Below are 144,179 nucleotides of genomic sequence, written 5' to 3' on the forward strand. Positions count from 1 at the left end.
CTTTAAAAAAAAATTTAGTGCATGGTTTCCGTTGAGCCTTTCAAACAACAAAAAAATTCAATCATTTCCTACCAATCCTAAAAATTCTCAAGGGACTAAAATGTTTCAATGCACAAGAGACTAAAAAAAAGAGGATAACACAAATCGCACAAAAACACCACATGAATCAAAAACTTGCCTTCATGAGAACATAGCCATCTAAAAGAGAAAAGTGGCCACATCACTCTCCTTCAGTTTCTCCCCACTGCCTGAATAAAGAAACCTAGTCCTCTGTCTTCTTCTCTGGCTCTCTCCCCATTGTCTTTCTTTTCCAAAGCCATTCAGTTCTAGCTCCAAACCTGTTTAACCAAAGCTTGGGGCAGGCTGCAGGGAGTCACATCTGGGGCTCACTGCTTCCAGAAACATGGATAGGATAAGGCAAGCCTCTTTCATGTTCATAAGCCATAACTTTTAGATAGCAATGAGGATGGGTGGCATCACGAGGGGTGACCCTTTATTTATATTTTCTACCTTTTTAAGCCCTTACCCAACCCTGTGAAGGGATGCATTGGGATAAGGAAGCTTTATGCCACATGCCTGTGCTCTCTGGGTAGGCAGTGGCTCAATGCCAATGCAATCACCAAAAGTGGAAGATGTTGTATTTTGGCTTTCTTGCCTCTGGAAAGGGGTGCTTGGCAGGACTCTGGTAATTTCCATGTTCCCTACTCCTTAGGGAACTCCTTAGCTATTTTCAGGCAAGCTCTTCTTATTTGCAGAAGAGCAGTTTCTATATCCTGGAACTTCCTCCCATTCCTTCATCTTCCACTGTAGCAGTAGACCCATAATGGATATATTTAAAACAATTTCCAGATTAGGAAGAGTTAATTAAAGTATTTACACAGTCCACACTCCTGTTGATGCTTGGACTGACACACTCCTAGCTGGCTTTCACATATTACTAAATATACCCCATCAGGTCATTTCTGCATTTGTTGTAACAATGAAATTTTAATATGTATTTTCATTATTTAAAGAACTTATGTATTTCTGGCATTGCTTAGCCTTGGTTTTGTCAAATGCACCTAAAATAACATACACAATCCCTATCATATCCTTGTTCCCCAATTATCACACATTTAATTCACAATGACAGTTCTTGCCTTTTGCCTTATGTTATCTTCAAAGACCAGTAGAGTTGCAATTAGCAAAATCTTGTGAAACCAGAGCCATACCCATTCAGCTTTGGAAAAACAGAGCTAAAGTTGTACTGATGTGATTCAGCTTCCATTCTGGAGACTGACAGCTGTGTAAGATGCCTTTCAACACAGTGAGAACTAGGATTTCCCCTCCTCACTCATACTGAGTAACCTGGAGATGTAATTTATGATGAATTCACAGACAAAATGGTCAGTGGTTCAGTACAAACCAAACATAAGCAGACACATTTCTAAACCCATCCGTCATGCTGCTTACACAATCTGTTGATCCATTGAACAAATATATGTTGAAAGATTAGGTGGGAGTTGACTGCCATTCAGTAAAATAAATGTGGACTAGACTCATTTTCTGCCTGACTTAACATTTAAGGATTTGTATTAAAGGGGAGGGGGAGGGAATTCCAGCCACCTAGATTTTTGGAATGAGATTACCCTTCCAAGAACCTCACACAGAGGTCTCTACCAGCCCTCTTTCACATACTGAATCATCTGGTTTTTGAATAAAATTGCTAGGCAAGTGAACTGCTACTAAAGGAGCACTAATTCTGCCTATTCAGATTTCTTTTCTTGGCAGAAGAGAAAAAAAGGAGAAGGATGAAGTTGTATGGCATACAGTTGTAAGTTAAAAGCGCTAGCTGTGTTGTCATGGTCTTTTTTATGCTCTTGTTTCACAACAGAATTGCAGAAAACTTAAGACCATTAACTGAGGAAAAGCACTCATGCTACCTAGAGCCATCCCCTGGCATGTGCTAAACTTAGTATTTACTCACTTCTTTTTGGTGACAGTCCCTCTAAAAACAGCAGCTTTCCTAGAGGAAGACTCCTTGGGTTTTGTCAGAAAAATCCTTCACCAAAAGACGTACTGGTTTTTGGAAATTCTGTCCAAAAACTGCATTTAAATCATGATTTGTTGAGATTAGAAGTAGTGCCTAGAGGGCAATAAGCTTGGCTTATGATTCAGGTTTCCCAGGAGACTTGGGAAATACTGGCATCTCCAGAAAAAAGGGCTAATGGAAGTTTAGGTAGGTGAGCTGACAAGAGCTCCAACAGGCTTAAACTATCTCAGGCAATTAATCATCACGAAGCATTACCTTTTCTGACAAATAAACAAACTAACAAAAAGAAATCCAGCAAAAGGAAGTTCCCCATGTGTTTTTACAAAATTCTAAAATGCAGTTATGACTGTTTCCAATAGGTCTTCAACAGATCTCTGAAAAAATATTGAAAATAAAATAGATACAGCTGTTTTGTCAAGCAGACCTGGCTTGTAGAAACATGGCATTGAAAAATATGATAAAATTCCAGATTCACTGCAGTCAATGACAGCATTTCTGGAAGCTTGAATGTCTGTATATTTTCAAAAGCTTACAAGAAAACCTCCATCTTTCCATTGTGAGTCTGAAGTTTGAATCTCACATGCTTCTGGGAACATGGCTTGCTATAAAGATTCCAGCAACCTGTACCAGGTGTCTGTCTCGTGGTCCTAGGTCTCCTGGCAGCATCTCAGAGCCTTCTATCGCATGATATCTGAAATGCATTTGTAAAGATTTTGGAACAAGTAACAATTTTCTAAGCATCGTGATTCCAACCTCTGATTCTTGCTGCATTCTCACACAAGGTAAAATTTGCCAGGTTGTTGTGCAATACTCCCTTAGACCAACACTGACACGTTCTCTTGAATGTTTTGCTACATCACAAATAAAAACCCCTTGCAAGCATCAGTGCTTGTTTCTTTTGTGTAACAAAAAAGCTATCCCTTCTGTTTCTTTTGTTTTCCAATTAAAAAAGAAACAAACAAACAAAACCCAAACAAAAATGAAAAACCAACCGACAAATAAACAAAAAACCCTCTCACCTTCCAGTGCTTAACCTGGTCTACCACTTCACCTTTCTGCCAGACTGTTTAATTTACTCTAAAGCAGATCTTACAGCATTTAGCACAAGATGCCTTTTTGGTATGCTTGTTTCAACGAGTGGAGTCTAATGAAATGCTGATTCCTACTGGACACTACTTCAATACTGAAAGCAGCATGTCAGCAAAATAAGTAAGCCCATTGTTCCAGATACAGCAAACACCGTGCAAACATTACTATGGTTGATTGCATCTCACTGACTCATGTGCAAACACTAGTGTCTGAATATTAAAGTTCAAGTTCACTGCAGGGATGGAAGCATCTTAGAAAACAGAAAAGGTTTTGCTTAATAATTGCCTAATACATATGATAAAAAACACAGGCATACTCATGCATTGGTGCTAGTAGTTTGGTATTTTCTTGGGATCTTTTATTCAGGTGGAATTTTTTTCCTCTATTAGTTGTAGCTAATAGAGTGTCTTTAAAGAGTTAATTCTACCAGAATCAATTCACATAAAAACATTTTATTTAGTTTCTCAGAATTGCTTCAGCTTTAGCCTACTTTAATTAAACAATGAAATAAATACACAAGTTTTGGGTACTTTTGGCAAATCTTTGAAACAAGTTAAGAAGGAAATCCAAAATAACAAAAAAGTACAGGAAGAAATAGTCTGAAAGCATGGATAAAGACATCTGTCTTATTTAGGATCAATGTTTCTTATTCAATAAACTGATCCAGCAGTGGTAGGAACAAGGCAGCAACATTGGCTGAATACATTACAATTACAGCTCTATATTATTCAAACATCTAGATTAATACCAGACAAAACATAGTGTATTTGCTATCTCTAGATACCCTAGGCCAATAATTCAGTGTTGTACACTGGTGTACTTAAAAAAAAAAATAGAAAGGGGAAAGAAAAACTAGATGAGAAAAAGAGGGGGGGGAAAGAAAAAGTTCAGTTGAATAGTTTGAATCCTTCAAAAATAAAACAATCAGACACTTGAGATTACTTTGGCAGACCAAGGCTTTTTAACCTAGCTGCTAAAATTATACTAGAAAAGAAAGCTACAATATGGTTCTAATGAATTCACTCAAGACAGTTTGCATTTTAAAGAAAACATAAACTTGACCATCTGGATTAAGTTACGGCAGATTGCTGAGTATTTTTCTTCCTCCAGTCGCACATATATGACTAGCAACATCATATTTGGCACAGCAGTAATCTGTGATAGGCTCCATGGCTCTTTTGAAAGCCTGTTAGTACTTGCTCCAGAATTGTATAATTGAATGGTAATCATCATGACAAATGGCAAACAAGGAAGGCCTCGTTTGGTAGCTTCCTTTCCTTCACACAGCCACTATTTTTGCTGTTTCTTTTTATGATGTCATAACACATACTCAGCAAGCAGCATCTACAGAGACACAGTCAGTGTATCGGGCCATTAGTGTCTAAAACTAGTATTTTGCACACACATGCACACACATACACACAAAATTAGTACCTGCCCATGAGATCTATGTTATTCATGAGCTCCTAGGAGTGCAAAATATGCCTAGTTCAGAATAACTTCTTTGAATTTATTCTCTTCATTCTCTTCAAGGTAGATAGATGTTCCACTTCTTGTACCTACTCACCTGAAAGGAGGAACAGACAAGCCATACTTGTTATTTTAGGATTAACAAAAAAAAAAAAAAGCAGAAACCAACAAATAAAAGTACACAGCACATAAGAAATCCTGAACTAGAAGGAAGACTTCAACAGGTACTGAAATAGCCCAGTCCTCCATTCAGCACAATGTACTTGCTCTTCATAAAGCATAACAAAATTACATACAACTAATACCCAGGTCAGGCTCATCTCTCTTTTAAACTTTCTGCCCTGGAACTTGGAGATTAATTTGCCAGGTGCTAAACCCATTAATTTAACAACCATTTTCTTAAACAAAGATTAAAGTTTCAAACACACTTAAATTAGAATTTTCAAGGATAACAAAATGAGAACCTGTTTGAAAGACAGGAAGTTGAGAATTGGAGATTTTCCCAAAGAGGGAATCTCATAGTGTATTAAAATACCTGACCCAGCAAAAGGTAAGCAGTAGCAAGAAGAATGTATTTACTATGTCTTGAGAACACAGAACAGGTCGCCCCTGATTTTTGCACTGCAGTGATCCTTGAATCTCCTGGAACAATTTGTTTATCTGTGTCTGCAAGCCACATTATTCACTGTGTTTTATCTGGTAGGCCACATTGTACATTACCACCAATATCCTCACATAGTTTTTATTCTATGCTTATTAAATTGGAAAAACAGTGTTTCTGCATCATGGGAACTTTAACTTACACTTGACACCTAGTAAATAAAATCTGTACATCTCAATGCCATTGTACAGTACATGGCATCTAATTGGACAAGAACACAATGGATTTTACAATAGCTGAAGCTACAAATAAGGAGCAGAAAAGAAGCTCTCTTAGGATCTCCTCTTGGACACGTGCATATCTGACAGCACCAACAGGAGAGCAGAGTACTCCCAGGTCTTCTCCATTAAGCATGCCCAGATGATGATGACCATGAAAAGTCTGCTATGATTTTGAATCCACACTTTGCATTTTATTATCACTAGCCAAGAGCATTCCAGTGTTCCAAGTTCATTTCAATGTTCCTGTGACTGCTCAAGTTATACAAAGGCCTTTTAGGACAACTTGAGCACAAGGAGAGCTGTCTAGTGCTTTTACGGTTCACCCGAGAGTAAGTTCCTCTCCATAAAGTCAATGCTGCATGCAAGTGCTGTGTTTGAAGTTAAGGTAAAGTCGTCTCAGCTGCTGCATGGGAGGGAGTGATTTATAAACAGAAGAGTTTTAACAGTTCTCAAGGATGGAAACCACAATGGCATTTTTAAGATAAAAATTCCTTCTTCATACAACGAAAGGGGAAAAAACATGACATGAGTTTACAGCCCACTCAAGACTGAGTCATAACCATGGAGGAGTTAAAATTACCATTTTTTCCCCTACTCAGGAGAAAGAACGGTCCACAAATAATTTTTTGCATCAAACTGTTTCTGCTGGACAGGACAAGGCACATCTCTCTAGTTTGCACAGCAAATTGAAAAGACGCAGCAGTCCTTATTCCAACAGCATTATGAAAAAAACCCAAAAAATCCCAATAATGAAGCCTCTCCAGAAAACAGAGAAGCCATAATGTGAATATCTAGGCACTGAAACTTGTTGTCCAGAAAACATTTGGTATCTATGTTCTCAGAGTTAAGCAAAATTCAAACGGACAAGTCTTATGCAAATCAGCTTTGAAAAGGAGCTGACAGGAGGTGAGAAGCCTTTAAGATAAATATCAGCATAAGGATCATGTCTCCTCTTTGGTTTTATTGAAGTAATGAATAGACACTAGGAAGGAGGAATAATATATGGATAGGGACCTACACTGGACAAATGAGGTAGTTTTATGGGACAAATACAAGAGAATTGGCTGAAAATTAACTAGATTTTAGCAAAGACTGTCATAGATGTATAGTACAGGAGACCTACAGTGGCTGTGAATGTGTCATCTTCCCCTTGGTGGAGCAAGTAGGTCTAAAGAGAAAGTCTTTTTTCCAGTCAGTTTTTCGGTTTGGTTGTGGTGGTTTTGTTGTGGTTTTTTCCCCCCAATAAATTTCCCACTGGATGCCTGAATTGATAGTTATAAGACCTCCCTCCACCCGCAGCAGGAAATCAAGCACACATTGATTGCACAAAATGACATTCATTGCAAAGCTAGCAGAAATAACAGAAAAACTCCTTCTGCTGTTACAACCAGATACTACCCACTGTGGCCTCCTAAGCTGCCAACACCCAGCAGATTGAGATTTAAAACCATTTTTAACTAGTTTCATCTAAAGAGATTAGTCTTAATTTACCCATTCATGCAGAATAGTCCAGCAGCTCAAATCAACAGACTCACCACATGGATTTCTCAGGACTGGGTATTTTGCTTATGTACAACCCAAAGACAAACAAACATCAAGGAAGAAAAAAGAGTAGAAGAGTTACAGATGTTTGAGAGGTCCTTTGAATCTCCAATTAGAGACACTGGGAAAAGGAAATGCTTCCTTTAAAAAGCTCAAAACTGAAGCAGAAAATAAATTAGTGAAAGCTTTAAACTGAAGCAGAAACAAATCAGTGAAAGTAAGATCAAATTAAAGCTGTTCTTCTAGAAGGGAAAAGTTGATTGCTGTGGGATACTCAGACAATTGCTCAGAGCTGAAGCTGCTCTTATTGCTTAATTTCGATTTTCTTTCATTTTGGTTTTGTAATATGAATTTCTCCACACTGGCATAGCAGCAAGCTACCTCCCAAGGAGCTGGACAGACAGTCAAATAGCTGGCAAAGTTTTCCTTTTGATTGAATGACTTGCTTGAGGCATATTTTCAGGCTCTGGATGAAAGCATGGGAAATTACTATTATGTCTTTGACTTTTAAAAGCAGTGTAGTGGGGAAGACACTGCTATAGTACATATTGTGGGACATTTCAAAGCAACATGGCAGAACACTATTCTGTCACCACACGAGAGTAAATACAAAACCCACTTTCAAGAATTTCTAGAAAAGCTGCAATAATTTTGAACAATACCTGTGATTTCTGTATTATTTGCCAGATTTCAAAAAATTAGAGAGTAAAGGATTTTCAGTCAGATTACCAAAGGATTTTTCTTTTTTTTTGGAGGTAAATGCCATACAACGTTCAGCACTTTGTGACATGGATCTGTATTACATAAAAAAAGGAGCTTGTAATGTCACACTACAGTCATGTCATGCTAAAAAAGGCAGAGCCTTCATCTGGGCAAATATCTCCTCTATTTCTTGCACTATATACATGTTTCAAAGTCTCCAGCTTGACTGATCAAGGGTTAATAATCAACATACATGTGCTGGGTGTTTTCATTCTTTTCTAAATACTGTGTTCCTGAACAGGAAGGTGAAATTCCTTACGAGTAAGATGTTTTCCTGGGAACAGAGAGGACCTCTGATGGTACTTACATACAGCCTGTTTTCATTAGAACAATTGCAAGCAAGCTGTCTCAAATGAGAATGCTGAATCTCTGCCAAAAGCACATTGTACTTTAACCTGGTTGGTAGCCATTGCCTAGTTGAGTAAGACCATTTCTCAGGAATATATCAAACACACAGATAAACATTTGCTTGGTTATTTGCTCTTCCACTACCTTCTTTCCTGAGGGTATTAAGAAAAACTCAGAACAACCAACCGTGTGTTCCAGCTTTGCCATATTTTGTTCAACACAAACGTAATATTCCACCCGAGTATCTTCAGTCAAGTAGAGTCATGGCTTACCTTTTTGATGTTGCATCTTCATTGATGCTCAAGTGTGCTATTTCTAATGTATCTTCATTTCTTCTGTATATGGAAAAGTCTTCCCTGCTGGCAGAAAAACAATATTCTTTTCCAATCTACGGCTACCTTCTTTTCCAGTAAACAAGCCCCAGACAAAGTCCTTTGCCCTGGCTGGAGAAAGGCAGCAGAGCCAGGGTGTGCAATTCCTTCCCCTCAGATGCTTCGAATCCACTGCAGAGCATCTTGCTGCAGGGAGGTGAGGGAGATGAGAAGTTCACTATTAAATTAGGGGATACACCCCAGGTGGAAAAAGCCATGACCAGCCAAAGACTTGGTGTCACCCCACAAACCCCTTCATTATGGATGTTTTTTTATTCACTTGTCCTTGGACATCTTGGACAACTCCAGATGCCCAAAAATTCTTGGTGACAGGGCTGTAAATTATTTATTTGCAAATTCTGGGGCTTATTCTCACCCACAAGAGATTTTTGTAGTCTTTTGATGCCCATTTCCCACTGCTGACACTCATCTTCATTCCTTCCACCCTATTTCAATTTACCTCTAACACCATCCCAGCATGAAAAGCCTTTAGAAGGGCTGTAGTTATATGCTATATGCCTTCTTAGTGCCTTTTTAATAGCAGAAAGATGAATCTTTGATAGAATATAAAATAAAAATGAGATTTCATAGAAATAAAAGCTTTTTTTTTGCGAAACAGAAACCATGCAATTTTGGATTTTTTTTCACAGTGTCAGATTCTTAAGAGAAAACAGTGGGGATTTGGTTTACTCTCCACTGGAGTATCAGAAAGGTATAGGGTGCAGGAGAAAGGATATTATCATAGAGTTCAGGAATAATAAGATGTAATTTCTTCATAAAAAGGAAATATCCAGTCAACGCCATTGATGGAGAACTTGAAAAAAGTTGTGAATTGTTTCAATGAATGATCATGGATATGATTCTGGGTACAATGAATAGTTGAAAAAAAAAATGGGTAAAAATTTTTGCTGGGGCTAGAAAAAATGACACTAGCAAAAGAAAAAAAGTTCACCAGCATACTGCAGTAAATTAGAATCATTTCATGGTTCTGCCCTTGGAATATTGGAAATTTAAACAGCACTGGGTAAAAAAAAGTTACATTTTCCTAGTGTGGGAAGAGGAAAGTGTTATCCAGGAAGGCACAATTAAAAATAAAATCAGACTGATCAAAAAACTTAGATTTTGTTTTTCTGATATGTTATTGGCTGTAATTATGCACTATGAAAAACATGGTCTGACCAAAGTTGGACTGACCAGAACTTAGATTGACCACAAACTCTCTTTGAGCTAACTACACAAAAAGGAAGCAAGCACTGTTAGTGTGCTGTCTTTTGCTGGAGCTCACGAACTGTTACAAGATAAAGGGTGCTATTTATGGTTTGCACATCTTTTCCAGCCATTGAGTGTTGGCCGAGAAATTGTTTGTCAGGAGGTGTTTTTTCCCCTCTGCCAATCCCCTTTTAAACCAACCAAGTGTCCACAGCAGCTTTTGGTGCACTCCAAATTCCTCACAGCCCAGTCTGAATTTTGGTTCTTTCCATAAGAAAGCAAGAGCTTGCAGCTTTGAATTTATGAAAAGAAAGTTTCTGCTTTTCATACAGAATGATTTGTTATCTCCTTGCTCTGTGCAGAATAACAGGCTTGGCCTCAGAGTACGCATGCAGGTAAGAGTGTGCATGGTGCCATCAGCCAGAAGGAATGGAATTCTGAATACTTCATCACACAATTTAGTTTGTCTGTTACAAGAGAAGGCAAATCCAGTGATTAGACAGGGCAGATTTTCTGTATCCTTTAAATAGGGCAGATTTTCTGTGTCCACTAAATGTTCTTTGCTCATCCAATTTACGTATTGAACTATAGAAAAAACCCCAGTTTGTTACTAAATGGCAAGGTTTATTTTGAGAATGCAATTAATAGGCTAAAGCACCACAGCTCTTCTGTTCCTGTATTTGTGTTTAAAAGAAAAGACACAGCACTAACCTGCAGAACTTCCATAATATTTGCAATAACTAATTTAAAAAAAAACAATGCCTCAATAAATTAGCATGTGTGTATTCATGATCACAAGAATTCCAAACAGTGGTCCAGAGAGCCCACAACATGAGGTTCTCTTGATCCCCCTCAGCTGTGCTTTGAACTACACACAATACCTTTTTTGCCCTGCTGCTGCTGCCAGAGCTCCATGAGGCAGGCCACTAATTTTCCCCAATCAGTGGCGTGAGTGTTCGTAAGCCCTGTTAGCTCATTGACAACAGTGGACACTAACACAACAGGAAATGAACCTATTGGTTTCACTTAGATCCCTGGGCAGCTGCCAGTTACCAAGAGATCTTGTCTGAGTTTGAAAACAGCAATGCTCTTGATTGCAAAATGGCTTTTTCCCTGCTGCTGCCTCCTAATACTCACTTCTGATCAATACACCATTCTTACTCCCAATCACATCTTCCTCAGGAGGCTTTGAATCAACTAAGTACAATTGCAAGCTCAAGGAAAATGCTGGCATTTATTTTTTAGTTGAAAACTAACTTTACATACCCTCTCGGAATTCACAGAAAAGTTGAGTCTTTTATTGAAAGGCCCTATAAAACTGAGGTAAAGTACAAAATTAGAAAGGTAGCTGTAGTAGAAATGACAGAGGATGAAACTCATTGTATATTATACCACAAAGAACACATGGGAATTGGGTTAAACACAACAGAAGTGAGCTTCCCAGCAGAAAGGAATTTAATGCTAAAATCTATGATAAATAATGTATCCCATGACTTTTTACAGTTCACAGTTACAGAACAAATCAGTTCCTCTTCACTGTAACTGCTCCAAAATCAAATGTATAATACGTATATACAAATAGAATGAAACAGCCAAAAAGGTGTTCCTAGTCTGACCAAGACTTGACTGAGCAGAGGCACCTATTAATTTCTTTGCAATTAGCTTCATAAATTACCTGCCAGCTTTGTCATTAAACCTTTGAATTTGATATGTACTAACATCATTTAAATACATAATGGGGTTTTGCCCATCTGCACAATGAAATTTTTGTGTAAGGCTCTAACATGTCCTATCCCACCTTCCAATGGGAATGAGCCGGGGGGCAGCAAACCCTACCACTAATGCTTAAGCTTCCTGGAACAGGCTGACTACAAGCATAGCTAGGATAATAATTCCTTCCCTCCTTCAACCACACATAATACAGTCTTTATTCAGCAAAGTCGTTTCGCACCATGCCAAAGGTCAGCTTTTGCTGTATTAATAGCTGCTCTGGGAGGATCAGTGTTGTGCTATCCTACATTTTTTCCAGGGCCTGGAGATGCAATTTCCTACAATCTGCAGGCAATTTCCCACCAATTTTCTTGGGGAGCTAATAGGCTGTGACAGGAGATGGAGCTAGCTAGCAGCAGGCGGCTTCAGAAAAGACAAATTGCATCCCTGCCACCTAACTGGGCAATCTAGGAAGACAGAGTTTATAGCTTTGTAGTGTCATTGGGCCCCATGCTAACAGTAAATCGTTCAAGCTGCTATCTGAATTTCATATTCTTTTCCTTCCAAATTGTTATCACCACATATCACTTTGTTGCACTTTTTCTACGAACGACAGTTAGACATAGATCATGTGTGATTACTATTTTAACTGCCTTTTAACTAGACAAGCCCTGCTAAATACTATCCACATCAGAAATAGAGAAATATACAGTATCTCTGTCAAGCAGTGATATTTTGATTATTTTAATACTTGTTAAGGTACAAAGCAGACACCTATGGAAAGGGATTAATTTGTAAGTTAAATTCAAATGAAACACATGGAGCAAACTATGGGAACATTAAAACTGTGAGCACACCTACTGTGGTAAGAAAGTCCCACTGATATATAGTACAAAATGAAAGCAATAACCCTCCCAAATATAACTGGTATTTTCTCCCTCTACTATAGCAGATTTTGAAACCTAGGAAGTTAACCATAACAGCTGAATCAGTTCAAAACCATCCATGCAACCATTTACCTTGCAGATTTAAAATTAGAAAGATTAGTAAAGCTCTAAGAATGTATTATTATATCTACTTTGATAGAAATGAAACTGATTTAAAGTGGCTCATCTCACCTAAGATTACAAAAAAAATTAATAACTAAAGAAAATTATTCAAAGGCACATAGCACTAGCAACTATTGCAAGTGGTATCTGTCACTGTACTTCCCCTTACTGTTATAGTTAACCCAGGGGATAAATACTGTAAACACATTTTATTACAGAACCCTGTATATCTGTATGTTTTCTTCAAAATATAGAAGAACAAATTTCTGAAGGCATGGAGGTTATTAAAAACAATAGTAATGAAATTATTATGATTAGCAAAATTTGCAAGGTTAATATTTTTCCCCTTCCCCCCTGCCCAAGAATAAATTAGATAGAGTAAAAACAATCCCATCTAAATTATTGCTGTCCACTGGGAGACAAAATTAGTACTGAGATGTATAAAATTTTACTATAATTCAACCCTAAGGATTTTTTTTTAATTACTTAAGTAATGAAAAAATGTAAAATTACAGTTAACAAAAATGTTGAAATATTCTAACATGCATTTTAAAACTCTCACATTTTTAAACCACTTGTCATTAATATCCCCATTTCATATTTGTGGTTTTTAATAAGTTACAGCTAGATAAAATACTGAAGAACTGGGAAGAATTATAAATAGAATACCAGGTCAATAACTTGTACTCAAGGAAGAAGAGTCTCTATAAACAAATAAAAAAGCTATGAAAACCATTCAAAATTCAGAAGTATTTCCTTAAACAGATCCACTGATAAAAATACAAGAGTATCAGGACTTGAAAAATCTTCAATTTGACAAACGAAAATCAATTATTTATCTATACAAGTCTATAAACTTCTTGAAGTACACATTCAAAAATTCAATTATATATTTGTGAATATTCACTCAACTGCTGTCAGAAATACACATCTCATACAATTAACAATCAGAAAGACAAGAGAAAAATTAGAAGCATTATGTATGTATAACTCATTAAAACACCTCTAGAGATCTAATGTATATTCAGAAGGAACCACAAAGGAGCATGGTAGTAAAGTGATTTCTGTATGAAAAAGGAAACTTATTCCAGTAAGTAAATTTAATGTAGCCACAAAAGTTGAATGACTCCAAAGTTTTGTTGCATGCTTGGCAACAGGCTGACATTAAGGACATTTACATACTTAACAGTAGTGTTTGGCTAATTCATCAACAATTAGAAAATACTTTGAATTTGCAAAGCCATCAGATTGTATATTTATTTGAAAACTAATTTTAAAAAATCGTGTCCAACTGCAAAAAAAAAAAAAAACAACCCAAAACCCAATAGCTGACTATCTTTTAAGAAAGAATAAAGGGCATCTTCATTGGTCTGCAAAATTTTGTGCTACAGCAAACCACAAAATAAGATTTAATAGCTTATCATAGTTGCAGCCAGTTTTTAAAGTAAGGGTGTAATCCACTGTGGATTGCTGAAGGAAGTGTGACAAAGACTGTGAAATGAGCAGATGGATTTTATTTTAAACAAATTAGGCTCACTACCAGGAAAGTAACAAGGATTTCTCAGTTTCCAACTGCTATGGGTTAACTTTCATTTATGACCCCTTCATTCTGCTTGTTAAATTCTTTAAATTGCCATTAAAATCAGTGCTCAAAGGAAAAACAGCATTTATTGTTTGCAGTTACAGGCTATCATCTCCATTTTCTATGTTAATGACAGAGTATACAAAAGGGATAATGATAACAATATGTTCGATTACTTAGTCTCCAGACTATGTGTTATCTTCACCTGAAACTTTTTTGGCAGAATACAGACAGAAACAGGGTTTGAGAGATATCTTTGTGCTGTGAACAAAGCAAAGGCAATCCTTGCCAAGATGTATACAATAGAAATGTCTAGTGTTCCTTGCAGCATCTCTTCTATGAATCAACATAACTTTTAAAAAAATGGGAAAAATCACATATGAAATTATATATAGGAAGGGAAAATCTTATGATTTTAAGTTTTACCTCAGAAGCCACCACAGAATTTTTCTAGGAAGAGTCAACTATGCCAAACCATGAATTGCATCAACAATAAAAGTATGGTTATAGAATAATGCAGCTATTTTATATCTGAGTGCTTCCTTTAGTGAGGAAAATCATTACAGCAGACACTGCTCAATATAATTATGCAGCTATCCACTAAAATATTCAATCAGATTTTCTTGTTTACTATATATTATTAACAGGCAACTAGATTCTTAATAATGCATAATAGAGCATAGAGCCAGAAAGAACATAGATTGCTGTTTAGCTTCTCGGAGTGAACTCTGGGACTCAGATCTAAGAAATATTGGAGAAAAAACAAAAACAAAACAAAACAAAACAAAACAAAAACCCAATAAAAAAAAAAAAAAAAAAAAAAAAAAAAAAAAAAAAAAACCAACAACAACAACAAAAAAAATCCTGGCTCCGATTTGAAAATAACTAACATTTGTCCCTGCAACCAAAAGTTTTTGGTATTCAGTTTTCTGAGCAGCACTTTAGCCTCATGGAAATAGAAATCCAGTTCTCTCAAGAACAAAATATCACAGAAATAGTAGGTTCTTTGCTTTGAGATACAGTATCTTCAACAACATTCTGCCATATGAAGACTAATATAAGTTCTTTTGACTTCCCTTAATGTTTTCTTGTTGTATTCAATTTATACTTTTTAGATTTATATCAGAAGAAAAAAAAAGAAATAAATCAGCAGAAAATAGGTAAAAACCACAAACCAAACCAAAAAAACCACAAGCCCACCTGTGTGCTTAAAATGTCTCAGTGAGTGTTTGATCTCTCCTATACAGTTGAGCAGAAATTCTGTGTTAATTTCTCAGAGACGTCAGTAATACAGACCCATAGGGCAGATTTTTCAAGCACCCAGTTCTTACATGTATGGTTTCCCTTACAAAATCTACCACACTGCACTAAGCACTCAAGTTGCAATGAGACATTTGGGAGTATGTTGCTGAAAATGGGATTATCAGTTGCTTGGAAGCAGATCTTGAGCTGCAGAAATAAGAGGTGATGGTAAATGTTGAGAACTGGCTATGATTTAACTCCCTTTCCTTTTAGGATGAGATGATTTGGTGTTTATGGATATCAAAGAAATGTCCACTTCCAGTTCAAACACACAACTCATATGTCTTTGAATAATAATGCAGAAACATTTGAACAATTTTACAGAGAAACAGAAGTCAGTGAAATTGCACACTGAAATCTCATTCCAGGTGAATTGCGTAGATTGCCCATTAGATTACATCTGAAATGTATGCGATTCTATGTTCTCATTTTCCCTTGTCCTGCAATGTGACTAGGTGGCCAAGGTGGCCAGTGGTGTCCTGCTTTGTGTCAGCAGCATTGTGGCCAGCAGGACCAGGGCCAGGATTTTCTCTGCCCTTGTCACTGGAAAGGCTGCACCTCAAATCCTGTGTTCCATTTCAGGCCACTCATGACAAAGACACTGAGGTGTGTTCAGAGAAGGGCAAAGGAGTTGGTGAAGGGTCTGGAGCACAAGTCTTTTAAGGAGTGTCTGATGGAGCTGGGGTTGTTTAGCCTGGAGAAAAGGCTCAGGGGAGATTTCACCACTCTACAACTCCCTGAAATCAAGTTGTAGCAAGTTGGGTGCCACTTGGCCTCTCCTCTCAGCCACAGGACAAGAGGACACAGCTTCAAGCTAAGCCAGGGTAGGTTTAGGTTGGACCTCAGGAAGAATTTTCTCATGGATAAAGTTGTCAAGCATTGGCGCAGGCTGCCCAGGGAGGTGGTAGAGTCACCCACCACACAAGTGTTCAAGAAATGACTGGATACAGCACATAATGCTATGGTTTAGTTTACATGTGATGTTCAGTCAAAGTTGGGACTAGGTGACCTTGGAGGGCTTTTCTAACCAAAGTGATTCTGTCCATGAATTTCCTGTCATGAACTCTCTTGCATTCTGGTGTTTGTCAGGTTCAACGTGGATTTGCTTCAATTTGCTCGCTGTGTAATGAAGTGTGTCTGTCTGGCAGAACAGAATTAATTTAATGAAACCCTACACAGACTTACATTTTTAAAGTCTTTCTGTGTATTTGTGGTAGGAGATAAAAACAGAACCCTTAAAGGAGACAGCAGAGTTGGGAGTCAGTCCAGATTATCCAGTGAAGTGATTTAAGGGGTAAACACTTTATCAGTAGTGCGAAATCAGAAGTCAGTACTCCTCCTTAGCCCAAAACTTCAAAATCCACCTTTCTTAATTAAAAGAATGGTGGAATTTCCCCATCAACTCAAAATTGCACCAATATAATAGAAAATAAGAAATACCATTCTAGCTAGACTACATAATCCCATGGGCACCTAAGTGGGCCAGTCATTCCACAAAATTACAGACAAAAAACCCTATCAAGAATTAAACACCAAAACCAAAAATCAGTTTGTCAATCTGAGTTACTTGAGTAACTTGGAAGCTTCTGAAATTCTACTTGTATCACCAATGCAAAAATGTGACCTAAAAATTATGGTCAATCATTCATACACAGAAGTATGTATGATTCTACATTGATGTTTCTATTAAAAAATAACACTTGTTATAACAGTCTACGAAAATCTTAGAGCATTTAGAGCTCCCTCTTTCCTTTAAAGGAACAAAAGTCCTAGAAATGCCAAATGAGTTAGAAAGAACCAACATAGATGAAACTTCTGTCTCAGGTACCAGTGTCTTGTGGACTAACATGGGGAACTATTGTTGCTTGAAATTATAATCAAAAAGAAAGTCTGACACACTGACAAATACATTGTCTGGAATGGTATCATGACTTTCTGTACAATTGATTTATGAAGGGTTATGCCATAATGCACATATACAAAATATACATATTAAAGCTGGCAAAGGATTTTGTTCAGTTGAATTGGCATTACCACAAATCCCCTCTTCATCAGTTATTGTTTGCACTGACATCCAAACTGTCTTTAGTAAGGACTCCCTGCTTCTACGTAGCACTAGCATTTGCCAGAGTGGCATTCAGACATCTCTGAATACTGAAGGCCACCCAGCACATAAAGACCGTCCCAAAAAGGGGCTAACCAAAGCAATCTTAAGACTGTAATTAAATTGCACCCCCACAAAAAAAAAATAAAATTAATTACCTACACAATAGTTACTGGTGCATTTCTTTTACCCACATGGTTTTCCAAGTGCCTTTTCTGTTCTGGCTGATCTTGGTTGGTCTGTTTTTTCATTCAATAAGCAATTATTTCCACCCACTACTTCACACAGGTCTACAAGAACTTACAAAAGTTTTAAGCTTCACAAGTTTTACATCTTTAAGGTAATTGTGTAGACATGCTAGGAGTTCAGTAAATCTATCTTTTCATTAAAAACTACATCTGCAAGTAAAATATGCTTTACTGTCTGACAAATGAAAAAAGTCATGTTTTATAAACATTAAAGTGAAATCTGAAACAACAAATGGAGGCAACTACTCATCCACAAGTATGGATGATATGGATGATGCATCCAGAAATTTTCAGATGCATCCACTAATTTTTAGACCCAAGGCATAGAGTAGATATAAAGGGGGGAAAAAAGGAATTAGTGTCTTAATTACAATCAAGAAATATACGATACAAATATGATTAAATTCATTCACATGCATAAATTTCTGATTCCATAACTGCTTTGACACTGTGCACTCTAGAAGCCAAGAAAACAAGGTATTTTAAGATTTTCCTGACACTATGATTTTGAACCTCATGATTGAAAAGAATGTGATCTTACTAGCAAGCACTATGTCACAACATATAGCAGACCAATTACACTTCCGTGGGGTTTTTATATGGATGTGTAAGAATACTTGCATTCTTGGTTCATCTGATATTGACTTCAGAGAACAGCAAAAGGATACCCATAAAGCAAAAGCCAAGGTGATAGCAGTTTGGCAAAAATCCCAGAGGTTCTAACTAAAACAAATTTGCCAGTGTTTCTAAAGTCAGTGATTACTGCCAGGGCCAGATGTTCAGAAAAAATTTCAATATGAAAAGTGTAAAAATCAAGTAATCTCATAAAAACTCTTGTTTTAAAACTTTCCTTTTTAAAAATGGCATAGCACTTCCCAGTATTTCAGTGTAGCAAATATAGTTAATTCTTTGATAAGTCTGATGACTCTGCTTTTTGCCCCACTATGTCTGAAAGCAACATTTTCATACAGATGTCATTTTCATATAGATACAAATTAAGAACTAAGTAATCAATGAAGATATATATGGATATATATTGGTAGAATGCTAATTTTAAATGTTTAGGAGACCAGATTACCCTGAATGGGTAACATTTTACATTCTGAATGTAATGTGAATATGTTAAGGCTATTACACTTCTAGATGCTATAAAATGGTTTCAGTAGAATGGTCACATAAATTGAAAAGAAAACCTGTGTCTCTTCAGACTAGAAACTTAGATAAAATTTGCCCCCAGATGAAAGATTCCTTATCCAATCAACGCATCTGTCAGTCAAGCTTGTTTCTTCCTAGCTACGCGTCTTTGAAAGAGCAGGGACATAGGCCATTGTCAAATGCTAGCAAAATGAGAAAGCAGCTCTTCTTCTGTCTGCCAGTTTGTGTAATTAAATTACTTGTTCAAAGAAATCCTTCTCTTCATCTGTACTCTCCATTAGCAACAGAAACCCTAACCAAATTACAGAATGTAGGAAATGTATGGCTCTCATCAGTGCAACAGCAAAGTTTGTTGTCTAGCACACAATGGCAGAACACATTAGACTGAAAAAATACTAGTTAAATAAAGTTCACATTCTCTCCTCATCCATTGCTCTTGAGTACACCAAGAAAACTTGAAGATGCATAGCTTTGGTAACTGGCTGCTTATCATGGCTCTTCACAGATGTCCCACAGTGATGTGACAATGGAAAGGACTCAAAGATTGCTCAGCATGAATACATAGAGCCTACAGGCCTGTGAAACATGGGACACTCAGGAAAATTAATTCTAATTAATTTGTAGAGTGGATTAATTAAAAATCAAAATATTCCTTCGTCAATATTCTCCCAAGAAATTAAGAAGCGAGTTTAACTTAGTTTAGGTTAATTCACTTCACTTGCAACCCTGCAAGTATTTAACATCTTTAAGCAATCCCCTGTAAAACTCACACTTTTGGTAATTTATTAAAATTTACCTGAGTATCTAAGTATAGACAAGACTTTAAAAAGGAAATGGTCATTAACTACCACTTCTCTGTAAAACATGAAGGATGCAACTTATCTAGCTTATCTAATCACAGACATCCTCATATAACGAATAAAGGCTCTGATGTACTTGGTTGAAATGAAGTCTCACATGAATTCTGTTCAGCTGGGGGGGAAAAGGACAGGCAAGTCACCTCCTCTGCTAGAGGAATGACCAAATGAGTCATAATCAGGCACATATTACTGTATCTGCCAAAGAACATATGCATGGGACATCAGAATAAACTTAAACTACACAGCTTTATGAAATGTTCAATTTTTATATGTACACTATAATTAGTACAAAACTGCCTTTAAGTTTCCGTAGAACAAGACAATATCTACTGGACTTGATACCCTAATTTGTCAAATCAACTACTTTGAAGTATGATAAAGGAATCTAACAATAGTTATAAAGAATAAGACACCATTTTCAAACTATACATAGTGTTTGCTTTTACTCCTAAAAAGGTACTTATATCCCCAAAAGGTTTTTAATTTTAAATAAGCAGGGCAAGCAGGGAGGGGGCAAGGGGGAAGACTGGTTGTTGGTACTAAAGCCTTTACTGTAGTAAACTAAATATATTTACAATTTATACAAATGTTTGACCTTCAACAAAAATACAAAAACATATCACAAGATGCAAAACCAGGAAACAAGTTCATCTGAGACACTGCTGTTCTATACAGGACAGAATGCAACTTGAACTGCAAGGAACAGAAAGGTGTTTATCCCCCATATTCAGGCAATGAGAAAAATTTGCATGAGGTCACAAAAAGAAAAAAATAAAAGGCTCCAACATTCTTCAGTAGACTTGGCTTTTAAAAATTATGTGAAAAACCTAGGCTACATCTGTCCATCTTGCCTCTGTGTTCCGTCTGGTCCACGTAGCCAATACTTAGGTGCTGCATGTTGCCTTCTATTTTGGAAAATCGGAGTAGTTTCATGGCAAGGTCTGGAACCTGAACACTTTTCTTCCTTTCAAAAATTCAAAACCTTTCTACTTCTACAAACAATTTTGGCCCAGTTCAACCTCTAAAAGAATATCCCCATCATATTTTCAGTAGATAACTTCATAGACTGTAGCCTTTTTGTCTCCAGAGCCAGTGACAATGTACTTATCATCCACAGAGATGTCACAGCTAAGCACTGATGAAGATTCTTTGGACTAGAAGAAAAATAGAAATATATTACATCATTAAAAAGAAGTCTGTTTACCCTCATTTCATCATCACATTTTAGGTAGATCACAGATGTGGAGATATCTGAATCCACTCTTGGAACTCTGCGTGTCTTATCTTTTTGTTGTTGTTAAAAGCAACATCATCCTCACCTGGAAGATACTGGCTCCATAAGGAGTTCTCCATGCGTTAAGAAGGTTATCTTTCCCAGTACTCACAAACCATTTACCTAGAATATAAACCAGAAGGATTACAGAAATATGACAGAGACATCTGACCAATTTTAGGTTTTGAATTCACATAAATGAAATCTGTTAACTAATTACCCTTATAAAACTCTTACTACTAATCAACACAGTACTTTTGCTTACAACCAGTGTGGATGCTCAGCGTGTTTGCAGTCTGTTAGGAAACCCCTAAACTCTCAAACAGAAATAACTTTTTGCACATGAATCAATCCTCACAGCAGCCTCTAGACAAACAGATGGTTGTTTGTAGATAAGTGCATTTGAATTCATAAAGCAGAGATATTTATGCATTACTTAAGAAGCTGAGAAGTAATAACTAATGACTATGAAATAACTAATCAGCAAAACATGAATTAAGAGCTCTGACCTCAAGTTCTATGTTCAGGGCAACTTACCACAGTAAGCAAACTTGAGTGACAATACACAGCTCTCATGAAGGTGCAGTTGATACTTGTCTGGTTTATTTACATGTAGCACTTCCACATTGCTGCTCTCCATTCCCACAGCTAGCCATTCACCAGTAGGACAATAACCAAGGGAAAATATCTGAAAATGAAACCATATTTGCACCTTTTAATTTTTTTTCCTACAGGTAATTTTTTTCTGCAGTTAAAATTGTTTGGGAGAGGGTGACAGAGAGACAAGGACAAATTCACATAGTTCAATAGCAAAACTGCAGTTCAAAATTCGAGTAATTAAATAACTTCTGTTTTTACATAATAACTTAGAAAAATAGGAAAAGAGCAGTGTCAGGCTGTCATCCTCTTCTGTAATCTAAGCACATAAGAAAGCTTCAAAATATTGTGTTGTGAGCAGCCAAAAGGAGGAGAGGGAAAAATCTGCCAGTTCTGTTGGGCTCAGTTCTTTGATCCTAAGGGTTTCCTTCCCACCCCACACATTGCCACAAGCTGAAGGAAAATTCAGTTACCTGTGATGTGAAGTCATGCTGTTGTAGCTGTCTCCCTTCTCTCAAGTCCCAGGATCTGACAGTGTTATCCAAACCTCCTGTCCAGAGCTTGGTACCATCATTAGAAATGTCAATACAGCTGGCTCCATCTGTGTGGCCCTGGAATTGCCTGATAAAACAAACCAGATTGAATAATGATTTCCTGCCAGAGCTCAAGGTAAACACTGTTGTGGTGTTAGTTTTGGACTCTCTACATGTGTCATCTGTTCTGTGTCTGACGATGAGCAAAAACCAGCCCCTCCCTCTTACTGAGCATTAAGTACTAGTATTACAAAAACATTTTCCAGGTGCTAGAGGAATGAACTGCATCATGGCTAGCTGAACAAAGTAAAATATTTCCTATCGGGTTTTGAAAAAAGAAAACAAAACAACAAAAAAAACCCCAAAAACCAAACCCACTTGTGAGAATATTAAAGCACAGTAACTACAGTTAAAACCACAAAGGATAACTCGGATTAAATCAAAGCAGTCAGAGAATAAAACCTCCAGTTTCAGAAAACAGCTTCAGTATTTTTCTTTGGCTGCAAGTCAAGAAGATAAATAACAAGCAGATATACTAATAGAAAGGGATCCAGATAGAGATCCAGATAGTTAAGCACAAGCATTGCTGAGTCACAAAGTTGCATTCTCTGTGGCAGGAGATTAGAAAAATCAAAATGGTGCAGTTTGTTTTATAACCTCCTCATTAGCAACTCTCAGCTTTCAGCAACCAGAAGGTCATCTCAAGATTTTTCTTAATCCTTTGGCAAAAGAATTCTGAGGCTCCTGCATTTTTCATCAGCAATTAGCTTCAGCAAAGTCCTATGCCTCCGTGTGAATGGTGGAAGGCGGGTGGGGAAAAGGCAACTAGCTTGGGAAGGAAGGGTATGAATCACCAAGAGCTGCCACAGAAACGTCACACAGCACGTTTTGTTTAGCAGCTCTGGTCTCAAAATTCCACGTGTTATCAACCAGCAAGATCAGTGTGCAAGTGGTGGGAACACATACAGCAAATATTTAAACAGCAAGAAATTCATAGATGTATATAGATGTTGCCAAGTGCATCTTTACAGGGACTAAGCATGCGCATGACAAAGTGAAAACTTTATATAACTTTATAAAATTGTATTTATTGACCTTTTTCAACAGAAAGTAAAATTTGCATGCACATCAACACAACTCTCTGTATGTAATTTTCAACTAATTATGGATATATAAGAAGTTTAACTGAAACACAACACACTAAGCATATTCTTAAGCTTTTATGTTCAGAACTTTCAAGGTATCACGTCTTAGACCCAAATTAGGCTCTCTTCTCAAAATATTGTAAGCCACTACAATGTTTATGCTTTGCTAGGCATAAACTAAATTTATCTTATAGTAAGCCCCTGCGCTTTCATAAAGAACTGAGAGGACCCATGCTTTCAACCACTTCTGTAAGATTAATCTTATGATTTACCATTGCTACATAAGAATTGAAAATACTCTTTTTTGTTTAACAAGGCTTAAGACAAAGGAAAAGAACAAACCTCAACGTGTGTCCCTAAAAAGTCACGTTCAGTCCATATCAGCAACAAACCAGCAAGAATGCTGCTTGTAGAAACCTGCAGACCAATCCCAAACAGAGACCCACAGGAGCTTTCACATTGACTGCAGCAGGTTATGGACCAACCCTGAAAGCACATCTTCCAAGACTAGACTGAAGCCACCAAAACTAACTTGTAGCTCCTCTCCTAACCTGGGTGTAAACCACTCCTTTGAGTAAGAGACACTATCTACTTTGCTGTTATAAACTCTGTTCAGGGAGTTAAATATTTATGCAGCTGTCTGAAGAGTAACTTCTATTAAAATTTTCTGTAAACAACGACTCACCTGACCAATGTCTGATTGTGCAGATCCCACACTGCAATGTTCCCATCACTGCAGCAGGAAAAGCACACCTTGGAATCAGGGCTGATAGCCAGAGCATAGCAGGCAGGTGCTGAGGATGTCAACTCTGCTTTTATACGAGGAGTTGGAGCTGCCAGGTCCCAAATGGATAATGTGCTGGCTTCCCCACCAACTATGAGGGTGCATCCATCGGGCAGCAACTTACAGGAGCGGATGTAGTTGTCTCTGTTCTGTACAACACAAATCACCTCAGTTACATGGTGGCCAGTAATGATCACTAATACGGTTCTGACTGCGTCAAAGTCTCAAACAGTTTGGTACTTTTTCTATTACCAAAGTACTGAAGACAAAGCAGCAGATCCTAAAAGGTTGGAAACACCTACTTCTCATCACTAATCAGGAATTGCAGCTGCAGAAATTAAAACTGCAGACTCCTGTGGCCGCAGTCTACTCTGTTTCAAACGTGACAAATGGCAGGTTTTCTATCTCGTTACACAAAAACAGAGCCAAAGTACGCTTGCTTTTCTGCAAATGTACTCCATCAGTGAAGGTCACCAACAATAGAAATATTAAAGCAAATGACCTTTCATTTGGCATTTAACAGCCCTATATGAAAATGTCGTTCTAGTCTCATGCCCTTCAGATTTTTAAATTTTTCTTTCAAATACTATTTTGCATTCATAGTATTAGAGTTGAAAAATTAAGGATTCCTGTATTGGTCCTATATTTATGTTCGTCCTTTGTTGTTCAACGTGATTCTTACTGATCTCTCATTTGTGATACTGCTGTTGATTTGAGAGGTACTGAGGGGGAGTTAGTGACAGAAGACATTTCTACCTTTCCTCATTACAATCTTGCTTGACCGGCAACAATTTTTTTACAAAATTGATGATTAAGATCTGTAACTCAAGACATGGAAAAAAACACTGCAAGAATTAGTTAACAGCATTCCTATTACATTTTTTAAAAAAATCTGCAACAAAGAAGCAGTAAGAAGGGCAGTGAACATGTTGACTTAATCAGTCATTACTGCCCCATAACTAAAATGAAGGCTCTGCATCCAGACCAGCATCTGGCACAGAATAGAATACCTATTCAACTTCACTATTACTATTAGACAGTTACAAAATGATAATAGTAAAGAAAGCATGAAGGGTAAAAAACCCAACCCCCCACCACATTTAACTGGATCAATACTGAAGCTGGATTTTCATTTACAATACATATTGCTGTGCTTGAAAACATTAAGTCTTCTCAGTTAACACTGCACAAACCTCTAATACTGCTTCTAGTGAGAAGCATCTCTTATTGAGCCATTACCTTTTGTGAGTTAGCTTTTCAGCTATCTATACTATTGCACCCAATCCCTTTTGTACTCTGCACAGGTGAAAATAACGGGCCTACATGTATAATTGGTGGATCATGAACAAAAATCATAGCAAAACTTAAAGTAACCTTTGGTGCTGTGTCACATTATTTCAGTATGTGGCTGCTATAACCTTACAAAAATTAGGTTTTTGCTTCTTGTGTGAGTGAAAGATCTAGGAAGGTTCTCTGCAGCTCTGCAGGAGACAAGCTACATTCTTTTTAAACTCATGCCCAAAAATCATCAGCATAACTAGAAAGGAAAAAAACAAATCACATTTTATTCAAAACATGACGAATACGTTCTATTCAGAAATCTGATCTAATGCGTTATTTGACCCATAGTGATAATTATCACTAGACAAACCAGCAGCATTCTCTGAAACACCATTATGTATGAAAAAAAAAAAAAAAGACACCAGGAAACAGATCTGCCTGCTATTTCCTCCTAGTACGAACAAAATCCAAACAAGGACAGCAATTTTTTTTCCCGAGTCTCTAAGGAGAAGCTACCTTTGTGCATAAATTCCTGTTCACCTACCAGGCAGTCCAGCTGAGAGACAGGGCTCTTGTTGCCAGGCTGACTGATGTCCCAAACCTTGACACAGCCCTTCCCACCCGTGTACACGTGCCTCGTGGGGTTGCTGATGGTAACTGCACACACAACTTCCCCGTGGTTCAGGGTGTTGATCTGACGGGCATGGCGAGGGATTCCTGGGCCGATGAGGGCGTCAGGAGGGAAAGGAACTGGCTGCATCTGACCATCCGCAGTAACATGAAAGGAGTAGGCTCTTTTGGGGAAGGGAAAGAGAAAAGATGAAACAATTAAAAAAACCAGCCATTACAGAACTACAATGCAAGAAAAACACAGTATCTTTAATTTTAATTCTTTCCTAATCATCTCACGAAAATCAGAGCTACAGTGCCAAGTAACACAGGCAGATGAAACCTCAGAAGGAGACAAGGATTCACAAGAGAAATTTTCAGTTTGCTGAAGTATTGGTGTAACGGGAATCAGGTTAAATTCCACCCTTAACTCTACAGACCAAGGTCATGGCTGCTATCCCACAGCCATTTAGATAATTAAAAGACCTTTCAGCCCTGGTTTCTACTTAGCAGATCCAAGTATCATCACGACAAGTCCTACAGTAGCAGTCCTTCACCAGGCACTACTCTCATCCTTCCATGAGTCTTGCTCCTCTAGCCTTGCAGTACCGCAAGCCAAAGTTTTGCTTGATTCCTGCATCTTATTTTTAACCTCACCACTGGCTGTGCTCATACACCCCTCTTTCTAGCTTTAAACAGAAGAAACACATGGAGTGGTTGCACACAGATTTCATCAGAAAGCTGATACCATCTTCTCATAATTCTGTTTTCTCGAATAAGTACAATGAAAAACCTGAAAGGGTCAGTTTTCCAGGTACTTTTGGAACTTCAGAAATACGTTTTATCTGTATTCATTGCATGATTTCAAGTTTATGGAAACGGAAGGTTGAGGAAGTGACATTCTAGCACTGAATAAAAACACTCCCCAGGGAAAGTACATGAAATTATTTTTTCATGGTCACTGAAAAGTTAAAAGTGATCTCTACTCAAGGACAAGGGCACAAACACCAACTAATAAAGGTTTCAGGTGCAGGGGGGTTTCTTTGTTGTTTATTTTAACTAATAATGAAAATACTACTGTAAAAGGCTAGTTTTGCTATACTAGTGAGCTCCCTTTTTTTTTTACTTCTGTTGTAAGTGCACCCATAGCTCATGCTTTTGGTACTGTTGTTTCATCAACAGCATCCTTCAAAAGGCCAAACTGGATAAAAAATTGTGAGAATACTTTTTTTTTTTTTTCTACAAATGAGCTGCCATCTCCCTACTGAAACATTTATTTTTCTAACATATTCTTTTGTTCAGCTTCTTTTCTTTTCCAAATCTACTTTCCTCCTCAGAAATCTTCAATCACAGTAGCTCAACTATTAGAATCACATCTATTTTCCAAGAACTCAAAAATAGCTATTTCTATTAAATCTTCTGTTCTGAATAATAAGATAGTATACTCAAGGTATTTTTATGTGTTCCCAAGTATCACATAGTTTGAAATGAAGGAGCAAGGAAGATGCCTGGTTCTAGAACAGACATCACAAAGCAACTCAATCTGCTCTGCTCCTGGGCATAAGATATTCCTCTGAAAAAGCACGAGGAGAGAGGAAAGAACTCTACAGCTCCTTCATACAGAAACACTGGAAACAGTCAACCCATGCAATATCACAGTTTTTTCTTAAGTGAAGTGTAAAAACTGATCAACAGTAATTGCTCTTCAACACAGCAGAAATTGTAAATGCATATGTATGCAATTCCTGCTTCATTCATGTTTCATGGTTGGATGTATAAGCAGAAAGCTTGCTCAAAGAGTACACAGACAGAGAGGACGCGCCGGTGCAAAAGACGACATCTTTTTTGTCACAGCAATGTCAGGAATAGGAAATGTAAGATAAGAAAGGAAGTGCACTGTTCATTCGCTTACATGTACACAAGGCACTCAGTACACCAAATGTATTTTGTCCCATGGAACCCTTTTCTGGCTTTTTGTATAAAGAATTACAGTAATGATAAAGGCTTAACTAGAAACCCATTCCTCTCTGTGAAGAGGAATAGAGACAAGATTGTGCCAAAGTAGTTATTCACTGAACCGATCGGTTCAGACACAGGACAGGAGAGGAAGCAGAACAGGAGTGGCAACAAGACTGCTTGAGGCTGAACTGCTCAGGTTCATCTACAGAATTCAACAAGAGTCATAGCATTTAACACACTAAAAAGACTGGACCCATCCTGGGCTCCAGATCAAAGTCAGTTGCAGAGTATTTGTTAGCAGTAAGAGTACACAGAACTGTACAACTTTGAAGTTTCAGCCCGCCCTTGCTTTTATCATGGACTGAAGCAAAACAATTAAGCATGTATTAGGCAATTTTTTCCAGCATGTCCAAGATGAATAATCTACTTGTCCATGACTTTGTTTTTCATTTGAAGGTTACAGCTTAAATGTTCTGTTCAATTCAAAATACCTAAATAATTAGTATTTCGAAATGCTAAGGTGCACACACAGAGCTCCTCAGTTTTTGCTGAGATGGAGTGTGAGGAAGACAATAGAAACATTTTTCAAGCACTTCCTGTTTACTGTAGAATTGTAATGACTCTTATGTTTTGAAACATCAGAAGCCCATACAGTGTATTTTTTAATCATGTAGAATTTTACCAGTACGTCTATGTTTAAAGTGGAGCTATACTAATCATAAAAACAGATACTCTTTTAGCACTTGCTTCTAAAACTTGTTGATCAGGATGCAGGATGACTGAATTTGATGGCTAACAAACAGACCAGTGATAGTTTCTTACAAGTCAGGACAGCTTTTTCTACAGTGCAAGTTATCTGCAATCCATTGTAGAAAGAAATGGCTACACATTGCCAAATTCCACTGCCAAGACAAGCACTTAAAACAGTAAATGTTCCTGTTTGCTTGATGATATGTGGCATGTAATGCTAACATCACCAGTGCCAGCTTACGGTAAGTCTAGTGACTTGTACCTGCGAGGTATTATGGTATAACTTTTGTTACACAATACCTTTTAACCTCAAAAAGTCTTGCATCGTTTTGCCAGACTGACATTCCTGACACTCCCTGGACAAGGAAAGTGTCTGTCTCCAGAAGAATGCAGGACTGGAGACAGCAGTGCAAATGATTATTTGCAGCTCAGTTGCTGCAGCCCTTGGCTTCCTCTTCATCAGGTCACTATGAGGAAGATCCTGCTGCTCCTGGGAAGGACTCTACTTACAGTTCTACACCAACAGAAGACAATTTTTAATGCACTAGACATATTCATAGGCCTCAATATTCAAAAATGACAAGAATTTTTATTATCTAACCTAAAAAGAGTCAACAGCTAGTGAAATCTGGCAAATTACTGAGTTCCCTAAAGCTCAGGATTTCTTAACAAGCACCATCTGACCACCCATTTCTCTTTTAGTACTGACAGCAAACTGCTGTTTACTCTCATGACTAGCACAGTTTTCTGTCTCACTCAGAGCATTCTGTCTGTATGAAAGATGGCTATCCTATCATGGATTCCATGATTATCCCTCTTTGCTCAAAGGAGAGTCCTTCCTTGTGTTGGTCTAACAACAAACAAAGAAAATTATCTTATAAAAATGCAATTAAAATTTAATATAAAATAAGCTAAGTACATATCAAATAATACATAAATATACACTGTTAATTAACTGAATATTATGACAAGAACAACAACAAGACAAACTTCTGTGTCTTTTACTTAGAAGAGTTCTGAGAAATAGTATACTGTTATTTATATTATTTCAGAATAATGGAAGTAGTTTTCTGAATTACTGCATCCAGAGACTTCTCTCATGTGTGCAAAAGCAGTAAATACTGAGAACCTGCACAGTTTCTATGCACAGTATCATGGTTAAGTGATACTAACACAAATCAGTTTCTCAGCTTAAATCTCCAATTTCCAAATAAGTATACAGCAAATATCATCTGATATGCTGAGGAGAGTTCAGGACAATTAATTCACTACCCAAGAATATAGCAAATTAACTAAACTACCTGCCAACTAAACTCTCCAGTATTCAGATATATGTACAAATCCACACAATTCCTGCCTACGAAAGTATTGTGCCTCAAAAAAAAACCTCAAAAACTTCCACTTTATCCCTTCATTTCGAGCAGACTTCTTTAACTACCAAAACAATACTCCCAACTGCAAAACATGAAAGCAAAAAGTTCCTTCCCTTCATGACTGCATTTTGCTTTCAGCTTTTCTTTGCATTGCAGCTCATTTTTAATTGCAGTTATCACAAAAAACAGTGAATATCTGAGTGTGTAGTTTCATCATATAGAAAAAAATGCCAAGAAATAAAGATAGAGGTATTTGTACAGAAATGACTGAATTTTCATCTTCATACATGTCACCAAGTAAGTCCATTTAGAGAAAAAAGCCAGGGATGCACACAGCACCTAATCTCCTATAACACAGTAAAATGAGCCTTCCTTCACAATATCTCTCAATGTACATTCACTACAAAAGTATGAAGATCTGAAGAACAAAACTGAAATCAAGCAATTCCAAAGAAGTATAGTACACTTATCCAAAACCACAATGAAAGTCACCTTATAAGTAGAAGGAGGAAGATTTAACATTTTCAACAAAGTTTTGTATTCCAACTAAACTGAGAAACATATATTTTCAGCTCTTTTCACTGTCCAGGAAAACATGCTGAGAAATATATTTGTCCTCAATACTATCATTAATACTACCATTAATTCAGAATTTTAGACACCAGGGAAGCAGTACTGTGGACATAAATTTACCACTAATCTTGAAACTCTATTTAGTCCACAATCCAACCATTACAAGGCATGGTTCATATAAACCAAAAATCCATAAGAATGTTACTTTAGCAGCTACAGAATATAAAAAAGCCAAGTACTTGTTAGAAAGACTATGCAAAGCAAATAAAATATTATTAAAGCAACACACCAAAAACTTACAGTCCAGGGCATATTTAAATGCATCAAACAAAAGAGTTCAGGACTCAGACACCACATGTTCATGTCCAAGTGGGTTTTTAACAGGCTACACATTTTTCTAACAAGCAGATCATTAACAGATCTCAGAAAATACAAGGGTTAAAAACACCTGGCTGCCACCAGAAGTGTCCTTTGGGAAGTGGAGAACATAATTTTCTCTTGGGTGAAAAAAACAGCGTAAGCATAACCATTGATTAAAATGTGCAGCCTAAAGCATACACGAATGAATGGGGATTCAACAGTTAAATTTAAAAATTCTCTGTACCACTTGTAACAAGACTCACTAAAATTTCACATCTAATAAAACAAATTCTATGTGTCACCGTATCTGCACTCAAGAAAACTGCTGACTCTGAAGATAAACAAGGTGTACTCCACCATTTTTCATGATTATATCTGCTCTGTACAGAAAATACAGGTGAAAAACCTGAAGTAGGTGAGATACTCATAAATGCTGTAGGTAGCAGGCAGCATCTAGCCAATCAAGGCTAAAACGTGAAATTGTTTTATAGCTGTCAATGAAAAGAGAGTTCCATGAGTTTATGGAATTTAGGCTTGCTTGACTAAGCAAAGAAGTAATTTTAGAAGAAATGTAAAAGTAACATGACCACAAAACCCCTCAAACATTGCAGAACACATTAAATTAAGTGGAGACTAGGGTGTATGTATCAAAGCAGGCAGTATCTGAAACAGTGTGAATTAAGAGGTAAAAACATTAAAAGAACCAAAGCAACCCCCACACAATTTCCCCCGACAGTAATTTGGCTAAATTACCAGGATACAAAGTAGAGCAGTATACATATGCCGTCCTTTTTCTTGAACAGTGTAACAGAACTCAGCCACAAAAAAAAATTCTGATTGAACAAAAATAGGTTTCACTATATTACAATACAAAATATTGCAAGGTGTTAATAATGAAATATGTTATTGAAAGCTTATGAATACAGTTGTTTAGAAGTAAAAACTTAGAGCTACTCAATTATGCAATTTTCAAAAGCATTTTATTTAAGTATGCTGAACTCTATGAAAGTCAGCAAGAATGTGTCTGTTTTGAGTACAAAGCCTGATCCTTACTGCACTAAATTTAAATACACCACATTTGATACACAACACCACCTCACTGAGCCCTCACTTCACTAATCTTGTCAACACACTACCAACTTTAAGTACAACCAAGAAAGATTTAACAGATTTCTCACACTGTCAACAGATAGCTAAGCCTGTTCCCAGGAGCACGGTGGATAACCACAAAAACACCTTCAGGATGTCTTTCCAAACTAAGTCTGCTGCTTTCCTATTGTTAAAGGAAAAAGATTAGAAGAAAAAATACACTTTTTTGTCTGTAATCTGATATCTTTTCAGGGATGTTTGCAAAACTGACATTACTAGTTACTATCAGGATTCCAAAATCAAAGCAAATAGATATAATTGAGTATAACTTTCACACAGCTTGACAACTTAGCATCCTAAAAGTAATAGTTTCTAAATGTTTCCTGAAATTGCAAAAGGAAAAATTATATTTAGATTTATAAATAGACATTATGTAACATGAACATCCCTGAACAGAAAATGCAACGTGTTAAATAAGTTTCAATATTATGTAAGTACCTAGGTAGAGAAAAACTACTCTAATTGCAAGTTCCTATTGAAAGAGAAGTCAAGACTGACTGCCAAGTGTGAACAAAGAACAGGTTCTAACAGAGTGTTGAAAAAACTGTTAGAATTCTGTCTGCCCTGTTTTCTCCAGAGGAACAGCTGAGTCAAAATTTCTCTGTTAGTAACTGCATAGACTACTTGTCCAAAAATACCTAAACATTAATTGCATATTTTCAGAGGTCATACATGTTCACAAGTCTACTGCACTGGTTCAGTTCAGGGTCAATGGTCTACCAAAGCCAAATTACTGAAATATTTTGTGTATGCTGCTGGATTTATTTTATTGAAACATCCATAAGTCACAGCATCACAGAAGTATTTTATTTAATAACTGCTTCACCAATAACCAAAAGTTTTAAATAAAAATAACTTATTGTGGAAACTGTTCTACATGTATGCACCACTTGCTCCACAACTTCGTCATCATCCTTTTGTTCTCCAGCTGCACTCACGCAGAAGTTGTAAATAGCTTGCTCTATTATCCAAGGTGTGTGTGTTCTGTTGCTAAAGTCATTGCTTCAGATACCCACTGTCATCAATTGCAGATTTCCATGCCTGACAAAACAAGTGCCAGACAAGTTTGCACTACAAATTTATCCTCAGTGTAGTGCAAATTTTAGTTTCAATATATTTTTATCTAACCTATTTTACCACTATTTACCATCTAGCTTGTAGTCCAGTTAACTTCTTCCAGAAAAAATGAAATTAAAAACACCTTAAAGTAAAACCTTCAACAACTTTTCCTTGGAAATAGATATATACACACCTGTTTCGGGATATGACAACTACCATTTGAGAACTTTTATGCTGTAGGTTCTACTTGCAGAAGTCTAAAACACCCTCTTAAGAACAAACACACACTATGCCCCTCGAAATCCCTGTTCACTGACAAATGTAACTTCATTCCCTCTAAATATTGCAGATGTTACCAAAATGTTAAAAGTTACTTACGGTTTTCCCCCAGGAATCCCTGCTAGGTTTGGAGGGATTCCAGGTACTCTCATGTGAGGAGGAGGATCAAACCCAACCTGACAACAAAAAGCGAATTAATCTCACACTTGGATTTTCTCATCCATTTCTCAGCAAGTCTCTTTTCTCTACTCCCAAAATATCATGCATTTAACCAAAAGGTGGGTTTTACCCACAGTATCAGATAACTGCACAGCCCTCCACTGGGGGGCAAAACCCAGACCTTTTCCATGAGCATGCTTCTGATAGAAGCACTCATATGAAAACAGAAAATAATTTATCATGCATTCACACCACTGAGCATAACTCAGTAGTCCTGGTTAGCAGGGAGAGTCCTGTGTTAGCCCTGGAATTAGAATCCCTGTCAGCACCAAGCCATGCCCATGCTCCTTACTCCTGAGAAAGCTAGCATGTACTCAGGCTGGCACACTGTGGTGCTGGAAAACAGCTCTGGGCGCCAGCTAGCATCTCACTGCCTCCAGAGCATGCTGTGTGGGCACAGCAGCTGAGATCTCACAGGGACACATTGTGGGGTGCAAACAAGCTTGTCCACAGATAAAAAAATTAAATTCTTTTTACATGCTGCAATTCCACTGAATTTTTATATCTTGAGTAAGTATGTTTATCAAATAATCCAAGCAGAAATTATGGACCAAAAAGACTTGTTTTTCTTCTGGACATTATACTAAAATACGCATTGTTATTACATTAAAAGGAGGGTGTAAACTATTTAAAATTTGCACATTTTCACATTAAAGCCGTTTGCCATTTTGAAAAATGTGGTCAAACAAACAATAATGAGAAGTTGACAAGCATAAATCCAATTTTGCAAATTTACAAGTAGGTAAGTTTGTCTATGCAGAAAGCTGCCATCAAGCTCATGTTTGCAGAATCAGACCCCTAGGTTATTTTGTGGGAAAAGCCACTATGACTTCCAGGGTCCCATTTACTCAGTACACCCACAACAGCAACTATTCTTAACACACCTCACCTCAGAGCTCCAAAATAGGTACTGACCAACTTCTCAGGTTGATTTCCACCAAAAAACCAACCAAAGATAGTGACAGAGACCCAGATAAAAAGACTTTTACATGCTTCAAGATTAATTTGTTATGTCTATATGGGATATAAATGTGGTTCAGCAACAAAAAAAAGCAGATGTCCACAGCTACAGTGAACGACTTTGTGTCTACCAAAACTACTTTTCCTTATACAGCAGCACAAAATAATTTTTTGGCATTTATTCATCAGTTAAAGCCCTGATAAAGGCGAAGGACAAAAAGAAAACATACATTAATACACTGAGATTCTTTGTTTTCGAGGTGCAAATTTGTTTCTTCAGCCACACAGCAAAGTGAAGCATGCAGTGAAGCATGCAGTGAAACTGTCAAGCCTCTGGCACTGTTATGAGCTGGGAATTCTGCAGTGGTAAATGAAGCATGTAGCTTTTCTCAGTGAACCACAGCTCACGGGGCTGCGACTGCATGCAGCGTATGGCCTACCATAGGAGATCTTCCATAGGCAACCACGGCAGCTGCAGCAGCAGCGGCACTCATCTGGGGTGACATATTGTGCAGACTGGCATAGGCTGCCCCTGGACTGGTTAACTCTCCATTCATGCCAGCATGAGGTACCATTCCAAACGGAGCAGGGTACGGTCCTGGTACTGCCAATGGCGTCCGCAAACCTGCAGCTACAGAATAATGAAATTAAGTGGGTTTATTTATGTATTCCTGCATACAGGAAAGAAGCCCTTTTTTTTCTCCCCTGAAAACACCTCACTTTCCCCTCTCACACACTGTCAAGAAACATTGCCATAATCTGTCAGTACCACCGGCTCTTTTCAGTGTAAATAAGATCTACTGAAGTCTGAACTTGATGATTACTTCTAACAATCTCTGCTGGCATTACCTATTTCCATTTCTGTAATATTCCCCTGTTTACATTAATCTCTTCTTTGCCAAATTAAGCATTAAAGCTGACAGACATGGTTTACACAGCTCATGTCTGAAGCAACTGTGTGTACCAGCCTGAATAGCAAAAGTAAACTTCCCCCGGCATTTGTCAAGCTGTGCACTGCAGCAAATATTAGTAGATTCAGACAAAGACTGTAGAAGAGATTGCATGCAGAGTAAGTACCAGAACCTTCTGAGAAGTCTTTCTATATTGCATTCAGTCTCTGGATTATTTGCAAAAAAAGATAAAGACAAAAGTAAACAAAGAAGACTAAGAGACAGAAAGATATTCAAACTCCTGATAATCCAAACATCTGCTTCTCATCAAGCCCTCTCTTGATATCAAGAACAAAGCAATATATTTAGTTAACAGCCACATATGTAAAAAAAAATTAATTCTGGAACCATAAAAACACATGAGGTAATGTATTTACCAGCTTGGTTAACCAGAGGGTCCATTGTTGGAGGTTTGCCAAGGCCTGGACGGAGTCCTGGAGTTGCACTAGTGCCTGGGGTTGGCACATCACCTCGAGGAGTTGGTGTGCTGGACTTCAGAACAGGCGTGCTGGCTTTTTCATGCTGGTATCATTAAACAAATTAAATGAGTATTATTTTTAATCCGGGCCATATTATACAATTTATCACAACAGCAGCTGGGATGCTGGGCACCTACTACCTAGTCCCTCAGCCAATTTTCATAAATCCACACAATGCTGACAACATTAACTTGTGAGAGAGAAATGTTGACCTTTCTGATTGCTGCCAAAATTACAATAAGAAACATAGAAAGTTATTTTTTCCTCTTCTACTGACATAAAAAAAGGAATGTCTGAGCTCATTTTTTTTTCAGGAAAATACAGTATGCATTACCAAACTATTCTAGTTTGAAATCATAAATATCTCAATTATTATTGGACACAGAAAATCTAACTTCAAAAACAAAATACCACCATAGTTGATAGCATCAAAGGACATGACACAGAAGTTAAGAGAATCAGATCAAATTATTGATTGGAGACAAGAAGTCTCCAAGGAATAACATCTTATTTAGGAGAGTTTAACAAAAGCCTGAAGAACTTCTTAGTGACTATATACAGGCCATGTTAAACCATAATAACCATGTTATTGCTCCCCAAAAAACGCAAACCAACGCTTAAGCAACTCTTGTTCCTTGTAATAAATTTGCAACTCATTAGACAGAAATGCGGGAAATACAAGAAATGAAAACAAGGCAGAAAACACTGCTGAGGAGGAAAGCTCAATAATACTTTAAAGCTCTGGAAAGACAGTGGTCAATTTCAGCCTCAAACGTTTAATGTCAGGTAATCTGTGCCACAAGTAGTTGCAGAAGACTGGAGAGTTAGATTTTACAAGAAAGATGACTGTCTGGACCACAGACTGCTACCTACCAGACCCATTTCTTTGGATTTGAGGGAAGCAGAACTTCCTGAAGAGGCTGTAGATGCTGGACTGCTGGAGGCATCCTTCTTCAGTAGGCGGGTTTTATCTATACCGTTTTCACGTGGTGAATGAGTGGGACTTGCCCTTGGGGAAGAAGGATCCTAAAACAATGGGAAGGGAAGAACAGCGTAGAACTGCGTCATAAACTGGTACACAAACACCACTAAGAAGTCTATGGGAAAAACAAAACAAAAACAAAAACAAAACCAAAAAACAAGCTAGGAGAATTTAAGCGATAAGTGCAAATGACAAGACTTTTTGTTATTTTTATAGAAAAAATGCAGAAATCCCTTCAACAGCCTAGAGAAGTAAGTAAAGTCATAAGCAATCTATTTTTATTTTACACTACATATAATCATAAATTGTTTTCAAGCACAGAGCTTGCAAAGCATACCTAAGTACAAACTAAAGCAAGTGCAGAAAATGTGGTAAGAGCAAGGAAAACCAACAGAAACTGCAGGAACTTGACACTTTTTATGGTGTATGTTCTCCACTCTCTGCTTGTCGCAATAAACATTTCAATAACCTCTTTTAGGTGATAAAGACCTTGCTCATCTCTACCTTCAGAAGAAGAGACAGATTCATGCCTTCACAGATTTCACGGAGTATTCTGAATTGGAATTGGAAGAGACCCACAAGGATCATCAAGTCCAACTCTTAAGCGGAATGGCCCATACAGGGATCTTTATATGCCGTAATAGCTAAACACGATCTGTAATTGCCTTGCCACTTACATCTACAGGAAAACTGAAATCACCTCACAGGTGATTATTATTCTCTGTTCCAGAGACGCTCCCTGCATTTACTTTAACTTGAAATAGCCAGCCCCACGAGTTAAAATGCTATCAGAGCTCTGCAGGTTCTCCACGCTCCTTTGGCTCATATGAATAGCATCAGGGAGAAATCACACCTCACAAAAGGGCACGAAGTCTACCAACTGATTATTAAGCAGTTTCATTGTGAGCTCACCTTCTGAAAGGATTACTAAAATCACTAGTTGGACACCGATATTTTACTTGGCTGACATCATTTGAGCACCCGGAGCTACTGAAGGCACTTCTCTACCAGCTTCTCTCCCTGTGCTTTTCACAGACCAGAACTACACAGTCAGGCTTCCTAAAGCTGTGTATTATATAAAATAAAAGATGAAGAAAAAGGAGCACCCATGTCTTTACATGTTGATGCCATTACCAAATCTCAGCCCTGGAAAAAAAAAGTGTCTACAATCTCTGGAAAATCTTGTAAACTAACTTAATTCTAAAAAAACAGCACTTCTGGAAAATATCTTTAACGTAGGAGATTAAAATACAATTTTTAAGGTAATTTTTTTAATAACAATCCTACTATGAAATACAACATGAGATAACGTCTTCCTTTTTCATTTGAAGACAGTAGTTTGGAAACCTCAGCCTTCCACATGCACTTCACCACAACCCTCTGCACTACAGCTGTGAAGTGTCAGAATGTTAACTGCAGAGGGAAGAGACCTGGACAAAGCAGCAGAAGGAAAAACTGAGAAGGCAGCCAGATAAAGTTCAGAGGAAGACATAAACTAATGAAAAGGAGAAGGTGTGAATATTTTAACATATCCACAAAGAGGATTATTTTTCTTCTAACAACTACATGTAGTTTTCCTTTCACCTTTGGGCAAACGTCAAGACTACAAAAATGAAAAAAGTTACCTCATTGGATACATCTACAACCAAGTTATCGTCACTCTTGTCCCCATCACTGTCCTATTAAAAATAAATAAATATAGTGTTCATTTCAATTAGTAAAATAAGAGCCCAGACAGAAAGACTATGCATCTACTCAGACATTTTTTTTTTTTCCTAAACAAAAAACAAAAGGCCTTTCATTAAGTTATTAGCAATAGGGAGAACAATTAAAACAGAAAAAGAACACCTTATTTCTGCTACAATAGTAAAACCCAAGTAAGGCAGAACTAGTTGAAAGATGGGCATCTCATCATCAGTGCAAGATGGTCCAAAAGCCCTCCTTTATTAGCATCATAAACAGTTTTATCACTACTCCTGAAAGAGAAAAGTACTCTCTTCATATACTCATCTTGCATTAATTTAGAGAATGTACTGCTTGTGCATACCTGGAAAAATACCAAAAAACAGATCTCAAGAAAATGGAGCTTTTTGGCATGTTCGATGAATCCTCTTCCTTAAAGTGACAGCACCATTTCCGCCCTTGTTTCAGAAAGGCAAGTTTTGAAATCAAAAGTTCTATGAAGCAAAGACTTCAGAAAAGCCAAGGCATTTCAACACTTCTGCCCAAGAAAAGCAAACCACTTGGACGTCCCCTAACAGAAACGTTCCACTGCAGCTTGTGAAGCTGCATTTTGACTGTTCTACTAAGATCAGGTGAGACCTGAGCTGGTCTACTCATGATTGTTGTTGCTGTAGTGCCTCCTGGCCCCTCTCTCCAGCAGAGGCCAGGATGCGCCAGCAGACACACTCTGATACACAGAAGTCTAGTGATTTCCACAGTACCACAGAGTGTTTCAATCAGAAGGCGAGTCCTGACTCAAAATCAAAGAAATTCAGTGAATGTCAAAACTTGAAATTTTTCAAGTTTTGGGAAAATGTTTGGTATTTCCAATAAAAGTAGTCTTAGTTAAAAAGCTTCTATGCAAACAAACCAGACATACAAGATTGCTCAATTGTCCTCCATCTCTTGCTTTCAAAGTGTCTGAGCTTTCATATGTTACACTAGATCCCTCCTCTCAGTTCAGGCCACACCGCTTTAGAAAAACAAACCAAGCCACCCAAAACTAACCAAATAAGAAACCCCAAATCAACCAACCAACAACAACAACAAAAAATAAGAAAAAAATCCAATTGAAAAAACTCCCTAACCAACACGTAGTTTCAACCCTTCCTTTTTGATAACAGCTGAATCTTGCTTCAAGCAATACTACAAATGTATTAGGGATCCAAGAATAACACTGGACAAAGATTGGTCACTTTATTTGCTACTCAGGAAGCTATCCCATCAACAGGTGCAAACAAAGGGTGTGAAAGCTTTAGCTCTGGTCATCTTCCACCTCTTGAGAATTAAGAAGCACCCAGAGTGTGAGAGCATGTGGGAGCGTGCGGGAGCGTGTGACACTTGTTTGCCAGAAATGCCCCTCTGGAGGAGTGCAAATTCGTTGCAAAACAATATTTAAGTGAACCCCACTGACTTTGTCATCTTAATAATGATCGATCTTGGATTATCAGTTAATCAATTATCGATCTTGGATTATCAAAGGCTTCTCCTGTAGCTTCTATTAATACCAGAAGATTCTTCTCAGTAATAAAGTCACACTGAAACTGCATAGGTACTAATATGAAAACTAGTCAAAAGTTAGAAAGGGAAAAAAAAATCACTTTTCATTCTTATTCCAAAAGCTACAGGTCCTACAACTCATTTATGTCCCTTTAACAAGAGTAGCATTTCCTTGTCCCTACAAGGGGTTCATCTAAAATGAGCTCAAAATCAGCAGCTTTGTTTTTGCTTAATTGGTAGACCTTAAAAAAAAAAAAATCATCTTCAAGATTAGAATATATCTGGAACTTTCAAACATCCATGTTTTACTCCATTTTTTGATTTGATGCTGCCTTTAGCTGTAAAATTCATTTCAAACAAACAGCGGGCAGAAACATATTTAAAATGTAGATTAAAAACTGCTTCTATTGTGCAATAGCATCCTTTACATTTCTTTATGGTAGAAACACAAGAAAAACGAGTAAGTTAAGCTTTTCTTCCTTTTCATATCAAGCATTGCTTAAGAATGCCTAACTCCAAATATTTAAAATAAAAAATGCCAAACCCTTAAAGCTGAGGGAGTCAACATGGGGAAGTTTGCCAAACCCTTCCGTAATCAAAACATTATTATTAGAAAGTGGTGGAAATACAACTTGTAAAACCATTAACTGCACTAAAATATCTAATAGCTGATCCAAGTGGAGAGAAATTAAAATTACCCTAACAAATACTGAGAAAATAAAATGGCATCTAATTTTCTCTTTGGTTTCAGTAACCAAGAACTAATTAGTGATCTGAATCACATAAACCAGACAATTTGCCCCATTATTGCTATGTCAGAGTACAGTATGTTCTATTAGATTTAAATTTTGCTTTTCAGTACTCTCTCATTCCTGTCCTGGTCTCCTTTCAAACACCATCCTGTGTTTCGGCTGAGCATTTAGACTGGAAGTCGAAAGCCTATGTGAACCTTCTCATCATCACATACATTGTTGTACTGAAGTGTCTCTTCGAAACCAAGCAACAAGCAAGCTAGTCAAAAATGCCAAACACACAACTCTGAACTTTCAATATTTCAATTTGCTTTCTGCTGAAATTGCCATATCAGCCAAAAGTAAGCTTCAGTAAGCTGGTACAGCCTGACAGCATATGCAATTTGTAATGGTAATTATAACTCAGCATGGTAATAGCTACTTATCATTAAAATTTACCAAACCCCTCTCAGTAACAAAAACCTCCATTTCAAACAAATCTGCAGTTTCTAGAGCAGTTGAGAAAGAATGTCATTCAAGCTCTGAAAAATGCCCCAGAGCACACATGAATCCCAAACAGCTACTCCTGTTGAGGACTATTACTTCACAACATCCCAAACTATTGAACTACTGAGTCACTGCTCTTCCCACAGTTTTAATCTTGTCCCTCTCTGGCACATATATTCATGTACTACTTCAGCCATAGGAAAGTTGCCCTGTTCTTCACAGCTCTTTTACTCCTCATACAAGCACAGTATGTGCAAATAAATTAATCATTTCCTTGACACAGATTTGCTTACATAGTGGCTGGAGTCCTTATCGTCCACCTTTCTCTTTTTGATGTCATTGGCATATTCAGGGCCATTCCTGCGTTTATCTGTGCTTCGTAGACTCTCCGGGACCAACAGAGAATTACTCTGTAAAGACAAAAAACAAGGTCAGTCAAAAATTCCTTTTAGGATTCCTTCATATATTCTTAAAACCTCAAATTGATGTGATAGATGCTTTAGAAATGTGATACCTACTTAGTCTTTATTTCAATTTAATTCAAAACAAAGTCCTCCAAGCAAACATGTACAGCTTCACACATTCTAAGAAGCTTTGCTTTCCATTGTTCAACTTATCAAAAGTTTAGTTCACTTGTCAGTCACCATCTATTTAACTAATTAATTCAACTGAATTTATTGTTTAGGAGAACAAGCAGGCTTGTGGTTTATTCATGAGCAAGTAACAACGATTTTACATTTTTTTTTAATATTCAGATTCCATATAATAAAAGAGATTTACTACACAATCTGACTGACCAGTAAGTCTTAGAACATCATAAATAGATGAAACTTTGGTATGTACACCTGCAGGTATGGACAGATAAATAGCAGCTTGTTTTTAATGCCTAAAATAACAAGTATTTGCTGAATACCTTTATGCAGTAATCAACTGTTAGCTGGAGTAAACTCCAATTGGATCCCTTCAAATGTATTGCAAACAAAGATCAAATATTTTACTTCCAGCATAACATTCCCTACTAGTGTGAAATTAAGGCTAAAGTGTTGCTTAATCAGACTTGATCTGAAAAACTGAGGCCAACACACAAAAGACAAAAGCAAAGACTAATCTTTTCCTCAAACTACATGGACTGCTTTCATTCATGCTAAGTTATGCTAAGTACAAACTGTTGACCCAAAGAGCATTTCAGACATTTTTCAGTCACATGACAATTTGATATGCCTGTGATTCCCGATTCCCATCTCCATCTCAGTTCCAGCTAAAGCATTAAAATGTGTTACAATGAGTTCTTTTAAGTGCAGGATTAGCATATGCAAGAGGGCAATTTGTTCACTGATGTGTTAATGCTGTGAACAATACTGAATGGGTTGAGAAAAAAAATCTCCTTTCACAAAGACCTGGTAAGCCGAGATCCTAAAAGCCAAGTACATGCTTAGATCAATAAATATAGGCTCACATAAATATATAAGTAAACATGCGTTTACATTCATACAAGTAACCCTCTCTAGAGAGAACTCTAATACCAACACGTACTTCAATATAAGCCCTCAAAGGACATATTTAGATCTACCCAAGGGACAGAGATACTTACTTGTAATATATCATAAACATATACAAATAGCCAGTGAACTGTGCACTGAATAGCTTCCCCTTTAAAACCTGAAGACATCAAGTTAGTTTTGCTCAGACACAAATGTTTAGCCCCAAGGAGAAGGACAAGGAACAGGGTACATAAGGCAATCTGAATCCTCTTTTTGCTAATTCAGAAGCTGCATTTTAAAGCCAACTCTAAGCTCTTTTATTCATGACTATTCAAGCTAAACAAATGCCAAAGGGCTTACATAAAGCATATAGGAGGGTCTATTGAAATTCAGTATAAAGAAGCTCAAAATAATGTCTTTACCAAAATGTTTTGTAGCTAAAAGGTGGGCTTGTTGGATCATTGAACTAATTGCCTTGACAAATACGTTCGGAATTTAACCCCTTATCTCCTCCCAGATGCACATAAATTCAGGGATTCAGGGATTCACTAATCTGAAAACCATTAAAACCAATTTTCAAGGTTTTAATGTTGAATCCGTCATGTTTGTGGCAGTAGAAACATCCTAAGAAACATGAGAAACACCTTTAAGAAGCAAGGTGTCAATTCAAACTTGACCAGAAATATTTTCCTCTTAAGGAGAAAAATCTTTTAGTTAAGAGATATTTTCCTTAACAAAAGTAATTTAAAATACCTGTTTTTCTACTGAAGAGTTTATATGAAAACAATTAAAGCAAATACAGTAAAGAGAATAAAGTCAGCTCCTCATCTAAATTTTCTAAACAAAAAGTGTGAATAGCAAAAAGGTGGCAAAGAAACAACATCTGGGAAAAAAATTAGCAAACCTGCTATTTGGAGCTACAGCTTGCAAAATTTGACAACCTACAGGTGTAACTACAACAGCTGATTTTCTTCTTCTTTTTTAATTTAGTCTACTGAGACAATGCTGACATTATTTTATAATGTTTGTCTTGCAGACTTTCAAAAATGTGAAATATAACGTAGGAAATCCCAGCTCCCACTGTGTCCTAAATGCCAAACAAAGATTATTAGATTTGTTTTTTATCCAAAAGACTGATGGTTTCTCACACGAACATGTAATTATATCACAAGCCTATTCTGCAAAACATATTCCCTGTGGTCATATTTACACCACCTTTCTACAACTTACCACATTAATTTAAACCACTGTTCTCTGTGATCAGAGCATCCATGCTAGAAGCTGTTGTAGAGCAGCTCATTTCCCAACAGCTGCATCAGAAATTGCAATTAAGATTGTGCTCTTTTCATGGCAAAATCCATCAGTAAACTCAAAAATTAACATGTTCCTGTTTTGTCTCCCATACAAGTTCAAGATGGTTTTAACAACTGTGACTAAAATCAGGTAAAGAAAAAACAGCTTGCAACAGTAAACTACCTTAATTCAATCTACCAAATATTTCATTCAACAATGTGAAAATATGAATCTTTCAAAGTACTGCAAATGGTAAATCCACAACACTGAAGAACAAATTAAATGAAAATACCAACAAGAACTGGTAAAGAATTGATCATATAAGCCTTGGGCTATTGAGGTTAAGCTTCAGGGAACAGTGAGGACAGCATAGAAAAAGCTACCTTTCCTCATTTCAGCTCTGGTTGAGTTTACACTTGTCCACTATCAAACAGGGCCAGACTGAAGACAGCAGCAACAGCTTCACAATATTAGAGTCTCCTTATCTTCTCTTCAGAAGAGTAATCTGCTTGGTCTACTAACAATGACTTATTTTCAAAAGTAGGACAAGAATTGTTACTTTGGCTATAATTTAATAACTCTACAGAAATTTTCAGTTGGGATAGATTGTCAATAATAATCAGCTTATGCAAAAAGGGAAAAAAGACATATACATGTATAGTTTATATCCTAAAGAAAAAGTGCATGGCACCAATTTTTCTCTTCATTTCAATAGATGAGATACATGACTGATGATATTCCTTTCATATTTCAAAGTTCAGTTTATTAAGTATTACACCAATGCAACATTTGCAAATCATGAAGCTCAGATGTGGTCAAAGTCAGTTTGATGTGTTTTCCTTTTCTTTCTATAATTTGCTTTATACAGAGGAAGCCTTTTTCTTCAAATAAGTCCCAAAAGAAAATAAAGAGGTTAACATAGGACTGCTTTCTGTCAGAACTACCAGATCACATAAATGCTGTACAACAGGCAGCTTGTGATTCTAAAGCAACTCTGCTGCCAGCAAAAGCTAAATACTGAAACCACTAGAAGGCAAATGCAAAACAAAAACCTGGTTGTGATGCACAGGAAGAAGGCAGGTTCCCTACTAGGAATATAATGCTCATTATTCAAATGCACCTGCTTGACTGCCATACTGTTCCCCACAGGAATCACTTCCAAACCTCAACTATGTGTGCCAGAGGTACAGGCTGAGAGCCAACAGTATCTCATTTATCCCGTTATCCCACTTATAATACAGCACAGACAATTAATACAGATTAGTACATACAGAACTGACAACTGACTTTGTGCTGATCATTACAGCAATTACAAAACAGTATTTACATTACACCTGTGCACATGGTTTGACTACACCTGGTCCCAATTAAGATCTTTTCTAGTGCTGGGCTCCTTAGTCCTCTCGCTCCCCTTTCCCCCCAAAGATGAGCACACATAGGCTTGCTCATTCCTTGACTCCCTGTACATCCATGCCAAGGACAGCCAGCACCCATCACAGCCAGTTACCACAGCTAACAACTCGGGCTTGCCTGCTTTGCTCAGTAGAGCCTCTGAGTTTATTTAACCATGCATGGGACCTCTGCCCTGCTGCTGCACCACCCACGGGTGCTATCTACAGATGTGCTTCTACAGACAGGAACAAGTGCAATTCCCTGCTGAGCAGGCGAAACAGGATCAAGTCTAACAACTACACCCAAAACATCAGCTACTCTTTGTTAGGACTCAACTGACAGGAATACAGGAGATGCTGGAAGACGGACTTTAATATCCCCTAGATAGGCAAAAGAAGATTACAGTCAAAGCTATTCTACTCCAGAATCATTAACTTCAATTTGTTCAATATACTTACTGCAAACACGTATGTCAAAAACACAAAGCTGACTTACGAAGTCATCAGTAGGTTTTGTGCCAGGTTACTCCTGATGGAAAGCTACTTGACTTCACCATCTTTTCAAGCACTGTTTTAAGTTACAAGATTTTACAACCAGAAGACATTAACAAGGAATAAGCTGATTTCAGTATTTTTGAGCTACTGTTTGTCAAAATCAAAAAATCATAAAAAATTTTTACCAGACCACCTCAATCGCATTGTCCTTTGTCATCAAGCTTATGCTGCCTTCTATCAGCTACAAACTGCAACATAGCAACCCACAGCTCTCACACATGAGCAACCTCTGCAGGAGCCGTTCTGTCTTCAAGAAGTTCAAGAAACCTACCTGTGCTACGCTGACCAGTATCCTAAACTTCCATATAACAACTTTTATGAATTTCCTCCCCACATTAAAAGAATTACAACACAAACCAAAAACTGCTTGCACATAATATCTTCCAAAAGCAGCACTCAGTTATTCATCCCCCCCCTTCTCCAATACTGGGAAAAGAAGAATAGGATACAGAGCTCAGGGCACGGAATATTTTTCTACTGTAGGAAAAGAACATTTGCTTTATAAAACAAAAGCAACATTTACACTTAATGATGAAGGCAAAAAAATGTCTGGGAAAATTTATGAATACCTCCCAGGTCTTTTAACACAAGATCAGTATTTTTCATGAGGACAAAAGATAAACACCAATTAATGTAAAACTTAAGCATACAATGAAGTAAGATTTCACTGTCTGAAAATTACTACTGTAACAACAGAGTGCATCAAAACATTTGCATTTCTGTGCTGTACAAACAGGATACTAGAGAAGTCGGAAGAGAAGTGATAAATGAAAGTCTACAGTGAGTTTGAAAAAATGCTGCAAGTATGTTTCCTGAAGAAAAAAATGTGGACATCAAAGTTTTTTTATACTGACATGTCTCAAAGCTTTCAGTTTCAGTTGCAAAACTTGCTTCCTTTGCCTGGCTTCATGACCAGCAGCCAGAATTTGCCACATTAGAAGGGATCCCTGCATTTGCACAATAACATGACCCAGGCTAGGGACTGTTAAGAGATACATCAGCCAAAACCCACCAGTTGTTACCCACGTAGGCACACAATTTAAATCTGACAAAATAGTTTTAGCATTTGTGTAGTAAGTATGCTACTAATAACTTATATGTTACACATTACACAAACATGCATTTATCAGAAAACTCTTCTTCATTTTACTTTCTGGAACTTGAGCTAATATATACAAGAAAATGTAGCCCTTGCTATCTAGATATAACAAAAGTAGTTACACTGGTCAAAATAAAAAATAATGAAACCATGTCTTTATATTAATTTATAACTACAAGAATTTCACTGATTTTGGTGTATTTCTAGACATACAATACGTAAAAGCTTGTGACTGCTTATTTAGCTAAGGAGATTGAAAAAAAGTAAATCCAAATTTAATTTTAAAATGAATATGCTCTAATCTATCACAATATGCTTTAACTCAAAGTTATGTCACAAACACTCAATATAAAACCCCATAGACAAACACCAAATTTGAACCTTTCAGACTTCAACATTTCAAGCTGTTATCTTCTGCTTATAGTGCTCGAAGGTCATGCTAGACATATTTGATGGAAATCATACTGTAGAACTGCACAGTAATATGGTGAATTTAGGTAACTTACAAACAGCATGGCGTCTGGTGTCTTGGATGATGAAAGCATGCCTGTCAGGATTTTTAGCAGCACCATTACCTTTAAAATGTTATTCTGAAAATCAAATTGACTTTATCTTGATGACCCAGATGTTATCAAGTGATTTCAACCACACAGAATAACCAGAAATACCTTCTGCTATCCCTTGTGTACTTGAGACCCATTTCCTATCATCCTTAAAAATATATTTTACATTTAAAAAAATTCCATTACAAATACAAGAGAATTAGAGAAGTTTGAAGAGCCTGTAATTCCCAGCTGATCATTTTAGCCAGAGTTAAACTTAACTATCTCTTGAATTATTCTTTCATTGAAGGTGTCCTTTACTGTTAAGTCAAGATTTTGATTTAACACTGTATTTAAACAATTTTAAGTCCAAGTTCACATGTATTCAGCTATTAAAGTTTAAGTTAACTGTGCAGTATTATCCTGAACTGAGACCAAAAAGAAGCTAGAATGACCATAGTGTAGTGTCCAAAACTCCATATATCCACATGGCAAAATTCCTTTATGATATAAAGCCTCAGATTATTTAAAATTTAATTATTGATAAACCCAGCATAAAATCAGTCTGCTTCAGGTAATAAACAAGCAATCATCAGTTAGACATATGGACACAGACATGGTTAGACACAGAAGCAACTGCAGCAACAATTTTACATAGTTTAAATAAAATTTACATCTATAGTAGACTAAACAAGTGATCCTGCAACTCTCCTACAACACAAAAGCCAGGTTTGATTTTTGATAGTTCTCCTTCTATGGGCAAGAATTATTCTCACCTACAAGATGAATTCTTAGTCCAAACTTCCCAACACTAAGCATCTGATTTTAAATCCAAAGCCTTGACCAAATGACATGACAGACAGGGCGAGGGAAGCTGGGACCAGGGCAAGCACAGGACACATAACAACCAAATCAAAACACAGTGATGTCTCATCACTCATCAGTGATGATCACTCATCACTACCTAGGGATTCCTGCAGTCAACTAACAGTTCTCAAAGAAGTATGTCCTACACAGAGAAAAAACTCCTTAATAAGTCAGAGACTTCATAAAAACACAGCTTAAAATTATTTCTGTGATACACTGTCATTAATAACATTAAGCAAGCTGAAATGAATGCTTCTTGCTTAGTAATCTAAAACTAAAAGACTGCTGCAAAAGATAATGCAGATAGTTTCCAGTAAAACCTGTCAAGAAAGACTTGTATATATATTAAATAAGCAGCAATGAAAGTCAGAGGTTAGTACTGTACAGCTATCTGTCCTAGTTCTTGTCTTTTCCTAATTCTTGTCTTTTCTAATTGAGAAAAGGAACAGAATAGAGCCCAAATTCTCCTCTGACATAAACAGAGTGAGTTTTGTTACTTGAACTGACATTAAACTGCATATGACCATGTCTAACAGATTTATACAGCAATATCACTGAAAACGAAACAGCATGAAAAGCAGCAAGTACTTCTTTAGAGGGCTTTTCAGACAAGGCCAATTCTATTACAGCTTACATCTACAGGGAAAAAAGTATCGCTGTAGGAGTTACACCTGAAACACAAATTAAGCAGTAATGACATTAGTATGGCTTAAACAGATGCAGTTAAAATAACCTCCTAGGGCCAAACACCATCTCGACACATTTAAAATACTCACATTTAAATTTCTCAACTGGTCTCCAACTCTAATTCCTGAAAATCCTAGAGACTACAAATCTTAACTCTGGACTAAAAATGCTGTGTTTGCAATGTTCTTTGTGACTTGCAGCTTCATGCCCCCTTTTTTCCTCCAATAAGCAAACTAAATTTCAAGTTTACCTGATAGCATTCTGCTCAGAAACAAAACTCCTTGATACAGTCCATCAAACAAATAATCTGGTGTTCTGCGTAAACCAAGACATATCTTAACAGAAAACACATATGCCTTGTACCATGAAAACAGCTAAAGGGAAGACAAAACAGACAAACAACATAACATCTGATTATTACATTATTGGAAGTGGAAACATTAGCAGGAATTTTGGTACTTACTGTGCCTGGCTCTCTGTCTGCTCCCGCAGTAACCAAGAAATGGATAGACATGCCCGTTCAGACACAGAGGCAAGAACAGAAATAAAAAGGGGGGAAAAAATTAGAACACAAGCCACAAACAGTTTTAAAATGGCTTTTATTTATATAAGTCATTGCACATTCCTAATACAGTGATTTCCTGAAAATTACAGTATTTTGTAAACATGATTTACAGTTTAACCATACACAAAGCCTAGTTTTATTTCATGACAGAATAAATTATTCTCTTTTCAAAAATTAGTCAAGTGCAATTTTGCCCAATATTTAACTGAGTACTAGAATTTAAGCTTATGAAACTAAAGTAACAGATGCAATTATTTAAATCTTTTGTTTGAACACATTCACTTTAAAATTTAACTTCTTGTTCCCCCTACCTTCCCACCCACCCATTTCACAACATTACTTGCTTTGAAAAAATCACCATTATGCAGTTTAACAATTTTCCACAATATGGTGCAGGCCACTGCTATTACAACTAAGCATTTACCAGGATGTCAAAAGACCCTGCAAAATGTAGAGCAGGTGACACCTAGTGATCCCCTTTAAAATATTGAAAAATTCCAAGCTGAATTTTGCTTCAGTGGTTTATGTGCAGACATTTTAAAGTTTGCCAGCAGTTTTTTCTCATTCTATATAACTTGAATTCTTTAGAGATGCACATAATTTGCAGCAATGTGCAAATTTGACAATGTCCTAATCAGGCCTGCCATGCCTCTCACCTCTGTGGTGGTCTGCATCGTGATGTTTCTTGTCATCTTTTATTGCCAAGTGAGACTGCCCACCCAAAGCACTGGAGAGGGCAAGAAGGCCAGCACTGCTTCCAAGTGGAGGGATTCCTGGAGGCTGAAGTCCTGATGGATGTGGCGTTAGAGGCACTGGAGGTCCATGGCCATGAGAGAGATGCTGAGCCTGCAACTGCTGCTGCTGTTCCCAGTGGTATCATCATCCCCAGAAGAACAACGTGTACACATAGTTTGGGAAAGATAAGGCAGATATTTGGTTAATTATTGAGAATCTATTGTGGATTTTGGCATTTACTTGTTTCTTCTTATTCTAATTTAGCCCTTCCCCTTTAACCCACCACACTATACATGCTGCATTATACGCTGCTGTCTGAGGACAATTCTGCTCATGTCCCAGAAAAGCTATCTAGATACTTAATTTGCAGCCCAATGAGTAAGTTCAGCAACTACAGATTGTTTTGGGCAGCTACTGCCTGCCACAGCATCTCTGGCAACAGGAACAGCAGCAGAAGAATCAAACACCTTTCCTTTTCTATAGAAAGACTTATCACTGCTCTGAAAAAAAAAGTTTCAGCAGCAAGATTGATTTAAACTCACATCCCTCTCTTCCCTCAATTTGGAAGCAGCAAGTACATTTCTATCCTGAATATTAAAAAATGTAAAATATATGCTAAATTTCATATTTAGTAAAATTTAATTTGCCTTTTGGTCTAGCCAAGGTATTTAGGGGAAAGAGGGGAAATTATTCACAACTTAACACTCTGTTTAGGAACCAGGTTTGAGCTGAAAATCCAGGTATTTTAGACAGCATGGAATTCTCAACAAGAACCATGGTATTAATGAATACATCCACCTGTTTTAAAAGTAGCTTGCAAGATCAAAATCACAATGAGTAGACATACAACCCTGTAACCAATGGGCTAAAATAATGTGTAAGTAATTTTAGACACTGAGTATTTACATTAGAATGTCTTCCCCATAGTTTAAATATTAAGATATTTTCTAGTTAAAACTTTCATGGTTTTATTAATGTTTACCAAGATCAACTATCCATTTAACTAGTCCAAAATGCTCAGCACAGGTTTTTTTTAGAAAATGAAGCATCAAAAGCACCTTCAGATTAGTCATAGCTCCCATAATCTGCTCGAGGTTAACAGATTTTCTGCCTCTCTCTCCTGCTTCCTTGTGTCTGGGCATATGAATAGAAGACAGAATAATCCTCTTCACCTTGGCCACTCTCCACCATCCCTCTGCTCAAGGCAGATACCAGGAAAAAGCTAGAGTGCCATCCAATTTATGGGATTGAAGAGAAGACAAATAGACATATGTCTGAACAGGATGAATTCAAGTTTGACCAGGTGAATGCTAGTGATCCTGTAATAGCATGTAAAATTGTCACAGTACTGTTGGTAGCTACTGAAACCATACCTGGATTGCAGCTTACAATATTTCACCCATCATTACAAAAAAACTCAATTCAAAATAATGCAGAAATATTTTATCTGTTTCTTTAGGTGTGAAGACTTTTCAAGACAAACTGTCATAGGTACCTGTATAACATCTACTGGCATAAGAATGGATTTATATATTACTATTTATATATATAACTACTGAAGTCCTACACTTTTACTTCTCATAACCCCATCCAAAGGCATGCCTTGAGATGTTTATGCAGACACAGGGGCTGACGTTCAAAAACTCTGGACTGCACTTGCTAGTTTTTCACTTTTCTGCTGTCCCAACTGTCATGCAGCAATCATTTACTTACTTTGATATACAAGACAATCTTTAAATTTACCACAATCCATTAGTCAATTCTATAAAGCCCCACACTTACCAAGTCTTTCTCACACCATGTATCAGGAATTTATTTTTGAGTGCTGCATAAAAAGCCATGCTAGTCTACATTTCAAAACATATCACCACCCTTTTTAGTATGTTTAGAAAATAAGGTAAAAGATAAATACTTCTTTTTCTTCTAAATTAATGTGTTTACAACAGCACAAAAAGCAACATTTTGAAAGAAGTATTAGGAATCACTGACTTTAAGTAGTTAACACAGTAGACCACTTTCTACGATATCCATCAATTTTTGCTAGTGAAGCTTCACTTAACTGAAGAACTATCAGTAAGGAGCACTGTAAGGTCTGACAGGACTGCAGAGGTTTGTTTTAGGGGCTTTGTTGGTTTTTTTTGGTTTTTTTTTGTTTTTTGATCCAACCTCAAAAGAACAATACAACATCTCTCTACACACAGACTTTAACGCGACTAGTAGCTGCCAGCACATTTCCTCAAAACTGGTGATAACCTGATATTTTGGCAGCCTCTCTTGGAGATGGTAATTTACCTCCTTCCTCCTTGACCAATTCAGCCAGATCAGTTATCTGCACTCCAGCTGTGAGGCAACATGAATCAGCAGTACTGTGCAGCATCGTTGGCAGTGGTCTTACTGGTCCCCAGCTACACTATCACCCTACATTACCTAGTTTTGGTGTGTAACTGCCTAAGAATAAAAAGCAATTTTATTCCTTCCAAACTGGTTTCATGGAGAAAAGCCTCCTCCCTTTTCCAACAATAAGCTCAAACTAGTTTCTTTTGCAGTGTGACCACAGTAAAGTCAAAACAGGGAACAGGAGTTAAATTGTTTCCATCCTACATTTAGGAAGTGTGCAAAGACAATCCTTACTTATGTCTCTCCTGCTTGGTTTAATTTGAAAACAGGTTAACTCACTTGATTTCAGGAAGCATAGGTTAAGGTTTTAAGAAATGTTAGGGGCACATTACCTGCCATCTCCCTGGTTCTGGCTTGTAGCCTACACACCACGCATGATGGAAGTCAGAGAAATGAGGAAGATTAATGCTATGTAGAAGTTTCTGAAGCTCAGAGTGGGAGTGCTGTGTCCTGTGTTCACTGGTATTGCACACAGTGAGGGGCAATGGGCAAAGTATGGTGTGAGAGCTGCTAGTGCATTGCAAAGCTGCTCTGCACGTTTTTGTAGCTTTGCAAATGGTTACTTACAAGCATGGTACACAAAAGATCCATAAATCTGGCACTCCATGAAACTGACTTAAGACCGATCATAGTCTTTTAAGCCACCAAAGTTATGTCATGATCTCATGTTTATTATCTGATGTTCACTGCTGTTTAGGACTTTGATATACAGATTTACTGCTTATATGTTATTCATAATAGGTTTGAAGTTCTCCCTAAGAGACAAGGAATCATCCATAGAAATGATCCTTTCCAGAAGTTCATATTCTTTCTATTTAAAAAACTTTTATTTTTGAAAGCATATTGTATTATCTTTGTAGAAGGGATAAAATAAAGAAGAAAATAAAGACAAGGGAGAGGATAACAGCAATGTTCACCAGATGCATTTAATAACTAAACATTTGCCACAGTAGATCCTACAAACAATTATGTTATGCATATAATCACTTTCCCATCACTTCAAAGACACTAATGCCTGCTCTGTAACCTTTCAAGAGCTTAGCAGCAGTGAGATATAAAACGGAGTAGGTTGGCAGCAGTATCATGGTCTACTAGGCATGTTCATTAGCAGTTAATTAAAAACTAGACATCTGCCATAAGAAATGTGCTCAAAAAAGGATGAGTAACAGGTCTGTCTTAGTACCAATTATTATCATTACTTGCAGAGCAAAGGCTGTGTCCACTTTCAGAGGAAAATGGGAAGGTAGAGAAGAGTGCAATGATGCATACTTAAGTGACTGCACTAAGATAATTAGCCACAGCAGTGATTTTAAAAATATCAGCTCACCCACCATTTTGTTGCAAACAAAATCCAGTTCTTCATATTTGTAAAGGGAGAAAAGGAATTACAAACTCATATTACTGTACTGTTTAGATGTAGGTTTTACTGCCTCAGATTTTTATTTCCCAGCATCTCCATAACCAAACCATAAAGACCCAAAATTTGGCATATAAAAAACAGCATTAGTATCTCCGAGCAAGCACGTCCTAACAATTTTAAAGGCAGTACAGTTTTTCATCTCCCACATTTTAGGCAAAGTCCAGCTACGAAGAAATCTTTAATCAGGACTTAAAATGTGGAAATTCATTTTCAATCTCTGACAAAGACTTCCAAAGACAGTTAGCATGTCTCTGTGAAACAGAGTTCCTGTAATTAAATAGTGACAGGTGTCCCTTAGGCTCCTTGCTCATAAAGATAGACAATAAGCTCCTACAACCCCACTCCTCACCTTAAAGCAGCTCTGTTGAGATCTCAAACACCTGAATTTACTTTAACACCTTTTTAACTTAAATATGTTTTTAATCATTATCATTAAGCATTTAGAGCTTTCTTCTGTTTTTAAACAGACCTATGATGTACTCTTCTGTATCTCTTGAAACGCGTTGAATTAAAAATTCAGATGTGATTGTAAATGAACACTGGAAAAAAGGTTATGCTTTGTCCCAAACCACAATAGTTGTCTTCTCTTGTGCTTTTCTAAATAAACACTTGAAAAATAAACAAAGAAAAAATTTTCAAAAATCTTACAAGCTCCATAGAGATGTTCTGAAAAAATATCTGGAAAACACAAGTCATTTAGAGACCTAAAATGTAAAGGACACTATTTCATGTCAACTTTCATAAAACAGAAGAAATGTGATTTTGTTCAGCTCAAGCAGACAGAAAGACGTGAGAGGAAAACACGTATTACTGTGTTCAGTTTCATTACCATATTCACTTCCTTTCTAAAGGGACCATCTACTTAAGACTTCTGACATGTCTTTGATATGGCTCCTCACAAAATTCTTGCCACTCAAAGAAATAGTGCATTAAGGGATGGATTATTACATGGATGAGAAACTGGATGCATGACTGCATCTGAAGAGTCAATGAAACTTTAACCCAAAGAGTCAATGGCTTCACTAGTGTGGAAAACACTAGTGATGTCCCTCAGGAGGGACAAAATGTGACCAATACAGCTCAACATCTTCATCATTAACACAGGCAATGGGACTAACTGTGCCCTCTGCAAGTTTGCAGATGACACTAAGCTGTGCAGTGCAACTGATTCACTGAAGGGAAGGGGTGACATTGAGATGGACTTTGACAGGCCTGAGAAGTGGGACCATCTCATGAGGTTCTCATGAAGTTCTACAATGCCAAATGCAATGTCTGGCACCTGAATTGTGACAATTCCTAGACTGGGGGATGAAGGGCTTGGGAATAGCCCTGCTGAAAAGGACTGGTGGATGCTAGAAGATGATAAATCATTGGATTATTGCATCTGCAGCCCAGAATGCCCACTGGATGGGATGCAGCAAAAGAACTTGGCCAGCAGGTCAAAGGAAGTGATTCTGTCCCTCTTCTTTCCTTTACATCATGAGATGCCTACAGGAGTATCATGCCCTACTCTGGGGTCCACAGTGCAAGAAAGACATTAACCTTCTACACAAGGTTCAGAGAAGGCCCAAAAATTATCTGAGAGGGCTGGAACATCTTTCCTAAGAAAAAAGACAAAGTCAGGGTTGTTCAGCCTAAAGGCCCCAGGGACACCTTACTGTGATCTCTATATAGCAAGTGGGTCTGTAAGAAAATGGAAAGACTTTTTACCAGGGCTACAGAGGCTGAAGTTTCACACTGAAAGATGGTAAGTTTACATAGGATACAATGACAAAACTTTGTATGTTGTGGGTGGTGAGACACTGGATGCCCCATCCATGGAAGTGCTCAAAGTCAGGTTGGATGGGATTTTGAGCAACCTGTCTCATGGAAGGTGTCAGAGGAGTTGGACTTGATCTTTGAAAGTTGCTTCCAATCCAAACTTTTCTATCATAGGTAAACAGATTTGTTTATGAAACACCAAATATGCACTACTTACTGCTCCATTTTCCAATTTTGTTTTGGCAGCAGCTGTCATGTTTTCTTGATGCTTCTACATGTTTCTTTTTCCTTGATAATATCACCACACAAAGTGTATTAATAGTCCCCACAAGACAGTTTCCTTTGACTTATTTCAACCCTGATCTTCAGTACTACTGCAGCAATTTACAAAACTAAGGTCTGAGTTTGGTTTTTTTTGCTGGCAGTACACAACTGTGTAGAGTGGCTGATACACCAGACAGCTGCGATGACACACACAGAGAACTCAACAGGCTGGAAAAATGGACTCACAGGAAACTCATGACATTCAACAAGGGCAAGTATCCTGCACCAGGCAGAACAATCCCATAAACTCAAATGTTGGGGTCCACACAGCTAGAAAGCAGATTTGCAGGAAAGGTCCCTCCATATCAAATTGTGCATGAGCCAGCAGCAATGTTCCCTTGTAGAAAAGCAGGTGAATGGCACCTTGAGCTGCATTAGACAAAGTATTTGCCAGTGGGTCTAGGGAGAGACCCACTTCTTCTTCTCTATTTATCACTGTTGAAACAACAGCTGGATTACTAAGTCCTGTTCTGGATTTCTCCTTACAAGAAATGTGAACAAAACAGAGTATCCAACAATATGTCTAGAGATGGCTAAATAGTCCCAGGTCTCTTAGCCCTTCCTCTTATGACATACCCTAGTCCCTTATCTTTATAATCCATCACTTTACGGCCCAATCACAAGACAAGAGGCAATGGGTGCAGATTAAAACATGTGAGGTTCATCTTGAACATTAGAACACACTCATTTTTTGACCGAGCTCTTGCACAGGCTACCCAGAGAGCTTTGGAGTTTCCATCCTTGAACATAATCAAAAGCTGGATGGATGTGGTCCTGCATAACTGGCCCTAGGTGGTCCTGTTTGAGCAGGAGCAAGTAGACTAGATGATCTCCACTGGTCTCTTCCAACCTTATCCACTTCATGATTCATGAAGTCATGACTGCAGAATCACAGAATACCTGAGGTTTCGAGGGACCACAGGAAGACATCTGGTCCAACCTCCCTGCTCAAGCCAGGTCATCCCAGAGCACATGGCACAGGATTGTGTCCATGTATTTCTTGAATATCTCCAGTGAGGGAGACTCCACAACCTCTCTGGAAGACCTGTTCCTGCACTAGGTCACTCACAAAGTAAATTTATTCCTCATACTCAAAGGGAACTTTCTGTGCATCCATTTGTGACAGTGGCCTCTTGTGCTACTGCTCAGCACCACCATGCAGAGCCTGTATCCATCCTCTGACACCCTCCCTTCAGATACTCACAGACACTCATGAAGACTGCCCTCAGTCATCTCTTCTGGAGGCTCAACAGGCCCAAGTCTGTAAGCCTTTCCTCATAAGTGAGATGTTCCAGTTCTTTAATCATCTTTGTAGCCCCCCTGCTAGTGACAAGCCTGTCACTAGACCATGTGCCAATCCTTACTGCTTACTGTTGTTTCCCCTGTTTAAACAAGTTTTAGAAAAATGAGTCAGGTACTATATTTTCTTAATATTCTAACTACTTGCTTTGAAATACTTGTTTATTTTGGCCAATCTGGTTTCCTTGTTTCCTTGTCTTCTAAATCCTTTATTCTGACAGGAAGAAAGCCACACTCTATGACTGTAAAAAAAAAATTAAGTGCCCACCACTGCAGGTCTAGCTACTGAGCCAAGAATGTGGGTTTGTAGAATTTGTTTGAAAACTATCCTTAAGTGAACAAGCCACAGTGCCTAATGTGGGAAGAGATGTCCCTTCAGAAACAAAGAATAGTGTCTTCAGCAAGTCTCTTCCATCTATAAACCACAGGAAATGTCAGAAATTTAAGTCCCTAAAAGGACAACATTAACAAAAGCTATTCAAAGCCATATATTTCACACATATAGAATTTGTGTGGCAGTGGCATGATTATTTAAAGGCCCAGCTGTCCCATGGGCAAAATCCTGTTTCTTTCTCATGCTTTATTAAAGGAGATGTATAAGGTAGTGTCTTAGATTCTCCACATTGATTTTCCACTCCCACAAAAAAAGCAAATGAAACCTCACAACTTTACTGGGAAGAGAATTTATGTCAGAGCAAATATCCAAGTCAGAAAGAAGAACTAAGTCTGTTAAACTTCTGAGAAGAAACCTCTTCAAAGTTTTTCCCATTTCCTGTTTTCGCTTGTTCAGACAACGCAAACCACACTACTAAGTATCAATTGCACAACAACATTTTTAAGCAGTAAAGGGTTGCACAAATGGCTTCTCATAAAACAGAAAACTAATGCTATACTAGGATAAAGGCAGCTTGCCACACACATTCCCCAAACAGTCCTTTTTTCACAAATTAATTTCAGCTCAAAAGTAACTAAGACAGAGAAGTTGTATTTCAGTGATCCACTGATACAGTGATTATAAGTACAGTAAGCCCTTGTGTCACTTTAACTATTAATAGGAAAAAATACGATACAGAAGGTCCAGCAACATGCTCAAAGTAATCCACACAGCTACTTCAAAACAGCATGAAGCCTAGCTGGAAGCCTGTACCCCAAGGTTGAAAATAACCCCAGTATTGTTTAATTTGTTCATCAGTGACTTGGACAACGGGACAGATGTCTCCTCAGCAGGTCACTGACAGCACAAAGCTGGGAGCAGTGGCCAGTACCCCAGAGTGCAGCCTTTCAGAGGGACCTCAACAGGGTGGAGAGATGAGCAGAGAGGAACCTTCTGAAATCTGACACGGGCAAATACAGGGTCCTGCACTGGGGAGGAATAACCCCAGGTACCAGCACAGGCTGGGGGCTGATCTGTTAGAAAACAGCTCCGTGGAGAAGGACCTGGGGGTCCTGGTGGACAACAAGTTGTCCATGAGCCAGCAGTGTGTCCTGGTGGCCAAGAAGGCCAATGTTGTCCTGGGGTGCATCAGGAAGAGCATTGCCAGCACGACAAGGGAAGTGATCCTGCCCCTCTACTCAGTTCTAGTGAAGCCTTCACCCAGTGAAGTTATTAAGATGATTAGGGAAACGGAGCACCTCATGTATCAGGAAAGGCTGAGAGAGCTGGGCCTGTTCAGCCTCAAGAACAGATGACAGATGGGTGCTCATCAAGATCTGTGAATATCTGAAGGGAGGGTGTCAAGCTGATGGATCCAGGCTCTGCTTGGGGGCACTGAGCAGTATCACTGCTGAGCAATGGGAACAAACTGATGCACAGGATGCTCCACTTGAACATGAGCTAGAACTTCTTTCCTGTGCAGGTGACTGAGCACTGGCACAGATTGTCAAGAAAGGTTTTGGAGTCTCCCTCAAGGGAGATATTCAAGAACCATCTGGACAGTACTGTGCCATGTGTTCTAGGATGACTTGGTCTGAGCAGGGAGGTTAGAACAGATGTCCCCCTGTGGTCCCTTCCAAACTTACCTATTCTTTGATTCTGATTCTGCATATGTATTCTTCTGCTTGCATGCTGAAATATTTTCTATTTTTATGAGAAATTTGAATTTTTTCAAGGTGGAGAGAAAAAAAAGAAAGTCTTCCAATACCCAAAAGGCTTGGGCTGCTCTTAATTGTATGGCCAGTACTAGTACACACAGTACTTTTTCTGAATCACGAGATCCCACTCTTAAATTTTAATACTGTAGTTAGTTTTACACTTACAGAACTAAGAAACTGAGATGTTCAGTGCTTCCCAATATAATTCAAAAAGCATTTAAAAATTAAGATTCAAGGGTAACTTATTAACCATTGATTAGTTTCCACATTATCACTATACATCACAAGGGAGAAAGGACTCTTATCTTTCCTTTAGTACAAATCTGAGCAGCAACTCCTATCTTCACTGCACCTTCCTGTCTTACTGTAAACAGGTAGGTTTCACTGCCTTTCCTTTTGGCATCTTCCAGGGCAAGCCTAGGCACCAGAATTAGAAAGGTAAGCAATAATACACTTCAGATCACTTTTGTGAACAATAAATGACAGATGTGTGTGACCCCACCCAAATTTTTCACCACCGCACCCAGTGAATAAGACCATCAGCTGTTTTTCCTCTAAAGTGATTGGCAATTAACTATTTAACAAATTTTTAGTGGTAATTCTTAAATGGCAGGATTTCCCACAATCATAGATGGAATGATTATATAGCACTGCCAGCAGGATTGGTCCTCTCTATGCTGTGGAGCCTCTATGCATCATCCTGCCACATGCAGGCAGAGCTCTGCAGTGAGGATGCAGGGCATTCCCAGTAGATGGAATTCTTCCAGTTCAGTGACATCTTCTCCCTAAGGTGCTTTAACACTCCACTACTATAGCTGCACCCACACAAAGGCCTGTGCCAACAGAAAAGCCTTCCTTCCTCTGGGCTTTTAGGCAATGCAAGTCAACTTAAAACTCTGTAGGCTGTACCCCATGCAGCTCCACTGAAGGATGAGTAGAACAATACAGTAAGCAGCCCACAAACTAAAGAAGTTCTTTTGCTAGTATAACCTTTTATATGTATGTACAAACACACCATATTTTATGTGACATATACACAATATTTTACATCTTAATATCTCACTAATATATTGTTACATAGAACACATACTATATATTATATATACATGTTCTATATATATACACTATATAGATATATGTTCTGTGTATATGACATATATATTGACTGTTTATACTTCTACATAAAAATATACATCTTCGGTGTGTTTGTACATATAAAAAAATGTGTACTCCAGGGCTTATTTAAGAACAATTCCTGTCTCAGACACCTCAGAGCAAAAGAAACAAATCAACAAAATCAAATAGAAATTAATCAGACGACCATGTTATTAAGGGCCTTTGTATTAATTACGTTATTTGCCTTGCTTTTAACTTAGATAAAATCATGGGGTTTTTTTCTTTTCCTAGACTAAATTCTGAAGAAATAAGCGATAAACAGCAAAGCAGAAGGCAACCAGGAGAAAAGGACTGCGACAACGGAAGAGCCAGACAAGTCTTTGTAAAAAACAGATGCTGCAGGACAGGAAGGGCAGCGTCAGAGTCACCACAGAAAAAATGATCCTTGCTCCGGAAAACATGTCTGTCTCCAAAGGATTTCCCAGATTCTGTAAGAAAGTATCAAATCCAGAATCACTGTCTAAGTGTCACAGAAGATGACTTCAAAATCTCCTGGTCCAGATAAGACAAAGGCTGGGTTTTCTGAAACCGTTCACATTCCTCTATCACTGTCAGCTAAGTCAGTACAAGAACAAAGCTTTTCTTTAATTTTAGACTAGTACATACTGCCTTCTCTAAAGACTCAAATGCAAGCCTGAAGTCCCTAGAATGAAGCTGTCAGCACACACTGCTTCTGCTCTGCAGAAACTGCCAGCACATTTAATTTCTGCGGCAACCATAAATTCCTGCTATTACTCACCTTCTAACCTCAAATCTATGTATTTGCCTTTTTAGCTACTGTTAGCATACCACCACCATCCAACAACACTTCAAAAGCATGCTCCTACTGCAAAGCTGCCAAAAACAACTAGTGCAAGCATGCACCAATTTGGAAATTACTTACAGATATTACTCTAGAGGGTTTTATTACTGACGTATGATTATCTTAAAAAGTATTTATTTTCCTTCCAGGCTCTTTTAGTCTCCAAAAATTTAACTCTTCCTGAACATGACAGAAATGATTAAGTAGCAAGGCTTTTTGGTAAATTTAAGTCCAGAACTTAAAAAGAGGATTTGAAATTATACTCACTACCCTTTTGTCCCAGCTATTACTAATTACAAAAACATTTCAGAGACACCAAAAAATGAAATATATGACAGTCAAAAGAAGAGCATTACACCAATCTTTATTCAGTGTTCCAGGCCAGGACCAGAATCTTGTGCATTTTCTCTACATACCATAACATCTTTGACACAGCAAACAACAATTAATTCTGAACATGCATTTAGGCAATTTTGCTAATTCTTGCTTTTACTTCCTCACTACTGCAGTTTTTAAGTACTCAATCTAAAGAGCCAGTTAGCCAGCACCTTTCTAAATAGTACTAAATACTGTTTCAGGCAGCTGAATTTCAGGCAATTAACTATTACACAAGATAGCAACCTCGGTAGTTCAGTAAGTACTCTGAAAACTTCAAAAATAATGCAGTTACAAGATAACAAAAATTCTGCAATTGAAACAAACCCTTGTGCATATTGAAGAGATACTGCAAAATACTGTGAAAACTGTGTCTTTGTCATGCCTTTACTATTTCCTAAAGTCATCCTAACTGCCTATGCTAGCCTCTCTCTACACAGGAGTAAGGAAGGCAAGCTTCTTGTTTGTCCTCCCACGCAGACCTTCTCTCAAGTCTGTCTTGACCTTCCTCCATGAAAAACACAGCAAGCAGGTTGCTGTTTACTTGCACATTTCCAATGTTTATATTTACAGTTGTCCTGGTTTAGGGAAAATTTTGGGAGGACACCTCCAAATGGAGTCCCTCTAGACAGCAAATTCAAGCACCCCCTCTCCCAACCAGTTTGGGAAAAAATTTCCTTAGAGAAAAGCAGAAAAAACTGTTTCTTTAATAAGCAAAGTGTTCACAAGCACAAAAAATTAATATTAAACAAGAAAACCTCTCTTTGTCCTGAAGAGATGGTAAAATTGAGCAAGTCCTCACCATGGACTAGCTCAGCTCATCCACTCCACTCTCTCATCAGTCCCTCTGGTGCTGAAAAATGCTGTCCTGAGCCCCAGTGGGCCACAGGCATGAGATCTGGGTGTTTTCAGTCCAGAACAGGTTTAAACAGTTCAACAAAAATTTAAAAAGAGTCCAGGGAACTTCTCTGCCTCAGCTAGCTAAACTAACTGAAAAACAAAGGAGAACTCTTTCTTGTTGTTGGTCTGCAGACAACACCATCCAGGAGCAGAATGCTGGGGAGCAAGTGCAGTTTCTGAAAACAAACTCTGTGCTTCTCCTTTCCCCTCTTCGCTCTCGTTTCTTTTTTTCCCAGCTTCACCCTCAGAATAAGTCTTAAAGGTGCACAACTAATTTCTGGGCTAAACAGATGAATGGAGATACAAACACCATGAAGTCACCCCAGAAGAATGGTTCTTGTCTTCCCCTAAATCTTCCTCCACCTGCATCTTCCTCTGCACATTTCTACTCTCAGTGACTCCATTGTTGACACTGGCACCTAGTTAGAAGTATATTTTGCCTGTGCAGTCTGCATCACTCCCATCCATGCAGTGCCAATTAGTTTACCTCAGTTTTTTAGAATCTTCTTCTCAAAATCTGTATGGTTTGTTCTTTGCACCATTTTTACTGAGAAGTAGGCCAACTTGCAACTCTGTATCATTCAACATCCTAACTCCCAACAACTTTCTCTACTCCTACTCATGCTGGAATGGGACAACTCCATGAACATAACCATCCTTTGACTTTACTCAACTAACTCCTTTACATTTCATTTCTCATATGCAGTCCAACCTGAATTTTTCTTTTGTCTGCATCAACCAATTCTCCTTTGCCGTGCAACTCCTTACTGCTCCAAACATATTTCCAACTGCTTTCCAGTAGTTTCCAAGTACTGAAGGTTATATCATATTTTATCTCAGCCTACTGACTCTTTATCTACTCCCATTCCCTCACATATCTCACTACATATGAAAGCAAAGCAGACATTTGTAAGACAAAGTTATGTACATATCTTTATTTTGTCTCGTTTTACTTAACCTTGTTTTTATTACTATTTATCACTATCTTCAAACAAGGTAAGCTATTCTGCCTATAAACTTGAATCAAGAGAGGTGAGTTGAATCACTTTCTAGATAAAGTAATACTTTCATTTCCTCTAGGATAGATTACTCTCTGTGCCAGTTACATATATGAATACTGCTCCATACCATATGTATTCATACGTATATGAATATGCATACTGCTCCAACCACATGCTGCAAATTCTTGCTTTCAACTGCACTATTCCAGCCTTTGTATCCAACTTCATTCCCTTATATTCCAGCAAAACCATTCATTCTTTCTAAACCAGTCTAAACCAAATCAATCAACTCTTCAATATCAAATCCTTCTAACCCCTCCTGAAATCACATGTTCCAATTAGAATGTCTTTTGTTCACTGTTATCACACACACTTTTTTCCAAACTCATTCACCTCAGCTACAAAACAGACTAGTTTTGATATCTACAGCATTCAAAGTGTGCATGCTATATCTCCAACATCTACTCAGTAAAAAGGAATCTAGCGAGAAGTACCAATTCACATTTGGTACCCCACACGCTATCTCATAAGAATTTACCTTCTCTCTGCATTCACAGTTGAAGCTGCTTATCTTCAGGTCTTAGCACTAGCTAACAATATTTTTGTTTAACTGTCATACTGTCCCTCCTTTCCTGAAAGCTCTCAGGCTTCACAAATTTGTAACTGCATCCTTGGTCTCATCTTTGACTTGTAGTTTAGATACTAGATCTTGATGAGAGCCACCTGGGCAAGATCCATGGTGAAGCTTTTTCCACCCACCCCACATGCAGCCTTGCAAGACAATGGAGGTCTGGCCTGCAATTCAATTCCTTTTGACTTTTGGATGCAACTTTGCCCTCTCCAGAATGACTGAGAATACTTTCTTCTACAGAAAATTGTCTTGTACAATACTACCTTCTTCTATATTGCTGCTCCAAGATTCTTTATTTCCCATCAGTCCACAGAGAGTGGGTGTGTGGGGGTGGGCTACCAAGACAAAACAAAGTTTGGTTAACACCACTCTTTTGTATTTTGCACGCCTCCCAGATTTTCTCTTTAGAGTAGGTCAAGTTACCAATACATATCAATACCACTTCCTTATTTATCCTCCAAGCTTAGTGGCACTAACAGTAAAACTCTCACCATTGTTTGGGGACTAGTATTTTGAGAATACTGACTACCATGCTGACAAATACCTTCCCTCCTTTGCTATCTTCTCTAAACTGGTAAATTAAGTCGGGAACCTTTGTATTCTAAATGTAGCTACCATGAAGCCTAGGATAAAACTAAGATTGCTATGTGTTCTAAAATATGAAGAATAAACCCAGGATGTTGCTTCACAATAGAGCTCCTATTGCCAGAGTTCAGTAATTTTGACTTGGAGTTACTGGGAGTATATGTTAAAAGTGAGGAGAGTGTCTTGTGCTCACTAGATCTCATTTTATTTAATTTAAAAGAACTAGGCAATTTCCCCTCCCTCAGCACATAATGCAGATCATGGCTGAGAAGGATCTAAAGTAATGCTACAGCTGCTTAGCTCTTCCCTTGCACTAAATTCTGCATTCATTTCTGCTCTAGTCTGTATTTCTATTTTATAATGAAACATACAGCCTAGTTATTTATAGGCTTTCTAAGGATTAACTACACACTCATAAGAATAAACCCTCAAGAGGTTAACCTCATCCTCTTAAGCTTCACACACTACAATCCCAGAGATAGCTGGCAACCACAGCCAAGAGAGAAAAAATAATCCCACATCTTGCTAATCCTTTAGCCAATCACCTCATGCAACAGTGGAGAGGCCTTTCGGAGGCCAACAACTCAATCTGTCTCAGGAGCACTGTCAGTCCAAAAGATTCATATTTCACTAAATCATTAGCAACCCACCTTAACAGGAAAAAAATAAGACATACTTGCCTTGTTAGTGGTATGCCAAAATCATGCATCAAAAATGCAGTGCCAAAGAAAGTTTCCAGTTTGCTGCTTGTATTTCTTATTCAGATATTTGCACATTCTACTCATAAAACTAGTTTATGGATTAGAAAGTAAATCTAATCTTGCTTAACTGTCACTTATACTCCTTAACACAAACCTTTTACTTTCTAGATATAACTCAAGAAAACAACCCCACAAAAACCAAGCAAACAATGAAACAAAACCCAAAAAACACAAGATACCCACAAAGAAGCCCAAAACAACCCTTCAACTTAAATCGTAATAGTCTACCAAATTCTTTCATACCATGATCTAGATTATTCCTTAACCACAGAAGTGGACACTGCCTGCAGCACTGCCAAGGAGTTAATGGGGGCACTTACCCTTTTAGTTAGGGTTTCTGCTTTGTTCATTATTTATCTAGAAAAATTGCTACTTCATTCAACTCTAATATAATAAATGTTAAATGGAGCTATATAAAAAAAAACTAAAGGAGATTGTTGAGCCATGCTGCTACCCCATGGCTGAAAGTAAAAACCTTCACGAACATGCAGGATAAATGTAAGGCCAGAAGTATGACTGTTAATAACCAAACATCACCCAAGGCTTTTTCCTGAAGTAAGAATTTTTAATCAGCACAGAGGATTAGCACTGCTTGGTAGCTCACTGAGTCCAACTATATTACTTTCTTAAAAAAATGTGTCAATTTATTCATTCTGTTTTGTACGTGCTTAATATACACCTATTCTAAAGCCCAGCTTTTGATTTTGTAGGCAAATTCTCTGAAAAATCCTAGTCCCGACAGACCGTAAGTCTCTATCCTCATAGTCTGTCCACTGACAGGCCTCTCTCTTTATAACTGAAAATAAAAAGTATAAAATAAATATAGTTCAAAATAATTTTGTTTTTAAAACATTATTCCCAGTAATTAAAAAGTCTTCGTTCCCTTGCAGAACCCACACATTGCACAAGAGTAACAGGAATTTCTCTAATTGAAGGAAGCCAATTGGGAAACTCTTGAATCATGTGGTGTCAGGAAGCAATGGCCCTTAAGGACAGAAAGGAAGAGGGGGGGAAAAAGGCAAATCCTGGCAAAAATGCAGAATTTTATTTAGTCAAAAGAAACCAGGCAAGTTAGTACCAGCTAGCAAAATGAAATTTCCCTGCTATCCTCATTAGAATTATCATATGCATGTATTTTAGGTACTGTGACACCAGAAGCCTGTTGATTGTATCTTCTACTGTTACAGATTGATCCAGCCTATTTGCACCCTGAAAAGAAGTTTGATGATCTTTCATGCCCATAATAGGTGTCCAAACCGTTGAATTACTATATCTTTTCTTATCTTGAAAGACACTGCACTTTAGCAGCATGGCCTTTCATTGTTTTTTACACCAGGTCGGGCCCCTGAACAATACTGACAGCTGCTATCAAACTGTGCCGTGCTCACCCTCAGTGCAGCTGCCGCTTGTAGGAACAGACAGGCTTCTGATGTGTCCTCCCCTCTGGGGAAAGGGCCTGACACCCTGAGTGCTCAGTGAGGGGGAGCAAAGGTCCACTGAATTGTCAGCCTGATTTTATGCTATTCAGATTTTCCAGGACATACACCATCCCTTTCAAACAAAACCAAGCATATGTCAGAGCATGAAACTTATTGTGTGGCACAAGGTTAACTATTGATTAATAAGACTGAAAAAGATCACTGGGACATACATCTAATTTTGGCATCATTGTAAATGCATGCATCTATGTGGTCAAACAAATTTTGTGCCCAGCATGTTAATTTCCTCATTCACAGTTTTGGATTTGTATGGCATCCCTCAGAAATTTTTCAAAAGAAATTGTTTCTTCAATATGAAATTATTTCTTCAGGTAAATCTTAGATAATTATAAAACAAGAACAACAGAACCTACTATTCCTGCTTCCAAAGAGCTTCCCTCCTGCTCCCCCAAAAACCCTTAAGTTCTTAATTGCATGTGGTACTTGTAGATCCTATGGCTTTTAAGACTGTATTGTGTAGACTTTAAAAAGAAGCAGATGATATGCCTGAGATAGCAAAACTTGGTTTGTATAAGTAGCATTACTTTAGGCGAGTAAGAATCTTTTATAATGTGTTTTAATATGTTTCCTTTTACTGCATAAACTGTTAAAACTGGTTCATAACAAAGGGTTTTTCATACCATTTTTATCCTTAAGAAGCAATTTATTTTAAAAAATGCAAGAAAGTACGGTTCGCTAATCTTTGCTAATCGAATACCACATATGTACATGTGGTGTATTTCAAAGATCAAATCAGGTATTCATAAACTAATTCATTACACAAGCAAAGCATAGAGGAGATTCTGACAAATACAGATGTAATTGTGTGGGTTTCTAAGATGTGATTAGCAAATCAACTAAGTAACAGTCAAAATTTGATATGAAGGAAAAACAGCACAGATTTGAAGGGGGGGTATGTTTATGCAAAGCTAATCTGTCAAGTGTAATAAAGCAGCTTGAATAAAATTTAAGCTGAAAATCCACTGAAGCTCCCCATTTCAGGGAGGAAAAGCTATTAAAAGGAAATGAAGGTCACCCTCCCAGTTTATTTCACCTAATTGACTGCCAATAGCTTACCACAGGCAAACCGACTGCAGATCTGCAATTGAGAAACTGATGAAAGGAGCATTTTCAAGCTGAGGCTCATTCTTTTAATCCTCCCTCATTCCTATTTTTTTTTTCCATCTCCAGTTGGGATGTAATTTTAAGCACAGATGGATTAACTGGTTCCATTGTCTGTAGACGTCATTGGACTATGGCACTGTTAATCCGTACAGCAGCATGTCTAATTATCATTACAAAGTGTCTGAGGGAACTATAAAGACCAGCAGGGCATCTTCTCACAAGCAATTAACATAAATTGATAAATGAGTAATTTGAATCCGCTCAAGGCGCTCACTTATGAATAAAATCAGAAAGGACAGGTTCTTGTTTCGGCTACTTCTTTCACTTAGTCGGAAGGGCAGAAAACATGAGAAATATTCCAGACTTAGTGGCAGGGGAAATGAACTCATACAGTGGAAAGAATGTATGGTTCAAAAAGTTCATTAATACAAAGCAAATGACTTGTGATTGACAACCAGTCACAAGCAAGTAGTATTAACTTTTTTAGCATATTTAAAAGCACATTCTTGGTGAAAGGCTATTAGAACACTGTGTCAGACAATTAATACTACTTCAAAAGCAAGTGAAGTTTCTATTCAGTAGCTTGCTAATTTAAAATTCATGAAAGATTCACAAGAAAGGGAAAGAAAGAAGAATGAATAGTTGTATAAGCTCCAAGAACTCAAGTGTCACAAAAAGCATGATAAAAAAGTATCTAGCTCAACTGACATACAATACCCATAAATAAACAAGCATCTCTCCTAAAACTATATTTCTTGCAGAAAAGTTTCATTACATGCAGCACTGCTGGACAAAATTATGTTCTGAAAAAGTAAACCATTACCTTTATCTCTGCTAAAATCTGTGTGAAGCAAAAAAAACTTCAGCAACACTGGGCATAAAAGCAGTGTTAGATATCAAAACATTAAGTTTATTTTTAAAACAGCAAAGCGGTAAGATATGAAAGCAAGTTATACACACTGTAGGAGGTAGACCTGGAAGGCCACGTACCCCGATGATGGCATTCAATTCAGCCATGGTCACTTGTTTGGCACGTTCTACAGCTTGGGCCACTTGTTGCTGATGCTGTTGAAAGAAGAAGGGGTATAAGGAGGAATTTGTGTTAAGGTATTACCACATCCTATCAAACCAGGTTCACAAATACTTCAATAACCACTCTGTCTGCAGAAGCCCACACTACCCATTACAAGACATCTTATGCAGGTAAAAGGTAACAATGACCTATTTTTCACCTGTTCAAAAGGAAAGAAGAGACCTGAAGGCAGCCAGCTTATCTCTTGCCCTACATCCCCTCATTATTAGTTTTCTGGCAAACAAATAATCATTTTTAACTGAGCTGACAGGATAATAATGTCAACTTTACATTAGTTTCAATCTTAACATTTTATAGCCTCTGTACCCACATAGCAAAACCAACTGAAATTTCAAACAGGGAAAACTGACCACTGAAATCAAGAATTACAAATCCTCTTTGTACAAATGTAGTGTTTGAAAATACCAAGTTTCAAAATGTAACACCAGCTGCCCACAACATGCTAAAATCACAGCCATTCCAACCAAATGTAGGTTTACAAACTTAAATAGTGTTTTGCATATGAGCTAAAAACCTCACCTTTGATATAAATTATGTAGAGAACACAAGCAAGCTTATTTCACTAGATCTACACTTGATAATTGAATATCTAATAAACAGTCACCATGATTAGAAATGAAAGCATTTTCTTGCATCACTACTATTTTACAGACTCCCACTCTCCTCAGGAAATGAATGAGGCTGAGCCGTTGTCACTAGTTTGAACTCAGATTTTTTAGATCAATTAGCAGGGGGTTTGCACACTTCAGCTATAACAGATGTTCCTTACACTTGTGTATTGTGATAAAATTAACATCTTAAAACTAGCTAATTTGCAAACAGAAAAACAACATAATTGCACTTTAACAGCTGAACAGTTTTACTTACTTCCTGAGACAAAAATGGGATGACTTGTGCACAAATTGTATTCAATCTCTTCGCGATTTCTGTCTATAGAGGAAAAGTATTTTGATTAAAAAATTGCATTTTAGGGGCTTTGACATATATAAACTAGTATATAGGATTAGACTAAGTTCAGACAGTGACAAAAGTAACAAAAAATTTACCCATTTTTCAGACTACTCCAAACATAAATACTTAATACATAAGCCCAGACAAGGAAAGCAATTTTGTTAGCTATTCTAGGACATCTGCCATGTCTAAAGCACCTTATCTGTATATACATTTAAGCACAAATCTGGTCCTTGTAATAATTCATTAATAAGCAGAGCATTTTTGAAATCCATTAACTCCAAGATGAAGCCTTTTAAAAGGTAGATTTATTATTACTCAAATTATCAAGCAGCATAACATGAAGGCAACAGGCATAGAAGAAAAATGCTACTTTCATGATCAATTTTATCTGTCTATTAGAAGGTAAAACGAGAAATGTACCATCAGGAATACAAAAGAAATACTAAAACAGAAGTCAGGAAGAATGGAGACAGAGTACAGACTTCTAAAATCTATATTGAAAGACAATTAAAATAATGCAAACATGGAAAAAAAAATAAGATTAAAAAAATGTGATTGTCTATAACACCAAATTTGTGAAACCATAAGCAGAAAGAGAACAAAGTAGAACAATTAGGAATCAGTAAAGAACAGAACAATCCTTCAGTGAAACCAACAGAGATTACAGCAGCACAGAGTCTGAGTCCCACTTTTCAACAGCTTTATGTATCTTGTACTTCTGTATCTCTCATTTTGGTATGTCAACCTAAACACTGGATTCCTGGTAAGGTAAAGGGATCTTTTTCTCTCATTACTCAGTGTTATCTGTGTTTACAGCCTTTCAGACCTATGCATCTGCCCATGCTATAATAATTAACCCTCAAGGTACCTACACAATTTTCTCAGTCTTCCTTAAAAACAGCTATTTCAGTCACTGTAGCACAGTTGCACAAAACCAAAATCAGCAATCAGACAAGAACACAGCTTAAAAGACACTGAACAGCTCCTGTCAATCTCTGTCGTACAATTAACCCATAAAGGTATTTCTTGGTTAGTTGGGAATATTTTAAGACAGAAGAAACAAGTAGTCACTACTGTGAATCATTAGGCCTTCTATGAAAATGGCATGTATTAAAGCTGAGCGAAGATAAACTCACTTAAGTGACTGTTAACAGACTAAAACTTTTAACTCTGTGCCAAGCCTTTTCCTGAACCTTCCCATAATTCTGAGTTTTTTTAAGAAGACACTGTGATATGTTGGTATTTATACATCAGTCACATAACAATTGAGATACAAAACCCACCTTCTAGCTTTACGTCTCAGGTGATTTGGGATCTAAGTATAATTAGCAAGCTTTAACATCTCCCTCCCAACCTCTGACAGACACAGGGAAAATTCATGATGGCATCCAGACCTGTAGAACACCACCTCCTCTCTCTTGACAAGAAGCACTCCACTCCACACCACTGACCGAAGCCTGATATTTGACACACCCACTCTATAACGTTTTGCAGAAGCTTCCAAGGAAGTTCTGGGATGGTTTCCTCCTAGGATTAAAAGGTTTCCCTTAACTAAGGGCAGTGAAGTGACAGTTGCTTTACAGGAAATCTTTAGCCTCTGCAACCAGGTGAACATATCTCTACTCTCAACTGAATAGGTATCATTCCACGGAGTATCACAATGCTCTTTTCCATTCTGTCTGAGCCGCAGTCATAAAACACTTATAATTCTATGTTTAGCCTTCAGTATTAGTACTACATACATAATAACAATGAAGTTACCAGCTTAACTATTACTGGTTGTCTGTAAGATGTAACTGTTACCAAATCTGTTGGCATTTCTCTGTTAAAGAAAACAAAACAAAAAACCACATGTACTAATGGGCATTTTTCCACATATCTAGTATATCTCTCCAGACGACATGGTACAACATGGAAAGGTACTCTGTTGCATAGCAGTCTGTTTGGCTGATGTTTAGCTAAGATGTTTAAGATCCAAGGACTTAACTGCCTAGACCAATGGGATTAACTTTGTTTTTCAGGCAGAACAAGCATGAATCATAGCATGTGACAAGAGGGGATAGAGAAAGAATAAAAGCAAGGAACTCAGTCGTTGTCTACTGAAAAGTTCTTTGGCCTGTATGGTCTACACAAGCTTCCCTATTCTGAGGTAAATGTCCTTATTGTTTCTATAAGAAAATAAAATGCAATCCTATTTTTAGCAGAGTCTGTAAAACATGCAAGTTGTCCATATTAGTGGATTTTTCTGTCCCAAATATCTGAGCTACACTGTAATAACATAGCATACATGACATCAAGCAGTAAGATAAAAGAATGCAGTTTCACGTGCATCAGGTTATAACTGCCTTCCAGTGAAGATCCGCTAGATGTTTTCTTTCATTTATTTTCTAAAAATTATTATTTTTCTAAAATAATCAGATTTTGCCCTTTCCACACAAATCTTCTGTTAAAATTATTGTCCCACTATTATCATACCTGATTTAGCATCAGAATACAAAAAAAATGTATATTCTTCTTAGTTTGTCTTTACCAACATTAGGCATTGGTGACCATATATGAACAGCAACCTTAATTCATCCAAACCTTAAATGTACATGCCATGAAATAAGTTTTAGATTTCTTGCTGTTGTTACAAGTGCCAATCAAGAAATATCTACACTGCAAATTAAAATGACTTTTCTATTAATCATAAAAGAAATCTGCTTGCATTTAAAAAGCAGTTTGTCTAAGTTTTCACACACATGTTTAAAGTACTTAAAATTATTTATCTACTGTGCAATTTCATGCACCTCCTATTTGCTTCCCTTTAATATTAAGTAAAAAATATTTTAATTGACAAAGACATTAAAAATATTTTTGTCGTCTAGCAAGTTGTGAAAGTTAGGTTTTAATGCACAACTAATGTAATTTTGCTGATCAAGAGTTGCAAGAGGTTGTTTTCAGAATTAAGAAAAAGGGATATTTGTTACTTTAAATGTAAATGCAACAGTTCAATAGACAATGCATATTTGCTTTTTAAGGTGAATTACCCTTGAGCATGCATGCTGGTGTGCCTGCAAGTGTATACACATTCATTTTGGAAGGCAAAACCCCCTTTTGAAAGAGTCAAGGACAGTTTTGTTAATCAGGACTAGACATCAGTAACTGGTTTCATTAGAGTAAGCTCCCAGACCTGGGGCTCATGAATTTGTAAGTCTTAAAATAAAGGTACTTATCTCCTGTTTCTAGAAGCCTTCGAATAAAACATAACTATTACCTAACTGCTAATCTTGAGACATATAGAGAGGTCCTAAGGGTGAATAAACAAAGGAAACTTTGCACAAAGCTGCTCAAACACAGACAAACAGGGCTAATTGCCCATGTTCTGTGGCTCCTTGGTAAAGCAGGATACAGAAGCCTGCATCTCTCGAAGTCCTCTGAGCTCTATGGCAGCTCTCAGCAAAGCATCTGAAGTGCCCTTAATTGTTTGTGTTCTTAATGCAGAGCCTCTTGAATACATTCATTTTTAATAGAGAACTTGAGTGTGAGGCCCATCAAAGAATAACAAAACTACATCATTCACTGGTTCTTGCTGCTGTAATGGTTGTCTTTTGATTTATTTGCAAATGACTAGCTTGTCAGACCCCTCACTGAAGTGCTACCCTTCTTTCTGAAGTATCATTAAAAATTAACATGAAGGAATTCAGCTGCATTTTGTAAAATTAAGTTGAGCTGACGGATTTCTTTCTCTTGCATAATTTTTTTTGCCTCTGTTCCATTCAGTTAAGGACTTAAATGTTTTGACCTAACCATTGCCAAACTCAAGTGTTTGTACTTAAGTTTGTCTAGCTCACTTGTTAAAGTGAATTCTTAACATAACGACAAAGAACAAAGCAGCCAGACTAGTTACTAAATATAATACTCATTTAAATAAGGCATTTTACAATGGACTGAAGCTTGTTCGTAGAATTGAAATTTTTTCCCTTCTGCATTGTTAGAAAAAAGTATTGATCTGTTTTCTTTTACAATAGTCTATTCCAGATAATTTTGCCTTTTGATAGCCTGTACTTTCCAAAGGTCCACACAAGGTATCATACCTAAATCATGACAATTTCTTGAAAACTACATATTTTGCAATGAAATTAAAAAGAAAAATAAGATAAGTATCCAAATTCTATTTCACAGCATAACAAACACCCATGTGTATTTCAGTTCTAATGTAAGAAGTCCTAGCTTATGTGAACCAGCAGTTTAACTTCTGAGTGAAGAACACAGATTCCCTCTGAGAACTAGTTAATCCCCCTTCAGCTTCAGAGGTTTCATAGGAGTAATTTCGAGTTTGCTCCAACCACTGTCTACCAATACATATCCCAGTAGTAACTTCAGCTATAGCATCCATGGTGATTTAAGACAAAAATTAAATCTTACAACACATTATTTTAGCAATCACTTGTGCTGCAACAGCTGCTCCATTATTATTGCTGAGACTCACCAAAGCTGTCCAGACTTTATTTTACAAAGCAATGGTTAGCTAAAACGTCCATTTTAGGTCAGAAGCTTGTTATTCTTTCCCGCACTGAACTTCCAGTATCACAAAGCTACATCAGTTCTGAAAGCACTCTATCATCAGTTTTGAAGGACAGCTTTATGTATTTATTTATTACATTTTTATTTATGCTATTGTTTTGATTCAATTTTGAAAATCAAATTTGTAATAAATTCAGAAAAATACCACTTAGGAGCAACATGATTAAAAGCAAAGCAAAAAACTCCAGAGTTTTGATGATACCAAAGCAGCATGTCCTTGGTAATTCATTCCCTTCAAGCAAAAGAATGAGAGAATCGGCCTTTACTGCACAGAAAGGCTGTTAAAACACATTCACAAAAGCTTTAGAAGGTAATCCTTAAGCACTCTGCCTCTGCTTACACTTTCAAGACTTAGAAAGCCAAGTACAACACTGAACTCCTCCTGGAAGGACAAAATGGACTTCCTGCCATTTACAACGTGTAACACAGTAATCCACTGGGGAGGAAAGGTCAATGTTGCACTTTTGGTCATTACTGAATCATTTGAGACTATCTGTGGTGGGGATGGGAAGAAAATCGAAGCTTATGAGAATACTGCAAATGGCTTGACCTCAGCCTAGTTTTCATCTCCATCTGTCTATAAGGCATGTGAATAAAAAGCCCTCTTTATGGGACATGCTTGACCATTCTTTTATAATCCCTGCTGATGATGAGATCCCAGAACTCATTCAAATATGCAAAGACTAGTGAAATGCAGTAAGAAACTGTATAGTTTAGTCTAGTACTGAGGTTTAATACCCATTAAGTGTTTTAATTTTTCCAATAGTATAATTGAAACAAGCATTGCACTTACATGACAAAGCTTTTATTCTTTTTGTGATCAAGATCTTCAAAAACAATAGAAAGCACACACATTCAGAGAGTAATTAAAGAACAAGACGTATTTCACTGTGCTTAGCTTTCTGCGTCCTTTGTTAGTACTTGCTATAGCAAGACTCTAGCACCTCCAAAACTTTGCTGCTAATAATTCAGGGGATGAGGGGATGTTGGCGTTATAATTAAATCTCAAAACTTAAACACTCAAAAGCTTCAAATGATTAAGGCTAGCATTCTGTGAACTTTGCTATTCGTCAGTTATTGAATCCAGGTTGAGCACAGAGATATGCATATATTATGAATGCCCTTTTATTTAAAATTAATACACTACATTTCAGTTTGGCAATGGCTCCAAAAGAAAAAAAAAATAAAGGCAACATACCTTTTAAAAGTTTAGGCCCCCATAGTATATCAATGTCAAACAACAGCGTGTCAAGCTAAGATTCAATTCAGGTAAGTGCCACTGCCAAATTTTCTTGTTCCCAGACGTGCTTTAAGATTATTTTATTGCTTAAAATTTAATTTGTTCCAACTTGCGTTTCCATGACAACGTTGGCTAACCCTGCAAATCATTTGGGTAATTGGATATCTTATCTTTCTATTGCTCTCAAATCCAATGATTCTGGAAGAACTGCAGCAGCCAATCAAATTTACAGGCCTCCTGAGTAATAGACTTGCACAAGTAGCCACATCCATCTCCCCTTTACTGCCGTACTAACCAACCTGTGACAAACTGCGGAAGTCAGCCTTCCAACTGTATTTTAAATTATAAACACTGTCATCACTAATACTCTCACCAATAGGATGGAATGGGAAGGTTTATTCTCAACAGATACTTGATATTCAATCTGACAAGAAGCAATGGGTAGCATTCATTTCAGCAACAAAAATAATCTCTGTACTTTGGGCATAAACTTCAGTTTAGCATGACATATAATTCATAAATACAGTTTTCCTTCTGCCCCACATTTTAATTGTGAGATCAGTCATCCACAAGATTATATTAAAATCCCAGAAGACGAGGATGAAAAATCTTTAGCAAATAAAAAAAAACAAAACACCACCATATCATAAGTGGGAGTGGGGAAAGGAAGAAGTAGCACAAATTTAACAGAATAAAAATTCAAAACTATAAAGCCAGAGAATGTGACATAGTTTCCAAAGTGAATTTAGAGGGCTTTAATTCAGTACCTAAACTACTTTTATCTGAATCCTCTTAGATGTTCATTTAAAATACAGAAAGGTCACATTAATTTAAACATAAGCTACATAAGATGCACAAGACAACAGCTACACTTGCCAAATATCTACTACAGATTTGGATTCCATTCAAGTGTAAAGTGACTGGATATATTTCAGATGTGTAATTTCAAAGCTTTGTAATAATACAGAGAGGCTCTGTGTAACTCTCAATGAACCACTGTACACAACTGCCCATCCCATTTACAGCTGTAAATCCTGTTGAAACATAGCCAACTGGCAACAAAGAATCTGTTGTTGTCAGGATGTCAAAGTGCTCCTTTTGCATATCTTCACTATGTCAAGGCTCTTCTTAAACTTGGCTAAAGAGGGCAGTTACCACATTTCTCCTTTAATCTAACTTCAGCCCATCTTGCTTAAGCACTCACAACTACAAAAAGTGTGTTTATCTAAATTTTAGTTCCATTGTTTAGTTTCCAAGCCTAAGCTAACCTTAAACACACACAGAAGTATTTAAATCTCTTAAGTGAGCACAAGGCTTTGTTTTACTTTCAAGCTGTTTTCCAGGACACAGAGTTCCCACTTTATTTAGAGTCCAAGAGATGCTAAGCAAATCAAAGGTTGACTCCAATCCAGAAAAGGTCTTTCCACCTTTGCCTCCAGGGACACAATTTCTTTGAACCATACTGCAGACATCTAGAGACCTGCCAAACATCTCAACAACTATTCAGGCAGAAAACATTACTATAACACAAAGTGGGAAAGGGCCAGCTTAGTAGACCACTACGTCAGGGAGCTAAATAAACTCACAGGAGGCATCCATCCAGTAGGAGAACAGCCCAAAGTATCAGGAGAACCAAGATGGGAGCAGAGGTTTTTGGGAGAAACATCAGCTATCAATGAATTCCCCTCTTCTCATCTGACTACATTGTAACAAGTTGTTATGATGCTCTATAGGCAGCACGGTCTCCAAAATTACCCAGCACACTTTGCAGTATTATCTTTAAGGTCACTAAGAACTTGATTTACTCTGGACAACTGAGCAACACTGCACTACACAGTAACAAGGAGGAGACAAAGAGAACAGAAAAATAAAAGAGCATAAAAAGTATATCTTTAACTGCTACACTCCTACCAGGAAAGAGCACCAGTGTCTCTTCATTTAGTTTAGGATGATTTTTTAAAACTACTTCCTATTTTGCTCTCACTCCCATAAGCCACATTGGAATCTCTACAAATATCTTTTCAGTACTTGTCACACTGAGCCACTTGATTGGTATAACAGTAGAAAGTCAAATTTCTTAGACAGCTGGAGAAGTACCTGAAATAACAGTTTCTAAAAAATTAGAGCATAAAGTTCCTCAAACCAAGAACATACATATACAGTATTCAAGTCAATAATGAAGTTTCCAGTCAAGGTTCTGTCCTTATCAACATTCAAGTAAGACTAACAGCAGTAAGACTACAATTTTTTTACTAGAACAATAAACATGCCATCCAAGAAAAAAAGAAGTATTAAGACAAGGGTCTGAATTATGGGGAGGGGGAAAACTAATCACTGTGCTACAATTAGATTTTAGAAATAACTACTGAATTAAGCATACCAACTAAGCCACATGTACTGCTCTATACTAAATGTAGTTTCACCATTTTAAAATACTTAGTATATTCACAGCTCAGTTTCAAAAATCGATCAAGTCAGAAAAACAATTTAAACACTCACGCATATCAATGCTTTAGGTGCCATCAGGTGATTCACTAATGAATAACAAGTTAAGAGGGATTGACAACTCCTTTGATAGTAACTAGCAGAACTACCCACCACATAGGATTTGCAAAGAAGGTAAACATAATGAATATTTTCCCTGTGTAGCGCAAAAGGTACACAAATCTTTCAGCAAAACTCTGGGAACATGACAGTAAATTCCTTACCATTTTATTATTTTTAAATATATTCTATTGCTTACAGAATAGAAAAAATAGTTAAAAGACCATCTAAATTGCATTCCAATAGACAGTCCAAATAGAAACAAATTTGATTAAGACTGAAATCACTGCAATTTATAATGATTGGGAAAGGAAGGAAATGAAAAAACCAAGTAAACTTCAGAACAGCATATCCCAACTGGCAAGGTCAGTTTTATAGGATGTGCTACTGATGAGGGAGATCAAAATGGCATTATGAAGAGACGACATTTTCTTTTTGAAACAATTTTAAGGACATGGATGACAGTTAATAGATCTGCACATGGAGGTGGAAGAGAGAGAGGAAAAATGGGAAGGATGGAATAGTGCCAAGAGATTAAATCCCAGATTCTTCACTGACTTGACACAAATAGGAAAGCCTACATGAAGTGGAAGATAAATCCAGAGAGGCAGTATAAACATATACAGCACAAGAACATACATGCCAGTAATAAGAAACAACTCAAGTAAAGCTTCTGCTTACAGATTAGAATAGTCAGGTTTGATTCCCTCATTTAGAAAAGGGAAGATACGGTCAAGGGACATCAAGAAGGCCAGAAAGTCCATGCTTTTTTACATGCATCCTAACTATATTAGAATCATTACAAATTAATTATTATAAATTACTAGTTGTATAAGGTCAACACTGCAGCTTAAACTAATGCCTTACGATTTTAGCTTTTATGTTTTCCAAATCCCGTACCGTGCTTTAGCGTGTAACTCTCAACTCCATACAGAGTGTGAGTTACTGTCTTCACATTTTGGTCAGACAAAACAATTCCAAACAATTCCTCTAGACCTGAAACTCAAGGACACTCCACTGCCTCAGACCTCGGAAAAGTATAAACAAAAGTGAGTTTGGGGGGGAGGGGGAAGTTGGGTGGATATGACTTCATTACCTGATGCTGTTATTAGACAATTAATCCCTGATACGTAAATGGACCAAACTCGTATCTCTCTGAAAAACTCATTACCATCGTCCATCTTTGGTGTAGCCCCTCCCAGAGGCTTCTGACTACCAAGGTGTACCTATTGAAGGCCTTTAACAAATATCCACTTCTATTCTCTTGATCTTGTCTTGTCTCTATCCTAGGTAGCCACTCCAAGGCACCAAAACAGCTAAGAAATGTGAGGGAGAGTCACAAAAGACATTAGTGACAACTGACCAGCTAGTGGACACCTTGCAGAACCTCGAAAGTCAAATGGACAGGAAACTGTGAGAGGACAGTGCCTAAAAATAACAGACCAAATCAAAGAGCAAAGAACTACAGCTTAATTACTCAACTTTAGGCATTAAAAAGCCTTTTTATCCACAAAAACTGAAGTGAAACAGATAAAAACCCACAGCTCAGTAATATTTTTAAGCAGAAAACATCAAAATTACGCAAAGTCCAAAAAGGTAAAGTAATTACAGATAAGAGAGGCAGATGATGTTAACATCTTTGCTAAGAATCTGACAGTCATAGCATTATTATGAACATCGCTCGCAGCACAGCAAAAATTTCATGGGAACAAGGACAAAAGTGCTTTATTACTAAACCATGTATAGATAAAATCAGTTGGGGTTTTTTTTGAAACTAAAAAGTTCTGCATTCATGATAGGTCCAGTATTTTTTAGTATTTCCCACTAACAAGCATAAAGATCTCTTCATTTACCCTAATCCTCAATTTGCAAAGAGTTTCAAGCTGAGAAAGACAGAATATGCTGGAGAATAGCTTCAGAACTCACTTTACAGTGAATGGAAAAATGGACTGAAAAGTAAAAAGGACAGGGATAAAGGCCCATAGCATGCCTAGACAAGAACATAAAAGAAAAGGAAATAATGGACCTTAGGAATGAATCTCTTGGTCACAGAGGATCAGAAGTTGAACATAAGTCAATAGCAGGCTGTTGCAGAAAAGGTTGCCACCACAGTGAGCCGTATTCTAAGTAAACCTTCTATGCTACTCAGCACGGCATTTCCTCCACTGGAGTACTGTACTTCAGCTGGGCAACACCATTCACAGAATGAGCACTCGACTTTAGAGGTATGCAGCATGGTTCTGGAAGGCAGGGGAATGGTTTGCTCTCCTTATTCAGGGTGAAGGAAAGGCATAGTAAAGAGCTGAAGTTACCACAGAAAAGACTGAAATTGTAACTGAAGAAGCACTTCAGCAGTAAGGACATAAAAGCAATCTGCTACCTGAAGAGCTTGAGGGTTGCCACTACTGTTGAAGTCTTTGCTAACAGAACAAGCATCCTATCAGCAACAACACTGGTATAGCTGATCCTGCTAGGAGGACACAGGGAAGCACTAGGTCCCTGCTAGCGACGTGGTACTACAGCTCATATTTCAGTTTGAAGAAATAACTGAAAGCAACCTAAAAGTCTTGTTGAAAATTTTGCATTTGTTTAACTGGCAATTTATAGTCACCATTTGAGGCCATAGACAGCTAGCCTAGTTTACTGTCTGAGAAGTAATGGCTGGAAATCTTATCAGTTACAGCAATAGAAATTCAGAATGACCTTATACCTTAAAGGAAGACAAATGTTTTACTTTTTTTTAACTAAACAAAAAGCCTTGTAAATAGAAACTGTTAGAGCAAAAGTACAAAAGAATGATCTTTCTGTAAGTCATTTTTCCCAAGAAAATGTAGGGTATTCATCCCTTCTACCCAGCTTAATTCAAATTTCTATACCTAAAGTTGAGATCATGTCTTGAAGCAAAGAGCATGGCATTTCAAGGGGTTTAGAACATATAAAAAACAAATCCATAAATAGGCAGATTTTCACAGATCATAAAATTCAGCCAGTTTCAGATGTCCTTTCTTTTTCTTGAGCTAACAAAAGCAGGTTCTCATAGACTTAATATCTTATCAAGATGCAGCTCAGCAAGCATACCCATTCTTGCTCCCATTCTCGAAAATGAAAGCTATCTTTTGTTTTTGCTTGCTAATCCATAGAAGCCTTTCAAATGGCACAAACAGAGATGGCAGCATTTTGTTCTCTAAATCAATTTTATCCTCAGCCATCAACTAGATGTTCCAGCTCACAGAAAGATCAGTCCTTTCCTTCTAATTCAAAAATCCATACTACCATTGCCCTTGCAAACTGCTAAACAAGCAGTATCGGCAATGCACTTGTGTTCTGTAATATATTTACTGCAAATCCCAACAGCTTGCCTCCTAATGCAGTTTTCTATTGTGTCTCTTCTTGTCAATACGGTGACTGGTAACCTTACAAGTAAGTTGCTTTGACCAACTATTTACACAAACATCAAAAAGCTTCAAGACAAAGAAATAAAGACCAAGCAGGAAGAAAAGAACATCCATGTTGCTGAGGGAGGGAGACAAAAAAAATAAATCCAAACCTCCAAACAAACTAACAAGTCTTAAAACAAAACACAAATTAGCCCACATTTTCTGTTTTGTTATCACATATACAAAAAGGATAGTTAGCTCTTCAGATCATGTAAGAAGTATAAAATACTTCCAGACAGACAACCCTGACACAAAGCCTACCTAACACCCCTCAAATAACTTTAATCTGTAATTTAATCATCAGTGCTAATTTGTTCAGAAAGAGCAAATGTTCTGAAGAACACAAAGAAAAAGTGGGAGCAACTTAGCCAATCCCCAATTAGTGACTACACTCTTCTAATACACTCTGCAACTTCTCATGAGACACAGAATATTATCATTATAAAAAAGTTCAGGGACATTCACCAAACATACTGATTTCCTGAACTGATTTCGCCAAACTAGAAAGTGTATTTAATAAGTATGCTTGCAAACAACTGAAATAAGATTTAACACTCAAAACAAAAGAAACACAAACAGCCCACCTTGATGCTGTCAAGATTCATATAAACCTATGGAAACAATATTAAAATCTCTAACTTGAAAACAATCACAATACTTTCAAGTGAAATTGAGATCAAAAAGGCTTATAGCATTATTTCACAGGGTTGTAGTATTTTAAGTTTTAGTTTTATTGGAGATTTTCGTTAGTTTGCATAGCACTAGGGCTTCTTTCTTAAAAGAGACAACCTCAGGAAATAAGTGATTTTTAAGTCTAACCTGATTTAACTAGAATTTAGTTAAGATTAAACACAATTTCAGCAAGTTCTAATCCACTTTTCAGTCACCTCCAGCACTATGCCGGAAACTGTTCACTGGTGGAGTTTCACCAGGGGTCTCTGCTGCAATCTGTTTTACTAATACGATCAGCATGGAAAAGACAGCAAGCAGCAAGTAAGAAAACTTGCTTCATAGAAGAATTAGAAAGAAAGTAAATACAAAGGCTGCAAGGAAATAGAAATACATTTTATCCATAAAAAAGTAAAAGCAACAGCTAAAGAATCACAAGAGACCTTACAGGAGTAGATGGGCAATGAAATAACTGTACATAAACAAAATTTACATACACTAGGAGCAGACATCCCTAGCCACATAAAATGATGGTTCCTGAATTTGAAATTATCATTCATGAGCAAGAACTCAAATGTGAAAGGTGTCTCCAGCAGTTCAGCATTTTATGGCAGTCAAAAGGAACTTGGAACTTTTACTAAAGAAGAAATAAAAATTAAGAAAACAAACAAAAAACATCCAGAAAACAGAAAAAGTGGTAATACAAATCTCTGGTTCACCAGCATCCTGAGAACTGCATATAGTTCTAGTTTCCTTATTTCAAAAGTCTAAGTTAAAATTTAAAAAAGGTTGAACGAAAAGCAAGGAAAAGGATCAAAGCTACACAACTGTTTAAGCTCGAACTGCCCAACCTGAAAAGGAGTCAACACAGATGGGCTCCAAGAGGTGTAACATTTTGACTCCATTGAAAATGCTGCTAGGTATCAATAGCTTCTGTTCTGAGAAGCAGTGGTCATCAAATAAAGACAGGAAACCAGGTTCAAAGCAAACAAAGGTGGGGAGGTTGTCCTAAATCAGGAATAATTTTCTCCCCACAACAGCACAGTAATGGTGGAAACACACTAGAAAGCAGTTTTGCAGAGGAGGGCTCTGGAGAGGAAGCTGAATATGCATTAGCCCCACACAGATGTTCTGATGAAGGGCACACCTCATGTGGGGACACAGGAGAATGACTATAAGCAACTGACTGTTTGAAATTATTCCCCTTTCTGTTCCCCCTGTTTGGCAAGAAGGAAGATGTTGCTAAACTGGAGCAAGTCTCTAAGTGTCACCAGTAAGATGATCAAGCAATCAGAGCACACATCATACCAGGGAGAAAATAGCTTGATCAGCTTCAAGAAGGGCATTAATAGGAGATGAGACCTCCTTGCTGACAAAGAAGTGATTATGGAGAGGACTATGTCATCTCCTTCTCAGAGGTGCATAATAGAGAAACAAAAGGCACACAATGGCCACCAGTGCGGAAAGGCAAACTCCCAGTTGGTGAAGGATAAAATTCTTCACAATAAGGGCAGGTCAAACACTAGGAAGTGTTGCGCTGACATGTCACGCAATTATTACCTCCAGAAAGCCGTTTTAAGTAGAAATTTGATGTTTACAAGAACACAGGTTGCAAATTCAGCTTGACTATGGGACCAACTTTCAAGAACTTTAAAAGCCATAGCCTCCAAGTAATCATAAGGGCTAATCTGTTAACTACCTGTTTTGACAATTAAATGCTGGTAAAATTATGAATTCTCCCTGCCTTTGTTTTTATCCGTTCTCAGAGGAACTATGCAAGCAACCATTGTTCAAATACCTACACTTAAGAATCCAGCTAAGAAGTGTGATGAAGAAAGTGATAATAGGACTGTTCAACATAATTGCCATTAGATATCCCTAAATCTTACTCCAAGTGGAAAAGTAATTTCATTAGCTCCATTCAAAGCTGTTATCATTTTTAAAGTAGGTACTGTGCAGTCTTCTGATAAGTGCCAGTTGATCCAAAATTGGTTTTAAAGGCTTTTACTGTATGCTAGTGGTGATCTATTAAGCCTAAAGGATCCTAATTTTCCATTTTGCACAGGAGACACTGCAATTTTAGCACTTCGCTGCGAACACTTAACTAGAGAGGGACGAAAGGCAATTCAAATGCTCAGCTTGATTTGGTATAACAACCAGCAGAAGGAGGAAAACCATCAAGCTTTCCCCACAGAATCTGTTGTGACAAAAGGATATTGCACAAAGAATCTCCCCTCTTACTCTTCCCTTTACTCCAAAAGTTACCAGGACTTTTTTTTTTCCGTCCCTCCAACTGAACAGATACACAAAGTATATCAACAGATGAGGCAAGGCAAGCTCCAGCAAGGCAAGGGAAGTTTAACAATGTAGCTGGTAGGAATAGTGTTCCTCACTGCAGCTCAGAAATCTGGTAGACTAAGTCCAAAATGAGAGATGATCAGGCACTATTTAACGTATGTACAGTGTTTACACTGTGACACACTTTTGAATTAAGTTCTATATGGAGTTGACATAATAGATGGTATCTGACAACGTGGTTATGTGAAAGCCACATGGAGATGTACTTCACAGTGCCCTGAATCTGTCAGATAACTCCTTCACAATAATGTTGGCCTCGAGCTTGAAACATGGTTCAAAAGTCACAGAAGTTGATGTAATTACTCTAGTCTTTTCTCCTCTTTCAAACTAGCAACTCCATTTGTGGTTGAAATGGCTAGGCTGCTGACACAATTGTACTCATTTAGAAACCAAATATTTGTAGAGTAAGTACAATTTTTTCAGAGAAAAATACTGTCACAATCAATCTTACCGTTTTCTCTTTTAAAGAGAAACAATTTTTGCATGTCTTTTGTGGCTGTGCCAACTGTAAAATGCTCTTGAAATATTCACGGCACACCACCAAAACCTTAAGGAATTTTTCATTCCAATAATTAAAATGTAGGAAAAAGAAAATTAATTTATCTTTAAATCCCTTTCAACAGCAAAGCCATCCTACTCAAGAGCTGCAGAGAGCTAACTAAGCTCTTTAATTCCCTCCTGTTTAACCCTCTCCTGAAGACTGATGTTCTAATGAGATATCATTAGAAGACTTTGTCCTTTGCCACGAAGCATTAGAAATGATTCCACAGAACAGTCCGAGATAAAACAGACACAACTGTTTAACTGTAAAACTGGTTAACGCAAAGCAGCTTTGGAGTTTGTACACTTTTCTACAACAGGCAAGCTCCTGAATGACAGGTCTGCCTCCAGGCAGGTCACAGAGATAAAAAAGAACCACCCAAAGAAAAGGAAACCTTGCCATAACTGTTGGGATAGCAGAAACCTAGACACTGTAGTAGTTTATAAGTCTAGTACTCGGTTCAGCACTGATGAATTTCTTTTTCCTGTGGCTGCCTGCCAATGAACAAAAGATAATCTTGCACCTAACCAATCTAGACATTAAATGCACAGGAAACCTTGTTTTCTGGCTTGTGACAGATGACAAGCAGAACTGGCAAAAATAAAGACACAGTGCCCTAGGAGTCAAAGGCAGCAACTCTAAGTACAGCAAGATTTTTAACACCCAACCAACTCTTCATCTTGGCACTAGCAGTTGATTCATCTGCCTTGCCAGCCACAGATGTCACACTGGGGAAAATCTCACTTGGACAGTATAACACAGAAAAGAAACTGAAGACCATATAATGTTCTTATTCATTCTGTTTTGACACATATGAAAACAACATCTAAATCAACCCACATCTACCTAAACAAATCCTCAGGTGGTTGTTTCTGTTTCAGGAATGCAAAACTTGGTCAATAACTATTCATCTTAAAATAATTTCCAAGAATATGGTATAAGCGTTTACATAAAACATGCTCTTAAGAAAAACTATTTGGAATTCTTAAGTTAGAGAAGTTTAAAAACCTACACAAAAAAAAGAAGGAAACAAACAACCCCAAATCTCAACCAGACACAAATGTGTCAAAAGGATTATTTCCTAACCACTATTTAGCCAGCAAGTTGAAATGCAGCAGCACCTTGATTTAAACACACATCATGCAGTTAAACACTGCAAAGGGCCACAGCTAGATTTGTGAGGGAAGCTCTCCATGGCCATTTCTGGACTTAAATGCAACATACTAAAGTGAAAATCTCTGCCAGTACAGCTGTTTGTGTATGCAAAGTTCACTTCATTTAAGTCCGTTTATAACAACATTCAAGTCTTGACTAACTTTATTTTAGTTAAATTAGATTACTAAATTAAATGAAGACAGAACTGCTGACACAAATCCATCAGTACAAGAACTCAAACTCATTTACATGCAGGCTAACTGCAAGTACTTCATTTTATCTAAGTGACCGTACCTTAACAGTGATGTACACACCACACTCCATAAATAAGCTCTGCTGCAGTGTAATTTTGTTTTTCTAACAGCAGCCCAACCAGTCTGAAGACCTTCACACAGAGCAAGTACAGCATCCAAACAGGAGGAAGACCTTAAAAATGTTAAAGCTTGTTCACTGGAAAGTTTCCCCATCACTGCATTTTCCAGTAACAAAGATGTTGTCAGAAATGACAATTTTTCGTCTCCCCTGATGATGCCTTGCTAGCATTTGGTTATAAGCCATAAAGCAGGAATAATTTCAGCCTGTCAGGAGTCTAGCTAATGCCCAGTTTCTCCCTAGAGAGAATTCCTGTCAAATGTAATGAGAGCTCCAAAGGCCCTTTCTACAACATAATGAGCACTTAGGCCATGCTGGTGATCAGCCAGCAAAAAGCATCAATTTGAGCCTGGCTACACCCTTGGGGGTAGACGTCACCAGTTAATAAGAATTATGATTACTATCTGTCAAAAGCCTCCTCAGAACTTATCGTTGGCAGTAGAAATTCAGAAGAATGTCATTGTTGGGCTATTTTTTTTTTTTTTTTTTTTTTTTTTTTTTTTTTTTTTTTTTTTTTTTCTTCCTGTAATCTAAGGCCACCTACATACTGAACTGCAACACCATTTGGCACCCTCACTGCAAGCATCTAAATCAATAGCCTTGAACATGAAGGTGCTACTTTTACTAGAAATTCAAATTACTTAATATGTAAAAACACAGTATCTGAGACTCACATCCAGAGAAATGTATTTATACCTTCAAAAGCCTATTCTTTTCTTAACAGCACACACAGAGCAAGTGTGCATTACTGCCCTCAACTACAAATAAAACAGATATAATGCTCTGTCATAAATCTTAAAAGCTTCCGAAGTATCACTGCCTACTGAGTACATAATTCTAATTGCCCCACACACAGAACATTAAACCTTTATACATATGTTAAGGTCAAAGTGGAAACCTTAGTTCTCACCCACTTTAATCCTGTGGGTTTAATTGATTTTACCTAAAGTTAATTTCTAGTAGACTAACTGAAATAACACATTCTCTTCAAAGACCTCCTGAAAATAACATCCATTTTTCAGCAAATGAGCTTCCTAGACAGATACTGGCTTTGTCACAGGTTACAGTATGCCAAGAAGTTGTTGAAAAGAAAAAATGCAAAGAAAAAAAATCTCAGAATCACAAAGCTATGAAAAGTCACCTCAAAGAAAAACTGACATTATTCTAAAACACAAGCCACAAAAAATTAGTTAAGCTACAATACAGAATCAAGTCAAATTCTAAGCTTGCTGTTCCATCTGGCTATTTTATGCATTATTTTAAAAATAATAAGAAAAAAAAGGCTGTCATTATATGACTCCTTTTAATGGCATTTTGAATTGAAACAAGCATACCTCCAAAACCCTAAATACCTAACTAGATTTGCAGATAGAAAGCTATCACAAAATTACAATGCCACCTTACCAAGAATGATATTTTTAGGGAAAACAAAGCAAACACCAAAAAAAAAAATTCAAAGAGTTCAGATTTACAAAAGCAAAATTCAACTCCGTAATTCACTTGCTTAATGAATGTCTTTGAATATACTGAAGATCTGAAGCCTGAACTAATCAATTTCTTCACTGTGCCCTAGCCGGTCAGCCATGCTCTTTAATTTAATGAAACAAGAGTTTTAGATGAAATAGCACATACACATCAAGAAAGAATTGTATTGTTGCACTTTGAAATGTGTCCAACTGTGCAACTTCATCTAATGATAATTTTTTTAAGAGGCCATCGATTTCTGAAAGACTTATTGTACTAGCATCTTGATGAAAAAGTGAATGTCAGCATATCTACAGAATACTTACACCCTGCCATTAATGCTTTATTTGGCAGACAATGACTACTCAATTGAGGGTCCTCTGGGCTGTGCAATCATTTAGCTTTTCTTCTCTCATGAGGTCCTTAGTGTCTTGTTCCAGTTCAATACTCTTTTTATTCACCATTATAGTGGCCATAAGTGTGAATTTTATGGGAACTTGCAAACTCATAGTCATAACTAGAGCTTTCCAAGTCACTAATCTCTTCATACCTTTATAAGGCAGGGATTTGAGTAACTATGACTACATATGCTACACAGCTACAGGATCAGTTCTACATGTCAGAGCCTCTACCACTAACAAAACAAACAAACAAAAAAAATCCAATGCAAAAACCCCAAACTTGTAAAGTACTGGACTGCATTTTTAAATCCACAGATACAAGATCTTTCCTATTTATTCCACTGTCTTTCAGGACCAATACCAAAAAATGGATTGCTGCTTAACCTAATCTACACCTCATCTGACAGGAGGTAGGCAAAGGTCTGCTAATCAGGCTACAAATCAGGCTATTGATTCAGACACGATACAGTCACCCGAGCATAAACAGCACAGCTACATTTAAAGACACCAGACAGACTGCAGATTTTGTGGCTTAGGAAACAAAATGTCTTACCTGTTTGTGCATTTCAATGTTTAATCCATACGACATTTCATAATACTGCAAATAAATGAGCATATATTATTTTCTTATGCTGACTTACACTGTATTAGGAGGTATTTACTAAAATAAAGCCAAATATACTTACCATCACATAATGCCTCTGCATTTCTGTCTTTTCGCTTGCCAGTTTCTCACATTCCAATTTAAGGCTACAAAATAGATCATGCTTTAATGTAACATGTCATTTTTTTTGACATCTACCCTCCCTATTTGTATTTTGACAGAAGCTCACAATTTAAAAAACCTCATAAACTAACTTGCAATATAGAAATACTTAATTCATACTTGAAGTAAAAAAGCCAAGAAGAAATTTAAAGAACATTTCATGGGTGCTGTATGAGGCCTGAACTGTCTACAAAACCTACACATATCCACTCTTCATACTTTGACAAAGAGCTGCTTCTAAGTGCTACAACTTATAAGTTAGAATAGGATCTGAATTTCTCTGAAGTATTTCTCAAGAGCAAAAAAAAAAAAAAATAGAGGCATTTCTTTCTATACAGCGTTTAGTAAATGACTGTCAAGTAATATCATTCACTTTTACAGTTACAGCTTGGGTACAATTCTTATCTTAAATACATTCTAGCAAATGTTACATTGCCCAGTGCTTGAGAACTGGTAATTCTGACTACCATTTACCGGCACGTTTCTCTTCCATTTTCGTTCCATAAACAAAAATAAATTGCATTTGGCACTTGCATAGTCTTGCTCACAGTGATATAATTGTGACTACTTTCACTGAGAACCTCAATGTTCCCTTTGTTTTCCATCAAACTGATTTTTTTAAATGATACTTGTGAGCATCCTATGGAACAGGTAGTGTTCAAGCAGCATTTTTCACTTACAACTACAAAACCGGAAGTTTAGAGTTTACAATGTATTTCTTAAGCAATAAATAGCTTAAGTAAGTTAATGATTTTTAGTAAGACTACAGTATCATAGGTAAAGGAAGACGTAGAACTAAAACCAAGCAATTTCTGACTGGGAAACCTGTAAACCTTTTACTTGTCTCCAAATATTCCAGGTGCATGTAAGTACAGAATCAAGGAAGATTAACGCTCCTTAACAACATATGTACAGGGTCAGAAAGAACCCGTACCCTAAATCTCTGAAAGCATCTCAGCCGCAAGCACACACTCACAAAGGACTTCTGAAGGGCAGAGCAGCAACGAGGAGCACAACCCACAGTTTCCATGGATTCTGGTAAACTCTGTGTTACTATTCTAAGTGCTTATGTGTTTTCATCGTCGTCCCTGGCTCTTAACCACAGGACGCTGGAGTTTTATTAACTTTTGCATTAACACCACATACAAATGAGCAAACATGAGAAGTACCCTCCTTAACGCCCTGTGCCACAGAACTGGCGGAGGTCTCCTCTTGATACACCTTAATGACCCCTCCACGTACGGGCTCCCAAGACACTATGTTTTCCCAAACGCACGGAGGTGCCGAACGCTCCCGTTTCCACAGCTCAGCCTTCGCCGCTGCCCGCGCCCCGTCCCGCCGGAAGGCCCCGCGCTCCCCTCACGGCCCCGCGGGGTCCCTCGGCGGGGCTCTGCCGCGACGCCGCACGCCACCGCCTGGACGCGCCCGTTCGCTGCAGCCCCCCGCGCCCGGCCGGGGACCGGGCGGCAGCCCCTGGTCCCGGGGCGGCCCGCCGGCGCTCACCTGTGGTACTGCGCCTGGAGGAACTGGAACTCTTCTTTGATGCGGTCCAGCGACTCCGGGATGGTGAATTTGAAAGGCTGGCCCGCAGCCTGGTGCGGGGTCTGGTGCGGTGGCGGCACGGGAGAGAGATGCACGTTCAGACACTGGGCGGCCGCCCCGCGGGGAAAATGAGGCGGCGCTGCCCATCGCGGCCGGGCCGGAGGGATGGAGAGAGCGCCCAGCCCGGTCTGCCCCCGCCCCGGGGCGCTGCGCACTTGTTACCCACCTTCCCGTCCCTCATCTGCGGTGGGGCCGAGGTTAACCGCGCTCCGGCTCCGACCCACCCGCTCCTGCCGCCGCCGTCTACACGAAAGCGGGGCGTGCCGGCTCCTCCCCGCCGACCCCCATCGCGGAGGCACAGCCTGCCCCATTCCGGGAGCTGTGTTCGGCGGATGCTGCCTGGTCCGGCGGCGACCCCCCGCCGTCTTTCCCAAGGCAAGTAAGTTGCCCACGCAACAAAAAGTAGTGGAGGCCGCTCCACTCCGGAGGGAATGAACTTGTGAGGGCGCCTTCCTCTCCCTCCCCCCCAGCTCCAGCCAAGCAAACGAGCCGAAGGTGCGCTGCGGCCCGCCCGGCCCTCGCCTCGCGCCCGCGGCCCAGGCCGTACTTACGGGGTGCCGGCTCTGGGGGAACATGGCTCCAGCCGCGGCGGGTCTCCCTGGCAGCGCGGTTCTCGCGGCGAGACTCCCCGCCCTGCCCCGGCTTCACACCCGGTGCGCCAAGGGGACAGGAGCGGCGACACCCGCCGGCCGCCTTCCCTTCGCCGCCGCGGGCAGCAGCGGGACGAGGCGCGACTCAGTGCCCCCGCCGCGGGGACATCCCCCAGCCGCGGCGTCCTTTGTTGCTGGTGTTCCAAGGAGGGCTGAAGGTGGCTGGGAAAGGCGGACGGGCCGCGCTTGGGACGGTCACCAGCGCCCCGCGCTCCTTCGCCGGCGCTTCGACCGGCGGGCGGCGCCCGCAACGCCCGGGCGCGGCGGGACGGGACCCGACGGGGCGCAGGGGGGAGGCAACAGCCGCCCCTCAGCGGGAGCGAATAATCCCCTTCACGGACTCGCAAGTGGTCGATGCGATTGTAACGCCGGAAACCCCGAGCGGAGGCGACTCCTCTTTCCACTTCTGCGCCTTGTCAAAAGGGGAAAATCCAGCCTGAGCGAGCGGGTCGCAGTGTCCGCGGAGGGACTGTGGCAAGCCGAGGGGGCGAAAGAAAGTCTCCAGGGAGGGACGCGTTGGTCCCAGGCGTCGGCGCAGGGGCCAAACCACCGGCAAGACGCGGAGCGATGAACAAGAGAGGAAGGCAGGAGGAGGAGGAAGGAGGCGGGCGGGGGCTCTTGCACAGCCGTCCCCGATCGGAGCAGCTCCAATCGCACATGCACGAAACGCTGGAGGGCAGAGGCAAGGGTACCACACACGCAGCACAGACTCTTCCGTTAGTTGCAGAGAAGTCCCCAGGACAAAAGGAAAGCAAACCCCTCAAGATGTTCGCTGGCCTTAGCGTCCAAGCAACCAGCCCCGTTGGGAAAGATTAAAATAAAAATAAAAATAAAAATAAAAAGAAAGAAAGAAAGAAAGAAATTAAAGCGTCCGTTTGAGGTTTAAATCAGATGGGAAGCTCCTTCGTGCGACGGCACCACTACAGCCTCCTACAGGCGGGCGCGTTTCTGGGAGCTGCGTGTCTCACCAGAACCCCCCGAGCGCGATACACCGCGGCGACATCAGCAGCAGCATCATCCTTATCCTCGCTCTCCTCCGCGGTGGCCCGCTGCTCCTTGTCGACCCAGGATAAAGTTCTCCCCAGCTGAAAAATCCGAACCCGAGCGGACGGGAACACCACCGGCTTCCTTTGCCCCGTCCCCTCCGCGCTGGCCAAGGGCAAGGGGAAGCCGAGGCGGCGGCCTGGCGGGCGGCGCTCGGCGGGACCTGAGCGCGGCCGTGGCCGAGCTGGACACGCCGAGCTCGCCCGCGCCGCTTACATTAGCACGCGGTTTCACACTCCGCCGGCTAACCAGCCTCACGGCCCCGCCCACGCCGCCGCGCGGGGGGGCGGCCGCCCAATCGCCGGCCCCGCCGCCAACGTGGGCCCGTGACGCGCCGCGGCCTCGCGGGCCAATGGCGAGCGCCGGAGTCGCGCCGCCTCTCGCCTTTCGCTGGGCAGCGTTTCTGTGGAGGAGCGGCGGGAGCGCTCGGAGCTGGCCAATGGGAGGGCGCGGGGCGCGCGGCGCCGCGGGGGGCGGGGAAGGTCGGCGGGAAGGAGAGCGGGGAGGCCGAGCTGTCCATCAAAGTAACGTGGGGCTGCCGCGCGGGCGGGCGGGGCTGCGGCTGCGGCCGCGCGGCGCCTGCGCGCGCCCTGCCGGAGCCGCGGGGCGGCCGCGTCCCGCGCGGGCACCGCCCCGCACCGCGCCCCTGCACTGCCCGCACCGCGCCCTGCACCGCCCCGCACCGCCCTCCGGCACTGCCCGCACCGCGCCCTGCACCGCCCCGCACCGCCCTCCGGCACTGCCCGCACCGCGCCCTGCACCGCCCCGCACCGCCCTCCGGCACTGCCCGCACCGCGCCCTGCACCGCCCCGCACCGCCCTCCGGCACTGCCCGCACCGCGCCCTGCACCGCCCCTCACCGCCCTCCGGCACTGCCCGCTCCGCGCCCCGCACAGCCCCGCGCCGCCCCACAGCGCTCGGCGAAGCGCGCTAGCACCGCGGCGGGCGGACCCCCCTCGTTCGCCAACGAGAGCGGCGAGGCCGTGGCACCTGCTGACAGTGCGCCACAGAAAACGCCGAGAGCGAGGATAAGCCCTCCCGCGTGCTTGCGCGGCCCAGGGCACGCCAACTGCTGTGTTGGTTGGAATGACCCTCTGATCAGACGGAAGTTGTCCTTTGGGGGAAAACTGGCTTATTTTTAAGAAGGGTCTGATAGAGGAAAGCTGTCAATAACTTCGGTTTATAGGCCCACTTGAGATAGACGAGCGTCAAACAAATTCCACAAACCGTGTTCTTTCTGAGGTGATGACAAATGGTGACATAGCTTGCAGTGGGAAGTAAAGTTCAGAACATATTCTCTATTAGCAAGCACCTTATTCATAGCAGAATTCCACAATGAAGTGTGAGATACCTTTGGACTTAAACCAGTACCTCAAGACACACTTTTGCTGTTGGTATGTTCTTGTGTGCTAGAATACCTAAAAAGAGGTCTTAGAATGTTGAATCACATTATTTAAATACAGTAAGGGTAATGTTACAGTCTGCATTTTCTTATAATTCCTCACCAACCTTTACTAGATACAGATTGCATCCCTAGAATTGTATTGTGCTTCGTCTGGTGTCCTAAAGAAAGAGCAGTCTGTGTTTGAAATTTTATAGGAAATTTAATGTTTTGCAATATGAAGGTGAAGCTTTACTCCTTCAGAGGGATAATTTCCCATTGCTATTCCCAGAATATTCTGTATTCCCAGTTTTACTTAAAAAACATCCAACAGAAAAGGGAGTGAAGCTCTCTCAGTCTTCTGCAGTGAAAAGAAGTTTGGACTTCATTTGAAGACTGCAGTTTCGTCACTGAGCACCAATACATCTATGGCTCTGTGCATATCCGTGTACGTGTCTATGCACGTAATGGTGTCTGTAGCTATGGGTGTACATATGTTCGTGTGTTTCTGTTTATGTATACGGTGCACACGTGCATACATCCTGGGGAGCACATAAATAAGTGACACAATGCTGGAGAAACCCAGCTAGCGCTCACTCCCCTACAGAGTGACACGCCTGGAGTGGTGGCTCTGACCCGAGCTGTCTGCTCCCCACGGCAGCCAGGGGTGCTGCGCCGGGCATCGGGGCCAAGAACAGGGAGAGGTCTCTTGAGTGCATCTCAAAAGAGCCTACTCTCTGAGGGGAGCAGTGACGAAAAACCCGAAAAGCGCCTCTTGCACAGTCTTTTACACAGGGCAGGAACAATGGGGAGGACACAATTCTTCAACCAATCAGGGATACAACAGAGAGAGATTAAGGAGGGACTCAAAATACGACAACCAATGGGAAAGACAAAGGGAGTGGGAAGGGTCACATGGACCAACCGGGCTTGGTGGAATAGGGGAATTCCAGGGACTGGTTTAGGACTGACAGGGAATTCTCCAGAACAATGGGTAGGAATTAGGAAGGATTGACATTATGTAGATGAGGTAACAGGTGGGTCTAGATAGTCGATGACCACCGGGAGAGGGAGGAGAAAACTTTGGGTAAAACCATACATGTCAGGGGAAAAACAGGAGCAGACCATTCAACAGGGTTTGCAAAAATACGCATAAAGAGAAACACACCACCACAAATAAATATGCGGGCTTTTGGTTGCTTTTAAGAGATGAGGCAAAATACCCTTGATAGTGAGCTTTGATAGATTGTGGTTCCCAGGACAGGAGTGAAAACTGATCTGGTGTTCCACCTGCATAAGCAAATCTAAAAATCTTGCGTTCTGTTCTCAGCTCTTCCCTTGTTGTCTTGGACAAGTCGCTGCTCTGTTCATGGCAATGGAAAGCTTAATTACTTAATGCTTATTAAAGTACTTAGATCTTCAGATGAAAGGTGCCATAAAAATGCAAACTATGATTATATACTTTGTGTGTGTACCTAGTAGCTATGGAGTCTATAATAATGTAACACTTACCTAACTTTCATTGTACTTTGCTTAACCTGCTGGCACAAGCTGTAATGAGATATTGATAGATATGACATTAAAACAACACTGTGTTTTGGAACATAAACAAAAGGGGGTTGTTTTTTTCTTAATTGCTCACCTACATGAAAGTTGAAATGTCTTGTTACCTGTATTTGTCAACATTAAAACGTCCAAGGCATGTTTTAACAGAAAGAGAAAAGCTCTGTTTTCCTGGTTCTTACTAGCAAGTGCTTTTAACCTTCTTTGATTCTGGAATCAGACACTTAAGGGCATTTTGAATCTTATCCATTATATTTGAAATAGAAGAGCTGTACAAGCAGAAGCAGAATCAAATGTGTTGGGGTTTTTTTCTATTGAGAGCTACTGGCATTACGTAGCAGGAAAAATAACTAATGATCTGATGTTTAACTAGTTTATAATGCATCATCACTGGCTCATTAAAGCAAAAAAAAAATTTTTGTTGGATAAGTATAGGTTTGGATTTATTCCAGGAAAGTGAACATTCTCATTCCATGGCAATATTAACTATTTACACCATAGAAAAGCAGCAAAATATGGTTAAGCGTGTTGCATTCTAGTAGGTAGCATTTTATATCAGATCATTCTGCCACAATGCTGTATGCACTCTGAACAATGCCCTAACGGGATTAAAAATACTTGGTTTTAAATGTCTGTCTCATGTTTCAAAAATAAATATATTTTCTTCAGTATTAACCCACCAAACTGTTCTGTCCAGTCATCCATTTTACCCTATTGTTTGAAATTAGTGGGTTTTTACTGTAAAAATTTTAGTGTCTTCTTCCTACCTCATAAAGCAAAGGGCCTAATCCTAAACTGGCTATGTACTGAAAATTCACACTGACAGCAGTTGGAGCTTGGAATGGAAAAAAAGCAAAACAAAAACAACCAAACAAACACTCTTGGGTCCAAAATGTAGGTTAAATATACTGAAAAGGTTTCAGATGTAGAAACCATTCTTTAGCAAAACTATGTATTGTATGATGTTCTGTTTAATGTGCTGTTCATTATTTTTTTCCTTCACTGTTCACAGTACTATTTATGAGCAATATTTTTAAACTTTGTGCAAACTGGCACATAAAACAAAGATGTTGATGTTAATCACTAGGTGTTAGCTGTAGGTGGGCAGTAAACAATTTTAGTGATTTGTCCCACTCTTCTGTTCTCTATATAGTGAGAGCTAGTCAACGGAGGAAGCAATTCTAGAATTCAATACAGTTTATGCTTTCAAAGTTTTAGATAGATCACTGGATTTTCAACTGAAAAAGAAACATACGTGTGTTAATGGGCATAGGGGTTGTTCTATTTGGTTTATTTGTTTTAGGGTTTGGTTTGCTTGTTTTTAATGCCAGTGTGGTGCAGGTGAAATGGAAAAAAAAAAAAAAACCTGAATCATACCATACATGTGGTATAGTAGAGACTGTCTATACAGTTGAAAGAATAATAATTATTCTAAGAGCATGCAAAACAATATCATTTCTAAAATATTCATTTATTTGTGAAGTGCAAATGATGTGAGCAGGGTAAAGCAATTATATTTCTAATTATTTGCTGTCTTTTGGCTAATAGCCATTGCATATCCTCTTAGTAATTTGATTTCTTTTTAATTAGTAGCTTTCTTTGTAGGCAAGAATGTTCAGAAAGTTACACTAGGTCATTTTACCATCGTGACTGTATTCACTTCCCCCATTCCTTCACCCTTAAAAAATCCCTGAGCTGAAGTTAAAAAAAAAAAAAAAAAAAGTCAGTAGCAGATCATGCAGCAGTAAAACCTCAAATAGAATCAGATCCAAAGAATCCCTTTTGGCTTCACACAATATGGTAAAATTAGAGATTACAGGAAACCAAAAAAATTAAACTGGGAACATTTGAAAAGAAATGACCAGGCTTTATGAAAATGACACATTGACTGGCCAGTGTGTTTTTTTTATCAACAATTTCTTTATTGAGGCATAGATCAAAGAAACCTGCATATGTTTTCATTTTGTTCTAAGTCTAACTAGAAAATTACATCCAGATGTTTAATAGGCATTCTGTTGGTTTTCTGCATTGATTAGATATGTTGGTGCTGTTTGCTTACAAGTGTAGCCGGATCATTAGCTAATGCAAAGAAATGTTTGTAGCGAGTTGCTAATTAGGTCTTTTGGAAACTCTCCATACTAAGGAACAATTTGTACAGTGGCCAGAAAAACTTGCGGTACTTGAGAAGTCGCTTTCCCTTCTGTGTCTGGGAAAAAACAGTCAGTTGCTTTCCCTAATCTTCTTTTGCCTACAGGGAAAAGCTTGATCCCAGTGGGTTGAAGTGCAAATAAATTAGGAAGAGACCACACACACGCATGTACGGCGCGCACACACACACGCACACACTTCCCCCTCCGCCCCCAATCTGCTCCTTTAGTCAAAATTCAGTTGTACAATCTTACAGAAAGCTAGCCCAAATGGAGTGTTTAAAACTAAAATGTGTAAATTCTCAACATTCATGTTATCAAATACACAGCGTTTTTGAGCATACTTTAGAGACAGATGGGGAAGTCCTTTATGACAAATAAGTGTACTTGAATTCATTACTGTGGTACTTATAATTAAAGTAGCTCTTTCTCAACTTCTCTACTTCTGCAGGGTACTTCAAGAGAAAGCTTAGGGAAAATGTATACATGGATGAGAGAAGGGTGGAAAAGGAGCAGAAGAACTTTAATCATCTGTGTTTTGTTAAGTCCAAAAGGAGGTCAGGTGTATTACCTGTTTACAATATTGACAGAGAAATTGTTGTAGACTTCATGGCTCTGACCTGATAGATAACCTTCTAGGTGCAATGTCACCTTTCAAAGGATGCTTGACAGTGTCAATGACCTTTCTAATAAAGACCACTTGCCAGTGTATCACACTTCAGCCCACAGCAGAATGAGGCCTCCATTGCAGTGACAACTAAAGGAGCAGTGTGTGTATATTTTGTGCAGTAAATGGGAACGCATGATCATACCAGCTCCCTGATCCTGTCATCACACACATGACAAAGTTTTACTCCTGGAAATAGTCCCTTTGAAGTCCATGACAGTACTTGCTTGAAAAAAGATGTCTTTGTCTACGCTTCACCAGATCAGGGCCATGCATACAGAATAGTAGGTTGTGTGTGATATACATATGCAAAACACATGTGTTTTTACCAGTGATGCCATGCAAGTAGAAGTTTTATCCCGCTTTTCTGGAGCTACCTAAAAAGGAAGATTGTCACAAATGTACAGTTAATCACTGCACTTCAGTGGAGTAGTTGTGGTATAGTATTTTTCCTTGCCTGGCAAAATACTAAACTTTTCCATCCTCTTTTGATTCCATGTATATAGTCTTTTGACAGGATTAACAGGAGATTTTTTTCCCCTAAACTGTCAATAACATTAGAAAAAGTCTACAGATCTCCAAAAACCCCTAGACTTAAAATCACCAGGGAAATAGCATTGAGGCAAATGCTCTTGTGGAAATGATGCTTTTGAAACATTTGCTGAAATGGCTGATGGAAGTTTCATTGTGCAAAGAAAGGAATTGTCTGAGAGATGGCTCCAAGTGCTCTGGCAGTTCAGGATTAGGAACAGCAACTTGCTGCTGCTGAGGTACATGAAGCCCTATCCTTTACCCTAGTATGTGTTCTCCACGTATGAAAGCAGCAGCCTTTAGGAATCTTTAAAGTACAGATGTGGTACAGAAATATTGCATGTGAAACCATGGCTCTCTGTCAGCCAATAGGAAGCAGATTCGGCTGAGAGTTGGCTAGAGTTTGGCAGCTGTTTCCTGTAATACCTCTGCCTCTCAGTCCTTAGGATGACGTTCTTGCCTACTGAGGTTGTAAACACTGCATGAGCTACTCTTATATCAAGCTTCTACTCCAGATCTCAGATTTCAGTTTGGTAGAGTCTAGATGAGAGCAGATTCTGCTCATCCTGCTGTCTCTTCATAATGCAGGTGCTGTAATACGCTGCTATGGCTGAAATGTCTGTGGAGATGGTCATCCAGCACTGGTGGAAAAAAAGTATTCAGTCTCTTTCCAACTTTCCCCATGCTCTAAAAACTCGGGGGTCTCATATTCTTGCGGGAATGGAATCAACAAATATGCCTTTTTGGACCCAATGAGAAGTGGAGAAATCATGTAAAGGGAGTTGCTGTGCAAGGATAGTGATGGTAGTGATAGGGAGGAGAACTGTGGAGAGGAATTAAATCAAGAGGGAGCATATCAGTACCAGTGTGATGCAGTTCATAACAAATTTGGAAATTTCCTTAGTAAAAGGAAAATTCCTGACCACTGAACGTCAGGCAAAATTGTAAACACTAACAGTTGCTCACAGTATAAAGAGAAAATAATTGAGTCATCCAGCAGTGTCTACCTCTGTGTTTTTCTACTTACACTGCCCTTCCACTACATTCAATGCATAAATCTCAGTTTATATCATCAGGGCCTAACACGTAATGACAACAGTGATTGGTAATAGAGCATATCCATTTCCCAAAATACAAAATAATAAATTCCACCATTTGACATACACATAGAATTATCACTAATATCTATCATCTACTCAGTCCTCCAGTGAATGTCCAAATGAAGCATCCAATCAAAAAGGTATGTCTTGGAACTATCCATCTATTCTGATATGCTCATAATCATTGGCATCCCCCAGTAAAAAATTGGTATGAAGATAAGGAAGAATAGATCCATCCTGTTCAATTCCACTTGCATATTACTCTTGCCTCTAAAATACTGATATACCTTCTATTGCAGAAAACCACATCATAGTTACACAGACAGTAGAATAGTTGTGGTTAGCTGTCCAAATATCTGAATATTTAGCATAAGAAAGCAAGGTGAAGAGTTAATACTGCTTGCTGAGGAGAGAGCAGCCAAAGTCACTGAGAGGATACCTTTTGAAAACAAGAGAGCTAAAGAGTACAGTATAGGTGGGATGTTGAACCTTGCTTGGGTGTGAAGAGGATGGTAGGGGCAGACAGGGATTGTGTTTCATTGTTTTGGGTCTCTGTTGGAGTTTTTTTATTTTGTTGTTTGTTTGGGTTTGTATGTGTCTTTTGCAAAAGAAAGATTTTCCATCTATCTGCCTGAGTTAAAAATGAAAACTATGCACACTCATAATTTACTATTATAAATTCAGTAGTTGGTAGTGAGACACTTTCTACCCAGCCTCTCACATTTTGTGCTGTAGTTTTACTGTCTGTCAATGTGCTTATGCATGCTCAGGTGCTCAACTGTCCAAGTTAAGTAGCATCCATGCAGAAGAGAATCTCAATACAACATGACCCTAGAATGTCTATGCCCTAAAACTGGCAGTAGATAGTACTTTGGGAACAGACTCAATCTCGTAAGTGAAACCACAATATCTTAAATAATTTTGCAATAAAATAGTTAGCAAATCTCACCTATATAAACCCCAAAAAGCATAGAGTGTGCAGCACAAGGCATACAGGAATAGAGGTGCACATGCAGCATTTAGCATTATTATACATTGAAGTAAGAATTCTTATGTCGCACATATTTTGGTTTTGAATAAGGTGTTTCACTTAAATGAAAGAGATACATTATTAGTCTTCTGAAGCTGGGACAATACAAGAGGACTTTTATCAATTGTTTTCTCATCTGCAAGTGAAATCTCTTCTCTCCTCTCCTCTCCTCTCCTCTCCTCTCCTCTCCTCTCCTCTCCTCTCCTCTCCTCTCCTCTCCTCTCCTCTCCTCTCCTCTCCTCTCCTCTCCTCTCCTCTCCTCTCCTCTCCTCTCCTCTCCTCTCCTCTCCTCTCCTCTCCTCTCCTCTCCTCTCCGAACCTCTCCGAACCTCTCCGAACCTCTCCGAACCTCTCCTCTCCGAACCTCTCCGAACCTCTCCGAACCTCTCCGAACCTCTATGGATAAACATTTAGGGTAATACCTACATGCATTTTGAATGACAAATTATACAGTCTTGGAGATCAGTTCAGAATATGGCATTTAATTTTCAAGAGAAATTAACTACCTGCAGTGAGGAGCAGTTACTTCAATGCATTTCCCCTAAAAGAGCAGAGGTATTTAATTCATGTAATTAATGTGGTAAAACTTTGTGCATTTTGGTTATATTTACCTGATTGTTTTAGGAGCTTGATTTTGCCTGTCTTTATTAAAAATTCTGATGTGCCTAAATGTATAAAGTCATCTGAATGCCTATCTCAAGTCTCCATTTATGTAAGTAGATTTTTTATTTTGAAATCACACATAGTTTGAATTAGAGGGCTGTAAATTTTCTTTTCCTAAACTATCAATTTCACTGGAAGGAAAAAGAAAGCAAATAAATGTAGGGAGAAAAAAGATCTTGGGTTGTTGAACTTTAGGTCTGTCTTAGTCTGAGATATTATGGGAAGAGAAGAAAAAGGATTTTTGGATTTTTCTTTAAGTGATTCACATAGGGCTCTTGCTGAACCAGTCAGATTGTGCAGACAAGGTTCCACATGTCTTTAAATAAGTTTTGAGTATTGGTTGTTTCTCTCTGAACTAGCCAGCCAAACCACAAGACAACTTCTGAATTCTCAGTTGAGTGAAACTCCCCACAAGCAAATTGCTCAACAAAGCCTGGCGTATTTTGCCCTTGCACTTGAAAACAATGGGAGGGAGAAGCACGCCTACTTCTCTACCAATTTATTTCTGTGCCAAGCTGTCGGACACTTCACAGAAGGCCCTAGGACTTGCAACAGGTCATTTATGGAGTATTGCACCATATGGATGGTTGTCTTCTAATGGTTTTCCTTCAGTGTGGGCTGCCAGCTGCAGCAGAGCCATAAACCTCATCACCTTTCTCTACCCCACACATTATCCTACCTGTTTAATAGCATAAGTCCAGCTGATGTGTGTCCCCATTGCCTGAGGCATAAAATGTGAAAGACTTTCAGCGAATGAGGTACAGGGCTAACTGTAGGGCACTATGCATTCAACAGGTCCCATTCACTTCAGATGAGGTAGGATTTCATCCTAGGTATCTGACGTGTTTAGTAAAATACACTGAATGCTCTAAGATATACTGAGATTTTTCCTATCTCAGAGAAAAAAGCAATCGTCCAGAATCACCTATGTTAACTAATTTTCAAGCACATCTTTATTTTCAAGCAACCTGAACAATTGCAAGAATATTGCTAGATGTAGAATTTTAGTGTAGGGAATATTTGTCCCTCTTTGTCCACTCTTTCTTGTTTTAAGGTCTTTCATAATTTTTCTGCTCCACATTAATGTCTTCTTCTTTTTCCTATGAAAAACATCTCGGACTGGTTTATTTGCACAAAGAAGTGCTAGAATATGGTTTATCTGGAATACAGTACTAGAAAATATTTATAAGCAGCTCTTGAGTTCACAAAAAGCAAGTCTTTCTCAATGTATTTTTGCTTTTGTTTGGGTGGGGGTTTGGGGGGGTGGTTTTGTGGGTTTTGTGTGGTTGTTTTTGGGAAGGCCTTGGTTGTTTGTTTTCTTTTCTTTTCTTTTGGTTTTGTTTGGATTCTTTGTTCTACAGAGTTTTTAACTTCTAATGGGAATGCAGCTGAACTTTAAAAATAGAAATCTTCAAATCAATCAGCTGATTACATTGACAGTGCTCTGAACTTTTTTATATCATTGCAAGACATCTACAATAAATCCCCAGTAAAAATGATGAAAATGTTTATTGGCACAGTAAGTATTTGAAAAACACGAGGAAGTGGAAAATAGAGTTTAATTTATCTTTAAGTGCCACTTGAAATGTTTGCCTTATTGGGTTATTATTTTTTTTTATTGAAAACATTTAAGAAACCATTATATGACATTTTGGGTGTAGTTAGATATTATCTTACCGAGTGGGAGATTATTACAGAAAACTGGGCTACCAGTGTCTGGCCCAATCCTCTATAGAGGACAGATTGTACTGCCTTAAGCCTCTGATTGAACTCCATCTTCTACCTAGTGTGTGACTGTTAGTTGCTCACTTAGAAATAAGATACATCACTTGAATGAAAAAGTGAATATTAATCCTTTCCAAAATTTTCTGTAAAAGTATGTTTTATAAATATCTGGAACATATGAAATAATAGAAAAATGTATAAATGCAATTCCCAGCTTTCTCTTGCATTAGCTGAGCAAAAAATGCAAACTCACAGGTAGTGTTTTAGGCCACTAAGTGTGGTATATAGAAAATAGAAAATCATTGAAATTACATAAAATATTCTGTGATACAGGGTATAATTTTGTTTCTTGATTGTTTTGAAAAAAACAGTTTACTATTCTTCAGTAAATCAGAAATTTGTTTATGTATACATACATATATATACATATATATATATATATACACATGTAATTACATCTATGTAAACATAGACACGTATGTATACAACAGCATGAGATAAGAACTACTGATGTATTTAATTCCCAGGCAGGGCATTCAGTGAACCTGAAGGGTGGGGGAGGACAACCTGATCCAGAGGTGTTAAACTTTGAGTTTATGTCATGATCTACTGAAGTCAAACCAAAGTAACCTCACTTTTTTTTTCTTTTCTTTTCTTTTCTTTTCTTTTCTTTTCTTTTCTTTTCTTTTCTTTTCTTTTCTTTTCTTTTCTTTTCTTTTCTTTTCTTTTCTTTTCTTTTCTTTTTCTTTTTCTTTTTCTTTTCTTTTTCTTTTTCCCATTCCAAATGATTGTTCAAAATGCATGTTAACAGTCTGGTTAAAAATATTCTTTTTAAGAACATCAGATGCTGGGAAATGCTGTTGTCTTCTGCTTTCAGCATTTTATATCTTCTGTTCCTTAGTATAAATGGCAAACTGCAATTGGCACCTGAAAAATAGTGTTAAAATGCACTGAAATATTGGCATGACATTGATAAATGCAAACAGCCTGCTGGAAGGAATATCACCTTCATTTAGATCATCTGTTTGAAAATGTGTATCTCTGTGAAAACAGATGTATTAATGTAGCTTTTGCCCCAAAGTAAATACATGGTGAATAATTTTAATTAAATAATAAATGTCTGTTGATATCTTAAGAAGAAAAATGTTTCTGGAGATAATTCTGTAATTAAGAGTCCAGAAGACTTTTTATCATATGATAACGAAATGGTGGAACATTCTTCTTGCAGATTGAGTTCCTGTTTCCTTTTTTTCCAAAATTTTATACAAAAATAAGGCAATATATATTTCTTCCTTTTATTAAACAATTTGATCTTATTAAATGCAAACTCAGTTGTAAAATTGACATCATATTAACTGATTCAAAGTTGTGCTTTAGACATTTTGTGGATTTTTTTTCTTACAGATTACTCTGTCCACTTCTGGGGCTATATGTCAGGTGGGTTTTAACACCCATGTTTTTAAATATGAGACTGTTGTTCTACTTTTTCTCTCCCTTTGTGTACACAAGTCTGCACACTCACATGTGTTCACACAAACAAATACATCACAAATCAAAAGATGCATCATGAGTATGGAGACGCAAAGCCACTGGGATTGGGGATCAATTTATGCAGAATAGCAGAAATTACAAAAAGATTTTGTAGGTAGTTGGTCCTTTAGCTTATTAGATGGGAGGACATGATGTTTTACATTCATAGATAGGAAGCAAACAAGCTGTGAACTTATTTTCATCCTTGAGTCTGGTTAAAAGGGAGCATGAGAATAGATTGTACCTTTGCCTAGGTACAAAGGGCAAACTGTGAGACCATGTAGATATCTTATGTGTGATTTGCACTGGCTCAGGTCACAAACAGCAAAGCTGGACTCAGTGGTAGACTCAGATTTTTGTATAGTGTTGGAGCTCATATAGGATGGTGATAAGTCTATATTTTCTATTTTAATTTTAAACTCTGCATAACTGCTTTTAGAATACATAATGTTTTCCACACACCATTCTCTTCCCATTTGAATTACTCCTGCTGAAGGAACACTGAAGCCAATAAATTCAGATATTCCTACACCTCTTCACATGTATAATGGTGTTAGTTTGGACCCACAAAGTAATCACTGGTTGGCTTTTTTTTAGCATACCAAGTAACACCCACAGATTTCAGGGTAAAAAACAGCCACAAATATGAAACCCTGTTTCATTCTGTTTTGTAATTCCAGATTGGGAAAAAAAAAAAAAGAAGGCTGGCTTGATGTCTATCCCATTTTCTTTAAAGGGAAGTAAGAATGTTTCTGTGAAGCAAAGAATAAATTAATCAAATTACTTTTTTTGTTATATTAAAAATATTCTAAGTCAAATTTTTTTTAGTCAGTCTAGATCAAAGTGTCTGTTGTTGTATTATCACTTAAAACTAATCTTTTGCATAAATCTGCTGAATATTCATGTGTCAGAGGTATTTTAAGAAAAAGGGTTTAGTCAAGTGGCATTATTATTTTTTTGCAAGTAGGTTGGGCCCAGTCATTTCTCTGCTATTTGTAAATCCAACCTTTTATCCATGCGTATCTGAAGGACTAGGGGGTGGGGGGTTGTGTCACTGAGGATAGGGCTGGTTATGTGTCCAGGGATTCTTTCCAGTTCAGTCAGAACAGATCCAGCTACAGCTCCATGCTAAAAGACCTCTTAGTTCAAAAAGAAGTCTGTAGTTTGTAAATTAAGTATCAAGATTCCATAGGTGTTGAAGGTTATTAGAGGGAAGCAGTCACAATAACAAGGTAGAGATTATCCCGTTTGATTTTTCTTTTTCCCCTAAAAGAAACCTCATAGAATTTATTTTTAGGACTGTATCTCTGTCAACCACCAAACAATAAAAATGCTGGCTAAAAAAACCTGAGTACTTCTTTAAAAGTACACTCCAAAACAAGTAATTGCTTTGGAATATTGTGCAAAGTGCCTAGGTTTTAGCTTCAATTACCTGATTATGGTGTGGTCTTTGTAGGAACTTATTTATGTTTTTCTTTCATGTCCTCAAAAATGTGCTTTTAAGGTTGAGAAACAAAGATTCATGTAACCAAACTGCTCTCCACAAACTCTTATTTAAGATTCTTTTTCAAAATATTTGGGCCTATGCTCATATCAGTTGTGGAAAAGATTTAAGATGGAACTGGAAGCATGCCAAAATACATTAAAGAGGCACAAACCTGCTTTGCAATTAGTGGTCACATCTAAGTCACTTCCAGTGTCCATGCAATCTCATTTAGAGCTTGTTATCAACCATGTGCTGGGTGTTTTGGTGACAACTGGTCCTTGAAGCACTTCTGCAATGAAAAGATATTCTGTGATTGCTTGTAGTTTTGCAGTACGCTGACTTCTCTGCTGGAGTAAGCGTGAAGTGGTTCAACCCGTTGCAATGGGGAACTTGCTGTAATAACCACAAAACAACCTTGAAGAGCTAAATAAGTATAATTGGGTGCTAATGAGATATTAATATAATTTTCGAAAGGCACACTCAGACCTCCACTGGAAAAAAATCAACCATCAAAACGTTGCATTTTTTATGTAGTTGAATTCTTCATTTGCCATTTACAACTGCTGAAGTACAGGAATAGCAACCATACTTTATTGATCAATGCAAACTGCTAAAATGGCACTAGCACGACAAGATAAAGGGCCAACATGAGACAGGACCAACAGCAGCCATTGGGAACACTGTCATAGCTTTCCACAAAATATAGGGAAAACCAATAGGTACACTAAGAGGAGAGGCTTGCTTTTTCAGAAGAGAGTGGTGTTGACATTCCTCTTAAAGGAACACTGCCAGTGGTTGCCTTCTCCTTGTGTCGAGGGGGATGCTATTAGCAGATACTTTCACCTGGTAACTGCATAACAGTGCTATTGACATGGAACAGTTCTGTGCAGGATCCTCTGTGCTGTCCCAATTTCATCTACTTCATGAAAAGTTTGGAGTGTGCTGTCAGGTGTAACCACGAAGATACCTTTTGGTAATATGTTTTTGTCAATTATTAGTATTTTAGTTAGAAATTCATGACAAAAAAGAGGTGCAACTGAAAAAATAGTAAGAGGCATCTGGTGTACCCAGAGATTTAGCAACTAAGCCATTATGAGAAGAAAGAACTCCAAGCAACATGAAGCACAGCTTTGTGCTCTTAAACATCTAGATCTAGTAGAGCTGCAGTAACTCCAAAGGGAAGGAGCCGTATCTGCAGACAAATGGATTTCATGGTAGCCACCATATGCTACATTGATAATATGTGGTCATAAGCCATTTCTTCTTTCTGGTGGAGTTTCTCCTGATCTTTAGCCAAAAAAAAAACTTTATAACAGTCTTTTTCCTGGAAGTCATAGCAGTTTGGACAATATAAGCAGATATTTCTATACAGAATCCATGGTTTGGTTTATGTGTACCAAAAAGATCTGTTTTATTTATATTTACATTATAAAAACTGTGGAAAGTATGAAAAATCAATCAATCTACATTTTAAATCAAATATATATTGAGCTTTCTCATAAACAGCAAGACACAGGCATTTCTACATGTTTATATGTATGTTTGAAATAATAAAACTCGTTTAATGTGATTCTCTTTATGCTGTAGTTCAGGTCGTACATTATTTACAAAAGTAAATTCTGGATTTTTTTTTCATGTTAGCCATTTTATAAATCGTGACTCAGGTTTCTCAAACCTGTGAGGTATCTTAGTGAGAATTAATAAGTCTTTCTTAAATAAGAACAAAACTCAGTGGCTGTGAGTTGCTGTTATGTGGTAGAAGTCAGACTAAATTATCTTTCACCTTGATAGTATTTTATTTACCATGAAACTCTTTTGAACATTCTACACCTGGTAGAGAACAGGTGTCCTTCTTCATCTAGCTTCTAACATCTGAAATGTAGTAGACTGAGAAAAATCAAGGACACAGTCTGTCTGTAAGAAAATCTGATTTTTTTGGTGGGCAAAAGACCTCCCTCTGTCAATCACATATGACATTTCCTAAGGACCTTTTTATAGTAGTCTTGACTGTAATTAGTAGATTGGTCAACAAATGGTCACAGCTTTCAGTGTTCAAAAATCTTGATTGTGTTTACTGCTATATTGTTGCTGCTACCTTAAATTTACTTCCTTGTAAAAATGTCTTCCTTTCAGAAATCATTCTCTTTATTAAAAAAAAAGGAAAAAAACCCACAAACAAAAAACTGAACAAAACCCCAACCAACCAATCTAACCCAAAACAAACAAAAAACCCCACCAAATTGCAACACAATGGCTTGTTAAAGGAGTGCAAGTGCATTCAAATTGATGAGACATTGAAGTTCTGCATCTTTGTAATGTCATTGCTTCTTTATAACCTGTTCCCACGAAGCCTACCAGCATATATGCACATCAGGAAGTTGAAAGCACTTTACAATTGAAAAATTTTTTTTGCAATATCTCTTCCTAAAGGACTTTTTTTTTTCTTTTTTTCTTTTTTTTTTTTTAATTTAAGTGGTCTGGTAAACCTCTAAATTTTTTTTAATATTCCCTTGAAAAGATCTGCTTGCTTTAAACTTAAAAAAAAAAAAGTCTTTCTTTTTTCTCCTTTCTTATTATGAGAGGAAGAAAGCATTAAAAGCAACAAAAGAGCAAAGTAAGGTATTTCTGAGAAAGCACACCACACTTCTTTTGTGGCATGCTATATTCCTGCCTAGTTAAATGAAGGCAAGGCTGTGGATGTAGTCCACCTGGACTTAGGTACTTAGCTTTCGATTCCATGACCCACATTATTCTCCTGTAGAACAGGCAGCCTATGTCTTGGGTGAGTGCAGTCTTTGCTGGATAAAAAACTGACTGGATGACCCACACACTGGGCCCAGAGTGTTGGTGAATGGAGTTACATCCAGCTGACAGATATAACTGTGGGGGACAGATCTCCATGAAAGTTTCAAAGCAGTGGCAGTCAAGAAAGAAGGCTATGAAAAAAAAAGCATTTCCAAAATCCGTAGATAGTTGGGGGCTGAATAGGCAAGGTGAGGCACGTGCATGTAGGCCTTGCCTGTTAGGTGGAAACACCTCTTAAGAAGACTTAGAAGAGTTTGTGCAGAGAGGGCATGTAGGCAGGCCTCATAAAGTAGAAATACAACAGGAAGATGTCAGGTCCATCATCAAAATAAAAAATAATTGATAAATTTCTCATAGTTCTGGAGACTGTATAAGAGCAGTATGTACTCAGGCACATGGCTAGCAGAAGAACAGCTTAGGTTTCTGGTGGTAGATCTGTCAGACTGCCGCTACTGGCCGAGGTGATGAGCTGGTCTCTCATTCAGTTTGCAGATGACTTCAGGTCAGGCGGGAATGTTGACCTGGTGGATAAAGGAAAGCTGTAGGCTGGAATAGATCCATGGGCTGAGGCCAATGATCTGAGATTCCAAGCTTACATCCAACATGGTGTGGCCATCAGGATGAGGTACGTGTTCATCACCCTGCACGTGGTACTGATGAGGCACACCTTGAATCCTGTGTTCAGTCCTGGGCCCCTCATGACAAGAGACGTGGAGGAGCTGGAGCATGTCCATGAAAGGGCTTCATTTCATTGAAAGATTCAAGGAGAGCTGGTGAAGGGTCTGGAGAACAAGCCTTATGACTAGGCAAAATTGCTTATTTGGAGGTTTTGTACCTGAAAGTTCTGACCCAAACTGTTCATTAGAGCAAGGAAAATAATTATATCTCAATTAAAAGAGAAAGATCCACAAGTAGGCAAACACTCATATGATTGCTCATGCAAAACCTGGAGCATGGATTGCATTTCTGTTTAACCAGTAGCGTACCTATAAGAATATGGGTTATTATCTACACTGTCAACTTTTATCCTTTGTTTGTGGAACGTGTGATTTGATGTTTAAATAGAATATTTTCTTTTGGATTTTCAGATGGTGATAACTAGGGTATAATTTGTCTTATTAATCCTTTCAGGTGGCCTTGTTTACATGACTAATGTTCCTGCATCATGCATGTCTGATGTCAACCCATGGCTCTGTTGCCTCTTTGTCTTCTCGACTAAGCTTAAAATCAACAAAGAGCTTTTCTATCTTTTCAGTCTTGCATTTCATCTTATATGCTATTCAGCTTTTAGAGGGTGTGTGAAACTTCTTTAGAGACAAAGTAGTAATTCATGTTTACCACTGAAAGAAACAATTACCTGTCTCTCATTTCCAGTAATCCTCTTCTATAAGTAAACACTGTTTTTAAAAAACCCTGCCTTCATACAAAAAGAATTAACTTCCTTGTTGCTCAAAGCTTTTCATTAGTAATAAAATCTCTCTGTTTATATTGGTTGTAAGATCAATCAGAGAGGAGAGGAGATTCGAGGAGAGAGGAGAGGTTTGGAGAGGTTCAGAGAGGAGAGGAGATTCGAGGAGAGGAGATTTGAGGAGATTCGAGGAGAGGAGATTCAAGGAGAGGAGAGGTTCGGAGAGGTTCGGAGAGGTTCGGAGAGGAGAGGTTCGGAGAGGAGAGGTTCGGAGAGGAGAGGAGAGGAGAGGAGAGGAGAGGAGAGGAGAGGAGAGGAGAGGAGAGGAGAGGAGAGGAGAGGAGAGGAGAGGAGAGGAGAGGAGAGGTTCGGAGAGGAGAGGAGAGGAGAGGAGAGGAGAGGAGAGGAGAGGAGAGGAGAGGAGAGGAGAGGAGAGGAGAGGAGAGGAGAGGAGAGGAGAGGAGAGGAGAGGAGAGGAGAGGAGAGGAGAGGAGAGGAGAGGAGAGGAGAGGAGAGGAGAGGAGAGGAGAGGAGAGGAGAGGAGAGGAGAGGAGCAGGTATAAAACTTTGGTAGTGTTTAGAGAAATAAGAAAAGATTGTAGGTGAATATGGCAAAAAAGGACTTCTTGGATCTCTGATTGAATCCCCTGCTTCCACTTGTGCCACACAGTGGTTCAGTGAAAAAACCTTACACGAATAGTAAGATTAAATTGTCTGTCTTTGTAAATCCATATTTAATAGTTGAACTAACTGCCCACGTGCACCTTTAAGTTCTGAGTATCACTTATACAGCATGGGACTTCATTTTTTATATTACAGCAGAGTTTTGATTGATACTTAAAGTAAGGTAAATTTATTTAAAGGAAAAGGAAATCTTTTAGACTAGAAGATCATTTGATTTATAATAAAAAATTAATAAATAAAAGTTTCCTATGAACCTCATATTTACCTTAGATATTTTTCCTAATCATATTTTTTAAAATATTTTCCTTTAAATATTACAACTCGGGTTTTGATTCCATTTGGAAATAGTTACTAAAACATCTTGTTTGCCTATTTCAATTGCATGGAATCCATTTTTCAAGTTTGAGATTGCCTATATTAATTTATATTTTCATGTTTTAATTAATGAGGTTGTGAAAAATTTGCAGGCATTACAACATTCCTCACTATTGGCTTCTCTTGTTGTTTTCTAAAAATAGAACTTGTTTAATGGTGTGAAAATTCTTCCCTGGATGATTGGCATCTTATGCTGTACCATCTACAGTCATATGATTGTGCTTCTATGTGCCTTTCACAGAAAGTCATTAGTGTCTTCATTTTGTACTGAACTGTGGTGAGGCTTGGGAATACTTTGTGAGAAGTACAACACCACAAAGAAAAACCAAGACTCTAAGAGACTCCCAATCTGAAATTAGACTTTGCATTCATCCTTCCTGAATATTTTTTCTCTTTTAACAAATAAATAAAATCTGATCAATGTAAAAAGATACAGTGTAGGGGAAGAAAAGGGAGAGGTAGTCTTCCCCTGTCTTTCCAGAAACTGCACAAACCAAATGCATGCCAAAATTCCATATCCTGCCATCATAGACAGTTCAGGAATGCACATAATGAAGAAATGCCAGGTAAGCTCTACTTTAATTGACAACACTGTTGATGTCCAGATCAACCATTATTACGAAATCCAGTGGCAAAACATCAAATGTGTATTTATAATGTAATTAGCAGGTTATCTTTATTAGGCTTCATGGAGAAGTACAATTATTAAAAATGGGAAAGAAGTAGGAGATGAAAAAAAATTCTGAGATATTCTTATGTCTATTCTGATCTTGTCTTTTGATGACTTTACAGTAGTTGGTCAGGCACTGCACAAAGCCTAAAGCTCTGCCCATCTAAAGGTCATTGCTTTCTAACAACAGCTTTTACTGCAGCAGATGCTGTGTTGGAAATTAAAGTCCTATGCAATCAGTCAAATATCTGATGAATAGTACACTATCTGAGGAATAATATAAAAAATTACTCTTTCTATAATTACTTTTTATCTGCACATGCATCCTTTTGCATTGTTTAGCCTACAAGTACTAGTTTAAGAATGTTAAGGAGATTTTTCTCTTGTGTAATTTTGATTTGTCTCACTGCATAAAAGGAAAGTAGTTTCCTAATTTTCATCCTGCTTGAAACAACTTTTGAAAGTCACTTTATGTTAGAGAAAATGTGAGAGTACTGTAATGGAAGACATATAGAGCAAACCCCTTTTTTTCCTTTCCATAGTAAACACCCAGTCTGAGTAGTGTCATTATAAGGGCATTCTGGCAATGAGCAGGAGACTGAACATCATAATTTTCATTTTGTTTGTATGTCAGCCTATCAGGGTCACGTCAGCAACAGTGCTTTTCTTGCTGTCTGACATGTTCAGAAGAGGAGTGGAAAATGCTCTGAATCAGAAAGCTGACACCTGGGAATGAATTTCTGGCAGATACTGGAAAAAATATAGATATTTTTTACAATTTTCTGCAGGCAAGGAGACTTTTGAATAGAGGGACAAAATTTCGATGTCATTGCACACACCTCTTCAATTTTGTCACCACCCACTTTCTCATGGAAAAACGTCATTGTTCTCCTAGGGAAAGTGACAACAATTAAATTTACTTTTAAACACAGTAATGGCATTAGATATGAGACTAGCTTTCCATAGTTAAAACGAACGGTTTCTTTTCTGAGTGGAACACTGTTGCATTGTACCAGGACCACCAGATGGTTATTTTTCACTGTGACAAGGCTAATCTTGGCTCTGTGCAACGTAATTCTTGTGCTAAGATGAAGGCCACAGTTACAGGAATTTTGAAGAATGTAGGAAGAGGGATGATTTAAAGGGCCTTCTGAATTTAAAAATTGTTCCAATATTTTTTCAGTTACACTTTCCACCACTTCCAGCGAAATTGAAGCCTTACTCATACTGCAGTGTTGCCTTGTTGAATTGTGTAGGGATATGGCCAGGCCCTGAGCTGAGGCCACAGTTCACGTAAGGTTTTGGGACTTTTGACAGCCCTTGGGCTTATACCACATACTTGGTGAATACGCAATTTTGCTTTATGCACTCCAGCTACTGGTACAACACAAGTGAAGGGTGAGGCCTATGGAGAACCCTAGAGAGAAAACAGAGCTGCTTGAGCCTGGATATGGGAAAATTTCAGAGCAGTGTGATGTCTTAATTTGTATCTCAGTCCACTGCTTAGGTTTTGGATTGAGGGGCTGCATTTCTTGCAAGGAGCATCTACATCCACAGCTAAGGGCATTAGCCGTTTCCTTAGACATCTGGGAAAGCCAGAGTCTCTGAAGTGCATTGGAAGAATAGAGGGGAGAGAGAAAGAGTACAATTCCATTCCCTGTTTTACCAGCATAGCCCTGTTTGAGTTAAGCACCAGTCATCAGAATTTCAAATCTGTTCTCATGTGAGAATACCTTATTTTTTCCTTCTTTGCTTCAGCATATGCAAAAGGTCTGTATGACACAATGTTCACAGGTTATAGGGTAGGAAGGAACACCTTTTTTCCCCTTGTCAGTCATTAAGTTATGAGACTTCACTTGCTGTGTTTATTAGGCAATTATAAATAATTAAAACCGTCATGTACTTCAGAAGTAATGAGGGACATCATCATGCTTTCAGTGAGAAACTTGACTTTGAGCTTCTTTATGTTTTTGGACAAACAGAATTTCAACTCTAATATTGCTATAATGTTGCTTTCAAGTATAATTCTTATACATATTTCATTCTACCTTGCCATTCTTGGAGTGGATTAAAATGATCCTAGCTACATTTCAACTTTCATAAGTATTTCTGCATCTTCTGATGAAATACTATTTCATAACCAAAGCAGCATTTCTCAGAAGATGCATCTTATCCTTCCACAAGTAAGAATAAATTTCAAAAGACTTTTCTTGTTCACATAGGCACTGGCCAACAAATGAGCAGTTGTATCAGAGTTGGTGAGTTGTTCCTGTGTACCACATTATTAGCAAACTTTTATTTTGAGAATGCATTTTGTTATAAGCCTAGTCATAAAACTTTGATGAGGAATCCTGTCTGATGTCCATATTTTCTGGGTAGAAAATGGTGTCTCAGATCTTCCAGGATTTTACTAACAGTAAATGCAGAGGCTCAATAACAAAGGTAATGATGGAAATACTCTCCTCCAAAAAACATGGTTCAACTTTCTTAATGTGCTTGTTTATATTTTTCATAACTGCAGTATGAACCAAGCAGTTGGTCTACTTGTTAAAACAAGAAAGTATATATTGAAATAAAATTTAGTGTAAGAGATATAATATCACTGATTTCTGTGAGGTTATACCAGGGGTGCATTTGGCCTTAGTCTGAAACTTCATGTGAATCACTCAGGTACTGAAGAACTGTGGATAGTTTTAATCAGCTTTGTCCTATTAGCTGCATTTAAGGACCAGCATTTCAATCAGTCAAAAATAGTTCCTCCTTTTTCTTCTTGAAAGCATATTGCCAGCATTATAAAACTTATTTTTGTGAGCTTTTACACACTCTAAGTATTTTATAATATTTTCTTAGAACAAGAAGCTGAAATGCCATCTGGTTCCAGCAGTCTTGGCTAAATATCAGTGATTTAGAGGTTCTGTGACATTTCTTTATAAATACTGATATTTTATACTGATATTTTATACTAATAAAACACTTCCACAGAAGTGATCACACAGGACTTCTAAGCCCATGACTGTCCATTTTCCACATTTCAACTTTGGATTGGCTGACTATAACAGCCCTGAACCATGCAGTCCCTCACAACTGATATCTGATATGAGACTTATTTGTCTCTGTAGTGGCTTACAAACAGTGTTCCTACATCTCTCTCCCACTCAATTTCTCTCCCCTTCACTCTCTCCCTCTCTCCTTTTCCCCTTCTCCCTGTGGCATGCTGAAGAGGAGAAGTGGTAACAAAAGGTAAAGGTCATGGGTTGACATAAGACCAATTTACTGGAAACAGCAATGAGATAAGAAAAGAAGCAGTAACAACAACACAATCAATAATGAAATCCACAGAACAGGTGAATGATTCAAAAGTGGTTGCTTGGAAGTGGGGTCTCCCTATGCTCCCTTTGCCACATTTACTCAACCAGAGGGACCCTTCTCCCTGGAAGAGATTCCCTTTCCCCTATCCCTGGCAATAACATGAGGTGGTATAGAGTAACCTGGTCCTGACTCCTCCAGGAAAAATGGAGCTATGAAAGCTGCCTACCAACAAGACATCTATCATTCTTTATCTGAGGGATGAGGAAGAAAATGGTGTAGAGTCCCCTCAGTAATATTAGAGATGGGATTGATGCTGAGAACACTAATTCAGAATGAAAATTTTGTCCTGGAAATTTACATTTATAAGGCAACCTCTCAGAAGCATATAAATTCAGTTTGCATGCCACTTTATGCCAAAGAGGTTCCAGGACTGGCGTGGCTCTTTTTTCCATTGTTGGTTTGCAAGTACAGGCCTGAAAACAATAATTCAAAGAAGTAATAAAAGGAAAGAGCTTTGTTTCCAGCAAAATTCAAGATAATTCCATGAAAGAATAAAGATTTTTATTCAGAGGTGGTTTAACTGCCAGTGAGCTCCTAGCTAAAATCCAGACAGAAATACTGTCAGGATCGACCCTGGGTCAGAAGATTAACTTTAATGGCAAACTATTGTTCTGAATTTGTGCTTTTACTGGCCAATCCTATTAAAAAGCATTATAATACAAAGTCCATGTTTGCTTAGACCAGCATCTTTTATTATGTGGGATTTGCCTATTTTTCCTCTTAAATAAATTTTTGGTGCATATATTTTTAACTATTTTAAGTGTCTGTGCTTGTATAGAGTCCATGCGTATATACATTTCTAATTGCATCCTGCTTTACAAGTTACTTAAAGCTAATGCAAAATTTCTGTATCTTTTGATATGGAGATCCTGTTTCTTTGGTTATCACTATAATGTCTAGGACATACATAACTAAGATTGGATACAAACAAGGAATTTTAGTAAGTTTTTAAAATTATGCTATTTTTAAATAATACTATTATGCCTTCAGGTACCTCTACTGTTTTATGTGTAAGATTTTGCTGAAATAATGTAATACTATGACGGTTTCTTCCCACTTCTAATCTCCTTAGGTCACAACATGCTGAAAGAAGCACCAGGCCCCTTTTCAAAGAAATAAGAACTCTTCAGGCATCTGAAAAACATTTTTAGTGTTCCAAGTCTGAACTGAACAAGTTCTTTTAAAGGCTTCATTATAGTTGTTCTGACAATCATTCACCAAAATACCATATGTTGCCGATATATAAGCCTTCACTAGATAGCCATTGTCCCCTACAACAGACATAAGCACTTGTTAATTAAACCTAATTAAGCCAATAACGTACATAGTAGAAACACATGCTGACTAATTTGCTAGCCAAAGTCGGCTTGGGCAAGTCTTCAGCTTTTGGCAGATAGCTGACATCTCAAAGCCATGTGCACTAAGGAGAAAAAAAGTCAGGCTATTTGGGAAGAAGGATGTGAAAAAGATTTGTGTACACAGACACAACCCTTATGTCTGTACAGATATGTCTAATTTTTTCTGTGACCTGAGAGCCAGCAACAGATCTAATTGAGAGAATTCAATAATAATAAGTATCTCAGAGAAAAGAGAAATAGTTCTTCACCTTTTTTGATGGCTATGGGGAAGAAACTCCGGTGGGTTTATGACCAGGACTGTTGTGCCATTGCAAACTCAGAGACGGCCGTATTGCACCTCCCAGTGAGATATCAAAGGCTGCTTCATTAAAAGTACCTACTCATCAAATACTGTAACCTATTCAGAGAATATAGAGAGCTTTTATAAAACCATATGCTCTTGCTTCACAGGTGAGCTTTCAAGATGACTAGCAGGTCTCTTTAGATATTTTTTCATAATTACATTAATACTGTAGATCTGTATCACCTTTCAACACATTAGCAAGCTATTTTGACATGAGAAACAACAGTGAAACATGGATGCCACGGTTGTCATTCTGCTTTAGAGTAAACACTATTGACACAAATATGACTATACTCGTTTTAGTTCCTCCACCCCATTCACCATTTCAGCTGTCTGGTTAATGTCTTATTCACCCATGTATTTCAGCTAGTGCTTTTGCAGAAACTCTGCCTGAGCTCTGTCACCTGGGCCTGTCAGTGTGGAGAAGACAACTGCAGTTACCAGCTGCCCATGGGCAGTGTTGGAAAGCTGTCGTAAGCGATAGGGCAAATTTGTATTGAGAGTGTTACTGGCTTTTTCTGCTTATTGATAAAGCTGCCTGATGGTCGCCACAAAACATTGTTTCTATACAAAAGAGTGCAGTGGACTTGCAGTTTCATGAGATTATGTTCCTGTTTTCTACATAATTCTTATTTTGACTGGCAAATTTACTGGTCCCATGACGTATCCACTGCCTTTTAGAAGCTGTGAACAGTATATACCATGATCAAGCTGAGAACATAACTTTAAATGCCAGAGATAGCCATGAAACGGAGACAAAATTAGAAACACTGAGATGAAAAATATGATTCTGTTTTGCCACTACCAATCATTGCAGTTTCTTGTCCAGAGGTAAACTTTTATGGTATAAATTATTAATAAGACTGAAGAACAGCAATATGGTTATGCATCTTCTGATATTACAGTTGTCTTAATCTTTCTATGTGAATTCATTCATTTTTCCTAGTCTGACATTTTAAGCTTAATTCAATAAAATGAAGGTCTTTTTTTTTTCATTCAAAGCAAAATTTAATTCAGATGTCTCATATGCAGCCAAATATTTGTGTGAAATATACTGAGTTTATGAATATTATATTAGGAACATTTATTAGTTGGAAATTTCAATTAGTCTATATTTACATATGCAATATTAAGACACAAAATTGCATAAGTTTCCAATTACTGTAAAAGAACTAAAATTATTTAGTGTTTAAAGTAGCAGCAGGGAAGTTATTGCATTGGAATAATGGGACAAAAAACTTCTGCAAAAGCTATGGATCCCTTAAAGGACCGATTTACACATAATTCCCTTCACTCAGGAATCAAAAAAAAATTGCAGTCATTTAAAGTTTAGAATATGATGCCGAGAGATGGTGAAGTTATGCCCAGATGATGAATTTGATCACAATACCACCTTATATGTAGTGATGGAAGTTTGCAGAAAAATGTGGAAGCAATTCTTCCTACTGATAGTAATTTGAATTATTTTCCCTCCACATACAAAAGGGCAATACAACCGATCCAGGAGTTTCCACTACAGTTCTGCTTGTATAGAAGTTTATGGGCCACTAAATGCATGAATATAATGCAGAAAATGTTAATTACTAGTATTTATTTACCTCTCATGGATTTTTGCAAAGCAGCAAATGAAGTAACTTTTCCAAACCACATTTTTCCCCTCTGGTACAATTTCAATAGATGCAAGAACAAGCTTAAAATGACAGAATATGTATTAGGATTATAGGAAAAACATTAGTACTCATTGTTTTCTGATATCTTTTTTTATTTCTCAGAAGAGTGACTGCAAGTTTCGGAAATATGTAGTTTGTAATGTTTTGGAAGCAGGTATTCAAGAAAGTTATGCTGTATTAGCCTGTGTAAAGGCTCTGTGTATCTTGTGCAAGCTGAGTTGGACTTAGTTCATGAAAACAGAAACTCTGCTTGCAAAAGAACAGGTTTTGTTTTGGGAGGTTGCAGTGCAAGATGTGCTTAAAACTATTAAAATATGAATTTTACTAATCTCTGAAGAATTTTTATAATATGTGCTCTCACAAAATTTCTTACAAGCAGGTGCAGGTGAAATATAGTGGCCTTATTGTGCTATTAATGTAATGTCCATTGCAAATCTCTGATGGATAAATTTGGATTGATATTAAAATAGAAGGTTCTTCCTCCTCACTGTATCATTTTCATCTAGAATTGAAAGATTTTTCATAGAAACCTGATCACAGATTTCCTCAGAAATATCCATATTTTCAGGTCAAAACCATTTTGAAGACAACAGACATAACATATGGATGGATAACCATAGGAGTAGAGCTCGGTTTGGATATTTTGGTAGATCAGATGCTAATCTTTTTTTCTTCAGATCATAAATGTTTATGTAATTTCTATTTTTCATTCCAAAATGAAGGCAAAAAAGAAGTCAAATTAAAATTCTTGTAGAAATTATCTTCCCATCACCATGAATAAATTTTACTATTCTTCACAAGCATTTCCATCACTCTTCTTGAAAAATATGATATTCTAAGATTAGCTATTACATTTTTTCAGGTTTTCATACTCAAGAATACTATGCCAACCTCTTTTCATAATAATCTACCTGAAGATGGTAAAAGGACCACTGCTGTATGATTAAATTTAGCTTGAGTAAAACTGCTTGATCTCCCTGCTTGTCAGCAGTTTCATCCTTAAAATAAGGTAGTAGTCTTTATTTCATGGGTTCTTGTAAAAGTCTGTTTTGGCCACTAACTCTCTGAAGATTTTTAAGGAATGCTAATATATCTTTGTACGGTGCATGTGAAGATGATTCACCTAGCCAAGACTGGTCCTCCAAATTCCTGCCTATGAAAGCTTATTTGGTTCTGTAAGAATGTTCCTGTGAGAAGAATTTTAAAAGGGCTGGTTATAGAATCAAGCACAGTGATTTTAAAGTACAGTCAGTCTTTAATTATTTCTTTTCCAAGATGAACATATAATCACCCACAGAGTTTGTGCATTCTAAACAACTATGCCAATATAGAAAAAGGCAGTGTCTGTGTGTTAGGATTGTGGAGGGAGTGGGACTAGAGGCATGAATTATCCAATGGAATTAATTTTGCTTAACAAAACTGTTTTATCATCAGTTTGTTTTTGGACCTGTGATGATGCATAAAATTATACAAGGATAATCAAGAGCTTGATTTGACATGACAATCTTGATTACTGGGGCTAGAATAGCAAACAGCTTTATGAAGAAGATCATCTTAATTTTAGACTTTCTCTTATCAGTTGCTTTCAACAAATCTTTTAACTATTTTAAAGTCTTACTTAAGTAGGAGGTCAACTTTCTGACTGGCAGGAATAGGAATTTTACAAGGAGGTGAATACTGAGATTAGTTTCCTTTCCAAATGAGGAAAACATTACTGTCTGATTGTGCTCCTGAAGCTGACCAAGGAAAGACAGACCCAGTGTTTAATGTAATACAGCCCTTTAATCATTACAGTTTTGGTAACTGGCAGCAATCCTTGAACCAAACTGATAAAAGGCTTATCTATTGCAAAGCAGTATTTTGAAGAAGTTTTTTCTAGTATCACTCCACTGAAGAAAACCCGAGTACTTTTGAGTGTGACATACTCTATGATACATAGTAACAACTGCTAATAAAAGTAATGCAACAGAGTACGGTTATTATTGAGAGAAATTTTATGAATGCACTGCACAGTATGCCATGTAACTGCTTCAATTTGTATGGGTCTGGCTGGGATGGAGACAACTTTCTTGTTAGCATTATCGAGCTGCATATTGGATTTAGGACTAAAACACACCATTATTTTGTCTATTACAAAGTAGTCCTTGCACAAAGGCTTGCTTTTTTTTTTTCTTTCTCCAACTCCACAACGAGTAGGCTGAGGTCAAGTAAGAAATTAGAAATTGTCACAGTCAGACCAGCTGACCCAAAATGTCCAGAGGGATATTCCATATCATGTATTGTCATTGTCACCAGCAATAAAGCTGGTGTAGTAGAAGAAAGTGTTGTTTGGGAGTCTTATGTTTTCTGGAATACCTGCTACTCAGAGAGTGGCTGTGCAACAGTCTGTTTGTGGGAGGTGGTGACTGATTACCTTTGTATCACTTGTTTTCTGTCTTTCCTTCATTTATTAAACTGTTTTTTGCCTCAGTCCATGAGTTTTCTTGATTTTGGTCTTTGTGCTGTCTCCCTTGGTCTGCTAGGCAGGGAGCAGTGAGCAAGTGTGGGTGATTGGCTGGAGGGTCAGGCCAACACAGAGTTATACCTGCAAAACAGTTTTCTTACACCCTCGGTGGCATGTGTTTTATTGGAGAAATAGCAAATGCTTGTCTTTTGAAAATATTTGATTTTTTTGTTCTTCTGTTATAACTCATGGCAAATCAAGATTACCTGATCCCTTTCTCAAGTGTGAGCCTATGTGCCTTCTCTCCAAACCTCACAGATACAAATGTATGTATGTACATTCAAACTATTTAATCAGAGTGCTTTTAATTCCTACATCCCTGCCTCCAAGTTTCATCAGAAAAGGGAGAGATTCTGGGCCTACAACAGTAACCCTTAATCCTGTGAGTACCTCAGCTGATGCTACTAAAACTCATTACCCACTGAATTTTACCAACTAAAACTCTACAAAGCTGGATAGAGGATTACCTGGCCTTTCTCTTTTTCAATCTTGACTTGTGACTTCTTTTTTTTAACTAATATATTGACACCAGAACAGTTCCCCATATTTATGAAAACTCATATGTGTTTTCCCTGACATCAGGAAGTGTTCTAAGCATGAAGAACATTTATTTGATTTAGAGATTTTATTGACCATAACTAGTTTGCTGTGTTTTGTTTGGCACAACAGCCTTGGTGTGGTGGCTTTGCGGTTGGATTTTGCAGACTTTGTGCAACCAGATCTGCACTTAATGATTTAGTCTGGCGATATTTCAAAAACAGACAAAATGTATGCACTTTTATTTTAAAGTCTTCTTTTCCAATTTGTGGCTTTCATTTGGGAAGCATTTTTTTTAATAACACAGTATGCCCTTTTACATATGAATAGCAGCAGCATTCTAGGAATGAAGGCTTTTTTGCAGTATTTGGTGTCAAGAATATTTACATGTTGTTGTGATAATTTTTGAACTTTGAGAGTACTCTAACTGGGGACACTGCAGGGTAGCAACAATTTTTACCCAGTGTGTGAAGACTCAGAATTCAAGAATTTGTAAGCACAGTGTGATACATACTCAGTGATTTGTAGATTTTCTTTTACATCAAGCAGTGCAAGCAAGCACCAAGGGCAAGACACAGTTCACCCCAGATGACTAATAGTGCAAGTGTCAGAGCCTTAGCTGGGGACCTCTGAGGGACAATGGAGGGAAATAGGAACTTTTAAAATATAAGGCATCTAAATTATTGCCAAAAATATGCCTTAGAGTGAAAGGAATGACAACCTAGGGTTGCCTTTCTGTACTGTCTGTATGGAAAGCACAGGAAGCTAATCTATCTGTAGACATGTTGGACAGAGTAATTCCATCACTATAGGATCCCCGTAGGTTATTTCTTCCACATTTTTAGGTATCTAGATACCTTCAAAAAGATCTGGCCTACATTTCCCAAAGAATTTGCTTAGATACCTAAACAAGCATTAGACTAACACCCAAGTACCATGATTTCTGTCCTTTTAAAGACTAAATAAGTTTGGACTTACTGACCAGGTAAATGCCTCAGCTGACAACATTGGAGCTTATTGATGTCAGCTGTGGAATAAAGTTATTATAAACAGAAATATAAACTAACATTACCTAGTACTCTGTGGTACAGAAGTCCAAACCTGGCCTGGAAAAAAAGATTTGAAAAATAGTGGGATAGTTCACGGTTTTCTCAAATACTCAGAGCTAACTCCTAAGTACAGTTCACTTCCATTTCTGATATGAACAGACCTGCTTCTTTGAATGTAAATTTTAGGTACTCAGTGCATAATTACAATGTGTGCCCTTTGAAAGTGCCTATTTGGTGACCTTGAAAGGAGGACATATCTTACAATGCCAGTGCTGTATTTTTAAAACTAAAGCAATTGACAAAGAAGCTTGGCATTCTGTTTTGAAGAAATCTGATTTCATGATATTTTACATTATAAAAAATGTATTTTTATTGATACAGAACGTGAAATCTATTGGGTCTTATACCTTATTACTTTCATATAGAGAGATTGTAAGCTGTGCAAGGACAACTTTGTGCCATCAAAGATACCTTGTGCCAACACTGCATGATGTGGTATCTTGCAAGATAACCTGCTTATTGACAGGCTGTGCTGCAAGGGAGCGGCAGCACTGCATCAATTCTGTCCCAGCTGCAATATCTCTGTATACCACTGCCCCATACTTTGCAGTGTGTGATTTGCCCAGCCCACCACAAGACACCGGTGTGCAGCCACAGGTGAAAGCCAGAAAGCTTCTGGATAAAGTCAGCACAACTGGATAAATGCCTAACGCTTCTGCACTTATTTCTCATACATTTTTCATCCTTAGAGATCTCAATTGCCTTCAGATGATCACTAAACAGCCATTACTGATACCTGCTATATGTAGTTTTGTCTTAGCCTTACTCTTACGTAAAAAAATACAAAATATAAAATAATATATAAAATATTAATATAAAAATATTAAAAATTTGTTAGGATTCTATTTATTTTTAATGTACCCATATAAAAGTTTGTTTTGTTAGTGCAATCAAAGCACTTGGTCTGGGAAGTAGGAACAGAAAAATGATAAAAATTGTAAAGGCCTTTAGTTTTCTTTCCTACTCTTACACTAGTTTATACAAAGAGGATTTCTATAATAACTAATAGGTTTTAAAGTTACTTTGTTTCAGAGCACTGCCTGTCAATCACTGCCTTTATCCTGGCATATTTCTCTTAGATACAGAGAGACTGTGCAATGAACATGATAAAGGTATAAACATTATTCCTTTCTCCACATTCTCTGATAAATCAGCTTTATGGGTAGAGTGTGTTTGTTATCTTTATGTCAGCCTGTGCAGCTAAGTACTCAGATTTACTCATAGACTGATGTCTTTAACCTCGGTACAATTTTGGAGTGTAATGCTCCAAGTAACATTTGGCTCTCACGCTAAGGCAAAAATCTGGATCTTCCTTCATCCCATTTGTAGTAAGCCAAGAGGGAAACCAGCTACAGGCAAGCATCCGTTCTCATTACTGCCCTTCAAGGGAATACCAAACAAGATCTGATTACTATGATTCTGAAAGACATAAAAGTGACATAACCATGGAGTCACACTGCATCAAACAGCCACCAACACAATTTTGAAAATCAGCATTACTCTCTCCCTGAAATTTTTGAAAAATAAAAGCTAAACCCCAAAATTACTATAGAGAGTTCAGTTTCTGGAATGTAAAATAGATGAGTTAATTTTTTTAAATTAAAAAAAGAAAACAGAAACCCAAACATGGATGGGAAAATAACCTATAAAGTTATACTATTCCTGAATTAGTCAAAATATTTTGTGTAGAAAATGTAAACACAGAAGAGGTTTGTGGTTCAGTTCTTCAAGGAATCATGGAAGCTGTGAACAACAGTTCAAGCTTTCATTCTTGAGGTCTCCAACATTCCTGCTGAGCTGCTGGCCTTTCTCAGGCTTCCAGGCTCTGCTTTCACATTACTAAAAGGTTCACAAATCAAGCTGTGTACAGAACCACAGTCCACACCATAGGGGAATATGGTGAAACATGTATGCTACCCAGCCTTGTTGGGTTTTAGGCTTTAAAGATCTACAACAGTTGTGATGGCAAGAGAAGAAAGGGCTTTGCAAAGGCATACTGAGTATTAGATCAGAAGTTCATTAAAATTAACTTTTGTGCTTCTGTGACACAATAATGCCTCAATGAAACAAGTGTTTTGAAAAAAAACGTTTTGTTGGAAAATGTTAAACCAGTGTCATGAAAACCTGAAACTGACAGTCATACAACAATATTTTCCAGAATTATTTTCCAAGTTTAGTGGCCTTTTTGCGATTATTTGGATGAAGAAAGATAGTGAAAAGAGTTTTGCATATGTTCATATACACAAGTCAGCCCTGTTAATTGCTGAATTTTGAAAAATCCAGTTGTCAAGTGAAACAACATTTCATTAAATCCCAGTGAACTCCAAGCACAACAGCAACAGAATTAATCCCCCTATTGGACCATCTGCATAGTATATCAATTCTATAAATATTGCTTCATTGCCACAAAAAATATTTCCATCTCAATTAATTTTTGAAGGTATACTGGATTTTGTTTCTTCCTTGGACTGGTTTCCAGAAATCATCCACAATAGCCCACAATGTTTTTGAATTACTGGGGCTGATTTTCAAATGATCAACGGATAATAACTCTCACCAAAGTTGCCATGATGACTTTGCCATCATCCCTGCTTTTTATGAAAGTTGAGTAAATACAGAGTAGAGAAGATTCTGGTGGCTGGTGATTACTACTGAGCAAGAAAAAGAAGTTAAATGCCCCTTACATGGTAGTCCTATGGCATTAACCAGACAAGAAGCATTGTTCATGGGAGGAAAGTCCATATGTATCAAAGAAAACCCTATTTATAGAAGCTTTTTCCATTTATTGTCATAATTTTAAAGATTCAGATGAATTCAACTAGACATACATAGCCTCCAAACCTTCCTTAATGCTTCTTGATTGAACTATAGATCAAAGAATTTGTAATTGACCTTAAATCCTTTATGGAGATACTTTGAGTGTTCTTTATAAGCAAGGTACTTTAAAAAGTAAGAGAATAATTGAATTGTTTTTGAAGATCATAACTATATTAGAATTTAGAAACTCAATTTAGAATTTAGAATTTCAAATGTGTTAGCTGAAAATGAACTGCATCTTCAATAATTTTAGAATTTCTAAGTGGTCCAAGATCTGAGCAATATAAGATACCTTGGTTGGACATCCATTCTCATTTATAGTTATACTGTAGAGTAACCTAAGTATTAAGAAATCCAGCAAGGAACTTTCTAACACTATATGACTGCTTTCCAAAGAAACTATTAAATTAATGACTACATTTTCAGTTGGTACTATTTAGAACCTGTATTAGCCAGGTTTTGATAATACTTGATAAATATGTTGGCAGAAAAAACAATTATCAAAAACCTCCCATGTCTCCTTAAAACTCTAATAAAACTAGTGAAATCAGGTATCAGGTGAATCTAATTTGGTGTGTATGTTTGCATTGTTAATATTTTTTGTTTACTGTGCAGGACTCTTCACAACTGTGTAAAAGGACTTAGTGAACTTCATTTTGAAGTGTTGGATAGATGCTTAACTTGCTCAATGGAATCCCAAAGGCATTGGCCACATGAGTTGGCTGTACAGCAAAACTGCCAGATTTTTGAAGGCTGCCTTCATGGTTCTAAAAGGCCTGGTGCCAATCTCTGACTGGTGAACTTTTTCACTGCTTCAGCTGAATCCCTACACATCTACGGGGAATGATGGAATTCGTGCAAGCATCCTCAGAGAGGTAGCTGGTGTCATCACAAAACCTCTCAATAATTTTTGAACAGTCCTGGGAATCTGGAGGGGTCCCAGCTGACTGGAAGCTGGGGAATGTTGTCCCAGTTTTCAAGAAGGGCAAGAAGGAGGGCCTCAGAATCTACAGGCCTGCCAGTTTCACTTCAGTGCCTGATAAAGTTATGGAGAAGATTCTTCTTGGAAATATTGAAAATGCTGAAAGACGACACAGTCACCCATCACAGCCAGCACAACAGGACTGGAAGGACTTCTGAGCAAGTCCACAGACCATACAAAACTGGGAGGAGCTGCTGACTCCCTCGAGGGCAGGAATGCCCTGCAGAGAGACCTTGACGAATCAGGGCTCTGGGCAATCACCAAACATATGAAGTTCAACAGGGGAAAGTGCACCTTCACCAGGGGTGGGGCAACCTTGGATGTATGGACAGACTGGGGAATGAGATGCTGGAAAGCAGGGCCACAGAAAGGGACCTGGGGGTCCTGGTCAGTGGCAAGTTGAACATGAGTCAGCAGTGCCCTGGCAGCCAGGAGGGCCAACCCTGTCCTGGGGGGCATCAGGCACAGCATCACAGCCAGGCAAGGGAGGGGATTGTCCTGCTCTGCTCTGAGCTGGAGCATCCTCACCTCCAGTGCTGGGGGCAGTTCTGGGAAGCACAATATAAGAAAAACGTTAAACTGTTAGACAGCATCCAAATGAGGACAACAAAGATCATGAAGAGCCTTGAGAGGAAGCCTCACTTGGTCTGTTCAGCCTGGAGAAGAGACTGAGAGGAAGTCTCATTGCAGTTACATCTTCAAGATGGGAGGAGGGGCAGGCACTGATCTCTCCTCTGTGCCCAGTGATAAGACCCAAGGGAATGGTCTGAAGCTGTCAGGGGATGTTTATAATGGATGTCAGGAAAAGGTTCTTCACCTAGAGGGTGTTTGGGCACAGAAGAACTTCCCAGGGAAGTGATCACAGCACCAGCGTGACAGAGTTCAAGTGTTTGATCAATGCTCTCAGGCACATGGTGTGACTCTTGGGGATTGTGCTGTGCAGGACCAGGAGCTGGAGTTAGCCCAAATGTTAATGGCTGTGATTCTCCTTCTGGTACATGGAAAGTAGAAATAAAACTCTATTTGTCTGGAGGACTGTGACATGAAAAGTTATAAAGGTGAAACAAATCTCATTTGGATCTATTTTGGATATGCTACTGCTCTTGAATTTTAAAATAATAACCTTGATTCTCTGGTCAGCATCAAGGCATCCCATCTGCTCATCCATTCACTGTTAGTAGCCACCTGCAATGGAAAGTTAAAATACCATGCCAGTCTGTGCTGTGTTGCTACCTGCCTAATTTCATGCCAACAGCAAACTCAGGGATTTTTACAGGGACAAAATAACGCAACTGCTGCAGCAACCACATGTTTTCCATCATACAGGGGAAAAAAATAAGGTCACTGTGGGCTTGAAGGGTTGTAAAGCTTTAGTCTGCCTGAATTATTTTATGCTTGTGAAAGTTAAGCAGATGAGAAACACATTAAATAAGATGACAGAATTTAGATTATACCTCCTCCCCTCCTTGTGCCCCTTCCAAGTCCTTAGCTCAGTGGATGAATTCCTCCCCCCATTCCTTTTTTCCTTCTTTTTTTTTTTCAATTTGTTAAGATGCTGAAATCTGCTTTGTGTGATTTATGAAGGAACTTGAAGCGATTAGTTTCACAGTGCATGAAAATTCCTCAGGTTCAGAGGGATGTCCAATCTGTTACACCGCGAGCCGTTGACTGGATGAGAACATGAGCAGCTCGGAGCCATAAGGAGATTGTGTTGAGTTATTAAACACTTGTGGTAAAGCTGCTTATTGTTAATTCCCCAATGTCCTGCTGAAGTGATCGGATAAGATCAGATCGGATTAGATCAAAGAGCCTGGGAACCAGCCTTTTGAGCAGATTCATTTAATCAATAAAGAGTGTCTCCAAAGAGAGAGAGAGGCAGTACCAGGATCACGAGAGATTAGAGTAGGGAAAATAAGAAACAACAGATTATTTTCCTCTTAGTTTTAAAATGTAATTCTGTAAGCCAAAGCATGCTTTTGTGTGTGTATGTGTGTGTGCGAAAAACAGCCAAGACGGATATAAGTGCTCCCTTACAACTTCATTACCAAGCAGATAGTTTTAAATGAAGTATTTTGCAATACAGTAATACTTAATAAGTCAAGAGACTGTAAAAGTATTATTAAAGCAATCAGTACCATGAAATACCTACTGTGAAAAAAAGAACCATTAAACAGCATTTCAGCAGAAGCAATTTTTGTTTTAATGATTCCTTAAGAATAAGGGATTCTGGGTGGGTTAATGTGCGCAATTTCTGATCTTGCTTTCATCTAAAAGAAAAAAAATGGGAGCAAAACCTGATAACACCACCACCAACCCCCACCCAACAGTATCGCATCAAGATCAGAATGTATTAAATTAATAACACTGGCAGATGTTGTGGAATGTGCATTGTTATAATACATGTAATTACAGTACAACTGCTGCCGTTAATGCTTGCACAGTGAATAGACTTGTGTATAATTACTTGCAAAACCTTGCTAAATCTGTACTAAAAGCTAGAAGCTGTTAGTAAATGTTTAGAAAGTTAACCCACAGAAAAATGAAAAAAAAAGGAAAATATGAAGAACAAAGAATCATTCATTCTAACAAAACCATGGTATAACTCCTTTCCATTTCTAGAGTAGCAGAATTTGGCCCAAAATAATTTGGAGAGAGGCACACACCTCTTTCAAAGATTATTAGCCCTAATTGCTTAATAAAAAATAACAACTGATTTTACAGGTTGTCATTTATATTCAGAGTCAGATAAGGATATATATCTATAAATCCCTTCTCTAAAATGTAATTTTCTGTCTACATAGGCTGATGACTTTAGGCCCTGCACACCTTTAGCAATTGTTAATTACTATGGGATGGTTTAACACTATTTTCCAAATCAGCATGCATACATTAAATGACTGCAATCTAATTTGACATATTATTAGTGATGATTATTGTCAGAGATAAATTAGATTGAACAGAAAATAACCTTCATCCTTAGAATGTTTTAGCTCTCAGAATTAATGTGATTTGGTGAACACATATAAATAAAAGTCTGATGAGTCCCTGCTGACTGCAGGGCCTGCTGGTACTGAAGTGTATCAATTTCATGCAGATGATGAATTTCTTAAGCATTCAATGATAATCATGCTTGATTTGACAAGACTTTCTCATGCTATTTTAGGGCCTTAATTTTCTGTGAAGTTCTGTCAAGTGTTCATTAAGCACCCACTTATCTCCCTATCTTAACCTGGCAGCCAATCCAAAGGTTGCCTACCAGTGCCGCTACCAGTCCCAGTCCATTAATATTCCTGCCATGTGACTGTCCACGGAGAGAAGCCAATCAATGGCTGATTAACATTCAGGTCACATGATGCCCAAGGAGAGTAAATGAGTTACACAGTAAGACATCAAACAAATTTTCATCTTGAAAGAGTGATTGCTTTTTCTGCTGCTGTGATGTTTGTCAAATTCGCCCTAGCCTTGTCCAATTAAGCTCCATGAGCTGAATGACTAATGAAGAGAAGGGAACGCCGTGCCAGCATGACAGCTATGAGAAGTATCACTGAATAAGAGCTGCTGAAGAAATTTTTTAAAATCTTAAAAAAAAAAAAAAAGCCAAAATGATTGAAAAATCACGTCTGGATAACTGCTGTAATTGCTTTCAAATTTCAGGTGCTGTTTAGAAGTCTCCAGTGAAAAATAGAAATTGCAATAGAAAGTGCTGTATAGGACATTTGTTTTCTGTCTAACTTTACAATGGAAAATGAGCTTGCATTTCTTCATAATAAAATTATTTTTCAGATTTTGAACAAATATACATTAACTGGATTATTGCCAGCAAGTGTGCTAATGAACTTTCACAGTCTCCTAGAGACATACTGGTAACAGAAGATCCCACTTTTGAGCATCAGCCAGTATGGATAAAAAAATCCTTACTTTATGAAACTGAAATGAAAAAAGGGAAAAAGGAAGATATTTAGCAGATGAGGTGGAGAAGAGAATTCTCTGGAATTTAAAAGGAAGCAGTTTTTCAGGACATTGATTTAAATATTGTGTGAGATTCTTAAATAATGTGGCACAATTCTTTTTGCATCATCTGAGGAGCTGATCCAGTGTGAAGTTACTATTTTATTTTATTTTATTTTATTTTATTTTATTTTATTTTATTTTATTTTATTTTATTTTATTTTATTTTATTTTATTTTATTTTATTTTATTTTATTTTATTTTATTTATTTTATTTTATTTTATTTTATTTTATTTTATTGTCACTGCTATATATATATTTGTTGTTAAATTAAAACTCTTCAAGGAAACAAAAATAAATATTTGAATAGAATTATAATCCTGTTTAGCAGAAAGCTTTTAAAGTGGATATATGAAACTACATTCTGGGACATCACTGAAAGTCTGTTTAGTTAGAAAGTCAGAAATTGCATTTTAGTGCTGATACTGTACTAAACTCCAGTGATGTGTTTGGAGTAGAGACCCTATGACTAATAAAGCTTTCATCCAGTCACTGAAAGAAGTTACAGTCACCTAATGGATTACTGAAGATATGAAAGAGTGTCAGATCCTACTTATTAGGTTCTAGCATGAAATTAGTTATATTCCCAAGGCATTCTGAAGCAATATTTTCAAGCTGGCTTAATAAGGGTGTTAGAGTATGCCAATTAACTGGCAGCTGAAATAAACAGTAGTTGGAGGCATAAGACAGTATTTATATCTGCAAAGCTAATAACATTTTAAATGGGACTTCTTGGTACGTGGCTCAAGGTGCTGGAAGCAGGCAAGATGTGGAACACACTGTATTCAAAAGACTGTAAGTCAATTCTCAGCGCTGCTAGTCAAGGATGGAGCCTGGAAATAGAGAAGCAATGAATTTCAGTGAAAAGGAAGACAAGGAGGCAGGGGGCTAGCAGTTAATTGGAGGTGGGAAGGGGGTGTCAAGTGGATACTGCTGAAGAAACCTCTGGTGATTGATTTGACCAAGTGCCTGCCTTTAAGGGATCACCACAAAGGCACATGGTGGAAGAGATTGTGTAAAGGGATCAGGGTAGAAAACAGAGAAATAGGTGGAAATAGCAATATGACATACTGCTTTTGTCAGACGTTGTTCCTGGTAAAGTAGCGCTGTAAACTTCAGAGGTCAGTACTGCCTCGACATGAAGTATTAGCTGTTAGATTACTGTTTTACTTGATCCTGCTGCAGCCATACCACAGAGAATTCATAGGCCCTGAACCATTAGCTGCTCAAATGTTAACAAAGCAAAAAATGCTGAATATTGTTATAAGCAACACCACTTGCTGAAACATTTAAATCGACAGTGGAGAAGGTGTCTAACTTTCTGTCAGTCACATTAGGTGGTTATGAATAAAAGAGTATTCTACTTTCTGCATAACTTTGCATAATTAATAGTTTTTCATGCAAACTATTGTTTGCCTTAATTGTTGTTTCAACAGCTGTTTTCATTAAATTGTAAAGCTCTTTGTGTCTAATCCTTTGAGCTGCACTATTGATAACAAGAACGCACTGGAGCTAGCTTTAGAGGAAGAGAGTCCCTGCCAAGCTGGAAAGCAGTCATGAAGTTACTTGAGAAATAAGGGCCTACAGTGGGACTGGTTGTGTAGCTAATCCATTAGTTTTTTCAAAAGGACTTTGCTCTACGCCCTTATGGCTAAATTGACCCAACAACCTATCAATGCCTTTATTTGCTGAGTGGTTGTCCATGAAAGGTCTCCGTGCTGGATCCAAGCTGTAATCAAAGCCTCCATCAGTACCAGGGCCCTGATGACACAAATGGCCAAACTTTCAATGAGGCTGGCTGGTTTCCAGCCACGCCATTTTAAAGATACAAAGAGGCTGTGTTGTGCTGTGGAATTCATTTTCTTGTTTACTTCCTACAGAAACAAGAGCATAATCAGCACTCAGTGCATCGGATCAGACCACTGAGTTGTTGACAGAAGCTTGGAGAGGCTTGCCAGCTTTCCACATGAAACACTGGCTTTCTTCTAATACACCCCCCACCGTCTGTGGCCCTGCCAATTGTAGCACATCAGAGCAACCATTGAGATAATGACCGTGAAGTCTCATGATACACTTTGATGAAGTGTAACATTTTTTAAAGGATTTTTGTCTGTGCCAAAATGATAGAGACAGCTGACTAAAAATCACCCCATCAAAATCAAGGCTGATGAACAGCAGGCAAAGACATGTGCTTCCACAGAGAAAAGGGAGGAGAATTTACAGCCAAAGACTCTCAATGACTATGTGCACCACAGATTCCTTTATTTTGCTTTTAAATGATCCTTTGTTTCAAATGAATGTATGTAACTTTGCCAAGAGAGCAATTTCCCAAAATATTTTTTTATTCCGCATCAAAAAATGATTCAGCATTTAGCATTTATAATATTAAATAAATACCTTTTCTATACAAGCTAACTTTGTTTCTTAACATTAATTTTTTGCAACCTCACAAAGTAATATTTTGAAATAGCTGGGACTTAAAACCTACTCAGCCATTTTAAAATTGTCTAGTGGCAACTCATTGAACCAACTTAGCTTATGGTAAAACAATTGGAGATGTGTTTCCAAGCAAACCACAGGGAAAAGAAACAGCAAGACGGTCACTTAGGCTCTTACCCTGCTCGTTTTGGCAATCCAATATTTTTCATAACAGGAAATTCGTTACTAGCAATGGATTCATTGATACACACCAGTGCTAAGTAGCCTGGTTTAGGAGCTTGGAGAAATTCTGCAGAATTTCTTGAACTGGCCATTTACCATGGATCTAGACCACCCCACTGTGCTGATGGAAGTGCGGTTAGGAGGTCTTTGAGCTGAATCAATTTGAGTTGGAATTTTCCCAGTATATCACAGTTACATAAACACCTGTGCAAAATATCTTTGAGCTGAATTAATGGCATAGGGGTGCCAGTGGGGGAGGGGAAGAAAGGAGAGAAATAGAGTGGGAAAGAGAGAGCTGTTTCCAGTAGTTTTCAACATTTCTTGTGAGTAAAAAGTGGGTCTAGAGTACTGTATTTTAAACTGTTTTTACTGTCCCCAATACAAGAGCTCACATATGCCTTTTTTTTTGTCTTCTCAGTACAGCAAGCCTAGAACAATGCTTTCTAAAGTCTCTTTTTCTCTCTCTTCTATACTCAAATTATATGTTTTTTCTAAGCTGAAATGTATGCAGCATACTAGAGATATGCAGTGGGAAATAAGGATACAGTAGTCTTCTGGAAGAGATCAAAAGTACTGGCAAGAGAACAAAAGTACAAACTTCACTTTGAACCCAGGTACACAGCATGCTGCAACCAACAGTGTTATAAGTATGGAGAATTCAGCACTTTCCACAAGATAGATATAGAATACATGTAGGGTTTTTTGCTTCAGTTTACATCCCATGTCTGGCTTTGAAGGAAGAGGAAAAATTTGGAAGAGAAAAAAGTGGAGACAGGATCTATTTTGTGGGGATTTGTGGATGTTTCAGCAGTCCTGTCTACCTTCCTAAAAATACTTCGTTAAAGAGGAAAGTAATGCAAAACACTTCAGTGCAAAAGGATGCTGCTTCCCGTTATAACTCAGTCTCTGTAGTAGAGAAAAAAATTATTGGCACCTTGTTTTCTCTGCAGATAAATCTTTGCTCTGCAGACTTGATATAAAATAAGATGGACAGTATGTGGTTGCTTTCCATATCTGGGGAAAAAATGGATCAAAGATGAGCAGATTTCATGTGATTTCCATATAACAAAAACAGGTACAAGTCTCACTTTGTTGGGTTTCATCCCAACAAATACAAAACATCTCAAATTTTCCAAGTAGTGGAACATACTTGACTGATCCAGTTGCAGGATTGAGCTTCTCCTCCTTTAAGTTCCAATAAACCATTTTTTTATACCTCTACTTCACTTACAAGTAGGGCATAGGTTGGACCCAGCAGGGATGTGCATTGTCCTTCCATGAACACACAGAATCACAGAATTCTGGAATAGTTTAGTTTGGAAAGAACCTTTAAATATCACCAAGTCTGAGCCCCCTGCAATGGACAGGGACATCTCAAACTTGGCTCAGAGCCGCATCCAACACATCTGTGAATGTTTCCAGAGATTGAATACCCACTACCACTCTGGGAAAACTGTTCTGGTGTTTCATCACCCTCCTTGTAAAAAATTTCTTCCTTATATCTAATTTGAATTTACCCTTTTCTAGTTTAAACACATTACACCTAGTCCTATCAAACAGGCCCTGCTAAAAATTCTGTTTCCATCTTTCTTTTAAGTTCCTTTAGATGCAGCACTGCAAGTGGGTTGTTCCCAGAGCAGAGGGGCAGAATCCCTCACCCTGATGCCCACACTGCTTTGGATGCAGCCTGGGATACAACTGGCTTTCCAGTCTGCAAGTGCACATTGCTGGGTCATGTCCAGCTATTCGTCCACCAGTATGTCCAAGTTTTTGGCAGGGCTGCTCAGGCCTTTCTCCCACTGCCTCTATTGATAGCAGAGGGTTGACCCAACTCCAGTGCAGGGTTTTGCACTTGTTCCTCTTGAAAGGCCCACTTCTTGAGCATTTTTGGGTCCCTCTCTGGAACAGCATCCTGTCCTTCATGACCTTGATGTCATTTGTAAGCTGCTGTACACTCAATCCCACTCTTTATATCATTGATCAAAATATGAAGCAGATACTAAGATATTCCCAGTACAGACCCCTGTGGGACACCACCTGATGCTGATCTCCATGTGGATCTGGAGAACAGTGGGATATTGAGCCATAAATTCTACTCTCTGAGTGTGACAATCCAACCGATTAACATCCAGCAAGCAGTCTGTCAATCAAATCCATCTGTCTCCTTTAGAAAGGTCTCCTTGTAGGGGTCATGCATCAGTGAGTGCTGGGAAGACTGCCTGAAACCCTCTCCAGTTACCGGGTGTTTTAGCATGAATAACTGTTCAAGAAGTCAATCTAGTCCTGTTTGCTGGTAACTTGGTAAATGTTCTGTACACCCGGTGCAGGCATCCAAGCACAACCTGCAGTCATAAATGAGCAGAATGCAAAGGTACATCCACCCTCTTGATTTCTCAGAGGCAGAAGTCATGTGCAAGCTTTCACCAGCACATCCCAAATGCCTTGCCATCTGCTGATAGCAACAGGTCTTTTGACATTAGTATCACACTTGAAACACTGCATCTGTTGTGTGATGGCCAAATTCTCAGTAATGTGATTTAGTGATGCTAACAGTAGAAGCACTTTCCTATCTTATATAAAAAGTTGGAGGAGGCAAAGTGAATCCACCGCTCGAGAAAGTGCTGGGGTTACACAAGGGTGTGTGTGTGTGTGTGTACGTGTGTGTGTGTGTGTGTGAACACAAGTGAAACAAGAACTATTCATACAGTTTGAGAGTGTTATTTCCCATCTCCTTCCTGTTTTTTGAAAGAATGTCCTGAGAGTATTAATTTTGGAAAGCAGTTCAAACAATGAGGTTATTCAAGCTGGCCTTATTTTTGCTGGCTGGTGAGTGCCAGCACACATGAAAAAGGTAAACTTCCAGGAGACTGGATGGGAATCAAAATAATTAGAACACTTAAGAGATTTGTACCTTAGAGGCAAAGGTTGTCATTCTCCCATGTCCATTTTCATTCACATATCACAAAACTGAGTAGGAAAGGGAGGACTGAGTTAGGCAGTTTCGCATCTCTGAGTGGGCATCTGTCAGTGATAAGCAATTTTGATGGAACTTTGCTGCAGGGAATATTCAACAGTAATATATTCCTAGCTGTACCAGTGAATTTATTCATTATGAATGCCAGCATGAGAAAGCTGAATGAAGTCAAGGGAAATGAAGAAAAGGTTGTGGGGAGAAGATAATGAAAGGAAGAGGCGGAGGGTGGGGGGAAAAACAGTTAGCAGTGTAGGCACATATGTTTCAAAGCTTCTCAGATTTCCTGAAACTGAGCCTAACAGAAATGAGTAATAGTTAGAATTCAAACACAGTATCATGACAATCCAGGCATTTTGGAAACCACTTCCCCACAGAGTCTTTAAGGACTACTTGATGCTGACGATTATGGCTGGAGGAACTAACATCTGCTGTATTCACCCAAAACCAATATGATTTCAATTTTCCTCCTGTCTTTTAATGATGAAGATTTCACACTTTGTTTCATTTTCTTATGTTTTGACTTGTGGAATCAAAGTAGATCAAGTAAAAAAAAAAAAAGAATGCATTTGTTTGGTTTTTGTATAGTTTTCTTTCTATGAATAAACTCACAAATCAGAAGAAATTTAAATTCTTGAGAGGAAAATAATTAAGCAAGTAATGTTAAGTCCTTCCTACAAAAAAGATTGACATCCTAATATATGATCTAAAATTAGTTTTGAAACCTATTTTATTCTGTGCCTGTGAGGATACACCTAAGCCATGAAAATCTTATCATCAAATGAAACAGAAATATTAATGTGAAAATTGTTAAATTTTTTGCATTTGTTGTTATTTATATTTTTATTAATTTTATGCATGATAGTAGGAAGTAATTGGAAGGAATTAAATATTAACATCAAGTCAAGCAACAAATTCATATTTATTGCATGAAAATAAAATTATTTTTAAAAAACAGGAAAATATGTACTACCATATTCAAAGCAGGAAAAAAAATGTGTTCTTCTACGTTTCCAATCCCACTGAATGAAACTATTTGCCCAACAAAATACAGGGCTATTAAAAATACTGTTCTGTAGAAACCAGTATGGTTTCAGGGATAAGTTCTTTGCATTCACCTTGTAATGAACTCAAAATCTATGATGCAAAATACAGATAGCATAGGGTAATGAAGAAAACTTTAATGCTTTTTTTTTCTGCCTTAGAGGCAAAACCTGGTTGATTGAAGTTGTAGTAATGTGACCTTGTCTCATGCTCTAACTTCTTATTAACAATGTAGAACATTTCAAAGCTAAGTAATGGATGATATTATGTCATTAATATTAAAAACACCAAACATATGGAGGTCTGCAATACCAAATAGTTTTATTCACGGATGATGTAATGATATTTGAAGAAGAATGAGGAGGAAGTATTTAGTCATCTTTTGCATGAATTCCATTTCCATACAAAAATTTACATCAAAGTATGTCACTAAAGTCCCAGCTGGCCTATCCTTTCTGCATCATCTAAAAGTAAAAATTTTGCTGAGATATGTGTTTACACCTATTTCTCCAGATTATCAGCATCTATAACCATTCTAACTAGTCATCATGGGACTTAACTAGTCATCAAGAGACTGTCAGTGTCTTGAGTCTTGTGTTTTGTGACAGTGGGAGTGATGTATTTTTTAATTTGTTCATTTAGTCTCACCTCACTACTGATAATTTCAATATTTTTCACAGTTAAACTGGAATTGTTAACAAAGCCAAAGGCACTTTCACTAGGGGAGAACCCAAACCTTCATCTCCCTGACTGAAGGAGGTTTTATTGGTGGGATGGGGAGCTATCAGCAGCATCAGACTCCAAGACAACGTTTATAACAAATCATCCAATTGCATGCGCAGGAATTGTGGCTCTTGGCTGAATGCAATGAACAGGTTGTTGTGATCCAAAGAGAGATTACATTTCATACACACTAAAATCTCCCTTAAGATACAGTGAGAAAGATTATTTGCTCTTGTACTCATTGCACTGAAAGATTTTTAGCTGCTAGGAAAGAAATGGGTTTTTCCTTCTTGTTCTATATTTTTGTTGAAATTATTTTTCTCTGAAGGACTGTTGGCCTCTGGCAAATTCTGAGTTTTAAAATACTGTGTCAGTAAATTAAATTCTGAGCCCACTGAAGTCAGCTGAGTTTTGCCATTGAAATCTGCAGAGGCAGGGTTTTACCTACTGTTTGGAAAACATTGCTTGCAGCAATCAGATAGCTACCATTGCTGACATCTAGCAGAGAAAACACCAACTACTCAACTGTCCCCAGCACCCAACTGTTGCTGCTTCCGCCTGTGCAGACACCAGGGCTTTGTGACAAAAACCAGGCAAGCACTCAGAAGTAGTCTGTGCTCAAATTGGCAAAATCATACGGCTAAAACCTTTCTGAACTTTAAGTTAAGGGCCATCACCTCCTTGTATTTTCTCCTTCAGTAACTTGCATTAAATAGGACAAGGACAGAATCTATTCAGCACTGGACAGTAGGGCTTGAAAGTCTCAGGACAGATTTCAAATATCTACTGGTATGGTAAAAAACCATGAGCATTCTTGTGCAAAGTTATATAGACACAGTCCTGGCTTTGGGACACCTAGCTAGATAACCTTGACAGGATATCTCAAACACTTAAAAGAAATCTATCTTAGTGAGATTCTTAGTGAGATTTCCATTAAAGGAAAAGCACAAAATCCAGATAATTTCACTTTCCTTTTTAGTACGAGAACTGGAAAATACAAGAAGTAATTGATCAGAAATTCAGACTCCAGAAGCTGTGAAAATTGAGGCTTCTTTATGATGCTTTTTTACCTTCTTGCTTTATACTTTGTCTACTCTTCTTCTTAGGCAAAACATCATGTTTCTACTGCACTGTGGCCTCTAGGGATTCGGCACCTTTTTAGAGCATGTTCTATGTATTGAAAGTGTTGTGTGAGAGAACAATTTAAAAAGTCTAGTGAGAGTGAAAATGTTTAAACTTAGTGAATATAGGAATACTTATCCATAACCCTCAGACTAACAATGCTTCTGTTCTTTACATCACTTGTCCTTGAGGAATCCTATATGAACTTTGGTTGCTGTGAGAGCTAACGGTACACAGAAACACCACTGCAAAGACAGAGGCCCATTTTTATGAGGTAGGTGTCTGTTTTACTATGTGTTGTGTGATTATTTAGAGATTCTATGAACCTTGCAGTAAAATGATGAAAAGTTGGTTTTCCTTCAAGAAACTTTTTCAGTGGTTATATCTGAATTTGGGACCTTCACTAAAAACTGGATATGGTTTCAGTGAAGGAAAATAGTATTCTGAACTTTAAATCAATATTCAAACTCAATTTATGAAAATATGTTTTTCTTCGCAGCTCTGGGACCCTAATCCTATTGTGAAGTAGTCCTTTTACTTAGGGGTTTTTTTCCATTTGTTTTCTAATAAAAACATTACAGAAATAAGAAAAGTTGTATTAGTCCATGTGTGCAAATATATATCTGTGTGAGAATGGGGACAGGTAAATAACTCTGACAATGGACATGGCTTTAAAACAAAGAGACTTTTGTAGTAATCTAACTTTAGAAGTGCTGAATCTTCAGCTCATAGTTAAATTGACAGTGGAAATGTAATTCTTTTAAATGGGCTGCCCTGTCTGTGTGAACTGTGCAAGAGACATCTCTATCTGTGAAACAACTCAACTCTTGGTTAGACTTTCACTGCATTTAATTTATCTAGCAGAGTTAGACTATCTTTTCAGCTGTGGATTAACTTCACAGCTGGGCAGTAGGTTAAAATTTAGTAAAGGCACCTGTTTCACTGCCATTCAGTTAATGGAAAACTGTGGCATTGTTTCACAGGAACTAGATAATAATTTTACTCTTTATATTGTGATTATTCTGGTGTTAGGTACTGTCCTCAGAGAAAAATCCACTATTTATTTACCCTAGAATTAATATTCCAGTGTTTCATAACCTTTTATTAAACCCCATGCATTTCTCTCATCTTTTGCCTTGTTCTAATCACATATAAATTGGTACGGTGCAGTGTTTATCCTGCTAACTGCTACTCACTCAACAGAAATTAGGTGATTGCTTTCCTTTGTGATTTGTAAGCTCTTCCAGGCATAATTTTGCTTTCTGCCAACCACTCAAATTCATTTGTTAACATAACTCCTTTTGCAGAATAACTATTGATTTAGAAAGCCTCAATTAGAAAATGTGTATCCCCACTTTATTTTATCTTGAATGTGAATATAGAATGACTAATGTGCTGAAATCATAGCATCAGGTCATGTAATTTATTAACCTATATTGGCACTATTCATCTAGATCAGGAGAGAGGTAGAGAATATTTCTGTTGACTCAGACCTTCGACCACTGGCAAACAGTATTCCATAGATTGGCCCCTGTCACAGCATCACATTTAGCAATATGGCTCAGCATCTTTTGTCTGCAAATCTAATATTTTTACCAGAGGCTCAACAAATCCTATTCTTTCCTTGAATATGTACTTTACTGATAGATCACAGTTAAACAGAAAAACCTTGGGGGGCATTTATCAATAGTCAGTGAATACGTCAGGCAGGATGGAATGATAGCCAATTGGATTAAATCATCTAAAAGATCATTAATTCACATTCCCCATTAAAAAAAAAAAACTTGGCCCATGATACTGACTGTGTAAAGGACTGAGGACAGGGTAAAAAAAAAAATGAAAGAATTAAAATAACTATATCTGTCATTCTCTCGGTTGCAAGTTTTTACATATTGGTGCAAGAACTTCCCTTTTATTGATGTTCATTATTCTATGTCTGCAAAGAATCTTATATTCTCTGGAATTGATTTTTTTGATTTCCCATCATCTGGCCTTTGTGCACATTACATATTATTTTGCTCATGTAGCTTGAGGCTAGTTTGAAAATAAGGAGTGGCTATTAACAAAATGCACGACTCCAATAGCTGCTTTCCTAGAAGTTTCATTCTGAAGGGAAAGAGAATTATGCTAATGTGAACAGCTTTACCTTAGGCATCAGCTCTGGCTTGGGAGATCAGGTATGAAAGGCCATTTCTTTTACATCTAATTTTCCAGGAGAGATGTTTAATTAGGAAAAGGAACTTAAGTGGATTCTACTCTTTTACATCTCCTTTGCAAGGACAACACAGGCAATTTGACCAAAGGAAGTTAGTCTTCTTTCTTGGTATTGGGTTTGGGTTTGGTGGGGGTTTTTTTTGTTTTGTTTTGTGTTGGTTTGGTTTGGGGTTTTTTTGTTTTGTTTTGTTTTTGTTTTTGTTTTTGTTTTGGGGGTTTTTTTTGTGGGTTTTTTTTGTTTGGTTGGTTTGGTTTGGTTTTTTATGGGTTTTTTTTTTTTTTTGTTATTTTGTGTATATGTTCGTTTTTTATTGCTGGGAGTTTTTTTGATTGTCTGTTAGATTTTTCTTTTTGTAGTTTCCATGTTTAATTCAGCAGTGATTGTACTGTTACAGATATTGAGGGGAGATAAACACACTAGATGAGTGGGGCTACTTCTTTGGAAGCCTGTTAGGGCGGTGTACTGTCTGAGGAAGTTTCAGAGAAGCACAGGTAAGGGTATGCTGGTGGTGTTCGTGGAGCTAAGCAACCAGGCATGCTCTTTGTGGTGGCTCCAGAAGTCCAAGCAGAGTATTCTGAGATAACTGGCTGTATTTTCCTGGCTCTCTTGATTGTGAACAAGGACTTAGAAGGGAAAGCCTGGCCTCTGGCAACCCTCCATCTTTCTCCCATGAAAGTTGACTACATGAAGCTTTTCTTTAAATGGTACAACATGCAGAGATTTGAGGCACTTGAAATTAATCTGGTAACAGTGACACATGACACAACATTTTAGTTGCCATAAATCTCCTATTTTGGTTGACCTTTTTCATATTTCTCCTTTTTAAATGTAGTTTGCCATTAAAGCAAATCATATTCAAGTAGGTTGATATGAAGTATTTCATTACTTTTTGCTGCACTAGACAATTTTGTTCTTTCATAAAATACCTTTTGCTGTTATTTTCAATAATAAATTTAGGAAAGGAAACACTCACTTCAGGTTTTCCTCCTATACTAATGTACAAGCTTCTTATTTAGGAAATCCAATCTGAGTTTGAATGTTTCAACAGACTAGTGTTATCATACTTAGGCCAGTTATTTGTCAAATAATTTTTAACTTAGTGAAATCATTATCAGCCCAGCAAACAAAGTTCAAACAAAGGGAACTGCTCCATCTAGAGTTCCGTCTTGCACATAAGCTGATTAAATATTTTAATCAATTATTTTGCTGGCTTTCATGGCCTGTACCATTAGCTTTCTCTGACTTCAATATATCAGTAATTTAGGAATATTAAATCTACTAACAACCTTAAAAATA

At 38.1% G+C, this 144,179-nt stretch overlaps 1 protein-coding gene across 2 annotated transcripts; it reads right to left on the reverse strand.

Moving 5' to 3' along the window:
* Positions 1-12,135: 12,135 nt before the first annotated feature.
* LOC134564674 (transducin-like enhancer protein 1) lies at positions 12,136-93,918 on the reverse strand. Of its 2 annotated transcripts, none has more exons than XM_063423695.1 (20): positions 92,544-93,918; positions 91,894-91,994; positions 90,311-90,374; positions 90,178-90,222; positions 70,791-70,853; positions 69,791-69,895; positions 50,626-50,830; positions 49,868-49,884; positions 41,783-41,899; positions 38,655-38,708; positions 36,921-37,073; positions 35,946-36,090; positions 35,059-35,249; positions 33,539-33,615; positions 25,873-26,122; positions 23,949-24,196; positions 22,059-22,206; positions 21,526-21,676; positions 21,035-21,111; positions 12,136-20,869 (listed from the first exon to the last, which is right to left on the reverse strand). In XM_063423695.1, the coding sequence occupies exons 1-20, from the start codon at positions 92,565-92,567 to the stop codon at positions 20,762-20,764; spliced, it is 2,343 nt and encodes a 780-aa protein (XP_063279765.1). In that variant the 5' UTR covers positions 92,568-93,918; the 3' UTR covers positions 12,136-20,761. The 2 variants fall into 2 exon arrangements, with proteins under 2 accessions (XP_063279765.1, XP_063279766.1); XM_063423696.1 differs by having other exon boundaries at positions 69,821-69,895; positions 92,544-93,915.
* Between the last annotated feature and the right edge of the window lie 50,261 nt (positions 93,919-144,179).

Source organism: Prinia subflava, chromosome Z (genome assembly GCF_021018805.1).
Source record: "Prinia subflava isolate CZ2003 ecotype Zambia chromosome Z, Cam_Psub_1.2, whole genome shotgun sequence".
NCBI classification, from domain to species: domain Eukaryota; kingdom Metazoa; phylum Chordata; class Aves; order Passeriformes; family Cisticolidae; genus Prinia; species Prinia subflava.

Coding starts and splice junctions, on each gene's coding strand:
- LOC134564674 (XM_063423695.1), bottom strand. CDS start 92,567: ATGTTCCCCCAGAGCCGGCACCCC. Junction 36,091..36,920: donor AATCCAAAGAAATGGGTCTG/GTAGGTAGCAGT, acceptor TAATGATACCAG/CATGAAAAAGCCAGCACGCC. Junction 26,123..33,538: donor GGGATTCCTGGGGGAAAACC/GTAAGTAACTTT, acceptor CTTCCCCAAAAG/AGCCTACTCCTTTCATGTTA.